Genomic DNA, 126,420 nt, shown 5'->3' with positions numbered 1-126,420 from the left:
GACAGGACATTCTGATAAAAAGGAAAGATTCTCAATACTCATTTGCTGAGGAGTTTGGAAAGATGAATATTAATGAATCAAAGTTTCCTGTATGTGGAAAGAGGCAGTTTTCTTTGAATGAAACCAAACAATCTGCAAAGATTCCAGTATTACAAATTCTATCATTTGAAGAGTCACAGGAGGCCCTTAAAGCTTGCCAGATCACAGTGGGAGGTGACAATTTGGTTGTTGTTGACAAGAACAAATACAGGGAACCAGTTAATCACAATGAGTTTGATAGTGATGATTCAAAATCTGAAACTGAATGCCTTGATTCAGATGATTATGATTGAGTTCAACTGTGTTGCAAAATAAACAGAAAAGACGAAAATATCCTTAAGGTATTTCATTCAAATGATGGAACTGAAGAGTTTCTTTTTTGTTGAATGATATTGGTCAATGTTCACTAGTTCCAATAAATTCATTTAAAATGAAAGAATCCTAACATGATAATAAATTTTCTTTTTTAATAGTAAATAATATTTATTTTTTATCAAATTCTCTAGAGTGTTATTTGTTTTTGTATATTACAACCCAAGGTTGCAATACATAAGTATTTCAGTGATGATTCTTTAGCTTCTTGCGTTTATAATTTACATACTGCTCTGTGGGTAATAACATAACTTTCGAATATTATTAGTCTAGTTTTTTATTTAGAAATGACAAGTAATTTAGTTCCAATACGAGTTAAGATGTTCTGCAAAACCTAATGAAAACTTTGCAGATATGACATGTTACCATCGATACACAGCCCTCGCCTTTTTGACTACTTTATCATAGTAAGTTGTTGATGCTTGGATTGTCTAAATCCTCCTTTTTTAGAACAGTATTTACCAAAAAAAGAGAATGATTAACTTTACCATCAGTCTTGATTTGATAAATCTCTACGTTTTGAAACTCTCAGCTGCTAAAAATTTACAGATAAGAGCCTCTGATAATGTAACAGGGCTTGGTTAAAATAACCTGTTTGTCCAGGTAAGTGGAGATGCTCCTACCCTCACAGATAACGGAGAGACAGTAAGACCTCATGTTGTCGACAGATACCCAGCTACAAACCACGAGGATTATCCTCTGCCTCAAGGTTCGTTTTGTGATCTTGTCAATTACTAAAACATTTTGCAACTTCTCACAACGTGGCTAACTCAGATTTTTTATTTACTTCAAGTTATATTTATGTGATAAAGTTATTTCGAACTCTCTTGAACAAAGATCTTTCAAAGATCTACTGAAACAGTTACCTGTTGCATTTAATTTCCTAGTGGTTTTTTGTAATAGTTAAGGGGCATGCTCTCTAGTACTTTTATTCAGAGGAATCTTTAATTCAAATAGATCCATAGATAAATTTAAAACTGCCATTTTCAGATGTCGAATTCTTTGCTCAACCGGAAGGATGTACAGTGTTGAGTCCTTTAGAAACCCTGCCGAAAGAATCTGTCAGTTTTGTGTTTATGCTTACTGATGTTAAGAATAACGTCAAAAGGTACAGATTTACTTTTATTATTATTGAATTTCCTAGATTGTTCCTAATTGTGTACTAAATTAAAGGTTATGTTATTCTTTTGATTCAACAAGCTGACCAATTAATCAACCGGAAAATGCTTCAGAACTGTATTAAACTTGTGAGGTTCATTACAGAGTTACAGTTTAAAGCAACTGTTGCTTTAAAAAATAAAAGTATGTTGTTTTGTTGTAATTTGAAGATATAAAATGTAATCATGTTATATGACATATTTAATTATTATTTAAATATATTTAACAACCTAATTGACCCGCTCAGGTTTGGAGTTTGTGTACAATTCTACCGTCCTATCCTAGCTAAACAGAAAGTTAAGGAGAATGTTGAGAAGCCTGTAGTCGCCTTCATGCTAACCACTTTCTGCATCATAACCCACCATACCTTCTTTAACTCAACTAAAGAGTGTATACATGCCTTTAAACTCATGTTCATGAAGGTATGGAATAGAATACTGTCTGTAAATTTGGATTAATAATGTACAATTATAATGTTTTAAATATTTATTTTTTATGTGGAATTAGAGAAGAGAAATGTTTGCGCATAATTTCAAATTATAGTTGTACTCCAAGATTTAATTTTGTTTGAAACTTTGTGACTATTTTTACGATGCCGTCACCATGTGTGTACGTGTAAGGGTTACTATCAATTTCTGGGATGCTGTCATAACTTTGTACTTAGTACCAGAGATCTTATTGAGGGAGCTCATTAATTAGTACGTACAGTGTCCGCCTAGCTACACCACTGAAACCATGTCTGAAACTATATCTGAAACTATATCTGAAACCATGTCTGAAACCATGTCTGAAACCATGTCTGAAACCATGTCTGAAACCATGTCTGAAACCATGTCTGAAACCATGTCTGAAACCATGTCTGAAACCATATTTGAACAGTGTTTAAAATAGGAATTCCTTCCTGTAGTCCTTCTACTATTTTATTTAAAAGGATCTCTGAACCGAGAAGATTTACTTACTGACTGATTCTAGTAAATTCGTATATTTTAAGTAATTTATAATTTATGGTAATAATGTATTATTAAGTTTACGATTCTAGTAAATATTATTATTTCTAATGACAGAAATAAGGAAGTTATATTTTGAATATTTCAGCAAATGGGAGCAGCAGTAAACGAGAAAGAACTGTTCAGGAACTCCATACCTTGGTCCTTCTCTTTTTATCCTGCTGATTTTCATCCAACTGGTAAACAAATTACAGATTATATAAATAAATAAATAAATACTAACATTTATTACACGCTTCGACATTAAAATATACCCAACAAAGATGTACATTTAAGTCATTCAAGCGAGACTTAGTGATGAAATACCAAGATTATGGACTTTTTATCAGTTCACATTTTATGAACAAATATTTGTATGAAGTTCCCAAAATTATGCACTTTCATATCAGTTCAGACTTTGTGGACAAATATTAGAAATATTATCAAAAGCTAGGTGGAAATAAAACGTCTTTAGCGCATTTTTAAAACATTCTACAGATGATAATGATCTCACTGAGTAGGGTAGTTCATTCCAAATTTTTGGTCCACAAAACATAAATGCAGCATCCGTTCGTCTGAAATGAGGAGCAGGAGGAACTTTCAACAAATAAAAGTCATCATCTAGTCTGATATGATAACTTTATAATCTATATGATAACTTTATAATCTGGACATAATTTATGCAAAATTCACTATTAGCGCAGATATTATATTCGTTATAAGTGGCCACTTCCACTTGTCGGATGAGAGGCGAATACCTCATCGACATTTGTTGTTGACAATATATTGTTCTAAGACTACAATGGAAATGCCTAGTACATATCTGGATAAAAGATATTCGTTACATCAATATTTTAACAACCCAGTATCACTTGTTAAAAAATGATGATCATATCATCGACCATGATACACATCGTGATCATAACATTTAAAAAATTGGAATAATTGGCTAAATTGTATTCATGATCATCCTAGTATTCGTATATTAAACAAGAGAAATGCCATCTTACGGCCATGAGGTTTAGTTTATTATCAGACTAATACTGCTTAGTGTTGTTTGAGGGCAATTCCACGGTAAGGTTCCACTTGGTGAAAATGAAAAATGTTAAGATAGGCACCTAATTTTGGTTAAAACATGTTCATTAGACTCTTAACCTTACAGGTCAACAAAAGTTTTTTGTTTCATATTGCGTTAACTTTTGATTTTTCTCATTCAAAGGAACACTACTCGGAAATGAAAAAAATCATTCAAATTTTCAAAGGGCCATAGTTTGGGTATGCAGCAATATTTCTCTATGAAATTCCATACACTTAGGCATAGGCATAAGAATGAGAGCTATGCAAAGTTTCAAAACCGTTACTCAAATACTTTTTCTAAAAAATTTCCACAAAGATGGTGTCGCGTCCGTCACAAAATTAAGCAAAAAAGTTTTTTCAGAGCCACATAGTGCTATTTATATTCAAAAAACCACTGTAACATATCTCTTCTGAAGGTAAGGGAGTACCGTAGAAATTATCAGGCTTGTATCTTTTAAGAAAAAAATTTTGGAAGGGGGGTCCCAACTTGTCGCGTCTGTCACATTTTTTTGAAAATGCTCCAAAAAATCTTTAAACAGACTTTAAATGCATTTTTCTTAAAGCTGAGACCGTCCTCAACAAAACTATGTCGTCAAATCGAAAATTGGACAGAAAATGGCCGAGTTATGTATAATTTTGTATATGCCCATATATGGGCGTACGGCTCACTTTTAGCCATTTTTATCCATATTTCCATTATTTTGACTAAAACCAAGACAAGTAGAAGTCAAATAAGGTTGGATTGTGTTGACTATGTTGACTAGACTATCAAATAACATCATATGCAATTCAATAATTAAATTTACTGAGTTTTTGGCATTTTATTTGCTTACAACTTTTTCAGAGGTAAAAGGCACAAAAAAAGGACTTTACCCTATTTTCGCATATTTTTGAAGTAAAAATTCAATATCTTCCACATCTTATACACTAAAGTAATGAACCTTTTAGAAGATGGTCTCAACAGTATGATGCATTGAACAGTGATGAATGTTTTACCAGAGTTATAAATTTGTTCAAGAAGAGAAATAGTTGATGCCCCTAGACTGATACCCTAGCGTATGCCCAAAATGGACAATTTTGGCTATTGCAGACCTCTTGGGGGTATTTGAGGCCTAAAAATTGGCATGAATACAGAGTAGATGTCACTGAACAAGATAAAAGTGTCAAGTGGAAGATTTGGAAAAATTGGAAAAAAACGTGTGTCCGTCACAGTCGCGTCTGTCACAATTTGAAAATGGCGCCACGCAAACAAAAATTGAGCAATCTCCGCGAAAATGGCATCTCAGAAATCCCTAAACCTTCTTCTATCATTGTAATTCCAAATTAGAGACAATAGATAACTTTTTGAGATAAATTTGGGTACCTTCTGAGTAGACACCCAAAAAAAGTGTCATATTTAAGTCGCGTCCGTCACAGGGGTGCTATCTCAGAAAGTAATAATGGTAGGGGTCTGAAATTTTCACACAACCTGTAGAAAGGTTAAATGTGGACTAATAAACAGTTGGAACTGATAAATAAACAATATCTCGAGTACAACATTCGTTTGAACTTTAAAAAACAGCAAAATCGTGGTGTCCGTCACGGTGGAATTGCCCTTAAGCCTTTTACAACCAAAAGATATATCACCCCGCCCCCCCCCCCCCCCCCCCCCCCCCCCCCCCCCTTCACAAATTTAAACATTACAGGGTTTGATATAGAAGCGTGTACAAGCCTAGATATTGCACCTGAACTAAAGGAGTGGCTTGTTAACCTCATGAACAGTCCAGCTCCCTCGACAGAGGTAAGTTTATCTAATCAACATTTTCGGATCTTTGCCCCCTGATCCCTAAATGGACACAATACAATTTTGCTAGATTTATCGTTTCTCATTCCTAGATTTCAACTCTGAAAGCAAATTTCCTGAATTTTTCTGTGATATTGTAATAAACATCTCTTTTTCGGGACGACACTTATTCCGCAAACGCTACTGACTAATATATTGGGGCCTGCCAGCATATAATATGCATTTAAAAACTCAAAACGCATTTGAATTGGTTTTTAAACTGTGATATCTATTGCCAAATTGCTTCTAGGCCTTGGGCACGAGTAAAATCCTCAAAATATTCTTGCCATTGATATCCTTCAGCCAATCGAATTTTGACAGGATGATTCAACTTTTTTATAGGAATAAGTGACACTAACTGTTTTACCGCAACTGCATGCTCATTAAACTTTTCTAAAAGCATATTTTTTGGACCACACTTATATAACAAGAGCTGCTGACACGCCATGATATGCATTCAAAATATCGCATTATTTTAATCGTTCTTAAAACTGTGTTTGAAAATGATCCTTATTGCCAAATTTCTTCTAGGCAAATCCTCAAAATATTGTTGCGATTGATATCCTTCAGCCAATCAAATTTTGTCAGAATGCTTCAACTTTTTTACGGAATAGGTGACACTAAATGTTTTACCGCGACTTAAATCCTAACTGCACAAAATGTTATGTTGCAACTTGCATGCTCATTAAAATTCTCTCAAGACTTGAGGTGGGGTGGGGGGGGGGGGTGGGGTGGAGATGATTACCATATCAGAAGGGGGTTACTCTACTAAGTGCGCTCATTTCATCATATTATCTGTTGGGGGCCAGTACACCTTCCTATAATATGTGATGAGCGGCTCCCCAAGCTTAATTATTGAAATGTTTACAGATTCATCATTAAGTTATATGTGGGGCTAGGGGCTGGGGCTGGGGTTGACCTACTTCAGTACCTAGACCTGTATTGCACTGTGTCTTGCCCCCTCCATGTAATATGAGCCCCTTTGAGTGTGTACCAACAGGTAGAGCTCAGCGGGTTGGGTTAATACACGTAGTCTAAATAAAAGTGTGTTGTAGAGTGTGAACTGCTGTGCAAAATATTGTTCTGTTTTAGTGTTACAATGGAACTGTCTGGTTGGACATTCCATGGGGTGTAGCTTGTGTTTGTGTGCTATAATTACATCATTACCTGTGCTATAATTACATCTCTATTTTTACTCTAATTTGCATCCGGATCAACAAACGGACTTGTGTTATGTTTTAAACTATTTCCTTGTGTTACGGATTACCTTTAAAACTATTTCCCTATGTTATGTGTTATATATCCCAGGGAGAGAGGCTCTGTCTACGACTGTTCAACAAATGTTACGTGGTGTCACCCATCATAAACTTCTGTTACCCGGACACCGCGCGGCTCCCCTTCGCGGAGTACTGTGTCCACTTACCGTTAGAGTTACTGGGAGTGGAGGGAACGTTGGAGGTCATCACATGTCTACTTCTGGAGCAGCGGGTAATTTACTTATTTTCAGGTGGTCACGTGGTGTTGTAATAGTCACGTGGTGTTGTCATAGTCACGTGGTGTTGTCATAGTCACGTGGTGTTGTCATAGTCACGTGGTGTTGTCATAGTCACGTGGTGTTGTAATAATCACGTGGTGTTGTAATAGTCACGTGGTGTTGTAATAGTCACGTGGTGTTGTAATAGTCACGTGGTGTTGTCATAGTCACGTGGTGTTGTCATAGTCACGTGGTGTTGTCATAGTCACGTGGTGTTGTAATAGTCACGTGGTGTTGTAATAGTCACGTGGTGTTGTAATAGTCACGTGGTGTTGTCATAGTCACGTGGTGTTGTAATAGTCACGTGGTGTTGTCATAGTCACGTGGTGTTGTCATAGTCACGTGGTGTTGTAATAGTTACGTGGTGTTGTAATAGTCACGTGGTGTTGTAATAGTCACGTGGTGTTGTCATAGTCACGTGGTGTTGTCATAGTCACGTGGTGTTGTCATAGTCACGTGGTGTTGTAATAGTCACGTGGTGTTGTCATAGTCACGTGGTGTTGTAATAGTCACGTGGTGTTGTTGAGATTTAACCTTTATTGGGAATTAGTTGATGATTATCAGGATACTCAAAATGTTGGCTACTCAAAAACTGCACTAGTTTATATTAAACTACACTTCTAAACTAGTCTGAAATAATGGCATTTCAGCCAAAAAATCAATATTTCCTTCCTTAGTGTAAAATCTAATCTCTTGAGTAATTTTTCGAAAACCTAACAAATTCTTTAAATGTTGCCTCATGCACATGTTATGTGGGCCGGGATATCCAGTATAAATACTTTTAATTAAGCAGCCCGATACAAAAAAAATGTACAGTAGCCTTGCGTGACCTAGCTTTTCCCTTGAGAATTCGAATTAGCAGGCCATCTGATAATACTAACTGTTGAGCGGGCAAATTCCTACACTGAAGAATGTACATCCCACATTCCCCGGAGAATTTAAACATTCCGATTGAGTTCAATGTTGAAATGATCATGTTACTTTAACTCTACAATAATTAATGTATACATGATTGCTCATTTACATATATGTAATAGCATAATTTCTACTCATAATTTCTACTCATAATTTCTACTCAAACTTAAATACTTATTCCTTGTATTAGAAGTGTATTATTATTATTATTTACATCTAGTGAAGCTAAGCTACGTTATACAGTAACAGTTTACTCTTGTATTCCTCTCATGTACCAACTAACTTATCAGTACAGTAACTGATTTCTCTTGGAGAATTTCTCTTTACACTCTTAACTTGCGAACAAATTGAAGCAGCAGACTTTAGGCTAGAAACTTTATTGAATAGAAATAATCATTCCACGTAACAACGTCTTCTTCAGTTCTGTAATAAAATTGTTAAACATGTGTAAAATTAACGACGGAAAGAAATTTAAAATAACATTAAAACAAAAACAGAAAAATAAAATTTACGAAATATGACCCAAAAAATGTAATTGCAAAAAATTCAAAACAACAAAAAATACGACAAGAAGAAATGTAAGCTAAAACAACTAAATACTGTACTACTCATGATACTATACTAATTAGTAAACGTAAAACTGGTTGTTCAGAATTCACAATTCATGTGCAAAAACTATTGATAAAACTAAGCACTATAGCAACGATAACTCGGTTGTCATGGTTACTATCCAAGATAATCCTATCAATACATTACTTACTAGTTAAATATCGACTAAATATTTGTATAAATAACTCAACTCAGAACGATCATTCATTTCAGGACTTAATCTCAATATATACATCGCTTCTACAATCTTTCTACGAACAGTTTTACTCTGTAAATCAAGTAACTTAAAAGATAAAACTGGGGTTCGGTTAGGATGTAGAGATGCGTAGTGCTGTCCAACCCCATTCTCTGGATGTGCTCTAGGATTCCTAGCAGCCTGTCTGTGCTCCATAAGACGAGCATGGAGGCTTCTCTCAGTTTCCCCACAGTATCTCTTACCACATAACTCGCAAGTAACTAAGTAAACAGCTCCTTTTGTTGAGCATGTTGTTCCTGTGAGTCTAGGGCAGATCTCACAATTGTTAGGGTTACCAAGGTCACAAGTCTTCTTATCCAGTGGACGAGAGCGGCAGAAGATGTCCTGTAACTTCTTACCAGGTGTAAAAATAACTCTGATGGGGAGTTTGTTAGATTTGATGTAGTTGCGAATCTTATTACAAACTGTTGAAAAAAAAAAAAATTTTAAATTTCTTTCCGTCGTTAATTTTACACATGTTTAACAATTTTATTACAGAACTGAAGAAGACGTTGTTACGTGGAATGATTATTTCTATTCAATAAAGTTTCTAGCCTAAAGTCTGCTGCTTCAATTTGTTCGCAAGTTAAGAGTGTAAAGAGAAATTCTCCAAGAGAAATCAGTTTCAAATGCGACTCATAAATATAGCCCCCTTGAACTATATAGTACAGTAACTAGTGTATAAAACTGAGTAATTGATACTAGTAGTGTGTGTACACTGTGCAATGTATAAATACAATGTATAAAATACAATGTATCTTAACCTGGATACAACATACTACACCCAGAATCAGACAAAAGCAATGTTCCATTTGTTCGCCACACTCCACGTGGGTTTCCACCAATCAGCGGCCAGATCTCCTGATCACGTGGTCCAGCCAACCAATCAGGAAGCAGTGTTGTAATCTTGGGTTTGATTAGTGTATATTTTCTGCTGGTGGATTTAATGACGGTTGATTAGGAAGCTGTGGGAGGGTAGATAGGTTCTATTGTAATTCTTACTGTAAAATTAGATATTGTGTTAGGAGTTGAGGCAGTTGATAATAAGGGAGTATATCTGATCATGATAAATTGTAATTAATGTTAATTAACAATGTGTGGTGGTGGTTGTGGTTGTGGTTGTGGTTGTAGTGGTGGTTGTGGTGGTAGTTGTGGTGGTGGTGGTGGTTGTGGTGGTGGTTGTGGTGGTCGTGGTGGTGGTGGTGGTGGTTGTGGTGGTATTTGTGGTGGTTGTGGTGGTTGTGGTGGTGGTTGTGGTGGTGGTGGTGATTGTTGTGGTGGTGGTGGTGGTGGTTGTGGTGGTTGTGGTGGTGGTGGTTGTGGTGGTGGTGGTGGTGGTGGTGGTGGTGGTTGTGGTGGTGGTTGTGGTGGTTGTGGTGGTTGTGGTGGTGGTTGTGGTGGTGGTGGTGGTTGTTGTGGTGGTGGTGGTGGTGGTTGTGGTGGTTGTGGTGGTGGTGGTTGTGGTGGTTGTGGTGGTGGTGGTTGTGGTGGTGGTTGTGGTGGTTGTGGTGGTGGTGGTGGTGGTGGTGGTGGTGGTTGTAGTGGTGGTTGTGGTGGTTGTGATGAACACTGAACACGTTGTAAATGTTGCACTACTAAGCACAAATATCTAGCACGTAATATAAAAGGTATCTGGTATGAAGTATATTTAAGGTAATAAAAGGTTGTTACGGTCAAAACTCAATACCGGGGTTCACATGATCCCAATCCCCATTGTCTGTAGCCTCTCAAATAACCTGTCAAGTGTCTCACAGTCACATACCCCATTAGTCATTACTCATTAGGGCCTTATATTCACGTACTGCGTCGCATTGTCATATAATACAGCTCGACATGTACTTAAATCATCACCAAATGCGATGCGATAAGAGCTATAATAAAGAGAATATATTATATTTCTTGCAAAAAAAGAGCTAATTAGCTAAAAGTTTTTGGAATAGAAGAGGCCCGGCGCGGTATGTCGAGGTATCCAGTATTATAGAGAGGCGCGGTACATAGAGGTTCGATTGTAGTATATACTATATAAGGTATGTACTATTGTACTAACTATGTAGTATCTGGTATGTAGTATATAATACGGTTATAAGGTATCTGCCTGGTTCTGTAAACAACAAAGCGCTATACTTACCTAGGTACTGGTAACCTATCAGAGCTACGACAACAAGACAATTAGTACGTGTCTGTTAAATACAGAGGTCTACAGACTTACTCTCTAGCACCATACAGACTATCGACAGCAGCTCCAGGGATTGGGTGTTCTTTGTTTTGTAAATCAAACAATCTAGAACTTACTGAAGATGATATTATTTTCGTACAGTTCTGGAACTAAATGTAAAGGAACACTTACACCAAGTGACTAGTATGTACGTGTATTGAAAACCCTTTATAAATGATTTGTGTAGTTATTTAAATGAGCATCATGTTAATGAGCAGTAAGCACTTATTATTCTGTACCTATCACGCCATCTTACCGGAAGCTCAGTACCTCATACCACCCTTCATTATCACCCCTCATTACCACCCCTCATTACCACCCCTCATTACCACCCCTCATTACCACCCCTCATTATATTACCACCCCTCATTACCACCCCTCATTACCACCCCTCATTACCACCCCTCATTACCACCCCTCATTACCACCCCTCATTATATTACCACCCCTCATTACCACCCCTCATTACCACCCCTCATTACCACCCCTCATTACCACCCCTCATTACCACCCCTCATTACCACCCCTCATTACCACCCCTCATTACCACCCCTCATTACCACCCCTCATTACAACCCCTCATACCACCCCTCATTACCACCCCTCATTACCACCCCTTCAAACCTCCCACATTTAACATGGTACGTTAGCGTAATCTAAGGCATTGTAAAGATTTAAACATCACTTAAGGACTGGATAGTAGGCTAGTAGGATAACAAGCAAGCCAGGGAAGGGCGGGGTAAGTAGCTTATGACGCAAATCAAGCAATGCTGTGTGCACCAACGCTACTTGATGCAGCTTCTGCAAGTAATTGGGATATAAACTGCATTTCGGGTGAAGCAACGCTACTTGATGCAGCTACTGCAAGTAATTGGGATATAAACTGCATTTCGGGTGAAGCAACGCTACTTGATGCAGCTACTGCAAGTAATTGGGATATAAACTGCATTTCGGGTGAAGCAACGCTACTTGATGCAGCTACTGCAAGTAATTGGGATATAAACTGCATTTCGGGTGAAGCAAGCAGACTGATTAAATAAGTCTACAGGATCATGCTTAGTCTGACACAGAATCGTCAAGGTAGCAGTTGTCAGGGGGAAGGGAGCACCACTATCTGTCAGATTAGTGGTTTGTAAGTGGTGCGGAGATCAAGGAAATGATGGTACTTCCCGGAGTAAGATGTTGTAAAATAGTTGCCGGAAGTTTAAAGTGGTTGTTTCGCAATCTTACAGTAGTTTTAACTGTTCGTACCTGTAGTAGTAACTGAATAAATTGTAGCCATGCTAAATATTCCATCAAATATCAACCAGTATTTTATTAGCTTATAGATTTTTTTACGGAACAACAAAGCTTTGTACTAAATAATAATATCATGTCGTAATTCGCATTATGATTTGTAGGTAAACGCGGAAATAGCGGGATTTTGTTAAGCCACGCCTTTTCAGTCTGTTTTTAAAGCGAAAATAACTTTCCCATCACTACACAATGCGTGTATTTTTACACCATTAACTAACCAAGAAACAGTTAGATTATTAACTAATTAACTAACTGTAGTAGTTGTACAGCAATACTAAGGTAATATAAAAATATTGCTGTAAGGTAGTATTGCTGTACAGTGTACAACTACTACAGAAGTAATCCCGATACAACTCGACCTCTGCCTGATCCAGAGGATGTCACCATTTTACCTTCACACAGACATCAAACGCTGTAAGAAGATGACGATCAGACCTCGTTATAATTAACTAACTAATTACCTAATCAGATAATTACCTCAGGTGGTTTTGACGAGTGAGAACTATTCTCACCTTACTACATGTGTGTTTGCTCTGATCGCCCTGTTATACCCTCTGGAGTACATCTACAATGTTATACCTGTATTGCCTGTCAGCATGCCTGGAGCTAGCACTGGAGAGGTTTGTCAAACACAATTTTATAAAGTTGCATGAAATTGAGAATATGTTGTTACCATTTAATGCTCTACAAGGTTATATTTATCTGCGATTTTGTTGCATTAATTTATACGATATATTATAGAGTAGCAATTATTAAATCAAAGTTCTAAACAAGGGATAGTTTAAAAAACAACGCCCAAGTCTAATCTTTCCCTAAAACAAAAACTAAAAATTAAAAACTTCATTGCAATTTCCGCCAATATCTCTTGTCATAACTCAAATTACGGAGATAATGCAGGTCAAAGATATTATTTAAATAAAGATTTCTTTTACATAAATCATGCACAATCAGCGAGAATAGATTGCTTTGGGGTCTTCCTCTTCTCCCTGGTAAGTCCAGTGTATTGATGGCAAAAATGAGGGAAGAAAACGCTGGTCCGTCAATAGGACCCCGCAAAACATGTCCTAACATTCTCCACCGACTACGGGCCACTTTTTCTGACAATGGTTCAGCATTGCAGCGTTTATACAAGTTTTTGTTGGAGATGACTCCTGGGTACTTTATATTCAAAATAGTGCGAAGATGTCTGCGGTGAACAACATCTAGTTTTTCAAGGAATATTTTGGGGACGGCCCAACAGGATGAGTTGTACATAAGAACCGATACGACTAAAGCATTATACAGTATTATACGTTTGTTTAGGGGCAGTTTATCACTCCAGGCCTTCTTGTAATTGTTAAAGGCAGCATATCCCAGGTTTATGCGACGCTGAATATCAGCTTTGCTACACAAGACGGACCCTAGAGTGATACTTTTCCTCCATGCTTCATTCCCCGACACTAATTTTCCATCACTGTCGACTTCACCCGTACTAGCTAAATAAACATGAGTGAAGTCCGTTTTGTCTTCATTGACAAAGAGGTTCCATTTCTCGAGTATAGCTGTTGCCTGGGGCAAAATAGCTCTCAAGTTGTCTTCCTCTTCATCATTGAAGTCAACATCATCAGCATATTCAGTGTCAAGTGGAAGGCCAGCAATAGTAATCGGGGGGATCGGCCTATCTAAACTGATTGTTATAGTCCATCTAAGTTCATTCAAAGCACCAGCCAAGACAAGGGTGAACAGACAGCCGGATAGACAGTCACCTTGGAAAGCTCCAAGGAGACTTAAAAACTCGGCTGAAAGAACTCCATTTACTTTCACCGGTAGCTTTGTGTTGGACAACAACAACCGGACAATCCTCAGCTCATCCTCAGTACAGCCACACAGTTTCAGGAGTTCAAGAATCGTAGTGCGTTTGATCGTGTCAAATGCACTAGACATATCAATGCCCATGCGATGATACTCCCATTTCTTTCTTTGGACAACTGACAGTAGAACTCGCTGACACCAAACAATATCAGCACAAGAACGAGCGCGTTTATATGCGCACTGCCATGGACCAGTGAAGGCGTTCACTTTTTCTTCTATCCTTTTAAGAGTAGCCATAGACAGAATTTTTCTGGCTGCATTGGACAAGGTGAGTGGACGTAAATTCTTCAGAGGACCAATAGGTTTTTTTGGCTTCTGTAAGGGTGTTATAGTAGCCTCTCCAATGGAAATGGGGAAAGTATGTGTCTCGAAACAACTGTTGATGATTCCAGCATAATGTTCATGGACTGTACTATTAGAGTACTTAATTAGCTCGTTGGGTATTCCATCGGGACCATTTGCCCTCCCATTTTTCAAGCTAGAGGTGGCTGCATGTATTTCAACTCCAGTAAAAGGGACATTGAGAGCACGTGGTAGTCCCTCAAAAGGCTCGAGAGGTTGCTCATTGCGAGTCAGCTGTTTTTCGAGATAGTCTCTAACAACAGAAGCTTTCATGTCGTCAGATGCAATCAAACAGCCATTTTCATCATGAACACCAATCGAGTTATTAGGTGGTTTACTTTTCTGAAGATGTCTTACTGCTTCAAACATTTTCCTTGAATCGTTTGTGTTAGTAATATCACTATAGGTCTGATCAGCTTGAGCAGACCTCACTTCAACTAATCTTTTCTGGATACTATTAGTGAGGTGGTTGATGGATGACCTCAATGTAGTTCGATCAAGAGATTGATTATTGTTAAGTAGCTGTCGGAGATCGTGATGCTTTTCAACAAGCTCTTTGAGAGTGTCATCACTGCTGTGATGTTTCAAGCGAGCTTTAGGTTTTGGGCCGATGGAAACATTGGCAGCATCACGAATATGAGACATAAGATTTTGAAGGTCGGCATTTGGATCGTTGCTGGTCACAAAATTTGAGAACTTGCCTTCAAGGGCCAAGTGATATTTATGTTGCATATCTTTGTTGCTTACAAGTTCTGATATATTATAAGAAGGAACACGACGTTGTTTAGGTTTGAAACAAAGATGAATGTTGCTGAAATTGATGCGAGCAATGACAAGTCTATGATCTGAAAATGTTTTAGTACCAGCATAAGTTCTTGATTGAGTCAAAAGACACTTAGATCTATTTCGGCATAGTATGTAATCTATTTGAGAGTATACAGGCAGTGTCTTCTTACTGTACCGACCAGCCGACCAATCCTTCCGCCAACCAGTAAATGATGTAACACGTCTGCTAGGTTGTATAAAACTAGTGTTCACAGCAAACAGATTATTTTCTGAGATAAAATCCAGTAATCTAGAACCATTTTCGTTCCTTACTCCCATTCCGTATTTCCTCATATATCTACCAAAACCCTGTTCAATATCAGAAGGGGATAATTTACCCAGTTTTGAATTAAAGTCACCCAGAAATTGCAACTCCACATTAGAGGGTACATTCTTAGCCTCTCTTAGCTGCCCATAAAAGTTATCCAAAACAACTGGATTTTTACGGACTAGCCCCTGATGTGGACAGTAGGCATTGATCACCCTGCAACGTAGGGGTGTACCGCTACGTGAGGGGATGCAAATATCGACATAGCATACCCGGTCACTGATGTACTTCCAGCAAACCACATAGTTCATCATGCGAGGACTGATTATAAAACCCAAGCCTCCATGGCGACTTTCCAACTGCTCGAACAGAAACAAGTTAAAACCGTTGCGCAAAACAAGGCTGTCTGATTCGGTGACTTTAGTTTCCTGCAGAGCGCAGATGTCGACATTGTACTTTTCACAGTCTAATCCTAGTAACTCACGTTTACTATGTAGGCTATCATCTTGCTGAACACCGAGCCCACGGATGTTAAATGTGGCGAAGCTGATCATTAATGCAATGGTTGTTGATACAAATGATTTCTTCTTCGGGTTAAATATGTTGGAGTTGGCGTCACCACCGTCTCCACCGCTGACATTACTCGAACGGACCATCTAAAAAAGAGTAGCAATACAGAAACTAAAGTTGTTTGTACCACAATTGAAGACTGATATTATGGCAATTAGATAAGTTTCAGATTGATCTTGATCTTATCAGAACCTACCTACCTATTGAACCTATTAACAATACAACACCATCTGTTAACATATCTATAGAATTTATTAACTGACTGAAGACTTAATAAATTAACTTCAGATATTGAGGTCACCGATGCCATTTCTCTTTGGGGTTCCCTCGACATTCTTCATAGTAAACAAAATGGAAGTTCCGGAAGACGTTGTATTCGTAAATATTGACACAGGAAAGGTAATAGTTAATAGTATGGTAACCTCCATTTACATTATATCTTAGTTACATTAAATCGTACAAATGTTATGTATCAAATATTAAGTAATTGGAGTAAGTTTTAAACTGTAGAGAAATGCCACCTCGATCATAATCTTTATTCGCCTGTTAGTTATAAGCACACGAAGTCTGACCACGCATTATAGATTATAAACATTACCTGCCGTCGCTAATGCTACCTACTTTCTTTCAGATCCTGAGGAGAACGCCCATGCCAACCTTCCCTGAACCGCAAGGCTCTGAAATTAGTCAGGAGCTCAGAAAGGTAGCCAATCTTTGTATTTTCTGTTCAATAGTTGGTATGATTATGCTTAAATTAGCTACGATGAGCAGTGAGAAGAAGACAGAATAATTTCAATCTGACAGAACCTCTCTAAGCATTTGATTTAGGTAACGCGCAAGGACAAAATTACTAGAAAAGTTTTTCGCGGCACCATTTTCCGAAACATCAATCTGAGCCGCGCACTTTTTGCCGATCGATTTAGCAGCTAATTTTACCCCATTTGAATGTCTCGATTATCTATTTTAGTACAGGGAAATCCGTCTGAAAAAATCGATCTGCTGACACACGAAGCTTACAAAGGATTTTTGACGTTTTTGAGTCCTAATAGGTGCCCTCTATGGCTGACCAACTTTTCCAAACTTTTCCACGTGGCTTAAGGCCACTTTTTGCCACTTTACCACTTTTTACCACCTTTCTTGTTTGTCGAATATCTTTAGTTGTGAACATCGTAAAAGGTTGCGAATCAATCGAGTGTGTTCATATTATCAGGAAGAAAAACTTTTGTTCTAACAATTTTTACGTCAGATAATAAGTTAATTGGATAATTCTCAATTAACCAATTAGCAAAATTCTAAAAAATTTTTATTGGCTAAAAATGATCGGAATAGCTTAAAACACGGAGAAAAGTAGTTTTTAGAAAAAATTTGAAAATTTTTCACTTACATTTTTTTTTCGAGACTTCGAAAAATTTCGAAAATTCAAAATATTTTTTTCCGCCAAAAGTGATCAAATTGCATGAAACGCGGAGAAAAATGATTTTCAAAAAAAACTTAGTCAATTTTTCGTTTCAAGAATACTTAAATCACCAATATTTGTAGTTGGAGTTTAGTAAATCTCGGCAGATTTTAGTAATAATCAGGAATTACTAACTCTAAGTGGAAAGGTCTGAAACTGAAAAACGTTAAGTTTAACCATACGATCGCGATATAAGAGTTTCATAACTAATTACAATACAGCCTTATCGATTTTCACAGAAACTGCACCAATGGCACAGTCAAGATAGAAACGATAGCCTGCTGTACTGTCATTTTATTGATTTCAATGATGAATCAGTGGGGTTAAGATTTGTAATAAATGAAACCTCTCTGTACCGTCAATTGTGCTAATCTAAACCGGCCTACCTGTATTACCAGACCTCTTCTTTTCCTCAACAATCAAACCGAGTTGTTCATATTGCATTTGGTGGGTGATGTAAACTAAGTAGTAATACATATCGAGCTATATTCAATCACAATACGACACAATGCAACACGTGTATATTATATTATGGCCCTTAATGAGGTATATGAAATATTCTATACCGTACACTTCTCGTTTCTCCCGTGAGAGGCCCGATATGGAGAGGTTTTACATTTTATCACGAAAATGTCTACTTGGTCTCATGGCTCTTTGACAGCTCAAAGAAGGCAAGAAAAGACCAAAAAGCTTAGAATGTCAACTCGCAAGAGCGGGCTACCGGACAACTGAACCCAATTTAGACATTTAGATTAACCCTAACTCTAACCCTAACCCTAACCCTAACCTTAACCCTAACCAATTAAGCTGATTGGTTAGTGGGAACTAGGTTCAATTGGGTTCAGTTGTCAGTCTTCGATCTGTCCCACATTAATCCCGAGCTGATCATCATGGGCCCCGAATATCCTGCGGGAAGAACCTGTATTTTTACTTCACGACGCGGACGTCCGGATTTCAAATCAACATCCTCAATAACATTAACAATCCTTCCTGATCAGGATCTGTCTCTATTAGCAATTTCCAAAATATCCTGACTCTCGTGGAACATTTCACTGAATTAATTATTACCGGTTCTTTACTACCCCTTGCCCGACACTGTACTCGTATCTAAATCTTACCCTTTCCCGTATGTTACCCTTGTTGATTTTACTTTTAGCCGACCCTGACATATGGGGGTGATTTGAGGTATCCCGCAAATGAAGCGGTATGCAGTACAATACAAAACAGTTACAGTAGACGTTGGAAGGTGTATTTACACTTGCTTCCTGGACCTGGCTGTTCCTCAGTTTCCCTGATCTGTTCTTGCCCTTCTTCGAACTGTAAATGGGCCATGAGACCAAGTAGACGTTTTCGTGATAAACTGTAAAATCTCTCTATACCGGGTTTCTCACGGTATAAAGCGTTTCATAAACCTCATTAAGAGCCATATAATATACACGTACTGTGTCGTATTGTGATTGAATATAGCTCGATATGTATTAAGCTCGATATGTATTAAGGTTTCAGACCTTTCCACTTAGAGTTAGTAATTCCTGATTATTACTAAAATCTGCCGAGATTTACTAAACTCCAACTACAAATATTGGTGATTTAAGTATTCTTGAAACGAAAAATTGACTAAGTTTTTTTTGAAAATCATTTTTCTCCGCGTTTCATGCAATTTGATCACTTTTGGCGGAAAAAAATATTTTGAATTTTCGAAATTTTTCGAAGTCTCGAAAAAAAAATGTAAGTGAAAAATTTTCAAATTTTTTCTAAAAACTACTTTTCTCCGTGTTTTAAGCTATTCCGATCATTTTTAGCCAATAAAAATTTTTTAGAATTTTGCTAATTGGTTAATTGAGAATTATCCAATTAACTTATTATCTGACGTAAAAATTGTTAGAACAAAAGTTTTTCTTCCTGATAATATGAACACACTCGATTGATTCGCAACCTTTTACGATGTTCACAACTAAAGATATTCGACAAACAAGAAAGGTGGTAAAAAGTGGTAAAGTGGCAAAAAGTGGCCTTAAGCCACGTGGAAAAGTTTGGAAAAGTTGGTCAGCCATAGAGGGCACCTATTAGGACTCAAAAACGTCAAAAATCCTTTGTAAGCTTCGTGTGTCAGCAGATCGATTTTTTCAGACGGATTTCCCTGTACTATTTTACCAATTTCTCAAACATCACATTGGTGTACGTTTGGAGTAATGAGCTAATCAGCAGACACAGGTCGTTCATCAAAACAGAAACAACTTTGCGTACAACAGAATGTTAGACTGTGTAAATTCGACTAAACGAGTTATCCGTTCAATTTAGAACATGATCCCTTATTTAACAAACCAAATTTCAGTGTTTGCAACTATTGTACTCTCGGAGAAACCCCAGGGAATGTTTACCTGGAGGATCACGTGACCTCAATACGATTGATGTTGAGATCAGAGTGGCTATGATAAAGTTCTTCATGTCTGCCAATGTTCTAGGTCAGATTTAGGCCGATGGATTTATCAATGATTAAACTGTTGATAGTTCGTGCTTACTGTATTTTGTTAAACTTTATAACTCCAGTCCTGAATTATGTGTTTAACCGCTAACAGCTAAAATATTTTGTTCTAGCTTTGGAGACAAAAATATCATGGAAAATCACATCAAACAATTTGTACAGCCTAAATAACAAGCCATACCACCCACAGGCAAGTTTAAGCATCATCTGAGATAGTGAAACTGTTCCCACGTCCCATCACATACCTACAGAGGAACGCTTTCCTCCGAAATTGCTCCACCGGAAAACCCTCCTTGTTCCTTCAGAGACTGTCAGAGACTAGCGTGAGTAGACATTCACTATTCTATCTGATAATCAAGTGGCAAATTTTAAGATTATTTGTAATGAGAATATTGGACTCATTGCATGCAGATTCGTGTTGAAAGTGCCTTTATCAGTTTTCCCATTTCGTTCCTTTATTAATGTTTCACCTTTTTGCAGTGTCTTCAAGCGTTTGGTGAAAGTGAAGTTTGCCCCCTCAACACAGTCGTACATAGAATAGTATCCGGGAATTCCGATCAAACACTGATCGGAGACAAGCTGATATGGTTTAGTGATCAGGTCTGTCTTAAAAGCTAAAATGCTTACTCGTATAAATGCTGATTTATCATCTCATCGAGACGACTCGTACATATTTAGCATTGTTACACTGTTATATTGGTTAACAATAACAAGCTAACATTATTTAACAACAAGCTAACAACTCACAGGTAGAGTTTATAGAACACAGCATCTGTCCGGCAGGTAACACACTAGGTATTGAGATGCTCCCCCACAATAACAAGCTAACAACCCACAGGTAGAGTTTATAGAACACAGCATCTGTCCGGCAGGTAACACACTAGGTATTGAGATGCTTCCCCACAATAACAAGCTAACAACCCACAGGTAGAGTTTATAGAACACAGCATCTGTCCGGCAGGTAACACACTAGGTATTGAAATGCTTCCCCACAATAACAAGCTAACAACTCACAGGTAGAGTTTATAGAACACAGCATCTGTCCGGCAGGTAACACACTAGGTATTGAAATGCTTCCCCACAATAACAAGCTAACAACCCACAGGTAGAGTTTATAGAACACAGCATCTGTCCGGCAGGTAACACACTAGGTATTGAGATGCTTCCCCACAATAACAAGCTAACAACCCACAGGTAGAGTTTATAGAACACAGCATCTGTCCGGCAGGTAACACACTAGGTATTGAGATGCTTCCCCACAATAACAAGCTAACAACCCACAGGTAGAGTTTATAGAACACAGCATCTGTCCGGCAGGTAACACACTAGGTATTGAGATGCTTCCCCACAATAACAAGCTAACAACCCACAGGTAGAGTTTATAGAACACAGCATCTGTCCGGCAGGTAACACACTAGGTATTGAGATGCTTCCCCACAATAACAAGCTAACAACCCACAGGTAGAGTTTATAGAACACAGCATCTGTCCGGCAGGTAACACACTAGGTATTGAGATGCTCCCCCACAATAACAAGCTAACAACCCACAGGTAGAGTTTATAGAACACAGCATCTGTCCGGCAGGTAACACACTAGGTATTGAGATGCTCCCCCACAATAACAAGCTAACAACCCACAGGTAGAGTTTATAGAACACAGCATCTGTCCGGCAGGTAACACACTAGGTATTGAAATGCTTCCCCACAATAACAAGCTAACAACCCACAGGTAGAGTTTATAGAACACAGCATCTGTCCGGCAGGTAACACACTAGGTATTGAGATGCTCCCCCACAATAACAAGCTAACAACCCACAGGTACAGTTTATAGAACACAGCATCTGTCCGGCAGGTAACACACTAGGTATTGAGATGCTTCCCCACAATAACAAGCTAACAACCCACAGGTAGAGTTTATAGAACACAGCATCTGTCCGGCAGGTAACACACTAGGTATTGAGATGCTTCCCCACAATAACAAGCTAACAACCCACAGGTAGAGTTTATAGAACACAGCATCTGTCCGGCAGGTAACACACTAGGTATTGAGATGCTTCCCCACACGGGCACCAAATCACGGAGTACCTCCTCAATTGCGGAGAGTGATCCAGGAAGTGGTGTGGTAGGAGAGCCAGAGACTGCCAAGTCTGTTAACATTCAGGGTAAAGTTAGAGAGCTTGTGTTCGGACGGATCTTTTGAGACTTATACTAATTTTATGACGTTTGAAAGTTCTTGAATAATTAAGATAAATCTTATAGTTACTTTTTTTAAGTGTAAAAAACAATCCTCCGTTAATCCTCCGTACATAATTCCCCCTAGATTCAATATCCCAACCACATCACCCAGGTAAGACTCTGATGGAGATAGCCCGATTAGCAGTCCAACCCGGAGTAACAGTGGACACGTCCCACATCAGTGACATTGCCCTAGAACCCACGGACACCTCCTTCCACATCACTCCGTGCAATCCGCTGGTAGATGATTTCAACCCGTATAGGTACGGTATTAATGCATTTTATATTTCTGTTGGAGCTTGGGTTGATTTAATTCCAGACAATCCATAATTGAGTCTACGATATGAACGTTTTTTTAGGCCAGGATATTTGATTGCCGTTTTGGAATCCGATTGATTTCAACTAATCATGCTTTGAACACGTTTATATTAATTTATCCGTTTCTTCTATGCACAGCTTCTGACATGAGCTTTAACCTCTGTCAGTATATTAATAGCTTGTCAACAGACGAACAGTGACGCGAATGGCAGCTCGCTATGGTATCCTCAAATGTGCAGTTTCATTTCCAATCTGTTCAAAATTTATACCTAATTTCTCTTGACTCTTAGAGCAATCAGCCTCGAAGAAGCCGCCAAAACGCAAAAGACAGTCGCACAAAAATCCCTACCTCTCATTAAAAAAAACTTAGCCATACTAACTGAACAATGGTCCCCGTCTGGATCGACCCAAAGTCTACCCTGCACCGCGGAATGCTCTATGGAACCGGCTATCAACGCTCTATCAATCAGACCCCCTTCTGCAGCACTCCGGTCAGAGACCAGCAGCCGCAGGACCAGCGAGGCTTCGAGCGTCTTCGAGTTCCAGTACGGATCATGTGTAGTGCGCTATGTTTTTAGTGTGCACGTGCGTGTTTGTGCACGCGCGTGTTTGTGCACGTGCGTGTTTGTTTGTGGTGCAGAATACTCTTTCACTGATCTAACACTCTCGACTATCATGATAGATTACTGGGGACGAAATGAGAGACGAAATAGTGGAGACTCTCATTTCTTCACTAGTAATCTATCATGATCGACCGACTCAAGAGATCGATAAACGAAACATCTCGACTATCACTCCCAAACACTCACGCTTATTGGACCAGACCAAATTGGAAACCACCTACACCGACGATACTTCTTTTAGCTAAACGTCAAGTGAAGCATAGTTTCTGCTACTGATTTAATTTTAATAGTCCCCTCAAAACGTTTTGGAACTATTCAGTTGCTTAACCTTTGAGCTGACTGCCAGCTGACAAGATTACTTTTTCAGCCACACAATTTCTTTAGATGCAGTCTGAAATCGCATGTAATTTATCGTTCGTGTTATAAAACATATCCTATTTACTTCAGCTACCACTTTGCTATTTGTTGTTTTCCAGTCAATTTAAAGTATATTGATCATTTACAAAGTTCTATTATATTTTGTATTGTGCATGATTTTAAAGTTTAGACTCTAAACTCTAAACTTTAGAGAGTGACATTCCTCGTTTTTTAATTGTGGTTATATAGTTTATTATAACCCATAAGAACCAGATAAGATATCTATCTGACTTGGTCCAAAACGATCCATGATTCCAAAGTCTCAGAAGAGGAAATATCAATTCCCCCAGAAATACTAAAATTGGCAGACATGCGAAAATCTTATTTACAACTGTGAACCCAAAATGTAACGTGAAGCCAGAAATATATTACTAATATACTACCTGATGTAAAATAATTAACAAACAATATTTACCAGGACAGGTTTGGGTTTGCCAGAGGATACTCCCTCCTATCGATAGACCTAGGAGACGATACCGACAACTCCCGGCTCACTAAACCTAGATCTGCTCATTCCTCTGGTAGGTTCATTAAATCACACAGAGTGTGCGGCTGATTATTATGTACAGGCCAAATTTCGGAATTTGAACTCATGAAAAGGTGTGGTCTTCTAAGTTTTCTGATCCAAACATTCTAGATTAGGATTAAAATCTGTAAATCCCTTTAACTTGTCCCCTCCCCAGGCTACACTTCCCCCGCCACCAGCAACACCTCCAGCCCCATTCTCCAGAGGAGACTTCTTGGTGAGACCAGGACCAGGTCTAATGGGGAGATGACCAACACTGCTCCTCGCAGCTCCTCTGAAGACATTGCTTTCATCAGGTACCAACTCAATTACCACTCAATTACCGCTCAATTACCGCTCCATTACTGCTGCTTTGTCGTGCAGATCTTGAGGTATCTGTAATTATTGTGTCAAATGAGTTTTACATTATTGATTAGGGTGGGTAGTCATTACTAATGATTCCAACCTAGTAAATCGTCTAAAAACTTATTAATCATGTACTTAATTACAATTAAATTTAATTATTTGATTCATAATATCTAATTGTTATTATCCTGTAGTAAGATAGTGAACAATGTGTTGGATGGTGTGGGTATACCCTGGTACCAGAACAAACGTTTAGCAACTGTCATGCAGGACGAGAACATCAGGTAATTAATTAATTAGCTAATTACCGTAATCACGTGTAAACACACTAATTCTCTAATTATGAATAAATTCATATCTTATAATTAATTATTAACAAACTCGCTGATTGGGTGATTACAGTGACCAATGATATTATTAGGTTGTTGGTAGCTAATAGGATACTCAGTGGTACGACTACTAAGAGACAACATCGTGACGTCATACAGCACGAGGTAAACATAAATACGGTTAAATGGTTACTCTGATAGCTGATTCTTTATCACTCGTTTACAAATCACTGTAAAACCAAGGAAATTTCATTTTAAATAATTATGATTTATTATTTTTACAACGAAGTTAATTGAGTGTTTTATTGATTGAGTATTTAACTAATGTTTCATTGCAGCAAATATCACCGGATGTGTTCAAAGGTTTGGCATCGCTGTTAAAACACGCAGTAAAGGGTATAGATCAGGTGGGAGATGGAGCTAACACTTCTGGAATAGGCTCTATCTTTACCCTTCTTGAGGTGGCTTACACCCGCCATATGGGCGCTTATGGTGAGCAAGCATTTTCTAGTTTTTATAAGATCATGTATGGTAAATAATTATTAGATGTTATAGTAAATAATCATAATTTTCCTCTAATTTATAATTATCTGTTGTCTAATCACTTCACCATCACTTAATTTAATTATTATATACTGGAATTTTGTTGAAATGGCAAATTGTTGATTTTGAAAGTGTTGAGCCGTCAGGAAGTTATTTTTTGAGAAAATTTAGTTTTATCTTTTGAGGACCTTCTTATGTTTTGAGACAGCTACCAATAAAGTTCTTAGGATCGCTGTTTTCAGATATTTTGAACTTTGATATAGTTTATAATAATAAATGAGCCGTCTGACATATAACTCGCTTCAGTTGAAATAAACAAGACAACCGACCAGAAGAAAAAGAAAACATCGTCAGTTTCAAGCACCTCAGGTACTAAGAGAAGTTAACATTGTTAAATAGAAATTTAGAGAGTTCTGTTGTGCCACTGGTAACCAGTACAAAGTATTGTTAACCACTAGTAACCATTAGTAACCACTAGTAACCACATCAACTCCAACTACAGAGTCACCAGCAGTGAACGAGATAAAGCAGATACTAAACGGGTGTGAAGATCTCAACAACCGGCCTGTGTCCTCACAGGCTGCAGCCTCTACTTCCTCAGAGGTAACCAAAACAGGGTCCTTCCTCCAGAGCCTTTACTAGATCATAACCCTTGGAATGATTCTAGTCTTTAGAAATCTGATCTTACATACATAATTTGGATATATATTTAGGTTTCTAAGTCGACTCAACTGTAGATTTCTCAGACTATCAATAATACTAAAAAAGTAATATTTTAGTATTACTCATACTCCTAGCAACCTACTATACAGTCGAGTTAGAAACCTAGATCTTAAATTAGAGAGAAAGTATGAACTATTTCTTTTTTCTCTCATCTAAAATCTCCCTTTGTTCAGAAGCTAGGCTCACCGCGTGACCCAGACTGGTCCCCACCCTCTCCAGCAACCCTCACCACTCCCCAACCTACCCTGACGCCCTCAGTGTGTCCTCCTACACCGGACACGGAGACAGAGGCCACTCAGTTCCAATATCCCAGTACTGATAAGCAAACTACTCTTCAACGGAGTCCCAACCCTCCTGGTTATTTTCTTTAGACGTTAATTGAGTGCACAATTAGATAATTAGATAATTAGATAATTCTACGTTATAATGATATCTTCTTGCCTCATCTGTAAAATAGTTTGCTACTATATCTGACATGAACAATGAAGATTCCCGACACAAAATTTGACGCGACCACTTAACCTTGAAAATATATATTTATTAAGTTTATTAAGTTAATTATATTAACTTTAAATAATGAACAGGAACACCCGAGTCAGGATCACCCCCGACAGAAGAGTCGAGTTCAATAATGAACTTAGCAACATCTCTGCTGGCATCTGGCACCATGCCGCCTGATACTGACATACATCGGAAGTATCTGTACGAAGAAATTTTGGGCAAAGTTCGGTAAGCAGAATTATTTTTAGGTTGTACTAATTGTTTGTGATTGTTTGTTTCAATTATTAACCATTTGAATTTGATGACATCACTATTTGATGACGTCACTTTGTTGTGATGTCGTGGTATACCAGGTCGAGTGTGTGGGAGAAGGAGGACACGTGGGAGGGCATGTTTTACGATGCTGTACACACGGAACGGGAAATACTCGGCATGAACCGATATCCTCACGAAATGCAAGACAGGTTAGGATCTATTCGAGTATTTTACTTAGAATTAAAACAAATCTTTCGTGTTATTATGATTATGATCATGATAATAGTACATCGATTACTTGCACATAAAAGTGTTCGTAGTAAAAATTTCAGTCATTTCTGCTCCACGGTTCATACGGCAAGCCTATATATTGGATTTGGTTTTACGGTTACCGGTCACATATAAATTATATAATAATTTTTGAATACTATGATTTAAAAAGCCAAATTTCAGATACACGAAGCACTCCAAACGAGGAAGACAGCGAATAGAGACGGATGAAGACGAGCTATTGTATGGGTGTATAAAGAACATAGTGGGGTTCATGGTGGCCCTGGAGGTGGAAACTAAAACTATCATGAAGTTAATCTCCAGATTGGAAGGTAGTGATTTTGACATAATTATAACATTTAATTTAACATAATAATAATAACATTCTTGGTTCTAATTTAACGATCATTACGATAATATTTACTTCATAACATCATAAAAAATACACATGCAATGAACGAAATTAGTAGATAATCTATTTTTTTAACAGTTCAAATTGTAAAATCTCGCAAAAAAGTTTGCTACTGTTTATTCAAAAATAAATGATAAATTAGCACAAAAACATATTATGACAGCACAATTTTCTTCCCAGGTAAAACTCACATCGGCCTAAAGTTCAACCCTCGTTTACGACTAATCAAGGAACATTTACCGCACCTAACCAAGAACCAGCTGACCCTGAAACCGCTGCGGTCCCAGCTACCGCGCACTTCTTATCTAGTTCACCAGGGGACCACTCTCTCCGGCGAGACTCTTCTTCTCGAGGTTTGAGTTGTTCTTGTTATATTTTTATGTTGCTGGTGTTGAATGGAATGGTGCAAATAGGTATTAAGTCCGAGACTAAAAGTTTTGAAAAATAACAAAAATTGTTTTAAAATCCACCTCATTCGTTTCGAGTAACACTGTTACTGTTAGCTATTGTCTCTTCGTAGCTAGGAACCCTATATTTACCGCAAATACTTTTAGTAATGTCATCGTATGAGGGCGGTGAGTCCATCACGTATGCGGTGACAAGTGTGGTCACGTGCGTTGTGGTCACGTGTGTAGTTACACGTGTGGTGGTCACGTGTGTAGTTACACGCGTGGTGGTCACGTGTGTAGTTACACGTGTGGTGGTTGGTGGGTTTATTGATGAGTCGGGCGTGGCGTGCTGTTCGTTACTCATCACAACACTGCTCCTCAAATGGGGTGTGCTTGTAGGGAGCAGTGTATGTTGTGACCGCCGGTAGATACGATATCCTACAAAGCAGAGGAAACCAGCGCTAATTATAGCCAATATTGTTATCACTGTTGGCGGGAGCACTTTTATCTCTTTTTCTGAGGATGGAATAAGGAATTTGAAAGTATAGTATGGAAAATGGGACTTTTTATTACCTGTCCGAAATGTGTGATTTTCAGCAAGTTTTTGAAATGTCTATTATATATTATGGTGTGCTTTGTGCAAGTTCGGATATTCATCATAATTATGATAGATGTGGATTCTGGTGGGGAGGTTAGGTTTATTTTTACGCGTTACAGTGATTCTGGGGTTTAATTGATCAATTATAGTGGAAGCTTATTGGTTTATTACACCCCACCACAATCCACAGATCTATAAACTAGTAGTTGTCTAGTATCAAACCTTATGACATCACCATGTTGACTATGGTCGATTTAATATGTCACCTGATTTACAAGAGATACGATAAACATTCTGGGCCCAATCTCCGCCCCTCCCGTTAGAATTACATTCGGTGGAAGCCCCGTATTTCTGGTATGTGTCTGCCGCGTCTGCAGCGGTGAAACACTCGCTGCTGAATTGAACCGCAAATATTACCCACCCCTTGTCTGCTGCATATTTCTGAGCAAAAGAGATCAAATAAAATTAAATCAAATAATTATGACACCAAAATCATCACACGTCATCATAAATATTTCTAAAAAAATTTAAAGATTGGATTAAAATTCTAGGTTCACAGACCCAGTAATTATATTTATACATTCCACTACTTTATAGTATGTATAATACAAGACGTTAATAAAACTTTCTTAACAACATACAGATTAAACCTAAGAGACAAAGAATATAATTTAAATGCCTTCACTAATCACTATCTTGGTTATGGTGCCCGTTACAAATTTTCAAAAAGTCGCCTTTCAGGAACAATAAACTTGAAGAGGAAATTATGTTCTAATTACACTACCGTTTTTATCAACGAAATATCTGTTAACAATAAACATAACAATTTACATTACACTTTTAATTGATTACAAAAAACAATCTTAGATATTGATAATAAATAATATATAAATAAATAAATTCTTACCTGACAGTCCTCTATAGAATTATTAGAGGTAAGTCTGACTATACTTATAGCTCTACTGGATCTGTCTGCCCAGCACCCTAGATGTTCCCTTTCTAGTGTGCAGTCTCCTAGAGTGCCTGTTTATTGTTTAAGGGTTTGCTATTATTAAGTACTAATAGTAATTAATTATTTGTAACTACTACTATCTAGTACTAATTATAATATTAATTAGTACTAATACTAATACGTAGTCTCCTTATAGAGTACCTGTTTAAGGGTGCGGTGATACCAAGGCGGTGATCATTGTTTGGCCGTAAAGTTTTCAAAATTTATTGTTATTTGTTAGTCAATTTGTTCAATTTGACAGTGATGTTACACTAGTGGGTGATGCTTTTTCTTTTCCATGACCATGTTTAGTTTAATTTTTATTTAATTATAGTTAAGTATTATAATAAGGAAACAATTTTGTATCATAGTTATTATTAATCTTTTGACCTACCCGCTGCATTTGACAGGTGTAGGAGAGCACTCCAAAGAATAATTAGGAAATCTAGATTCGCATTCATCTAGGATTAGCTAGAAATGAACGGTGATCTGCAATCAGTAACTGAAGTATTATATATTGACAAACCCATAAACAAAAGACAATCTTAAATCAGAAAAATAAAGTCATAAAAAAACACATTTTTTAGAGTATTTCTTCCATCCGTCGCCTCTTCCTCGAAGATATAACATTTTTTTTTCTATCAGATTTGTGAACTTATACTTTGTATCGCTGTGCACCATGAGGTTAGATCGACAATCGAAAAGATTGTGGTAAGGATCAAACGTTTTTTTATGACGTAACAACAAAAGCTTCGGAAAGTAGACTAACTTTTAAGAATCAAGAAAAGCATATGTAGAACAATTTCTTTACTATTATTATCAGATGACAACTTAGCAATGAATTTGAATACTATCGATATTTGATAAAAAAAACAAAAGAGGGTAAATCTTGGCAACTTTTCAAGCTGGATCATAATCCAGAGAAAAAAAGAGAAGTCGACGTTAGTCGACCGGTAGAAGAGGTACCAGAGGAAAAATATTCCTTTCCGTAATGCTGGAACTTTGCCAGTTTTAACGCAAAGAGGACAAACGAAATAGCAAGCTAAGTGTCTACATTAATATGGTACTGGTCAGATCTCCTTCTTCCCGATGTGATTATATAATTTTAAAAATGTGATTATAATACAATTAAGCAATTAAAATGCCTCTCAACAGATCTTTTCCTGATATCTAATACTTTGCAGGATAATAGCATAATTACAAATTACCCAGGAACTCTACTATAGTGAATATAATAATCCACTCAATTTCCCCGGGCATTTTAAAGCGTAAACTTTTATCATTTTGGGTTCCCAACAACAACAACAACTACAACAACAACAACAAAAATCGCCGAGATGATGTCCCCTGGCTCCGTAATCAGACCATATATGGTAACGGGTTGTTATGGTAACGGGTTGTTATGGTAACGGGTTGTTATGGTAACGGGTTATGGTAACATGAACAGGTTGTTCGGATATGGTCCTTTTGGACCACGTGACCCTTTCGTTGTGAGAGTACTTAAGAGCCATGAAGAATTGAGTTTGACGAATAAAAGGGAAACTTCGAAAGTGCGACTTAAATAGCTAATCTTATTGGATGGCACTGGCAGGGTATTAATTGGATATCTGAGTTAAGCGGCGTTAAAGCTAGTTGAGTTTGTCATGAATGGGATTAGAGTGGGCCTGCTTACTTACTTAGAGCGTGTGCGACGCGCGCCGCGCGGGTGATATATTATATTTATATATGGTATATTTACCAATTGAAGAAGAAGTAACACGATAAACATTCATCGCCCAAGAGCCTCCCTTTCCTCCCTCCAAACAATCTGTTGACTCCCCATGTTTCTGATATGTTTCCCCTGCATCTGCTGATGTGAAACACTGGTCACCAGCCAGAATCCCAAACACCGACCATTTTCTCACTTTGGCGAAGTTGTAACAGTCCTCAATTGGTCTATCTGATATCAAGCTCGTTTTGTCTGCTATAATTCTATCCTCACTATCCTTCCAGCATCCAAGATCAGTGCGGCCTTCTAATAGCTTTTCCTCATCTGGCATTGTTTAATTTATTCATCGGTATACCCTATAATGAGAAGTACGTACGGTACTGGGCTTAAAGTACGTACGGTACAGCAACTTTTAAAGGTACGTAACGTACAGGCCCTATAGGGTACAGCCTTTTTTGGAAAAAATGTAACTTTTTTCAAAGTCAGTGGAGTACTTGCAATGTTCCTTTTAATGTCGCAATGTTCCTATTTAGTATTATCATAATTTTATTTGAGGTAGCAGTCGAAGAGAAAAATTATTTATTAGGATAATAAATTAACAATGAGAGATGAAAATGAGCAGTGACAGATAAAATCAGTATCGCATTTTAATGTGCTTATTGGAGTAAATAGACACTAGTTTTTCAGCAATCTGAGGCTTCAGCCTTCCTTTATTCATAAGATATTGTAGTCTCTAAAGTTTGTTTCACACAATGAGGATGCGCTAAAAATCGCGTAAACAACATCTGCCAGCTTTTTCAACCAACATAGTTCAAAGCGCCATTGCAATTGCAAGCACTGTACCTTTCAGCCCAAGTTTAAAAGTACGTACCGTACAGATATTTTTAAAGGTACGTACCGTACGTATTTCTCATCTTAGGCCGTATAGCTAATTTAATTTCGGTGTATCTTTAATATTTAAGATGTTCGTGTCAATCAGATGCTTAGACAGAGTATGGCGAATATTACAAACTACAAGAACATTTCAAATTTGAATAATAATTATTAGTCATTTATTAAATCTTATATTGAAATGCTAGACCTGGCTAATCTCTAAGGTTTTAGCAGATGCCCTAATCGATCACTGCTTCCAGGGATGAAATATTCCAAAGTAATGAAATATTCCAAAGTAATGAAGCAATAGGGTAAAAGTAGGCTACAAATTTACCTGGATCTGAGCAATCCGGAATAATACAATAAACATTCATCGCCCAGTGGCCCCCTCTACCGCCCGCCTTGCAATTTGTAGACTTTCCATTTTTCTGATAATATCTCCCTGCGTCTGCCGACGTGTAACACTGATCACCAGCCTGGCCCTCAATTCCAAATACCCACCATTTCCTCTCTTTGGCGAAGTTGTAGCAGTCCTCAATTGGTCTATCTGATTTCAAGCTCGTTTTGTCTGCTATAGCTCGGTTACTCTCACTACCCATCCAAGATTAATGCGACATTCGAGGACTTTTTCTTCATCTGACATAGTCGGTTTATAAATCGTGCTTGCTAATTTAATTTGGTGTAAGATTTGGATTAATTAAGTAATGAGATACAAGATCTGACTGATTGAATCTTTTTTTCTTTTTAAAACTAAAAGGTTCCCGGAAATAACAGAATAGTTGTTTTCAAAAAGGTTTATATATAATATGGCATATGCTCTATCGTATTGTGATTGGATTATAAATATTCAAATATTAACCTTTATCGTCGCAGTCAGGAACTATAAGGTAAACATCCATCCCCCAGTAGCCACCTTTCCCACCTTCCTTGCAATTTGTAGAACTGTAGACTCTCTATATTTCTGATATGTTTCTCCCGCATCCACCGCTGTATAACATTGCTTCCTATTTTGTACGGCAAACACCGACCAACCGCTCAATTTAGCGAACTGGTAACAATCTTCTATTGGGTTGGTTGATGCGAACTTGTAGCCGTCTATAGCTCGAATAATTTTATCCTTCCAACATCCCATATGAGAGTGACATTCCGAAAGCTTTGCCCCATCTGAGGTTTATTAATTAATTAGGCAATAATTTGTGTCATTGATATTTCAATTTATAAGTTCTGTGATTATTTAAATTAGATACTGGCAGTATATGATATAAAATATTTAATGAGTTAATTAAATGTCAACAATTGTATTAACACTTTTTGCCATCAGATAAAGAAGTAGTTGAATATCTTTTTTAGATTTAATACGTTTAGTTACCTCCAAGGTCCACGAAAAACCAGAGTAGAAGATGTCCAAACATGTTCGTTTGTAGATTGTTCTTATTCAGCTAGTTCGTTGATAGGTTAGCAATGCTAATAAAATTTCATTAAAATAAAAGTTTTAGATTTAAACAAAATACCGTACCAAATAGTTGTCTTGGGTCCTTTTTATCGATCGATTATTCGTCTATTCTTTACCCTCCCCAATCTCGTCGGTTGCCATTAATTGAAGAAGACTAAGCTGGGATGTATACTGTACAAATTATCATACCGATTTGCCGATTTGGGTCGTTATTGTACATAGTCCTTTAGGCGGCATTTGATCGATTACGACGCTTGCTGAACGTTAAAACATGAGTAGAATTATAATCAACTAAAGCAGTGAATTCTAATAGGTATTTGATTTAAAACTTAAACTTCGTATTAATTTTAATGATCACGTTTAACCAAAGAACTTCTTCAGATATCAGCGGAAGCGATTTTTATCCGATCTCCGAGCAACATGACGATAAAAGACCGGTATTTCCTGGAGGACGTGAGACGAGTCTCCTTCAGTAAGAAGTACAAGATAATGTCCCTGTGGGTTCTGACGGGTGCCCAGCAGTCTCCTGTCACTCAGATACAGTTCTGTAGTCAAAAGGTAGGATATAGTAGGATATAGTAGGATAGAGTAGGATATAGTAGGATATAGTAGGATATAGTAGCCTAGTAGGATCACTAGGATATATATATAAAGTAGGATGTATTATGTAAGGTAGGATATAGTAGGATATAGTAGAATATAGTAGGATAAAGTAGGATATATATATATATATATAATAGGATATAATCTCTACTATAATTCAAAAGATTCTTTTTGTAGAATGTATGTATGTACGACCGCGGCCGCCCACGTGCAAATTTGATGAAAAATAGGAATTTAGGTAACAACCAAAACGTTCCATAGCAACGGTGTTTTGATGCGCACGTGCACGTGCAATGATTGTTTTAACGTCATTTTGATCGGTTTTGTTGTTATTATGTTGTGTTTAAAGTGTTTTATATTTAAATCGGCTGTATCTTCGGTTGGGATGGATATTTTTTGTTGCGATTAAAACTTTCTTTCAAAGAATACTACTAGCTTCGTCCCTGTTACCACGGGCTTTCTAGTCTCTACTATAATTCAGAAAATTCTTTTTGTTGTATGTACACTGTACGACCGCCCACGTGCAAATTAGACGAGAAATAAGTAGTTGCAAAGTAACCATGGTAACGAGGGTTCTTACACGCACGTGCACGTGCAAAGATTGTTAAAACGGCATTTTTATTGGTTTTGTTGATATTACATTTAGTTGTGTTTAGTGATATTTTTTGACTCAATTTAAACTTACTAACAAAAAATACTATTAGCTTCCTCCCTGTGACCATGGGCTTTCTAGTATATATATAAAGTAGGATAAACTGCCCTAAGATTCTCAGAAGGTAGGATATACAACAGTTATCCCCTGTGACTCAGTCCTCAGATGGGGGGGGGGGGGGGGGCCAATGGCATAAATGGAGAATAAGTCAAGGGTTTTTCCATTTTCTCCCATTTTCTCCATAGAAAATTCCCGCCCTCGTGTCCACTCTTTAAGGAAAGTACCGCCCTTGTATCCTATACCCCACTGAGTATGTCATACTCGTCGTAATTTATAATTGCAAAATGCAAATTTTCTAAATTGTATCTTTCAAAGATTCAAGATTGTAAGACTTGAAGATTTCAACTTGAGTCTATATCTGACTAGGATTTGGCAATATGTTGACAAAAAACAACCGCATCTTTGGTCAAATTAATAAATCATATTCACAGATTTTGTTTAAATTCATATCGATACTGATACAATAATTATTATTGAGCAGTGTCACGGTATTTATGTTCAGTCTACTACTACTAGCCCAGCAAAAAATCATCGTCGAAAAGGAATTTTACTACAAAATTGATCTCTTTTGACGAAGTAAAAAACAGAGCCATTGCATGCTTGATCATTAAAAAATTATCACGTGATATAGTATACTGCATAGATTTATAGTTAAGTCTAAGATAAAATTTAAACGCTTTGATGCTCTATTTTGACCATTTGAGTCCATTTATTTTCATCATGCCAATCAGATATATATACGTCAGAATATATAAATAATAGAGAATAATTTCCAATTGTTGCATCTTCCATATCCGGATTTTCGATCCAAGGTCCATGTTCGACAGAGGGGCGAGAAGCGGGGAGGAGTCAGGAGGAGTTAGGAGGAGTTAGGAGGAGTTAGGAGGAGTTAGGAGGAGTTAGGAGGAGTCAGGAGGAGTTAGGAGGAGTCAGGAGGAGTTAGGAGGAGTCAGGAGGAGTTAGGAGGAGTCAGGAGGAGTTAGGAGGAGTCAGGAGGAGTTAGGAGGAGTCAGGAGGAGTTAGGAGGAGTTAGGAGGAGTTAGGAGGAGTTAGGAGGAGTTAGGTGTATATTAAGTCATTTCACTTCCCAACATCATTAGTATCAGATTATTGGAATGAGTCCCAATTTTCTGACTCATCCCAATCATTGTCACTAAAGAAACACCAGTCCATATCCCAATCACAGGTGCCATTAGGGCACTTAACTTTTTCCTGAGCAGTGCACTCATTTAAAATAGGTGTTTTAGGACATAATTCAGGCTTACCACCTTCTACGCATGTGACACCATCCGTACATTTTGAATTTCCTTTTGGACATTCAAATTTCTTGCAGAAATCAGCGTCTTCATCGGAGTTATCTGGGCAATCGTCCTTGTAGGCATCACACATGTACATGGTGTAGACACACGTTTTCCCATCACCACACAGACTGTTACCATCTTCACATGCCGCAGCTGGGTTTACTGAGAAACAGAGCACCATCAGGATCAAGCTGGTCAGTGTTGTCATCATCATCATCTGGGAGATGAGGGTTCATCAAATATCTATAGTAAAGATCAGCCACAACACACATCATCACTCGATTGGCTTGTCTGTATTAATCAAATTGAATCGTTAGATATCAAATTCCTCGCGCAATTCTGCATACCTTACTCGGGATTATTATGACCGGGATAAAGTGGTGGGTTTAGGGTAATTTCGCCATATTTTTCCCGAACCACATTTTCACCGGTCGTTAATAAACCCGCCTACTCAGCTTTTAGGGTTCCCAAGGGGTATGGGTGCTCATATTTTAATCGTTGTCTTATATTCATTAAAGAAGACTATTGGGACACTTGTTGTAGGTTTTTCGACTTCATTTGGCTAAAATTGCAAAAAATTCACCTTTTTGCCCAATTCTTGTCATATATCCTTATTGTCAAATTTGATTTAAATAGGCCAATTTTTAATTTCTTAGGTATTGACTATCTCTACATAATGAAATAGGACTCAAAGTAAAAGTAACAGTTAAATTAAAACTTGAATTAATTAAAACTGATGAAAGGGATGATCCAGATGAAGATAACGAAGATGATTACAACTTATTGGAAGACTAAACAGCTCTCCCTTTATCTTAATATCGATCTGGTTGTTACGCTTCAAATGTTAAAAATTATTTTCCATCTAGTTTCATTAACCACGGGTCATTATTTCTGTCTACTTTCAACAATTATTGATAATTCGACTTGTTTCACAAGTTTTAGCAATGCGAAAATTTCTAAACTTGCTTATCTCTAATAAGGAAATTTACATCTGAGACAAAATTTTTGAATCTAAAATTGAAAGGTTGGACACCGGTAAAATGGCGACCGGGAAAATGTGGTGGGTTTTGAGCAATTTCGCCATATTTTTCCCGAACCATATTTTAACCGGTCGTTAATAAACCCGTCGTAATAATCCCGAGTAAGGTATTTATTTTTGTACTGTGACTGTTAGGAGATTTTTATACTAGGTATACTGCGTGCAAAAATAAAATCGATACGCCCATAACTATGGAAAATATTACAATTATTTTAACGAGGAAAGGATGTCGAACAGAATTACGTCTTGCTTATTGGCCTTGTACGTTCAATGTTGTCTTGGACCATATATATATATATAGGAAAAGTAACCCATAATCACATGATGACATAATTACTTAAGGTGCAGCGAATTTAATGTATTTTTAATTTATTTATATGTGTTGGCAGGCTGCTCAACAACACAAATATGTTATTATTCTGTATCGCATTCTTGCAAAGCTATGAACTGGGTAAAATAGTATTGTGGACAATCCTTACTATGAAAAACGATAGATATTAAATAAATGGATTTGAATTGAACAAAAATTTAAATTGAACAAATTAGAAAAAGCACTGTATTGTATGAGGTCAACAAATCTTTTGTAAAGTTAACTTACAACTATGCATATAATAATACAAATAATATTAATAACAAGTTAACCTTGCAAAGTTTTTCAAATAAATGTTGCTACTCAACAGACTTTGATGGGATTCTATGAGGAAATTTTGTGTCTCGTGGTCCTTTGTCCCCAAATTTAGTGAGGGAGGTGTGGGCAAAAATTTTCAAAGTAATTCAACCAAGGCGCTGAGTTTTACGATAAGCCTCGTGACTCAGACTCATGATGATACTGAAATCTTATGCAAAGTTTACAGAGAGGTTCAAGTTTGAAGTACGCTATTTTGTTGAGTTGCATACGTAAATGTAATTCGATGATCAATAATCTCCTGTCACTCAGTCCTCAGATACAATTCTGTAGTCCAAACGTACAGATATAGTAGGATTTAATATATATTTAAGGTAGCATATACTGCACTTCTTTTTACTCCTTATGTCTTGTATTGATGAAGAGTACAAAAAATAATTGCTGCAATCATTTCTTCAAATATCTGAGATATTCAGGTTTTTCCCCACTCAGAGCGCAGAAGCCTACAACAAGATCAAAGAAAGTTTCAAGAGGATAAAGAAGACTGATTCCACTGTTTCGAAAAAGGTAAATGTGAATTTGAGCTCAATAATATGGTAATCCTGGACCACTTTACTTTAATTTGTAAGTCAACTTCTTCTCTGAGAAACCATCATATATATCCTTCCAAGGTAGAATAATTAATTAATAGCTCGATAACATCAATTAGATTATCAGAATGTAACGACTAATAATTTTTCAGGACTCGTCAGCTGAGTTTGAAGTACAAGTATTCAATAATACTGAGGTTACAGTCTACCTTGAGATTACGCAAGATTATGTCAAACTCAAATTCCCGACTGAGACGGTAATATTTTGTAATATTTTTGAATAAAGTTTTACTTTTAAATAAATTTGTATCATCTTTTTAATGAGTATGTTGAGAGGATGTGTGTGTGTTAATGTGTTGATTATGTATTATGTAAGTTAATTATATGTAAGTTAATTATATAAGTTTGTAATTGATTAGGTAATTTTCAGAATCTGATCCCGGTTAGTCAGATATTCCGAGTAACACGAAATAAAGACTCTATCTCTCTGGATGCTCTAGTAGCTAATGGACAGGTAACAGTCACTTCTTTCAGTAACCACGTCACTTCTTTCAGTAACCACGTCACTTCTTTCAGTAACCAAGTCACTTCTTTCAGTAACCAAGTCACTACTTTCAGTAACCAAGTCACTTCTTTCAGTAACCAAGTCACTACTTTCAGTAACCAAGTCACTTCTTTCAGTAACCACGTCACTTCTTTCAGTAACCAAGTCACTTCTTTCAGTAACCACGTCACTTCTTTCAGTAACCAAGTCACTTCTTTCAGTAACCAAGTCACTTCTTTCAGTAACCAAGTCACTTCTTTCAGTAACCAAGTCACTTCTTTCAGTAACCAAGTCACTTCTTTCAGTAACCAAGTCATTGAAACTCAACATTACATCTTTTATTTTTAGTTAAAATATAAAATATCTTTAAAATCATTTTTTTTTGTGAAGACCATCTTATTCCAAAATACAATTTTAAAACATATCCATTTATTTCTTTTTTAAGAATCAAGAAATCAACATGTATATGTACAATGTACATGTTAATCTAAAATATTATATCTAATGTTGCAGGTGAAGCCGTACGTTTTCAAGACGAGTCAAGGGTCCTCAATCTGTGACAGAATCCTAACCTCCTTTGAGCGGATGTCGCTGCATAAACCTAAGAAACACCTTCGACCTGGTTTGTAATATTCTTACTTTTATTTCCGCAACTGAGACATTCATGAAATTGATGATTCTAATTTCTAAATAGCAAATACCCATAAGATCAGTGAATTAATTAGTCAGTTGATCATCATCAATTAGTCAGTTAATTAATTATGTTATTGAACTTTAATTTATTTTAATCGACATTTTCCGACAGGCTCACGTGACAGCTCAGTTACGTCTGATGAGGAGAGCAGTATTTGTCTCTCCAGCCCTGAGTATCAGTTCATGTCTAGTGACGACGAGGAAGGAATTTGAGCAATACCTATGACGTCATCAACCGAACTATGACGTCACTAAACATGATATAAACTACGAGCTGGTTCTCTGATACGTCATTACAAACTGATAACATTTTTGTGCCCGTATTTGTAGACTTAAGTTACTTCTTAGGGGTACTCTCCCCCAACCCCCTACTTAGCGGTTTGTTTTCAAAACACTGGGCTCAGAAAGGGGTCCGGGACTCTACGGCCTTAGACTTGACGGTGGGAAATTTGACGGTGCAAAAACTAGGGTTAGGTTTAGGTTGAGATAAAATTCTCATTCCCAAACCCTAACCCTAACTCTAACTTTAAACCCTAACCATATCATAACCAAAATGCTAACCCATAAACCTCAACCCTAACCCTAACTTTTTTGTGCCAAAAAATCTGCCGCTGTAGAGTCTCGCACCGTAGAGTCCGGACTCCTTACAAAGCCTAGATAAGGAGGACTGTTTTTGATTGTTTCGTTAGAAGTTGAAGTGCAGTTTATGAGTTTGGAATTGAAGACCATGATGTTTCATTTTGCTGAAAATGTATATGTGAATGATTAGGTTTGTTTACCTTTGTGGTTGTTTATGTTTGTGGTTATAAATTAGTTGTTTGGAGGAATGAACTTTGTTAGTGTAGTACTTAGGACGTATGGATGAAGTGCAATTTGTCCGTTAGAATGAAGCCCAAATAACCGCTGATATAAGGTTGTGGTAGATTTAACCATATTAGTTTGGGTTAGTATGGAACGATATTCGGGAACTACGAGAGTTTATTGAGTGGTTTTATTGAGGATTGTGCTTTTGAAATGTGAGAGTTTCAATATTTGTTTCGTTTCGATTCGATTAAAATTGGTTAATGAATTTTAGTCTATTGTATCTGACAAAAATATGGTTTTACGTTCAATTAATTAATGAATCAAATATTTAATGAATTAGTTGGCTTACCGTAAGCGACATTTGAATGCCCGGCGAAACATTGATATGACAGAATTATCAAAAGTCCCCCAATTAGGTAGGTTACCCCATTAAAATACTGAGAAAGGCATTTCAATTTAATAATTTCTTGACTTGGATTTAGAACGTGTCATTATCTTAATATTTCGTTTACAATCTTGTTTTTACCTTTGCTTTGAATTGACTCATATTTAAAATTTTATGATGTATTTTTCTGACGAAGGTTAAAATCTGATTGATTTCTGAGTTAGTATTTACTTATTTAAAACAATAAAATTAATAATAATAATAATTTGATATTTGATAAAGATGTATCTAAAAGTTTGCCTATATCTTGACATAACTAATCTCACGCTCTATCGAATAAGAGGGACATATTTCTGCAAATTTCCCGAAATGAAACTTAAAATGACCGCCCCATGTATACTTGTAAGGAACTCATATTATGTAATTAGATTCACTTTTCACATTTCGAATTTGTGTTTAATAAAGACTTTATATAGTCTACCTCTGTGCTTAAGATTATATTGTATTGATTGAAATTTCTATTTGTTATTGTTAAGGTATTTTAGCAGTACAAAACTTAAAACCGAGTTTAATTTCTATTTTCCAAATTCTAAGACAAGCCAGATAAAACGAATCATCTTGCTCACAAATAATCGAAATATTCATAAACCACAAAGACAGTGAGGGGTCGTTCACATATTATGTAATCAGCCGAGGGGGGAGGGCCACTGGCCAGTTTCTAAATGATAACGCTAGTGTAATTTCGACACAAAAGCTATGTGCAAAATTGATTACCGAGGGGGGAGGGGGTTAAAAATGGGCCAAAAAGGGATTACGTAATATGTGAACGACCCCTAATACTAATAGTAATAGATAATGGAGAAACCGGCATCATTCAGAGCCCAATATTAAAATATGGTTTAATCTGTATCGAGTATTCACAGTTATTGAATTAACAGTAAGAGTCGTATTTAGGCTGGGCATTCAACTTCTTCATCGCAACGTTAGCTTTGAAGGTTCTGGGTATGTTACCTGCGATGTTTATTTGATATAGTTTTCTAACAATAACTTTGACAAATAAGTACAATTCCGACCGGCTGTTAAACTTAAGTGTGCGTCCTTCACATATTTTGGTGGCGCGGCGTATCCATGGTGCATACCATTACCGTAACAGCCGGCTGATAGCTGCGGTCGGCATTGTAAATGCACCTATGACGGCCTATAGTTCCCAACATTAACACATCTTGTATAATATAACAAAACGAAATTTTGTTATATATCGGTCGGAGGAAGCTCACAGCACAAAGCTTAACAAAACGAAAATTCATATTTTACAATTTCTGTCCCGATCCCATTTTCAAATATGAAAATTTCTGAACACAAATTTGATAGTTTGGATGGACTTTTTGCCCAATGCCCAGAGACCAACTATTCAGTTAATTGATGATGGTATGAAACCAAATTGAGGTACTGGAAGTCAAAATCCCGAAGAAAATTGAAAAATCACATTGACCCATTTAAGCACAAGTCTCATTCTAACTCTTACAGAAACACCTTAAAAAACTAATCTTTAATATTACCTCTCCAGGAGTAGTGACACACAACATAGGTTTTACTGCTGCCGTGACTCACAGCGCAGCCCACTCTGTCACTGCTCTTCCAAACTAGCTGAGGTATGAAGTTATACGTTACCGGTTACCCGGGTATAATGAAGTATTGACTGACGAATTGAGTGAAAATACTTTGTTTTGACTGGTGGCCTCTTCAACTCGGACCGATCAATACCAAAATTTTAAATTTTAGTTTACTGCCATTGGTTGTATAATGTATTATGATTTTTGGTAGAAATTTTCACGTTTGCGTTTAAAGTTTTTGTTAGTTAAACTAGAGTATTGCCATTGGTATAACTATCTAGTACCTGAGTAAAATGTCCGGTGATAGGAGAGGAGGTTCAGGGTTTGTGTAATTGTAATGTTTCTCCTCGACACAATACCATAACTTAACACACTTAGTCAGGCACCAGGTCTTCCCTTTCTTCTTGCAGACTCTGCGCGACATTGCACACAAGTTCTCTCCATTGCACTAATTTCATGATAGATTTTGATCTCGTACGAATCTACGTATTACACTGCTCACAAATACAAACAGGTACAAAGCCAGCCAATTCTTTGTCTATTGTGCACGCCACACCAATTGTGTGGGGATTGTATTCTTGCTGTTGATCTATTAAGTCAGGTACACCTCTCCCTACATTCTCTGTTATGGTGGTAGATTCGGCTAATGTGTGATCAGTGTGCATTGCACACAGCGTTGACAACGTATTTCCAGTTCCTTTCTTTGCTGCTTGATGTTAAATTTGTGAGCAGTGATCCGTACATGTGATGTATGAGGCATGAATTTCATCTAAGTAGGATTTGTTTTTTCCCCGTTTGATTTGCCTGATAGCGCTAAATCGAAAGCTTTCTTTACGTTGTATGGAACAAATAAAATTAGGCGGATGAGAGACTGTTTGGCTTTTAAACTTAATTTTTGAGTAAGTTGGGATGGGCTCGCATCGTCTAGAGTTTTTATTATACAACCTCCAGTTTTCTCTTTCTCATGTATCGGCTTTGTTCATTTATGGAGTGCTCCGTTGGAGAAAGGAGTTATAGTTAATTGGTTAGTTTCATTTTTAGAGATACATGACTCCTCGTTGTAACTGCCTGAACCTTGAAAACTTGCGTTACCTGTTTAGAAGGTTTTTTGAGTCGTGAGGCTTTGTCCCTCACTATACCTGCTTTTAGAGTATCTAAAAACTTACTTTTTACAGTTACACTGACATCTTTTATAAACCATTATTTTTCAAATTGTGTTACTCTTTTCAGTTGAGTGGTTACCACTGTTCCAGTTGTTTGTGATTAGCCTTGGATTTGTTCACAATATTGTATGCGTATCACCTTTTCAGTCAATACATAACCTCCCTTTTTCCCATCCGGTAAATCAGTTTTACACATAAGCTATTGTGCTAAAAATACACTAGCGTAATTATTTAGAAAACACCTCCCCTCAGTGATAACGTGATTTGGTGAGCGACCCCATTTCTAGCCCTTTTGTCAGATTTATAATACTTTAATTACTGGACATTTAGTGACTCACTATCAAGGGACTAATTTATTTTAGAGTAGAACGATTTAGCAATGATAGACTAGCTCATGCTAGGTTGATAATGTCAATTCCCGTAAAAAGGGGAGTCCCAATGATCGGGTTACGTTAAACGTTCAACTTTTTACAAGTAAATTATATATGTTGAATTCTGTTAAAATTTAACTTTAATTATCTGATTTACCCTAACTCTTGGAAGCCAATTTTATTTTACGGTAACTCTTCCGAAATTTATCAAGTTATTAAAGTAAAATGATTACGGTTAATATTTGAATTAGTTATTTTGCGTTTTGGTAATTGAATGTAAAATAATGACTACACACACTCAGGTAAGACCGCCTCAAGATAGCCAATATCTCCACGACCTCGGAGTACGCCTCCCCAGACCCCAAGAAAGAGTTCTCATTATGGAGGACTTCTTTCACCCCATTTATGCTGCAGACCCCCGTGCTCTGCATGCTGTTATAATGGTGGGATATCAGGTTAAATTTACAACTGTATTGGATATCTTCTATATTTTGATGTAAGTGTGAGGGTTATCTGCATTGTTTTGATTTTCTCAAATTTGCCGACTTAAAGAGCGGAGGTCTCTTTGATCTTAATCTTACTAAATTTGCATTCACGAGAAGAATTTGACGATGTTCGGAATTTCGCTACTATCGTAGTGTGTACCAACTTATTCGCTGGAGTAGGCCATGAGGGTACAGCTGAAGAAATGACACCAGAGAATTCAAGATTTACAACTCGATGTAACGACCGACTAAACGAGCAGATGCAAACAGTGCAGGCTGAGTGTAGATGAATGTGGATACTCAGTGAGTCTGTGGAAAAGGTCCAGATGCTCAGACGATATGATTCAGTAACAACCAGAGTTCAACTCTATACTTGTAACTGCAGGTAATGTGTGTTGGTTATCTAGACCAGGGTCAAGTGGGCTGCAGCAAATTAATATGCCTTCTATTATCTTTAGATGGTTTAATTTGGTTGGCAGCAACGTTCATTGCGCTTGAAAACGAGGGTTGGTGTGGGGGGGGGGGGGGGGGTATGATTTAGCTGGTTCTCAGCTGTTAAAGCCTTGCAAACACAATTCCAGTTAGCAAGATTTAAGGTTATAATTTATGTAGGAGTGCTTTAAATAATTCCTAATGTAAGAACATAATAAGCACCAAAGCCCATAGTAAGGCAATTTTATGCGAACCTAGGGCTTGAGACAGTGAGGAATTACTTACAGTGGTGAGTTGAGGGGACGCCCTGTTGGGATTCTGGAGGAGGACAGGCTGAAGGAGATTAGAGGGACGTTCTTACAGGTAAAAATGACTTTAATGTTTTCAACTTAATAACTAATTACTAATAATTATTTACCTTATTAAACTAATTAATTACTAATAACTAAATTAGTTAACTTATGGTACTACTCCGGGACTTTGTTGTTTTAGTTGGGGTATAGGATTAATATTCTATTTGTTCATAGAATGAATCTTATTATAAACTTTTGCCAGAAGGGATTTAAATCCGTTAAACCAAAACCTTAATCTGTAAAAATTCTTTTGTCGCCTTTTGCCATTTGTAAGTTACAATCGGTTAAACTGATTTCAACGCAATAGTCATATAAAAATTAATCGTATTAAGGCCACTCCAACAACAGCGCCCAAAATGGTAGAGCTGATTTTATCAGTAATGTGACCGAGTATTTTGCTTTGAAGAAGATGTCGTTGAATTAACCAGAGCAATTTCAGCCAAGATGAGATTGTCGGAGGTGATAATTATTTGTGGGTTTTTGAACACCATGGAAATATTTTGGCCTTGCGTCGTGAATTTCGTATGGAAGAAGTATCGAATACTTAGGTTTCAGAAACATGTATATTTGCTCTTGGTTTGGCTTTTGATCCGCTGGTTTTGATTCCTGAAAGAATACGAAACAACCCTTCTTTGTTGACCTGGAGTGAAAAGCCTGACAATTTTACAAGCATTTCTAGTTGTAACTACAAGTCAACATCCAAAGCACATTTTTTGTTTAATGAATACCTTTTTACAATTTTTTTTAATTTTTTGCAAATTAATTATTTTAAAAAACACAAGCCTCAATTTTATTTCACTTCTTCCCAGCATATCTATCGAAATCTTCTTAAAAGGTTATTCCATTTATGATTGTTTTGGTCTGTGTTTATAGTCTAGTTCTCTGCAATTTCTTTACACCTCACTTTATAATAAATTGCTGACTTCATTGCTGTGTTTTAGTATGGGTCGTTCATATATTACGTAATCATGACCCCACCCCCTTTACGTAATCAGTTTTACACTAGATATTGTGTCAATAAGCACTTAGCGTTTTACATTCGGAAACCCCCCCCACCCCCCCCTACGCTTGATTAACGTAATTGTGAAACTACACTATGTTAGCAGAAACATGGTTTTTCCGAATAGATCAGGATACTGCTCTTACTCGATCTGAAAATCTAATAAACCGTCACCTTATTTTGTTTATGAGTTGGAGGCGAGGATATTCTAACATTGGGAGAATCGAGGGGATCGGTGATAGAGAGAGAATGCTTTCTATTAGTGAAGTCAAACAGTTAAAGTAATCATAGAATTACCTCTTTTTGTGTACTCCTTAAGTAAGTCCGTTGTACAAATGTACAGCATGTGTTTTGAAGCTGTTAAGTGGTTCAAACGTATTTTAAAATTTCATATGTCTCAAATTCGAGATGGATATGTGCATTTTTTGATGTAAATGAATTTACGTTTGGTTTTTCTAGAATAGTATGAAGCCATTCATTGGTTAGGAATAATATAATGAATGAGATAGGAATATTTGGATTTTGTAAAAGGACTCTGTTTTTTTGTACAACTTTAGTAACTCTATACCCAGGAATTCAGTGTTGCTTAAAGAACAAGAGGTACGCCACATAGAATGAATTTCCCATTGGAGTCTACAACGAGATAATGCTCGATAAATTTGAGATCGAATGGGAGACGGACAAAGCATTCAAAGTTTGACTGTAAGTTGAAATATTCCGATTAAAATAGGAACGTCTCTTGACTTTTTTCTTTTATAGAACCGGTCATATTTTATAACTCATAACTGCCCACTTTTAAATGTAGTAAATAATCAGAAGTTGATGTTCGACAAATAAGGTTCACCAACTTGTTTTCAACTTTTCAGAAAAATAGTTTAAATTATAAGAATCTGCTGATAACCTAAGCATCCCAATTTCAGCTGCGTTTATAAAACGTTTCTAGCTGAAAACGAAGAGTTCAATCATTGATAAAGACGAAGATGGAGCTCAGGTTGTGGTGGAAGTGGACACTCTGGCTACCCGGGTTACGTGGTCAGTCTTGTCAGTCACTGGCGGGTAAATCAGTTTGAAAATTTTATTGAGGGTTTTGTAAATGAAAGAGTCTTGAGTGGGTTTTCGGTAAGTGTGATATCGTTCCTTAAACAACGATCATAAATATTGTCCAATCATATTGCTAAACAACTATTTATGACAATCATTTTTTACGTAAGTTAAAATTACATGGTCTTATTTACCATATTTGATTAAGTGATAGAATACAAATACAGTACATTTACAAGATGATAGGAAATCCAGTTCATTCACTAAGTCAGTTGAGCGAACCACACTGTTTCCTCATAGAGCCAGAGCTAGAAGGAGCTAGCTCTGAAGCAGGCATTGAGGATTGGGGAGATTGAGGGAAAGTTGGAGGGGCTGAGGGGTGATCGTTACTGGATGGTAAGTGGGGGGGGTTTCGGCATTTCTTAATTGATATTGGACAACAATTTTATCACTTTGTGGGTTATCTCAGTTTGACTCTATAGTGTTCCGGTTCATAGGGTAAAAGTAGTTTCCAGGAACATATTGGATTTAAGATGGTCTGTTGAGGACTTCTTAGCCAATGCTGATTGGTTTACTGTCTCGTTTCTAATTCCATCTGTAGGTGATGTCAGTTGATACACCAGAGACTCAGGCTTACTCATATGGATTAAATCTTAATTTGACGAGCTACAGGGGACATGTTTGATGATACTAGTGAGGAATCAGGGACGAACTTTCGCCGGTAATTACAGTTTTTAACAGATTGTATGGAGTTAGATCTTATCTTTTTTTAGATTTGCATTCAAGGTTTGATCATTCTGTTGATTCTGTTCAAAATATTAAAAAGTCCATATCATGAATCTGTACGAGCAAATTCAGAGTTTAAGGTTGTGAAGAGGAACTTTGAAGAGCAAGCATCGCAGAATGTCTCCCATGGGAACGAAAAAATTAAGATAAAACAGGGTAATTTATTGACGTTTTAACAGTGAATGCTGCGCAAATGCTCATGTAATTGTTCATCAACCATTAATAAGGATGTATAGATTAACCACTGTTTTGTCTGAAAATGGACTAGTAAACACAAGCATTATTTATTCAGCGTGTACATCACTAAATCTCCAAACCTTTGTGATCACTTTATATTATCAGAGATATGGACAGCAATGGAGGATGATATTCACGTGCTGCAAAGAATACTAGATCGTCTAGTGAACAGAGGTGGAACATGTGGTGGACAAAGTGGTCGAGCTGGGGGACAGATAACCATGTCCTGACTGGACGATTGGCCAGACTTCAAAACGTGACTTAAGAAAGGGTGTCTGTGTGTGTGGTGTGTGTGTGTGTGTGTGTGTGACTGTGCCGGAGGGTTATACTTTTCATGATGATAATTGATGAAAAAGTTGTATGATGAATCTGGCGAGAAAAATTGGGAAATTTCACCATGATAACCCTCCGGGTCTTGTACTGCCTACATTGCATTGTATTTAAGTATTGCTAGCTTATAAATTAGTCCAAAATTTCCCATTAGTTCTAAATCGTTTTATTCCAGAGAACCAAGCCACTCTTCCCTCAAGTGCTCTCGACGACGAAACGGGACTCAAGTTTAAGTGAGGACACAGTTTATCAAGTTTAGCGTAAATTTTATCAATTTAAATTCCCGACTCACAATTATTAAATCTTTCTCGTGTCTACTAGGAAATAAATGTTGTCAATCTCTGTTTCCCACTTTAATATTACCAAAGGATTTGAATTAACGAGGATTTTATTTCAGTGATGACCAGAATGTCACACCAGTGGACCCACGGAGCAGGATGAAGGAAGCGCCAAAGATGAGTGGTCTTGGTGATAATCAGCCCTCGCACTGTGATTTATCAACATCCGGCAAAAACGTTCATCAGCTTGAGCACCGTTTCAGACGAGAGCACCGCATCCACTCCTTTATTATTTGATTGGTACCTTTTGCGAGGGCCGGGGAGAATCCTCGCCAACCATTTAGTGCAAATATCAGATGCAGTTTACTTAAACCATTAAACTCGGTTTTGATCGAAGAGACGGCTGGCGCATTCTGGCATGCATCAATGAGTTTAGTAGATCAGTTCTGTTTCAGGGCCTATATTTGGCAGTATCAGTTTCTGTTTATTGTCGCTTTCTATAAATAGTTTCTCTGTCTCACTCGGTTTGGGATGGTAGTCAGTTGTAATAAGCGCCAAGCGCGAGACAGGAACTTTTTTTCTCCGATTTCGTTAAAATTTGGTACCCAAAATTTGGTCTTAAAATTGTGAATAATATAAATCAACCGTGTAGCAATTTTCGTAAAATGTTACACGGCGCTTGTTGCCGCGCGTGATGTTTTTGCAGCAAATTTTTAGTTTTTGGCCTATAACTTTCAATTGTAGTTATATCACATAGGGTAATTATAATGGTATCGTATCAGCTCAGCGAGACGAAATTTTAGTATATATAATTTAAGATTTAATGGAAAATTATTTTACAAAATTTTTCAATCTGAACAAATAGGAATTCCCCCTTGTGTGAAATTTTGAACAAAATTTTTGAAAATTTGGTGCTTCAAATATTATATTTTGTGTACCAAAAGTTGGCGTCTGGACTAAGCTCATTTCGATACTGTAATAATTATTTCATTATATTTCAGTTTTTTAGGTGTATATGCATTTTAAGCATTAAATTTCATTTTTCGTCCTTTGTACATTCTTGTTAATGCACAGGAGGCCCTCATTTTGCTCCGACGTTATTTTGATACACGGTTGATGAAATTTGCATTATTCCAATTCATAAATAGAGGCAACTTTTGGTTACACAATTTTATCAAAATCAGAGGACAAAAATTCTGTTGCAACTCATGGCGCTTATTAACATAGTATTTGGACACAAAGAGTAGATAGCTTGTCCTGTACTAGTATTGAAGATGGAAATCAATATGCAATGAAAAAGCTTACAAAATGTATTCATTGTGCACAGGGGTGTAGGAATTGATTTTCTTTCATGGGGGGGACAAATTCTATTTTTTTTGGCGTTCGCGCAAAGCCTGGAATTTCGAGGGTAAGGATAAAAAAGATCTGGCCCTCACGACAAATCGCATTTTTTCAGTTCTTCGCGCAATTTGCGATTTTCCTTTAAAAATCTGAGGACCAATTTTGCGGTATTTTCCTTCAAATCTGTGGGCCATAATATTACGTTTTTCTATTATTAGTACATGAAACCGATCAGTATCACATCCAAACCTCACGAATGTAGGTACGGACTTCATAAAAAACCAAAAAAAATCTATTTCGGGCCCAAAACGATAAGGTAGCATGAAACATGAAACTAAAAGTAACTTCCAGAAAAACTTTGAAAATTTGACCTTTTCGAAAATTTTTCGGTCCGAGTTGTTCTCGATACGGTACCTCTGGAAGCAGAGTTCCCGCTTCAGAGCTCATTTTGCGAAGGGGAGGCCTGCTTCCGATAGATCGCATTACAAATGGGATACCCTCGAGTCCAAAAATCATATATCGACTTCGAAACCGAAAAAAAATCGTATATCGAAGGGGTAAGTAGGACTTCGAATACCGAAAAAAAATATTTTTCGGCTCATAATGATAAGGGTAGCATGAAACATGAAACAAACGTAGTTTCCAGTAAACTTTGAAAAATTTTTGACGTAAAAAATTTTCGGTCCGAGTCATTCTCGATACGTACATCTGAAAGCAGAGCTCCGATTTCCGAGGTCATTTTGCGAATGCGGAGGCCTGCCTTCCGAGATCGCATTAATAAAGGAAGAACCTTCGAGTACTAAAATCGTTCATATCGACTTCGAAATACGAAAAAAATATTTTTTGGCTCATAATGATCAGGGTTGCATGAATCATGAACAAAAGTTGTTTCCAAGAAAAACTTGAAAATTTATTGATTATAAAATTTTCGACTACAAAATTTTTGACTTGAAAAATTTTCGGGTAAATCATTTTTTTCCCAAAAATTTTTAGAAACATAAATTAAAAATGTTTGGCCATTTTTGGCCCTACATGCCCAGATTTCATGGGGGGGGGGGGGGGGGGGGGGGCGATGGCCCCCCATCTGCCCCCCTCGCTTCCCTACCCCCTGATTGTGCATTGTTTTTTCAATTGTTTAAACATTTTCATCTTTATGGAATCTATTGTACTGGTTTTATTGTTCAATGGTTAGTAGGGGGGGGGGGGGGGGGGGGGTACCCCCGTTAGTTGCATAACTTGGGCATGTTTCTGTTCAACTCGTAATGTATGCACTTGTACTATGACTCAGGGGTTTTTTCGCCAGGAACGTATCCAGGAGATATGGTTACGATTGATCGTATTTAGTTACTTTACTTTTAGCCTGTTAATAATGAATTTGGTTAAAAACCCAATTCTCATTTGGATTAAATTCGATTTCGATTTTTAAATTTGTGATCAGGACGTATAGTAGACAAATTTATGGCTTTTTAAAGCCCAATACCTAAAATTTCTTTTTTGAATATCCTTACGTAATTCGTAATACGAATTACGGGAATTAAAAAAAGGAATCCTAGGTAAATTGGCTAGGCTGTCGTGAGAGTGCATGTTCAATATGATCAATTTTGACGTGAGATGAAAAATATGAAACAATACTTTGACGCTCTAAGGATCATAAATAACTAAGTCGAAAACAAATCATCAAGAAAATTCAGATACTTATTTGTTTGTTTGTGGGGCTCCAGAAACTAACATAGCTAAAAGTAAAAACATCAAAAAGCTGTAAATGATTTCCCCGATTAGAAAACCAACTAGAATGTTATCCATTTCAACAGTACAAAGCAGATTCAATCATTTAAAATTTATTATGTTTTTATGGTATTTACTCGAAAATATTCCAACTTTTTTAATCAAAAAGTCAAAAAATATTAGTGTGGTATTATAAGGACACCTATGAAATTGTTAGATTCACATTACAAACATTCCCAAACTTTTGAATAAATCAGTTCAAACAAAAATTAGTGTGGTCTAAGGATGCCAATTAAATGAATATTGTTCAGGATTTCTCATTGCTCCTCTCAGAACGTCTCCCTGTGGTATCTACAGTGTGTTGTGAAAGATAGTGTCTATCTAGATCTCCATGTCAGAGTATGCTGTAGGTAAGTTTTGTGCGCTTTTCCTGAGCTGCGTGTGAGTTTTCTTTAAGTTTATTCTGTTGTGATTTGGGTTTCCTGGGTTGCAGAGGGTTTTTGAACTTATGGGGGCTGCAGATGGGGCAAACAATAAATTGAGAAAAATATATTATATTTCTTATTTGTACGATGGACGACCCCATTAAATAAACGATCATCAGTCATTATTTCGTTGTCGAAATAAAAGGCAACACCACTGAACATCAGCTGGGACATTAAACAAACCCCCACCTCGACTCCTTTGCATAGAGGCGTAGGAAAGCCCTGGTAGTCCAAGCTGAGTACTGCGCTGTCCGGAACATCTCCTGAGTGGGCACCTTCCCTTTCTCTTAGGGGGGGGCTTCTCTTTAGAAGCTTATCTCGTGTGCTGCTCTTTCCCGCCTGTAAAGAAGCATCAGGTTATACTGGAAGTATTTGTCATTGTTTAAACTGGATCCAAACATTTAGATTGGGTTTAAATTATCAGAGCAAAACATTTTGTTTATCATTTACATTTCATATACCCGCTCTGCTTTTTAGGAAGTAATTTTTGTTTGCAATTTTATCCACCTCCAAGGTGATTCATTATTTATGTTCTTATTAATCTGCTATCTTTAATACTTATACGTTAAAAAACTTTGTTATATAATTATATCTTCAGTCTGGTATACTTAATTAACCAATACTTTATACATAATATAACTCCACCGATTTGCAGTAGGTCCACTATCTACTTCATCTCACATTCTTCTACCTCTGATCTTTACACACAATAATGACACTCTTTCGACATCAGTTCGAATCTCGTTTCCTCATTAAAGCGGGTAAAAAGATTGTAATGTAATAGTGGAACTAGTTTTACCTAAATCTTTACCTCTAATATATTCTCACTGAAGTGGAAGGTACAGGGTACAGGTGAAAAACTGACCGATCGTTAGGACCAGTTTTGTATTGTTTCAGGTACCAATTTATTGCGCTTCAGCTTCACTGTTCAGACTTAATTACATATCGTTATCAGTGTCACATGTATCACTCCTCCTTATAGGGGACATGAACAAAAAGTTTTTATATCCTGACCATGCTGTTAACCAAAAAGTTTGATTTGATCTTCAGCTACTGTCACTAGATTTTTGAAGCGATATCTGGTCTGACCAGGGTGATTGGTGAATATGGATAACTTAAGAAGTAGTCAAAATATTGTACGGATTGTAATGTACTGTCAGGGAAAAAAATCAGCCAAAAAAACGTTAAAAACGACTGAAATCTCGGGTATAACTGTGATGATTCTCACACAAAATTTTCAAAATTTTCGAATACAAGAATAATTTTATTTTTTTCGAAAAGTGAGTGTCCTCATAAATAATTTTAATGTTTCAAATCTTATTGTTTTGATGTATACTTTCTTAATATTGAAGTTTAACAGCATGGTCAGGTCATAAATGCTTTGTGTTTTATTTCCCAGTAAATCCTAATCCCGACGCGAATTGTTTAACTCGAATAAACGAAATCAATTTATTCCTGAAATTAAAAAACATCCTGATCGATTTCCGGCAGAACCGGCTAAACCGGCCCCCCCGGTATTTTTGAAGACGATATCGCCAGAATCTATAAGAATGTGTTGTGAGGGGAATTAGTAAAATCACCGGTCAAAAAGCAACTGGTTTTATTTAAACGGCTGGGAAGGTTGGGGGGGAGTTTTTAGGAAACAGGGTGAGTGTATTTAGTGTTGTACACTGGTTCTTATTTGGTAATACCTTAACGGACCTTATTGAACGGACATTAATTGAAGCTGGAGGTCATAGCGTTCATCTTTAATTGTCCGTCTCAATTAAAAGTCGTCTCCGTTTAAGGGTCCGTCCAAGGTTAAAGTCCGTTAACCTCCAATCTTGTAAAACGTTTACAATGAAATGTAGGACCACCGGTGGTCGTCAAAGAAAAATTGTTTCAAAATGCAGGTATTACTGATAGATGCTTTTTTAAGCATGGCATATTTAATGCACGAATAACCCATTTGAGGAATGATGTACTGTGATATGATCATCAAATCTGGTAATATTTCGTATTAGTTGTTTTAAAAGAAATTTCATAAGCATAGATATAGGTTTTTTGACATTTCAAATAAGGTCCGCGTCAGATAATAAAGTATTCTTTTATCACATGCCTTCTCAATGCGATTTCTAAGATTTCCGCAACGAGCCAAATTATCGAAAGTTTCGATATTTCCCGAGGGTTTATTACACTTTCTTTGGAGCCAATTTTTGCCCGGAAAGCAGTATATGTCAGACGTTTGTATGTATCCACCAAAACACAAAATAGACATGTCGAACGTATTTATGTTTAGCTGTCCAAAGCTATAATTTGCTTCATTAGGTAAGTTAAATTTCGGAAAATGGAAGTTGGAAGGAAGGCACACAACCATTATGCTGACTTGGTGCCACTCAGGGGGCGCGCTCGGGAACTCCTCACGTCGCATTGTGAGAAATATACTTCCGTAGAACAAATTACAATCATGCTTTGTTGCCCAGTTTTGTTGAGAAGATAATTGTTACTATCGGTAGTTTACTGGCGTCGGTATCTTTTTTATACTTGTAAGATTAATGGCACCCGCTTATTGGCACTTGCTATTGTTTGGCACCGCCATTGTTTATACATGCCCATGTTAAAATAACGTGGAACAGAGGAGACTTGTGGAGTCTTAGCCCCAAAACTATGAGCTGAAAATAATTTGAATTTTTGATGGTTTTGAATGCCTTCGAGGCTCGAGCGTTCATTTTTAATTTCCGTTCATAATTATGTCCGTTCATTTAATGTCCGGTTAAATTTAAGGTCCGATAGGTAGGTTTATTTTTGCTTTGTTACATTAACTGTACTTCATAAACATTGCTTGTTACGATATCATGAATGATCGGAATGAGATCGATGTTTTCTTTCGGTTACATTTCAACCCTTTTCAAGCATGTTATATATACCGTAAAATCCACCGATTTACCGCAGAGCTTGGGGGGAAAGGAAACTTCCCGCGGTAAATCGGGGTTTACGGTAAATCGGGGTTTTGTTTTGTTTACTTTATTGCACGTTAAGCTTCTTATTGGGGGAAGGAGAATGGCAGCAGTAAATCGGGGTTTCGCGAGAAATCAGGTCGCAGTATAAATTGGGGTTTACTGTACCTAACTAATACAGAAAGCTGACCAATCTTAGGGGTCGATCTCAGATTACGTTATCAGATGAGGGGGGCGGGGGAAGGGGGGTTTTCCGATTGATTACGACCCTTAGTTCGTTCCCAGTAGAAGAAACAGTTATTTTAATTGTTTCTTTGATTGTAAATTGATGTATATTGCTATTAGAAATAGAGAACAAAAGGATCAGAATTAATTAATATATAATTATGATTCCTTGGTTATCTTATTTCATTTATATTTATAATTTATGTACGTTTTATCATTGCTTTAACAGTGTAAAACCTAACACCACGTTATGATTGTATGTAATTATACGATTGGCATCTGGCAGATTTTTTTGCATTTAGAATTACGCAATTCTTAAAAATGTAGTAACTTGTGACAAATGTTTTATTTCGATGAAGACTCAACTTTTCACCAGCACAGGAGATAACTAAACAAACTTGGAGAAGATGAAATATATGGAAATCACAACAAAGAAGGACACAACAATACCAAAATATGGTAAACTCACATGCGTCGGATGAAAAGCTGCTTGAACTGAAACGAGATCTATGAAATGATAGGACCGTGTGTCTGCACCAATATATTTACTGGACCTTAGTTGCTCTGGTTACTTTTCTGACTATGCTGATTAACACTGTTGGCAGTTATTATTCCATCTTTGAGTTGTGAATGGGACTTACTGAAAAATTTTTTTTTGAAGCAGCTATCTCAATATCAATGTCTGGCTCTTTATTGCGATGTTTGCATTAGTGTTCGGAATAGTTGTAGAACATACGGAAGGAAAAATGGTGATTCAATGGTCGACACTTTTGTTGTTCATTGGCAGCAATTTGTGGCGCCTCTTTCTACCATAATTAGTGGGTCTTTCTTGCCACTAGGTTGGGGACTGGTGCATGCATTGGTATAATCTCAGTGCATAGTGTGCTACACAGCTGAGTTTGATGAAAGCAAGTACGGTCATGGGTGTCCGAGCGTTTGGTTAGGGACATGTGGTGCCTTCGGGAGCAGTCAGCAGGAGAGTGGCTTTTCTGTCCCTAAAAAAAATATGTTGGATGGCATTGGTTATTCATCATTTGTATCACTGCCTGCTGTACATGCTTTAATCTTGATTCTAGTCTTCCCGATTTCCCCTCGATTTCTGTGTGTCAGTGGTCAACAGGAGGGAAAGCTTTGAAAAGCGGTCAGGACCATGCCAATGATAACGGAAAGAAAAATTGCTGGGAAAACATTTAAAATGGCCTGTTTTGTTGACGAGGACTTGGGGTCATTACACATGGAACTTGATACAAGGACAAACAGAAAAGTCAACACGCCCCTCTGTCATGTCTTCTGCAATATTTCATCGGGGTTTGGCATGTTGTGTGGCTAACCTGATGTACGTGCTAAACATGTGTGGAGCAGCTCAATCACCACAGCTAAATGCCAAAGCTTGACCAAGTGATCTGTTGAAGTTGAACGTTCGTCAGTGGAGTAAGTATTTTGGGGTTCAACAGCGGCTGTTGATTTTAGAACAGTGCAATAGGCCGGATCTTTCCAATTAGAGTGGCAAGCTTTTATCATGTTTGCTTTCGATTGGCAACACTATTTGTAGTGTTAATGAATAGTTTTACGTTTGCAACAACTTTGATTGCTAAAAGTGTAGAGGGCCTTTCGTGATTTACTATACTTTGGATAATGTTACAGGAATGTTTCCCACTTGCATCCGATCAACCAGCACACTGGTTTCATCAACAGTTGTGGAAAATTAGGAGGCGTTTTCGGACGGAGTATCTGTGTTATTTATTTGTTCTATGGAAGCCCCTACTCTGTGGTTGGTATCTTTCTTTTTTAATTTCTTTCGTTGGATTGTGGGGACATTGGTGTACGATAGGGAGACTAAGTATTGAGATTCTCAAAGAGAAGTGAAATTAATACATTTTTGAGTCTGCAGTTCGTAGCGAGTCTTATTTGAAAAATTATAAAAATGTTGTGTATCAAACCCCTGCAAAAATGTCCAATAGAGTATCCCAGATGTTAAATTTCAAAAGCGATGCTAAATTATGTCAAAGCTTCGATCGTTCCATGTTTGTAGGTAAAATTCAGGGACCAAAAGGATTTCTCGATTATTTTGGCCATATTCTTGGCTCAACATTTAAGTTATCTTATAAATTATATGCTTTTGGTGGTGGTTTTAAAAAAATTATGATATCAATATTAGGTTTCAATTTCCGACCCACAACAATTGTTTAAGTTAATGTTTAAATTCATTATAGATATTGGTTGGAAATAGGCAACATTTATATCTACACTAGTACTCTTTATTATACATGGTCTCATGTCACGATACTTATTTGTTGAATCTATGGTACTCTCTAACTTCTAAATATTGTACAAAAAGTGACTACGTAGTAATAATATTTTTATATTAATTTATAATATGTGAACGACCCCTAATGCAGAAACCATCCAACAGGTTAGGTAGACACTAACGTATTTACCACGGTTCACCTGCAGGCTGCACCTCCGTGGGGTTACGGTTTTACAAGTGCATTGTAACGACATCCTTTATCCCACTAGAGTGTACCTGTTTATGATAGCAATGATTACCGAGTAATGGATCTTCTGAGTAACAAAATGTCTCATTTCTTGGTAAGGTAGGAGACCTTTTTTTGAGTTTCATTGAACAGTTGCAGTTGTTGTTGGTCTTAAGAAGAAAAAATGGGCTGATTTTGAGATTATAAAAAGGGTTGCGTGTGGGCAGTTACTCTTAGCAACCTTGTTTTAATGGGTATACTTAATTCCCTGTACAAATATAAAACATTTTAAAAAAATTAATCTTTTATTTATATCCGTAATTTGATGTATATCTTTGTTACCATCTATTGAGAAACTTGCTTTATTTCATTGATAAAACACATTTACTGGTTCATCATGTTGTACTGGTTAATTTACGTATTGGCTCATTGTACGTTTATATTTTGTCCTATTCCTGTTATTTTATGACCCACCACCCAACGTCTAGTACAATACTATTACTCTAGGTACAATTTACGTATTCAAATGCTGTTAAATTGGCACTAAACGTTTTATTCGAATTTAAATTCACATACGTATTAAAAAAAAAAATTGATGCATCTAAAAAAGTATACCAAAATGTTCACGATAGTTGCTTTGTATGGGGGAATATTGCCAAAACACGTTGTGTCCACGCAACACGTGCGTGGTTACTGGTTTCGTGACTAGCGTAGGTATTGAACCAAGTTCGCTAGGGTTTAATTTAACTCATACTCGTAGGACGTTTAATGAGGTAAATAAATTCTCTTGATAAAATTGTTAGCAATTTATTTTCCTCCACAGTTAGTCTATTTGTCGTAGATTTGTAAGTTTGTAGATTTGGAGTATATCGTCACAATTTACATATTCAAATAGATTGTTAGACTCGAGAATGCGTGCAGTTTCCAACAGCCGGCATTTTTACCGGAATTTTCGAGCATTTTTTTGGCGAATTATAACAGCCCTAAAAATTAAAACTTGAGTAGTAAATTGGACGAATTATTCGCATACTTTTTGAGAACTTAAATACGGCAGTACTTTTTGACATAAATTTAGATGAATTTAACCAGCCTGGCAACGTATTCTTAGGAAGTAGAGTTGTTCTATCCATCATTACTTGTTTTTCTTGAGTTTCAAAAGTAATTCCACTTTTCGATCTATTTAATGATACATCTTGGAAAAACTTTAGACCCTAACCATAGTTATGGGCTTGTCGTTCATTATATCGTTGTATGCATGCGATACCAAGTTGAAGTGCCTCATATTCTGATAGAAACGGTTTATCGACCGGATAGTGCGACAAGGTGTAAAGTTTAGTATGCGTAAATTGTATTTATTAAAGTAAAAAAACAGTGTAACCTCTATTGTGGAACGTAGCTTTCTTTATAGATAAAATCATGTGGTACTGGTAAATTACGTTTTTGATCCATTGTACGTTTCATATAAGTATCCCCGTGTCGGTTCCTTGATTATTTTGTCCCTATTCCTTTATTTTATGATCCACCACCAAGAAAAATGGATAAAGGATGACATTAAGGAAATCACAACCGATGGAGACACCACCTTCGCAAAATATGGGCAACCTCACAAGACGTCGGATGAAAAGCCTGCTTGAATGACGTGAGTCTATGAATTGATAGGAATTGGTCTGACAATATCTTTACTGGAAACCTTAGCTGCTCTGTGGGTATTCTTGGACTATGCTGATTGACTCTTCTGCTGTTATTTCTTCCTTCTTTGAGATGTGAAATGGGGATTTCTGCAAATTTTGAAGCAGCTATCACAATTTCATTGTATGGCTCTTATGGCGTGTTTGCAATCATTTTCGGTAACGTTGCAGACATATACGGAAAGGAAAACTGTGATCTCAATGGTCGACATTTTGTTGTCTTTGGGCTGCTAATTGGGGCGCCTATCGCCGATAAGTGGGTCTTTCTTTGCAACTAGGTTGGTGACTGGTGCATGCATTGGTATTAATATAGCTGGCATAGTCTGTACAACGCTGAGTTTGCTGAAAGCAAGTATCGAGTCTTTGGTGTCCTAATGTATTATTAGGTTCATTTGGTGCCTCGGAGCTGTCTGCTGGAGTGGACATTTTCTTAGTCCTAAAAAATGGTTCGGATGGCATTGGTTTATCATCTTGGTCTCACTTCTGCTGTACCTGCTTAAATCTGATTCTTGCTCTTCCCGAATCTCCTAGATTTCTTTGTGTAAGGGACAACAGACTGAAGCTATGAAAAGCTGTCAGACCATTGGCCAAAGCTATTCGGGAAAGATAATTACAGGAAAAACATAAAAATGGAATGTTTTGTTGAGAGGAAATGGGCGTATTTACACTAGACCTTGAACAAGGGACAAACAGAATAGTCACATCGCCCTCTCCTCCGTCATGTTTACTTCTGCAAATTTGTTCATGGGTTGGCCTGTTAGTGTGGACTACCCACTGATGTACAGGCTAATATGTGTGGACCAGCTCAATCCACCAAAAGCATAAATGCCAAAGTTGACAAAGATGATCTGATTGAAGTGATGATCGTTAGTGGAGGTGTACTTTGGCGTTCAATTGAGGCTGTGATTTTTAGCCACTGTGGCATTGCCGGCTATACCTATTAGAGTGCAAGTTTAATTATGAGGCTATCGTTAGCAATCCTTTTGTTTGTGTTAACGATTCGTTCACTTTCGCAACAAACTATGATCGCTAAAAATTGTCGAGCACTTTGTGAATACTACACTTTGGTTCTTTGATACCAGAATAGTTTTCCCCACTTGCCCCACATTCGCCGATCTACAGCTTTTGGTTTCATCAACTGTTGTGGAAAAATTAGGAGGCGTTTTTTTTGGGTCGGTGTGTGTCTATTTATTGTTCTATATGAGCCCCTATTCTGTGGTTGGTATCTTTCTGTTCTTATCTTTCGTTGGTTTTGTATGGACAATGGTGTTATACGAAAGGGTGACTAAGTATGTGATCTCTCCGAGTGAAGTGAAATATAACCATTTAGAGTTGTTGATGTAGCGAAGATCTTACTTGAAAATATTAAAAATGTTGTGCTAAAGGTGCTTATTAGGCTTATCCAGATGTTAATTTCGAAAGCGTGTTAAATTTTGTCAAGCATTTGATCGTGCCATGTTTGTTGGTAAAAATCTTTATTCTTGGCTAAATATTTAAAAAAATCTTTATTTAATAAGCATTTAGTTGTGGTTGTAGCAAATGATATTCTATATTCGGTTGCAATTTAAATCCTCAACCTTGGTTCGAGTAAAAAGTTATTTGAGTATAAGATAGTGAGTTTGACATTAGAAAAAAAGTTTCTTTATTAGTATATATATGGGATTATAATGGTATCATGTCCCTACATTTCTTAAAAATTTTTTTGATTCAAATTAGCTACTCTCTAACTTCGATAAGAATTTTCCAAAAACGTGAACAGGGTTTTAAAAAACCACGGTTTGAAGACACTACAGTTTAAATCCTCCGGTTCGCATTGCAAGGCTACAACCTCAGTGGGTGTGCGGTTTACAATTGATTGTACGACAATCATCTATACCACTAGTGTACCGGTCTATGATAACAATGATTACAGACGTAATAAAAAAAATGGGTCTTATGAGTAACAACATGTCTTATTTATTGTTAGTTAGGAGACTTTTTTTGAAGTTCTATGAACAAGTGACTCTGTTTTTTTCCTAGGGGGTGGGGTTAGTTTTTAACATTGTAAATTTGATTTTGAGTTATCGCACTAACGTTTGCAGTTGTTGTTGGTCGTGAGCAGTTAAATGGGCTGATATGTTATTTTATAGGTTTTGAGTGTGGGGCAGTTAAATTCTGGGCAAACCTTGTTATTATGGTTATACTTAATTTTACCATGTACAAATAATAAAACATTTAAAATAATAAGTTCTTTTATTTATTGCGTAATTTGATGTTTGTCAGTGTTAACTATTATTGTGAAACTTGCTTTTCTTTCATAAAAACACTTAATGTTCATCTGGTGGTACTGGTAAATTAAAGTTATTTGTGTTGATGTATGATAGTTTTGTATACAAATCATTTGTTATAACTATGTCGTAACTACACTTCCTTTTGGATTGATAATTGAAATATCAATACAAAATGTACAAAATTGTATGGTTACCATCAAAACTCAGTACGTTAGAGTCCCGGGGGACCGTGACTGCTTAATTCGCGTGTAAGAACCATCACATATAATATATTATAAATATAATAACGGAAGATTTACATCACAATGGGCACGCAAACTGGTACGTCCGCGAAAGTTTAATAATGGGATATCCCTTTATTCTTCATCTGCGCTGTAATCGCACATTATTTAGAAATTGCAGGAACCAGTCTAACCCTAATGTGGTGTAAGATCGAGAGACTAAATAAGTATTGCCTATTTAATCGCAGTTTTTTACACCAATTGGGAGTCCAAATTTTGACATTTTTTTTAAAGAAAATTTGACCCAGTCAAAAAAGTTTCAGTTGTCTACTTTTACGGTTTTTGCGGACAAGTCGCGTTATAGTTGTTTGCCGTGGTGTCAGTAATATGGCACGGATATATATCGTATCGCTTTATATATAGTAAGATGCTCATGTGTACGTTTGTATCAATCTCTCAATTCTGTTTCATTGATATTTTGTCCCTATTCCTTTATCTTATGACCCTCACAGAAGAAAAGTTGTTCTATCCATATAATTGTTTTTCTGATTTTTAAAAGTAATTCCACTTTCCGCATCTATTTAAATGATACGTCATGAAAAAAGTTTTTACCCTAAACTATGTTGTGGGCATTTCTTCTTATTTTCGTTGTACACAGCGATGCCAAGTTTGAATGTCACAAATCTGATAGAAAACGTATATCGACGATAGTGGCGACAAAGTGCACGGTGATGTTTGGTCAACAGTGCAAATCTGACGCCCACTGCCTTATGTGTTGGTTATGGGTCTCGTATTACCGCGTTCTGATCGTATTTACATTTTTTCGAGTACACTTGAGTTAACGTGCCTCACACCTTAAACTCATATGGTTGTTATAATTATGTATGTGTATGCACATAATCAGGACTGTTGTTCTATTCTGTGTGAACATCATTTGCGTGAATTGTGAATGATAGATTTCGTGATATATGTTGAATATAGACATGTAATAATTGGTGTTGTTCAAGTATGATTTGCAGTTGTTGGTTGGTTGTATAGCAGTAAATATTGACTGTTTAAGAGATCATTTTAGGGTTGCGTGTGGGCAGTTACTTCTGGCAACATTGTAATTATGCTCTCTTAATTCACTGTACAAATAAAAAACATTGAGAAAATAATATTTTTTTTATATGCGTAATTCAGATTCTTAGGAAGAAAGTTGTTAATCCATCATTACATGTTTTTCTGATTTTTAAAAAGTAATGCACTTTCCGATATTTTTAATGATACGTCATTGAATATCGTTTGACCCTAACTTTAGATGTGGGCATGTCGTTCTTATTTCGTTGTTTACTCAGCGATGCCAAGTTGAAATGCACAAACAATTCTGGATTAGATGGGGAATTTCGACCTGATAGTGACCGACAAAAGTGCGGTGTTAGTTCAATAGTGCCGATTCTGCGCCCACTCGCACTTTTGTTTTGCATCTGTGTCTCGTAACCACCGTGGTCTGATAGTATGTACATTTTACGAGTCATTGGCTGGATTTTTTTTTTTTTGGATTTGCATTTAGAAATTACGCACTTTAAACTGTGTAATAGTGCCAAATGTTATATTTTCGCTGAATCTAAACTTTTCAACAGCACAGGCAGATAAAATAAAGTATAAACAAACTTGAATGAAATGAAATTAAAAGGAATCACTAGAGTCGGATGAAAAGATGCTTGACTGGAACGAGATCTATGAAATGATAGGACTTGGTCCTGCACAATATCTTTAATGGACCCTAGTTGCTCTGGGGGCGTATTCTGACTAGCTGAATAGCTATTTATGGCAGGTTATTCTTCCTTCTTTTGAGATGTGAATGGGGGTTATCTAACTGCAGGTTTTGAAGTAGCTTTCACAATCTCAATGTACGGGCTCTTATGCACTATTTGAATAATGTTCGGAAAACGTTGCAGACAAATTCGGGTCATTGAGACAGATAAACTGTGGGTAATGGGTATGCATGGTCTTTTTCCGTTCACAAAAAATTGAGAATAATTACAAAGATCAGATGTGCTCGCCGGATTCTGGTCGTATAATTAAACGGGCGGAAATAAGATTTTATATACATAATCATGACTTAATGATAATGTATACATTATAATTAAGTCATGATTATGAAAAATTATATAAAATCTTATATACAATCGGAGATAAGACTGTATAAGACTGTACACTAGACAATGCATGAAATTAGTTTGCTAATATTATGATTGCATTATTATTAAAGTATTAATTAAAAGATCCGACGGCCGACAGGGCCCACAGTTCAATTGAGATTGAGAAAGTTAAAATTTTCCGAAGTGAAATTAGAAAAAACCAGAGCTTTATAAATTAATACTGAGACGATAACCCTACTTTTCTGTGGTTATTATGTTACTGTTCAAGCCTAAACCCCTAAACAGGAGGAGGAAGGTCTCAAATATACATTTATTAATTATCAGAAACTTGCAGACTGGTTAATGCAAGTGAGCTTGCTATTATCAAGTAGTATGCTGATTGCTGATGATAAGTGCTAGCTAGTTACTTGAGGTGAATCTTTCAATGCCACCTAATTCCCAAACCATGATACTCATGAAGCAAGGATCATTTAATTCCGTGCGATCTGCTGATTTTTGTATCCACGCTGATCGGTGGTGTCACCCCTTGCCATCACAACTCATTAATGTAACAGTAGAGGAAAGCACGGAGGTAATCCCGGATAAATCTTTTGTATTACTAATGGTTATAGTTATCAAATATTAATAAGTGCAACTCATTAATATAAGTTGTAACTAATCTGAAGGCCAAATACCTGTACGATGTTTGCTACACGACACGAAAATCTGTTCTAACGAGAACCAAATATTTTATACTTTCAGAAATCAGAATCAAAAGAAGCACACAACAATCAATTCCGGTTGAATATGATTGATAACGTATAATATATCCTGAGATAATAATGCATGATCTTCCCAAGTCATTATAATGGGTTGGGAAGGTCGTGAGACTCGTGCTGCTCATGTGCTAATTATAAGTAACTTGAATTACAATTTCATTTCTTAGACGACGAAATAGTAATTATCAGACGAGATTATAAATTGACGCAAATTGAACAAGCAAATTTTTTAAATAATTCCATAGAAATCAGCATATTACTCTTAAATTGCAAATATAAAATTATAAAAAGTATACACCGGAAACGATGCACAATGCATTATATGATCTTCATATATCGATATATTATGTCAATTTCAAAGTGCCAAAAATGTTTCAAATATTTTAGATCGGCAACAGTGCCACTATAATTTTAATTATACAAGGGTCTTTTAGTTGCTTAATTACAGATCGACCTTGTATGCAGGAGAACTGTTGTTTTGTGGCATAATTAGACCTAATGTAGCTGCTAGCTTTATTCTGTGAACAAATAACTAATTCTTATCTTAGCCGTATGTTAGGCGTCCAGTGGTCGTATATTAGCCATATGTAGGGGTTATAATTGTCAATGATGCATTAAATAATATGAAGGAACAGAGATAACAATGACAAATAATAGTTCGGCATAGCAAAGTTCTGTAGTTTAGGACCTACAGAACTTTGTTCTCTGGCTCCGAGAAGGTGATAAGTTTACAATGATAGTCTCAAATAAACAACTTACTTAATACTTATAATTTAATATTAAGAATAAAGAAGCATCATGGCTGCATTCAATGCTATCATGACTCAAACAAAGCCATGAAAAACCAATCATAGCATACGGTTATTGCTATATAATATATAGCTTTTACATACAGATTGTAAGTCCGAATAGAAGACCTTATAGATGTGGATACTGGTGGGGAGGTGAAACACATTTGTTTACTTCAATAGTAAGCACATGTTCAGCGGGTTGAGGAGGTGAAACACATTTGTTTACATTTTTAGGGTAAGCACATGTTCAGCGGGTTGAAGAGATGATACACATTTTGTATTATAGAAGGCTTGTAACACTTGTAACGCTTTCTTGTTACCCCCCTTTGAAGGCCCCGAATCATTTTCTGAACGAAAGCTCAAAAATAACCGAGAAATCGACCTTCTTATTAACTCATTTTGATGACTGTTTCTGACCTAAAATTGCACGAAAAATCGATTTAGCTAGGTTTCAGAACCTATAAACACTTCCTTATCCCTCAAAATTGATGTTTTATAGTTGATACGAGCAACAAGCAACATATGTTTTGATCCTTCGGTTCTACTCATGACCTAGGCAGTTAAGCTGAACCCGACAGATCGAGGCAATCCGCACCTTAACTGATCAAACTGGTACTAACACAATTTTCAGATATAAATGTTCTTTGCGATACGTTTATTGCAGCTTTGCAACTTGAGTGAAGACCAGAGTACGAAAACACACAGCAGGTAAGCAACTCACTTTTGGTGACTGTTCCTCACGAACATTCTGATCCTGCAACATATGAACAGCTAGGGAGATCGTCTCCTTAACAAATCGGACAGGTACTATCACAATTTCCAGAGCACAGCATGATAAAAAAGTCAAAAGAAACACAACGAAGGTAGGTTACCAACACCACAATATAACAATTATACTAACAACTGAATTAAATTTATTCTGACGACGGGCAGCCCTGATGTGCTCCGTCATCCTCAACGAGCGACCACTTGTAATAGAGGTGTTATGTCATGTGACACCGATCCGTCCAATCACAAACAGGACGAGTCAGCAGATCGATATCGTGTGTTTACTTTTCTTATCTTTATTTGACCCTCTGTTCACATTGTTATCTCTACCACATCTCGGCTCGGCAAGGTCCGCGTGCAATATCTGCACCGCGGTAAACACGCCATGATTACGTCGTGAACTTGAAATAGTGTGATTGTTGTACTTATATAACCGTGCCCATTGCCCACGTACAATACAAACTGTTGGGGGGCGGGGGGTTTAAGATAAACAACCGATCTTGATAGTGTGTTGGTCGCTCCTCCAACTGACTGTGATGCTAACTGTTCAATCAGGAACGGAACATTAACATTGTTTAGTTATAGCATGTTTCGGTTTAGTTGTCCAATTGCGTATTATTAAAAACATTTACTCTAATATGAGGTCGCGATTGTGAACTGAGTGAGATCCAAATGATGAACTGTGCTTTAAGTTTACACCAACTGAGCAACTGGAAGCAAAGGAATAATGCATATATCCATGAGAGCCGAGATGTGGTAGAGATAACAATGTGAACAGAGGGTCAAATAAAGATATGAAAAGTAAACACACGATATCGATCTGCTGACTCGTCCTGTTTGTGATTGGACGGATCGGTGTCACATGACATAACACCTCTATTACAAGTGGTCGCTCGTTGAGGATGACGGAGCACATCAGGGCTGCCCGTCGTCAGAATAAATTTAATTCAGTTGTTAGTATAATTGTTATATTGTGGTGTTGGTAACATACCTTCGTTGTGTTTCTTTTGACTTTTTTTTTTTTTTTTTTTTTTTTTTTTTTAGAGAGGCTGGGCCTGGTTGGCCCACGAGAGGATAGCATATGAATGCTTTGCCTACCTCTGGGGTATGGCAGTCCTGTGGGAGGATGCCAGTGGAATCAAGATGTGTAATCAAGGATGATGGTAAGTGTTGTGGGGTGTGTCATAGATAAACGCTTAAGTGGTGGTTGAGTGTGGAAGAGAGAGGCGAAATAAGACGGCGTTAAAGTAGTCGCTATGTTACACCTGTCTGGTCCAACTCCTCTGGCACCACTAAGCGTTTAGTGTGGTTTGTAAAGTTGACAATGGTGGAGATGTGTTGGTTGTCGAATATGTCATTGACAGAGAGGTAGTAGTCCCGGAAATATTGACCTCTTATTTGGGCAATAGCCGGGCACTGTCCGAGAAAGTGTGAGACAGTCTCCTCTTCGTCGCCGCATTTAGGACAAGCACTTGTGTCTGATTTGCGAATGGTGTGTAGGTGTTTGTTGAGGCCACAATGTCCCGTGATGAGGTGCACTGCAGTTCTATAATTTTGTCTGTTGTTACTGAGTGTAGTGTTGAGATTTTTGATGATGTTGATGTTTTTATTTCCAAGTGTCAGTTTAGTGTGTCTGGGACCATCAGTAATCCATGATTCTTGATTAAGTTTTGTGACTTTGTCGTTGATCAGGCGTTTGATGTAAGATTGTGGAATTGGGCAATTCAAAGTGGATTCACTGGTTGTACCATTTTTGGCCAGCTCGTCTGCTTTTTCATTACCCCACAATCCAATGTGTGCAGCTATCCATCTGATCTCTAAGGTGTTAGTGGATCCGAGTGTATTGAGGGTGTCGTAACAGTCTCTAGTAGTCCTACTCCTCGTTGAAGGTGAGGATATGGCTTGAATAGAGGAGAGACTGTCTGACCATATGATGATGTGTGTGTTTGTATAAGTTGATAGATATTTACAAGCTTCGATGATGGCAGTGAGTTCTGTTTGATAAACGGTGCAATAATCGGGAAGCTTGAATGATCTTTCATCTAGTGTAGTGTTGTTGTTGTCTGTGGTGATAATATAACCAGCCCCGCTACCTGAGTCTGTGCGTGACCCGTCTGTGTAGCAGGTGATGGTTTCACTGGGGATGTTGTCGATGGTGTTTTGGAGTGAGCCTCTATAACCAATGTTGTCAGCTCCAGGAGTGGTGACCGTGAAGCGTCGTTCAAGCATCATGGTTGGTATAGATAGGTCTCTCTCTGCTTTGGGTGGTATGTTGAGATCTACCATGAATTGTTTGTTGATAGTGGTGTGAGTTGTGATGGTACCTTTTCTGGGGGCGATAGTTTCGAGGGTTAGGCTTCCATAAGCTTGAAGCCTGGCTGTGCCCTTTGCTGCTTCACCTCTCAGGAAAAGTATGATATCTGGAGTGTTAGTGAGGTGGTTCAGTGCGATGAAGGGAGTACTAGGCATGGCACCAGACATCATTCTCAATGCCAATGCCTGAACTCGTTTGAACTTCCTCGCGTTGGTGTCTGTTTGGGTTGCTCTAATCCATATACTACAGCAGTATGATAGAATAGGTCTGATGACAGCGGTGTACATCCATTTGCATGTTTTAGGGCTCATACCCCAAGTGGGGCCGACAGCTCTTCTACATTGCATAAGGGATGCCGTAGCTTTTTTGGTGGTATTGGTGATATGTTCATTGAAATTGAGCTTGCTGTCGAGGGTCACTCCTAGGAATTTGGCAGATTTGGATAGACCTATGGTGGTGTTACCCACCACCACAGGTCTTAGTGTCCATTTCTTATTCCAGGTAAACATGACTATTTGTGTTTTGAGTGCGCTTATGGATAGATCTTTGGTTTGGCACCATTTTTCTATTGTGTTGATGGTTTTGCGTGTTCTGTTCCAGATGATGTCTAAATCATTCCCCTCCGCTAGAGAGAGCAGATCGTCCGCAAAAGCTTGCAGATAACCTGGTATGTCTCTCGCGGTGTAGGCCAGGAGATCATCGACTACCAGGTTCCAGAGGAAAGGGGAAAGGATGCCACCTTGAGGGCACCCTCTCCGGATCCGAACCCTTGTCGACTTATCCTTATGATTTAATGTGATGAATCTGTTAGTTACCATGTTGATAATCCATTGTGCTGTGGCCAGATCCACTTTCGTGGTCTTGATAGCGTCAGAAATAGCCTTGAAAGAGACATTATCAAAAGCTCCCTCTATATCTAGAAAGACGCCTAGGACATATCCCTTCTTAGCTATCCTGCGCTCGATGGTGTGAGTAACTTTATGAAGGGCTGCTTCGGTTGAACATCCTTTCTTAAAGCCAAATTGTCGTTTGTTGATGTCTTTAGCGATATTAAGGTCGTGTTGCATATGCCACAGTATCACCTTCTCCTGTAGTTTTAACATCACTGGAGAAAGGGTGATAGTGCGAAATGACTTTGGTTGGTTGTAGTCAGTTTTTCCAGGCTTTGGGAGAAAGATTCCAAGGGATTCTTTCCACAAAGTTGGAATGTGTTGGGTTTCATGATTTTTTGTCATAATGGTTCTGGTGATGTCTTTGATGTGTGTCCAAGCTTTCTGTATGATGATAGGTTTGAGGGTGTCGGGTCCAGCAGCTTTCAACGGATCGAAGGATTTAAGAGCCTCCTCGATTCTGTCTGGGCTGTAGATGGTATTGAGTAAGGTGGTGGTGATTGGTAGAGGACCAGGTGGAGGCACTGGCGGATCAGTGACACTATCCTTGAAGTGGGTTCGTGTCATGACCTCCAATGTCTCCTCTGCATTTTTGGTGATGTCTCCGTTTGGTTTGTAAACGGCTTCTAGTGTATGTTTGTTGTCGTTACAGGATTTCAGAATCTTATTCATCCTTCCGGATTCCTTAACAGACTCTGTTTCCTGACAAAAAGTTCTCCAGGCATTACGCTGGGAGTTGGTTATAAGTCTGTTGTATTGTTTGTTGCTCTCTCTAAGAGCGAGCCACAGGGCATCAGTCTTCTTTTTGCGGGCAGTAATCAGTTTTTGTCTTATTCCCCTCTGTGCTTCCTCTACTTCTTGAGTTAGCCAGGGGGGTTTGCGGACGGAACTTGAGATGTAAGTAATGGGGCATGCCTCCTCGAAGGCTTCCTTTAGTGCAGTATTGATTATGTCTATTTTGTGATCAATTTCAGTCGTAGTGTTGATTTGTGTGTTGTTAAGGTTGGGGTTATTCGATAGGATCTCATCAAATCTGTCCCAGTCAGTGTTTTTGACTAGTCGGATCTGTTTGGGTTCCTTCTTTGGCCCTGTAGTTATATCGAACATAATATAGCGATGGTCAGAGTTGGAGTAAAGGTCACTAACATGCCAGTTACTAATGAGATCTCCTCCCAACTGGTTTGTTATTGTGAGATCGATAATTGAGTTGTGGCCTCGAGAGTTGAGGAAGGTTGGGGATGATCCTTTGTTGGCACATGACAGCCCTAGGGAGGAGAGAAAGTCAAGAAGCTCCTCTCCCCTTTTATTGCATGCCTTGTTCCCCCAAAGGGTGTGGTGGGAATTGGTGTCCGACCCTATAATGAGCGGGATGTTGTTATCATTTGCGTATTTTGCTAGAGGAGATGTTTCTTGTGGCGGTACCGGCCCATTTATATCCATGTACGAAGCTGCCAGAATGAGTTCTGTCGAGCTGAGTTGGATTTCTTTTGACTTTGTTATGCTCTGGAAATTGTGAAAATTACGCTCTGGAAATTGTAATAGTACCTGCTCTGGAAATTGTGATAGTACCTGTTCGATTTGTTAAGGAGACGATCTCCCTGATCATATGTTTGTTATATATGGTAATTTATTATGTAACTTATTTATGTATATTATTCCTTAGTCTCGTATGACTATAGTTGGTACTACAATAAGTGGGTTTCACTTCTAAGCTGCCGTATACTAAATTGTTACAGGATCAGAATGTTCGTGAGGAACAGTCACCAAAAGTGAGTTGCTTACCTGCTGTGTGTTTTCGTACTCTGGTCTTCACTCAAGTTGCAAAGCTGCAATAAACGTATCGCAAAGAACATTTATATCTGAAAATTGTGTTAGTACCAGTTTGATCAGTTAAGGTGAGGATTGCCTCGATCTGTCGGGTTCAGCTTAACTGCCTAGGTATGAGTAGAACCGAAGGATCAAAACATATGTTGCTTGTTGCTCGTATCAACTATAAAACATCAATTTTGAGGGATAAGGAAGTGTTTATAGGTTCTGAAACCTAGCTAAATCGATTTTTCGTGCAATTTTAGGTCAGAAACAGTCATCAAAATGAGTTAATAAGAAGGTCGATTTCTCGGTTATTTTTGAGCTTTCGTTCAGAAAATGATTCGGGGCCTTCAAAGGGGGGTAACAAGAAAGCGTTACAAGTGTTACAAGCCTTCTATAATACAAAATGTGTATCATCTCTTCAACCCGCTGAACATGTGCTTACCCTAAAAATGTAAACAAATGTGTTTCACCTCCTCAACCCGCTGAACATGTGCTTACTATTAAAGTAAACAAATGTGTTTCACCTCCCCACCAGTATCCACATCTATACTCTTATATATAAGAGTATAAGGTCTTCTATATATACCTATTATACCATTACCAAATAAACTTTAACAGGAGTGTGACGAAAGTGCACTCTTAAAGTTGATATTGCTACTGACCTGCAGGTACTGATCAGTAGCTGATCAGCTACTGCTACTGATTAACTACTGTTAAATGTATTCCATTGAGCTGTGTAATGTAGTACAGCGAAAAGCAAAAACTTCAATGGATGGTTACCGTAATGGGTGCCACATGCCTAGCATGATATATTTACCTACTTACATGCACTAAGCACTTGTGTATAGGTCTGAAAAAGCATTAGTATCGGGCGTTGCCTGCTACAGGCTATCCCAAAACTAGAAGCTTGCTTTAATAATATTGTCTGTTTAACTTGTTTTATGTAAACCTTTTGAAGGAGTAAGAATATAATTTCAGTGTACACAATTTGAACTTGAAGACATTCAGAATGTTGTTTATTGTTTAGGCAATAACGTTTAACTTTAGTTAGATGATGAATTTCAAAGAAATTACAGCAGCTGGACTGCTGGAAGTATAATTACTACGGCAGACGGCTGGAACCTGTACAAAAATTGCAGACCAAATTCGTCTGAGTAACCAAACTGTTCCAATTTCACGAGAACTGAGCCCCAATAAACCGTTTCTGATCACAGTGAGTGTTCCTTTTATTTGAAGTAAGTTACTCATTTATTATTATTCGGCCGGCCGCATTGATGATAATGTCAATACTCTGGATTAAAAAGTGGACTAACTGCAATATAGAATACAAGCCTCTTCACAAATCTAACCTTGACAAATCCGCTCGCAAAAGATTGAAGCGATTTAAGAAATAGTTTCACAATGTGCAGCATACACTCTACCCGATTTGAAACTTTCTTCCCGCTTCTTACTAATAATAAATAATTCTTGGCCACGTGCACTGAAAACGGAAATGAACACACACATGACCCATACACACACATCACACACACACAGGGTTTCCTCACTTAAAATATTCAGGTGAAGTATCAACAGATCAAACCGTTCAATAACACAACATTTCACCCACCCCCACTAAACAGTAAACACCCTGTAAGAGAACAAACCAGCCACGTATCACACTGTGTAAAGCAAGGGGTTGTTCAAGGGGTAAGATTATATAAGGCGGGCTGGCGGGGGTAGGGTTATATAAAGGTGATGTAAACACAAGCATGAGTAGGTAAACAAGTGTGTGGGTGCTAAACAAGAGGTAATAGTAATGGACGATTAGCGCCCTGTACTTAGCTGTCCTGTACTGGACGTATAACCTCAACATCCTTTAACGTGAGAGCTTCTAGATCACTGAGCTCTCTTTACATCACTACACTCCACTCTTATACCCATGGTGCAGTCAGCTCATGATCCAATGATATAATCGATGGTAAGTGTGCGTTTCTCAACCTAGCTGAATTTTAAGTATGCGTTAGAATGTTTAAAGCTGTTGCTTATATTGTTACAATACAAAATATACAGTCAGTGGATATTATAAAGCCACGTTCAAGCTAAAACGTAAAACGGTTACAGTATACGGTATAGTATTCTATGATATAAGGAATAATCTTATAAATAATCTTATAATCTGTAATCACGCCATTAATGCGACTACTTAAACTTCGATTACAAAACGCGTAATATGCACGTGTTATCTTATTTCCACGTGCAGTCTTATTTGAGCCCTGTAGCTACAGGTGTCCGGGCTATCGTGTCTATAGATGCATGTGGGGGGGGGGCTGACCATATTTAAGTATATTAAAATGTAGGTATATTACCGGTGCCCAGTGGGCGGTGATATACCCCGGAATATTATATAGTATGTACCTTACTAAGGGGCCATCTACTTAGGACGTCCGGCAAATAGGGAGGGGGGTGGTTTTGGAATTTCGGACAAATCCGGACAGGGGGAGGGGGTGGTTTCTGAAAATCCGGACGTCCGGAAATTTTGGCAGATTTAACGAAAAAGTCCCATTTATTTCAACTCTTTGACACGAATAATAATACATATAATTACTCTGTAAGTTTAGATGAAGATCCCTGTATTTTGAACGAGTACTTAAATGTATTTAAATGTAACTGTGCTAAACTTTGAACTTGTTCGACACTAAATTTATTATTGTCTATTTTAAGTAACTATACTTTTTATAAACAATGAATTTGAGTTGGTTTTATTTATACTCTTAAAAGTAGCTGGAAATCCGGACGTCCGGGGGAGGGGGTGGTTTTGAAAATTCGGACACACCCGGACAGGGGGAGGGGGGTGGTCTGAAAATCTGCGATTTTGGCGGACGTCCTAGTTAGATGGCCCCTAAGCTATGGTCAGACAAATTATAGGTTCACATATATTCTCAAATAATTATGAACTCAAGCTCACCGGGCTGATGGTACATACTTTGGTAGGAGGAACATAATATTGGACACTGACAAACAGGCGATATAGTTTGTGTGAATTTTGTGACAAGCTATATAAAAACATCATCAAGCAACTTCTCAAGAACACATGGAAATAATGTTTCCTCAACAAATTATTCCTGAAGAACTGAAGCTTTCGAAAACCAGAATTCAACTACAACTAGTACTACCATCCATCTAGATGTGTATTTAGATTTTAGATTTGAAGGATCGCAAGAACTCTATGTTAAATCATATTTGTTACTGGACCGGTGATTTACAGTTCCGCTATTTGTGTCATTAAAAACCAACGACTATTGCTCAACGTCGATTCTTCTATTTCTTTTAATACAATGAAAACACAACATAATTTATTGAGTTATTAAGATAAGATCAAATGAATATTCAAACGTATCCTAACCGAGATACAGATTTCAATGTACTATTATACTATGTAGTTACAAGCTATTTACAATAAGAAAATGATCAATTTACGATTTCAAAACTGTCACAGTTGTTTGTTCCCTTACGCAATGATCATCGAATCTACCTATAATTATTTAAATTAGAGCAAACCTGCAAACCTCACCACCAAATGGTTGAAATTTGGGAGGCACCACTTTGTCAATACAATGTCTTCTAATATACATTTATACTCAAATCTATTTTCGTATAAGAGAAGTTGCCACCACACTATACCCTAAGGCAATTTTAAAATGCACTCACAATTGTAGTGTGCAAATCAACCGCAAATTAAGGCCAATTTTATTTGAAAACACTATAGTCTATGCAATATCGTAGTCTCTTAAATAGTCTGACTTTATCCCCGATGCTAAATTCTCCGAATGAATGTTCCGGAATATTCAGGTAAATACAGTGATAAAACAAAGTAATAATATTTCATAACAGGTCACTAGTAGTTACACAGGAAACTATTATACTATAACATTAACAATAACAATGTAAAAACAACTCAAGTCGCACTTTTTACAATACTAAGACTACAGTTACGGGAAATCAAAATCAAACTATAAATTTTGCTAGGATTGAACAACAATTCGATGCTACTTCAAAGTTACCTAATAAGATTCTATCCTTATTCAACAACTCAATGCTAAGTTACTTAATCATGTTAATTATTCTTCATTTTAATAAGATTCTATCCTTACTCAAGTTAAATACCGTTAAATTTCCAATTAGAAGGAAGCTTGCAGAGCAACGAGTCTCTTAATATTGGATCACAGGATATAGTTGTCGTTAAAAATAACAAACGAGGATGTATAATCAAACAATTAAATTTTAAATACGAAACTTGGAACACCCTGAAGTTATACTAAATGCACTTTCAGCAATTTAAGTAACCTTCTCTTACGTAATAAATGTTAAATGTCGTACAACTGATAAGATATCACGTGGGAGCATTCCAGCAAGTTCTAGGTCATACCTCACTGGGATCATATGAGCAGTATCCGAGAAACACGACTTAGTCCGCGGACCACTCATGACACGATGGTCAGGCCGTAAGGGGTCGTTCACATATCATGACTGGTTAGCGGACATATGATCTGCTAACCATCATGTCATAAGTAGTTGGTATGCGGACTATAACTGGTCGGGCTTCTTGGATACTGCCCTGATATAGCTTTCAAGTCCCTTAACTGAAGGGAGAATGTTAAGAATATCTGTCAGTAGGTCCAGTGGATAAAATCACCATAATCAATAATTAATTGATTAATTAATTAATCTTCTTGTCTCCAATAGGTTTATTGATATAATGGATCTCTTGTTTCTACCTCAAATTCGCTCAAATTATTTGACGAAATACGAAATAATCAGTGAATCGTTATCATGACAGCATCGGTATTCATGGTAACTAAGAGTGGTAGCTGTGGTTGCCATGGTTACTGCTAGCTGGAAGAGGAAAGATCGTCCGGAGATCTCACTTCTGATGTTTTCCGTGATACTGATACTCTCTTAAGTTCAACCTGATAAAAAGGATTTAAATATTCTACCTTTAGATGGGACATTGGGAGAGGCAACAGCCAATAAAAAACACAAACAGATAAAAATAGCATCATGATTGAGAAAGTCACTGTCAACGATCAGGAACAGAGGATTTTTGGATGGTTTCGGGTGGACTCGAATTTCAGTTAGTGTTATTTTTACTTTAAATCTATTATATATTAAATAAATAATAAGTTAATTGTCAGTAATCTTAAAGGGTATAAACCTTTGGATCGATAGTGGAGGATATCCTGCGTCCGTCCTGCTTTAGTTTCACGGCCTCCTTGTCCTGCTCAAACTTCCTGTTCATTTCACTGTAGTAGTCCAGAGCGCGCACTACCGGCGCCAATATAGGCTCCTGGAACATGTTTTTAATAAAGCCTTTATATCTTACAATGTTAATAATATAAGTCTTAATATCTCATACTAATGACTTGATTAATTTATTCGAAAATTGGATTAAATATTCGGGGGAGAAAGAGTCATTTAACACGTTCTCACTTCACTAACCCTCAGACTAACAACCTTGGCAACGACCCAAATAATGTTACTAATGTTTTACTCACTCTGATCTCCTCGAACATGGCTGCAACTGCCTCGTACAGGGGGATAAGAACAAACTTGATGAACCCAACTTGAGCCGATGGTTTGGTTACTTTCTCTCTGTCCATAAACGGTGCCACGGGCAGTCCTTCCAGCTTCTCTGCGTCTGACTGTTTGATTGCAGTGTTGTTATTGTTATTTCACTAAAGATATCTGCCTTTTCTATTGCTTATTTGAAACGTAGACTACGTCTGAATGAAACATTCCCAATAATACAAAAGTGAAAATTAAATTAAAGACTGAAGATGAAAGAGAAAGTGGAATCATTTGTGAAAGTGTTGAAAGAAACAGAAAATGGACGAAAGGGAAACTGAAAAGGATTACCTGCATGAAGAACTCCTGAAGAAGACACTCCACCCACGGCTCAGACACATCCATTGGGCGAGCCTCATTTGAAATATCGGAAACCTTCAGGAATATCATCATCATAAGTAACCTGTGGTCGGCGTTGTCGTTGTCATAGCAACCATTGAGGCCTTTGAAGGAGGTTACTATTTCGTTATGTCGAGCCATATCTGTAGCTAGGATACATCTGAAATAATTAGTCAATTAGTTAATTAGTTAATTAGTTAATTAGTCTACTGGCTGGCTCTTTTAACACCTATACTTTGATAAGTGTTTTCAACGAAACGAGCCTATCGAACTTCAAGTTTCATGAAGTCAATATTAAGAATCAATTTCGTGAATATTTCCTTCTTAATTCTTCAATTCATTCAATTAGCCGCACACATGATAAGTACAGATTATGAGATTAATAAGACTAACTTTATCATTCCTGATCTGAACTGTTTGTGCTGAGTCGGAGTAAGATGTTTAATCACGTTGCTGGTATCACAGGTGAGGATCTCAAAAGCTACGGCTGCGTGGTGGTTTTCCAGGGGTGAAATGTCGTTATATCGCAGCGCTAACTCGGTCTTTCGCGTTCACCTGACATTAGGTTTGTTAATTTGATTTATATATTTACGTGTCTTCCGATTCAAATGTTGGAAAATTCACATTATATATTCAAAATTTAGCATGTCTGGTTTAGGTCCAAATGAATATATTTATTACTGAATATGTAACAATGTAAAATGAATATGTAACTATGTAAAATGAATATGTAGCTATTTTACCTGGTAAGCATTATTGTATCCAGGATGATCCAGATCATGGCAAATAGCCGCCACCAGAAGTATCAACATTTCTATATCGTCCAACTTTTCTTGCAAATTACACAACCAGATTAAACCGTACATCTGTGAGTAATTATGTGATTAGATAATAACATAATTAGCGGACCATTACATAATTTGTACAAAATTGCAAAATTTTTAGTTAGATTGATTATAATTAGTGATGTCCATATCGTTACATATAATTGGTGGATTTAGTGCAGCTTTATATTGTGTTCAATACACTACCTCAGATTCAGGTAATACATTTCAAACTATAAAACCAAATGAAAAGTAATTAAAATGGAAGTTAACAAACCATTTGAGTAACACAGAAGCAGTGCCGGAAGTTGTGATATGGTGTGTAATTATAACTGAGATGAACTTGAAACAGGAACGCTTGCAACATCGGCAGCTGAAATAATAACTCTTAAATATTTGAATTATTTATTAATCCATTTTTGTTAAAAGGTTTTCCACCACACTGACTTATGCGGCATATTACGGTTCTTCCTGTACTACAAAAAGTACATTAATTATAGTCCGTACGTACGTAACATTCTTTCAAAAATCACAAATTCCGAGGCTGTAATAAACTGTAATAATAATTTGACGAAATAAATTCCAGAGTCAGTAATTACCTCAATGTACAACCTCTCAACAAGTTTTAAATCAACAAACATCTGTTGCAGTAAATAAAGCATCTCTGAGTCTTCCCATTGCCATATGTCAAATGTGGGCTTTTTGAGGAGTTCCCTTGTAGCGTCCGTCAAATCTACTGATCTACAAGTGCATTTAATTAAATAATTACATAATTACATAATTACATGGTTTATTCTAAGATGGAATAAGAATATTGCAAGAGGTATTTTGTACTAACGATGTGGTTTGATTCTCATGATTTTTTCCAAATTTCAATTGATTTCAAAAAAATGTAGATTTTAGAAAAGGAATGTGGCTAACCGTAGTTTTTCGAATTTCTCGAATACTTGTTGACTGTAAAGATACTTTTCCTTCGTCTTTTTAGTGCCACAGCAGTGAACCATTCCATTGTTGTTGGGACTGTTCTTCCCTTTAGTATTCTTTCTGAGACATATGTTAATTCAAATGGTGAGAACATTAAATAACTGAGATATTTCACTCACAATTTCGATGCCCAAAAATTATCGAATTTAAAACATCAAAATTTAGATCATATTTTCATAAAGAAATAAAATAACAGATACAATGTGAAAAGAAACTGCATCTTAAAAGCGGAGAGATTTTAACATACCCGAAAAGCTAACGTATCTTTAAGGATTGTAACATACCCGTCTATATCTTTGTAGAGGCCCAGCCAGCTCATGTGCTCCACACTTTCCAGTTTTTCTCGAAGATTCTCCACTTTAGCTCTCATATCCCACACCGCAGGTGGGGTGTCGCCAGAGTTCAGGACTATCTTTTTCTCGAGATTCAACAACCTGAAAATGAATTGACTGAGCAAGATACACGTCGAAGAAGCGCAGCAGAGGATAAAATTGGATTTTCACTTTGCCTGTCAACGTGCGAGCACGCTAATTTCTACAGAGATTACAAAACGTTCCGTTGTGCGGAGCATCTAAAATTCGTTGCGCGTTACGTAAAAGAGTTTCTGGGTTTTTGTTGTCAGTACGGGTTTGATTTTGTAAGTTTTAGGAATATAGCAGAAAATCAATAATTATGTTGTTTGTGCGGTTATAAAAAGAGGAAAGGGACAAGGTTACTTAGCAACACAAAAACAATCTGTTCGACGCTAAAGACCTGCCAGTCCCAAAATAACGCTGAAGACTAATCTGATGAAGGCAGTGTAATAAGATACAGCTATTTGGCGATTGGCTTTCGGTTATATTTAACCTCTGAAATCCATGATTTGTCGATTTTAGAACTAACAAAAACTTGTTAGTCCTCTTTCTATTCAAATTCATCTCGAGCAGTAAAATTCTTATCTTATGTAATAGAAGCCTTTGTAAAAACTAAAAAGAGGAACCGTATAAATCAGATGAATTGTGAAGCGAAATGTCGTCTAATTTGAAGCCTTACATGAGCCGTGAGACGAATGAACACACATATTTACAGAAGGAATCACATTCTTACAACACAGTGGTTGTTTACAGAAGGTAGCGATTTTACCGAAAAAAAGAGGCGAAGCAGTGGAAATTTGAAGACGGGTTTAAATTTCGATAATCAATTTAAAAGTCATATAAAAATATAAAAACAGGTACATATTTTTAAAAGTACGAATTATATGAAGTGCATGTTGCAAAGTAATGTTACGTGATCAATTTATTTATCATTAACTATGCGTGATGTATGATTGGTGATGTATGATCGATGCGTGATGTATGATTGGTGGCCATTGCATGGTACTAAACTTGAAAATTTTAGCTGCATTTCATCTCATCTCATTCCATTATTTTCATAATTCATAAATATCATATACATGTAATTTGATTGTTAATTGACTGGATTGGTAATTTATTTTATTGGCGGTTAACTTGTATTGATTGTATTGATTAATTGTGGGGGTATATTCTGATTTTGGATGGTCCCATGCTTGTACACTGTACAGGAGTTGCATCTGCACTTGATATCTGTGTTTTGGTGACCCACAAGTCATTTGATTACATGCATTTTAAGTACATTTTGCATAGTAATCTAGCTTGCAAATATTTTGTAGCTTATTCCATTGTGTAATTTGTATATAATTGATTGATTTAAAAGATTTCAATAAACAAATGTATTACCTCTTTTCAATGGACAGCAGTGTCTCGTTGATCTCTGGGGTAAGACCTGAAATAGAGAGATTGATCAACCAGCTATGAACTAATTAACTAATTACTTAATTAGTTACCTTATAAATTGGTTAATTGTCACAGAAGTATGCTACAACCATACTGATAACTATACTGATAACGCCATGTGAGTAGATCAGACCGCACCAAAATTTAGCCATATTTAATCAAGTTTAAATATCTGTCCAGACTTCTCATCGCCTCCTTCCCCCTAGTATACCTTCAGATTAATAAGTAATCTAACTGTCAAGTTCTCTCAATCCTTTCCGCTTCTTGAACATCACTAGCTCACTACACGCCTGATTACTAGTGGACTTATTACCTGCCACCTGCCTCACATACTGTTATAGCTGCAGACGGTTACATGCACACTACTTCCACGTATATAATATATTAAATGCTTATCATACAAAGTTACAACAAGTCTTCATTTTATGTATCCTGGGTTATATTATATATATAATATAAAATATCTGCCGAACTTTCAGAGTCTATCTACAGTACGTGATGGATCTAATCCATCAGAATTAGCTAGATACAGGAATTGGAAGTAGCAAGTATCTTGCATGTTCTAGACATGTATAGTACCACAAGCTGTTATCAGTTTACTGGTGCAGCATGATGCAATGTTATATACTGGAAACAATAAAGCAATGTTGCTTATGATTATTAATACATTTATTGTTATAAGTTACCACTGATAAAGGGTTAGGCGAGTGGTTGACTGCATACTTCTAAGCAGCATGCAAAACTAACCACCAATTATCTGTAAAATTAACCACAAATTATCTGTAAAATTAACTGCAAATTATCTGTAAAATTAACTGCAAATTATCTGTAAGAGGCCAGACTTCTACTCAGGAATTTATATTAGAATATGCTCCCTTTTAGCAACTTCCCGTATCGGCGAATAGGTACCATGCCGACCGGCTAATAACCGGCTATTATCCGGCTGTTATGGTAACAGCCCTTAACAGACGCCGCTTACTTGTGTTAAGGGCGGTTAGAGGGCTGTTACCGTAACAGCCGACTAATAGCCGGTTAATAGCCGGTCAGCATTGTACCTATTTCCCCTTAAAATATTGGCCAGTTTTCCAGACACTATGAAAACTTAAAAATCCCCATCTTTACACCTCACGTGTAGCTCACTTATATCCTAACATCAGGTGACTGATAGGGAGCATATTCTACATTCCTGTACACCTGCCTGCCGGTCAGCTTACCTTAACATGTAATTGTGCTGCCTAGTATGTAGTATCTAGTATCTAGACATACCTTGCATGTCTACACATACCTTGCATGTCTAGACATGTACCTTGTGTGGTGGGGCACTGGACACAAGGATACATATCTTCATTAACCCATTAGGGACGATAGGGTCGTTTAAACGACGCCACCTTTTCTAGAGGCTCTAGAGACATACCAAAAACTAAACGCCACGAAACTTTCCGGCACATATGCTCACATTTATTGGCTACAGTATTGACTTCCAGTCGAGAACCCAATTAAATCACAAACAATAAAATAATTAAGACAATTAGTCCGTCAAATTGGAAATAATTTCACTTAACTTCTTGCTTGATTGGGACATTAAAACTTTATGTAAGCTTATATTTTTTGAAAACAAAATAGTTTGCAGGCAACGATTTTCCTTGCACAAATGAAAACCCGTGATAATCAATGTTCACAAACGAGCTAGACGCTGTTTAAACTACTGCGGTCGCATGCACGACCCACTCGTCCGGGTCGCAAACGCCCATCCACGGTTTTTTCCGGCCATTACTTCCTGAAGACAAAGACGTTAGGATAAAAGAAAAACTGTAGCATAAGTTAAAAAACGTATGGTCAATACTGTTGACTCTAACTTTTCAAAAATAGAGAATTTGGGTCATTAACGACGCCACTCGGCACACATTGCTATTAACTGACATTTGGTCCAGTCACTTCTTGAATTCAGCTAAACATGACTTCATACGTGCAAAATCGTCGCCCTCTCAAGCCAGTGATTATCATCATAAACTGCGAAAAATCGTTAAAATGGGTCATTAGCGACCCTCTAGGACACAAATTGATTAATTAAATATAATTTTGTCAAACTTTTACAAATATTAATAAAAACATATTATGATCTTGGTCATTAATACTCCTGTACGTTGATTTAACTTCTTAAATCGAGATCATCTGGGCAATAACGACCCACTCGAAGTTGAAACCACTTCATTAATTATCAGTATCATGCTGTCCATCCACCATCAAGAAAGACACTCGTAGTCTAATTCCACACAAACCCACGGTGGCTGACAACTAGTCCTTCTGAGATCCAGGCCAACTGAAGGGCAGTCATCACTCATCAAAGAGCTGCGAGAATACCAAACGACTGCATAGGCCTGGAGTTGCGTCCAGAACTATGGTGCGTGGGAAATCTGTACCGAAAGGACCGGTGGCCGTGTCGGCAAAAGAAAAGGATATCGGCCCTCGTGTCTAACTTGCTAGGTAAAAGCCATGCTGTTTGGTTTGTTTGCTTAATAGATTCTGTTACCTTTCGTCAATTCCGAATCTTGGAAAACGACCTTGCTACAACTCACCGCTTGAGAACCCAGGTCCCACGGTTGATCAATCATGTAACTCAAGAAAAACCCTGAACAAGTTTACGAGAATATCCTGTATCCTTGGGTAAATACTGAAAGAAGAGCGTCAAATTGCATAATTCTAATCCAACATGCCCAATCTGTTTGACATTCCTAGAAAGACAAGAATAACTAACCACTGCTGCATCAGATGGCAAATCTACAGCTCTGTGAAGAAGGACAAGAAAAACCCCCCCCCCCCCCCCCCCCCCCCATCTGGCGGGCGGTGCTGCAACCACCTGCATCTCTCAGACAACTACTTCGTTGTGGGTAACAACCCCGCAACAACGAAGCAGCTTTCAAAACGAAACCAAGGTATTACGTAATCGGCCGAGAGGGAGGGGGGTTTTCCAAATGATTACGCTATGTAATTTTGACATAATAGCTATGTGGTGAGGGCGGGGGGCGGGGCTAAAAATTGGTCCACTAAGTGATTCCGTAATATTATGTCAATGTGAACGGCCCCTAAGAATAAAGAAAGGCAGCTGCGAAAATGAGTAATGCAGCCATCTGAAATCTGAATCCAGCAGTTGTATAGTTTCTTCTTGGACATCGGGAATCGGGAAAAATAAGGCATGTTGTTTGTTGTCTCACAGACACTTACTGTCGTGGTACTAACAGCTGATAAACTCACCTACCTATCAATCCCATTCTGTCCATTATTCGTCTTGATTGGTGCCTATCACAATCACCTTGAGACTTCAGATCTTCAGAGGGCTAGTGGTCATCCACCCGTGGTTTGCGTGGATAAGACCTACAAGTGGTCTTCTTGATGGTGGAAAAGCATGATCCTGATAATTAATGACGTGGTTCAACATCCGAGTTGGTCCCGTTATTGACCCAGTTGATCGATTTTAAAAGTTAAATCAACGGAACAGGAGTAATGACCAAGATATCACATGTTTTTTATACTAATATTTTAATGAGTTTTGACAACATTAATTTAATTAATCAATTTGTGGTCTCTGGTGGGTCGCTAATGACCCATCTAACCGATTTTTCCGCAGTTTAATGAGAAATCACTTGCTGAGAGGCGAGTTTGCACTATGAATGTCATGTTTTAGCTGAATTCCAAGTAGTTACATGACAAATGTGTAATAAGCAAGTGAGCCGAGTGGGTCGTTATGACCAAATTCTCTATTTTGAAAAGTTAGAGTCAGACAGTATTGGACCATATATTTTTTGTAACTTATGCTACAGTTTTTATTTTAAATCCTACCGTCTTTGTTTCCAGAAGTAATAGCCGAAAAACCGTGATGGGGTCGTTTGCGACCCTGACGAGTGGGTCGTATGCGACCATAGCTGTAATCTTTTAAAAGTAAACGATGACACAGATTAGCGTTTTTGGATATCTCATTTTTGCTGTAAAGTGACCTAGTGTTTAAACCGGCATCAAAATCGGCAAACTTTAAAACTCGTCGTCCCTAATGGGTTAACATGGCACAAGTTCATGCTACTACTACTACTACTACTATATTAAATGAAAGTTATTTAATTTATTAATTTAAGCGGGCATGCGATTTTAAGTAATAAGGAGAACAAGTTGTGCTTATAATCTGGGGCCAAACTACTGTAAAGGCCAAAGTGTCCAGCCCAAAACTATGCTCCTACGTAGTGTAGCTAGTGACGTAGTTATTGCTCTGACGTAGTGTAGTGACGTAGTTATTGCTCTGACGTAGGTATCTCCTAGAGTGCAATCACAAACCCCTTAATAGCCTTGTTGATGGCAGACAATTTTAGGTCCAGAAATTTTGATTGGCGTTAATGTTTTATTTACATTTCAGTGGAATAGTTTACAAAGTGCCAATCTCTTACTATCATTACTACTGCTACTACTACAAAAGTCAGTGAAGTATTACATCCTTGCTAATGGATACTTTGTTCGTTCACTAAAAGTGATACTTATTTTTATGTAAAATTTATATATTGGTCGGTACAAGCCTCTAGATAATAGATTGATAACGTCAGCAAAAGTAGAAGATAATGGATCTGTCCCGATGTGATATGAGCTCTAATGTCTTTATCAGACCCAAACAAATGTGCTGCCAATATTCGCATAAACAGCATTGCAGGTCCTAAAAGTGAACAACAATATGTTTCTCAGGTAGTATCGATTACACACAAATGTGCTTCATAAGGAAAACACACATAACACCATCTGATGACGGTCATCACTTTATCAGTACTCATCAGTGACACGTGTTTTTAATTCATGATATTATGTAGGGTGCAATTCTAATAAGTGGGAATGCGCAAAAATATAATTGAAAAAACTTGCCCATTTAGACATAACTACTACTATATCACTAAACTACTATAACTACTATACTATTAACTAAATAAAAGTTTCTGCTGAATGTGAATTATTTTAGTTGGTTGTTCTAGATGTGTGTTAGATAATACAGTACACGTGGTCTACTGTACAGAAAACTGTCCCTGTACTGGTACGTGCTCTGTATTTACTGTGTAAGTGCTGGGTAGGTACTGGTACTGGTACTGGTACGTGCTCTGTATCTACTGAGTAAGTGCTGTGTAGGTACTGGTACTGGTACGTGCTCTGTATTTACTGTGTAAGTGCTGGGTAGGTACTGGTACTGGTACTGGTACGTGCTATGTATTTACTGTGTAAGTGCTGAGTAGGTACTGGTATTGGTACTGGTACGTGCTCTGTATTTACTGTGAAGTGCTGGGTACACTGTTACTGGTACGTGCTCTGTATTTACTGTGTAAGTGCTGGGTAGTACGGGACTGGTATACAGGAAAACGTGCTAATGTATTTACGTGTAAGTGCTCTGTTAGGTACTGGGTAACTGTACTGGTACGTGCTCTGTATTTACTGTGTAAGTGCTGGGTAGGTACTGGTACTGGTACTGGTACGTGCTCTGTATTTACTGTGTAAGTGCTGGGTAGGTACTGGTATTGGTACTGGTACGTGCTCTGTATTTACTGTGTAAGTGCTGAGTAGTACGGTACTGGTATCTGGTACTAGCTTCTGTATTTCTGTGAATGCTGTGTAGATACTGGTACGTGCTCTGTATTTATAGTGTAAGTGCTGGGTAGGTACTGGTACTGGTACTGGAACTGGTACGTGTTCTGTATTTACTGTGTAAGTGCTGAGTAGGTACTGGTACTGGTACTGGTACGTGCTCTGTATTTACTGTGTAAGTGCTGTGTAGATACTGGTACGTGCTCTGTATTTATAGTGTAAGTGCTGGGTAGGTACTGGTACTGGTACTGGAACTGTACGTAGGGGGTTTTTCTGTATTACTGTGTAAGTGCTGGGTAGGTACTGGTACTGGTACTGTTACTGCTTCTGTATTTAACTGAGTAGTGCTGTGTAGGGACTGTACTGGTAGTTTCCAAGGCCCATAAGATCGAGTACGGGCGGGGCTACCTCACGTACAGTAGACTGTAAAGGTAGCGGGATATTGTTACTATCAACGTGTGGAGAGTTAACTGATAAGAGGAGACACATCTATATTATATAGACACGGCAAACAAACATCCCGCTAATTATCACTCAAAACCCGGACGAATCTATATTATATCCTGTTATAGTATTGTTGTTGTCAAACAGACGGCTTACTGATAACTAATAACTAATAGTGGGATAACAGTGCACTAATGATAGTGACTATCATTATACAGGAGGATTACTTTGTATTGTGGATTATTTTAGATAATCGCTATAAATCTTTATCAATAGTAGTAGTAGTACTTGCTAGAAGCTGCTAACTTGTAGCTATATCAATAGCTGTTCTAGTAGCTGCTAGTGTAGCTGTATCTTCTGATGTGTACGTGGTGGTGGGAACAATACAAAACGATACATGGTGATTGGTGGTTTAAAGATGATAGATGAAAAGAAAAGAACATTTTATTTTCATTAATCCGACTATTGTTTACTTATTAAAAGCTTTTCAACGTTTCTTGAGAAAGTCACGTTTCTTGAGAATTGAGATCGTGAGGAAAATATAACTCATCAGTAGACAAAGGCTATAATAAAAACAAGTTCTTTTCAACACTACAATATACATATAATATAGACTTTAAGAAGATCGGACTTAGTTTCGACATAGTAGTAGTAGTAGTAGTAGTACTACTACTACTATATACAAAACAATGTGAGGCTCTCATGATGTAGCTGTACGAAGATTTGAAGATAGTTGAGTTAAAAGTAAAAACTTTTCAGAGGTCTTTAAGCCTGAAATAGTCAGCAATTGCCTCCAACATATTGTTGGGGCCAGGTCCCTTGTGTTAAGACCCCATATTTAGGACCCATTAAGAGTTCAACCAAACTTCAACATTGATTTCTAAATTTTCTCTGACTTCAAAGAGACATATTTCACCATCCTAGCAATCCTTACAGAATCTCAGGCTGCAGGACCTTTACAAAATATATTTAATTTTCCATTTAGAGTGATTCTGTTTAGAGTAATTATAAAATTAAAAGTCTATCACATTTCTACTGCCTCCCTGAAGAACACTAAGAACAGTGGCGACAGTGAAGTGTTGTATTAAAGATCTATCAACTATGTTGACATGACTACCGGCCCTGATAAGACGTCACGCTAGCCCTGGTGTGACGTCACGCTAGCCCTGATGTGACGTCACGCTAGCCCTGATATGAAGAACACTAAGAACAGTGGCGACAGTGAAGTATGGTATTAAAGATCTATCAACTATGTTGACATGACTACAGGCTTTACTTTATTGCCAATCTCTGGGTTTCATTAAAGCGATGAAAGAAGTATTATAAAGGAGTATTATAGGTGACGTGAATCTATTTTAATTACAGATAAAAGATGTGAATGTAAGTAAACTATATGAATCCGTACTGTGTACTGTAGTACCAGTTACATTTAGTACACTGTTGCTATGGCGACACTGTACAATCTGTACATGTGTGTTCTAGATGTGGTAAAAGTTAATTATGTGTGGCTGTAACCTCACCACCTAAATTAACATCTAGTTACTGGTAAATTACCTCTAAATAAAACCTCTAAATAACCTCTAAATAACCTCTAAATAACCTCTAAATAACCTCTAAATAACCTCTAAATAACCTCTATTATTATATATATTATTATATAAGAGTGTTTCTCAGTTACAAGTGAAACAAAGCCTTTATGTTATCTAGCTAGGGTGTGGAGTCGTGGACAGGTTTATCTTGCAGTTTACAGGTAGCCTAATTTGGCTAATGTACAGAGCAGATGCACTCCAAGTGTAGGTTAACCCAAGTGTAGAGGGTATCTTCACACTACGTGTAGGGAGTAGATGCACAGTGCACACTAGTAGCAAGTGGCAAGCTCTTAGTCGACCAGCCAACCCACAGCTCGCATCTTACAGGTAGCCTCCTCCACAGCCCTTACTCTGTTACTAATGAAGTGCGTGATCCAGTGACTAAGTGAGAGGAAATGAGAGCTGTCATGGTAAGTACAGGTTAACACTTGATTTCCATAACATGGCAACTGCTCTGGCAGTAATATGGCAACTGCAGTAATATGGCAACTACTACTGTGGTTCATGGACAAATTAGCGCCTACGTCAACGGTCACGTACTCATAATTGCATTACAAATGTATATCCTGGTTAAATAAAATAAACATTTTGATTATATATATGGGTATAAGTCATCTCCGGGTAATAGCAAATTTGCAAAAGTAAAAACGGCCATCAAAAAACTAAAAGTAATCCTGGTAATATTGCTGAGGAATGTGGATAGATTGAAGAGCTGGAGATTTAGGGAAACTGGACATTGGAGAACCTATAAACCTTCATCAACTAGATAAGACTTTCCCTGCAATTGTCTGGACAGTTAAAGATTCATCTTCCAAGACGCAAGTAATATCATCATCAGTGTCCGGCTACCTCACTAATGATATCAAATAGATATCCCCTGTCTACAAGGCGGAGAAACTGACAGCTTCACTCCCACAAACTGCTCCATTTAATAATCAATTAATCACTCAATTAATTAATTAGATAACTTATCATGTGGGCCACCAACCCGTAAGAGGACACTGAACGGCTCTAATCTCCCGTCAAATAACTAAAAGTATTAATTTTACCACGATTATATGTTATTATATATTATTATTATAGTGCCTTCACCCAACATTCACTAACGTCACTAAGCACGTGCAGCAGGGAAATGTTGTCTGAAAGCCATCACTAGAATTGGAGGTAATCCACTCAGATAGAAATCACACAACGTCCAGCCATTACAACCATTACTTGTACGTGTTGTGTAGTTGCAATATAGATGTCTCGCACATGGGTAGAAAAAACCTTAACCTGGTAACCTTGTTGCTTGCACAAGAGCAATTCTAACTGCATATCCACATTCTTTTTGTGAACAAACTGATATGAATCCTATCTGCACAAACTTTTATGTTGTCTGCGCACTAGACTTTACTAAAAATGTCTCGTATCAGAGATCAGTATTTTGGTGTAATAGAGGTATTGATAAAGAATGCATTGTTATGTAATGTGAATATTTGCCTCTTCTAAGAAATTTAAATGTTAGACTAATTTTTACAAAATATTAATATTTACAAAATATTTAACATACTATTATGTTGTAAGACACGTCATACAGACAATAATATCATGTTATGTTATGTCATGTCGATAAATAAAAGTTTTCCATTTCTACCACACCCTGACACCCCAGTCCCCAAGCCTAGAGGTGGTGTTCACACCGTTGTGTTAACCATAAACCATATCTCTAGAGTACAAACATAACACGCTCGAGTCTATTAAGTACAATTAAGTGTAAATATGAATAATTATGTAAGTAATTACAAAAGTGAGTGCTAAACGATCCGTGTCAAGACACTCGCGGTATAGTAACTTAGCTTAAGCTTACCAACCGGCCAACCAGTGGATTTGGAATATTTATGTATTTAGCTCATAATTTCTGGGTTTTAACTAAACATTTCTCAGCCAAACATTGTAATTAATTAAACGTATCTCTTTAACTGGACATTTCTCGGCCAAACTTTGTAAAATGTAATTAATGAAAGATGGTCAGCAGGATGTTAAATGTGAAGAGAGCTTTACAGATTATGTAAATATTTACAAGATTACAGGCTATGTAAATACACGTAACAAGTTAACGTTGGTATGTAAACTTCCCTCTGGTATGCACCATGGTAACATGCCGTGCGTTGTCATGGTAACATAAGCGCGGTATGTGGGTACTAATTGGTAAACTTCCCTTTTACTGCGCATTTCTACTAAATTTTACAGTTTTACAGCGTGGATATATTAGTTATGTTATTTAGTTATACATTAGTTAAGACCCACTAAATTCTGTAGATTATGTGTCAGGAACTGAGGAACTGAGTAAGTTGTACAACCTGGACTGAGGATATTATTGGGCATTTAAAACAAGGTCGTGACATGAAAGTCATGAATCCAAAATGAAAATAACTTTGCGGAATCAAAATAACTCTACGAAATCAAAATAACTTAGCTCGATAGTCGAGACATCACATCATTTGATTTACGAGACTCATTTTTTTGGAAATTGTTTTGTCTAGTCGTCTACTACTGAACCATTTACAGCTACTACTGACCTGCGTAGCTTTTAAGTTTTAATGCTCGTCTATTTAATGAACCCGCGTTTATCACGCCATACCCATATTTTCACATATCCACATGAATATAAGCATAAATAAACAAACAACTGACACATTATGACAAAACACATAAACCAAACATAAACATAACTGTATACTGATATCACAATATGTAACACACACACACTTGCAACTTTGCAAGTAAAAGTAAACAACACTTGGTGAGAAGTGTAATGAAAACAGCTACATTTGCTTATGATTTCATACAACAGCGGCTCTTACCTGCTTGCTTACTTAGGTACAGGTGGCATTACAAATATGCCAGGATTGTGGTCTACAGATAAGACTTGAAGTCAGCGATAAGTAATAAGTTGTTCCAGATAATATGTTATCTGGCTCACAATCAGTTCCACGTGATAGCTATTGAATTGAAACATTCCTCCTGGTAAGTACGACCCCTAATAACTAATAACTAATAAGCAAAGATGAAGGGGCCGCAGACTCTGGGGATCTCGGCCTATGCAATCTTCTAATGAGAATTGAGCACTGTTAACAAAAGCTTCTAGGAGTTAATAGTACGTCCAGGGCATTACGTGATAGCTATTTTCAGAGTGATTGATGTTTCACAATGAAATGTCTGAGCTAAGAATCACAGCTTAAAGAGAATTATTCCGGCGGTTTAATTAATTAAGATTTTGTTTAAATAATTACTCATTGCTTCAGTGGGATGGTTATTAGGAAACACTCACTGTAAAACAATATGAATCATGTATTTTGTATTTATTTTACAGAGTAGACTCTCATTTCGTTACCAGTAATCTATCAGAATCATGAACGACCCACTCTAAAGAGTGAAAAACGAAACGTATTATTATTTATCATGTGGACTGAAGTATGCTGCAAGGGCAGTCGAACTATTCGATGACCCAGTAGAGGAATCTAAGGATCTCTCCTAAGTATTCTATGTTCACGCTGACTAAGTTTCCATCACTGAAATAAAGTATAAAGCTTTAAAACATTTCATTGTGTTTGGAGTCATCGCCTCATTGAATCCTACAAGTACCACAACACAATATATTACACAGGTGATTTACAAGACACCCAGATGCGCGCAGATAGTGGGGTTGTCTAGCTGTCTTGTTACAGACAGGTGGTGACAAGATTACCAAAATACAGCGCTTATGTTACCATGGCAACACGTACACCATGTTACCATAGCAACACCTCTTTTCTAAATTAATTGCCTTATTTGGTAGTGAGATTTATTAAAGTATCTACTCGAAATTTCCATAACACAGGGTCATGTTTACTTCCAGAATATGAGGTTACAGAAGTCTTGCAAAATATACTCTTTATGTTGCTTTGTAGAGGAAAACATTTAACATTTACATATTAATCGTACATTTACATACATTATTAATTATCATATTGTTCCGTAGCCTGTACTCTTCTACTGAACAGTGGTGATAACACGTTAACAGTGGATCTAGTCGCTATTGTCATTTGGAACTAGCATTAATTTCCACAATAGTTCCTTGCTTACTGTTCAGTAATGTTCAATGACAAAGAGGTTACTAACAATAATATATGTAACTTATGTAACTTATTATAAGTTATGTATAATGTACATAATATTACATTTGATAATGTTTTAATATTCTAACCAGCTGTTATCAAGCCCTAACGAGGCAGTTTTCAACTATTCTCCTAAATAAGTTACTACATAATATTATACTACTGTAAATATTATATATACTACTACTAATTATCAGGAGTAAGGGTATAATTTTAATTAATCGAAACTTAATTAGTTTTGAACTATAGACAATGTGAATTTCATATGCCTATCTTAAATTCTTCCTGTACAAACTTTAAAGCAAAATTCACATCCTAAAAATGAATTACTCATTATACTACTGTATATATTATATATACTACTACTATTCTACTAAGGAGTAAGAGTACCATTGCTATGACCATTGCTCTGAAATTGTAATCATGTTGGGGTTCAGCCACAAACCTCCACTGTAGTGTTAACCTAATCCCTGTAACTCCACATCACCCCATTATATAACGGTGCATTATTTCGGGATAACTAAATCTGGCACTAACAGATTTAATTTAGGGCCCCTATTAACACAGTGACCTCACTCTATGCAGGATACTGGGTTTGAATGGCAATATCCAGCCGAATGAGCTGGGAACCTTTGAGCAACCATCGCAAGCCATTATTGAAATATAATATAGGTTACAGAGAAGCCATGAAACATTGCTGTGTGTTGTAATTAGGAGAAAATTTGGGGGTAACAAACCGGAGCAAGTTATACTTATTGATCAATTCGGCCGCTGTTATCGTCTTATAGCCCGGATCATATTATAGGTACTGGTGGTAACTCCACAAAACCATCAATGATCCCCGGTCTAGACCGGCTCTCAAAGCTCAAACACTGGCAAGTACTGGCAAGTTTCCCCCTGTGGAAACAGTGGACCGAGATAATAGACCCTTACAATCCAGGACCTGTTATTTATTACACATAATTTAGTCTGAATACAGTGGTGACCAACAAACTTGTCTGGAGGCCGTGTCTCCAGACAATCTTCTGAATCCTTTCTAATTGGTAATTAATAACAACCTAATTATCCACTTGGAAGGCTTGAGTCTTGATCCGTGTCTAAGAGAGCGAGTTCTGCTCTCACTTTACCACTACTTTAAACAAAGCAACTAGTGACTACCAAGTACGAGATCTGATCATTATCAACGATATCAGGGTGTACATGAGCAGATTCAACATAACCACTCTACCACTTAGCTACTAAACCTAACACGAAACACATTAGGATACAAATGATTCCGTATACTAAACTTTAGTTTAAACAGTGTACTCAGCTGGATTAATCACACTCACTCTGAACTTAGCGTTAATTTAGTGAGCGAGAAATGAGCCAAGTTAGCTGTACACAGTGAAACCTAATAACAACAATTGGTTATTGGTTAACTTACCCAGATAAGCGGAGTGATGATTTGTATCCATTCTCCTGATTACTTAACTTCTAATTCTCCTGATTAGATCCGCTAATTGTGTAGATTTTAGATTCCTGAGAATACCTTAATGCTCCGACTATACAGCCACCACTAGGTGCTATGTGTAAATTCCTTTAAATTAGTTATTTTTAGTTTCTTAACTCGTCTCACCGTGACAAAAGGAACGTGCTATAATATAGGGGAGGGGGGATATGACAATTTGACGAGATATTCATTTCTTTATTTCAGCTATTAATCCAAGCGTGATGTTAAATCTAAAAAGATATAGTTTACATTCTCAGACATCTCAGCAGTCTATAAATCAAAGTTGCAACTTTAGATAACTACCGATGGTCATTGTTAAAAGTTGCAACCTTGACCATTATCCCACGGAGAAATATACAAATGATAGGCCGACTGAGGAAATTTGTTGATTTTGACATTCCTTGTTATTTCTCTAGACCATTTCAAAGGCCAAAGCGGTTACCGGTCAAAGCTAGCTCTTGTGTGGTAAATATCGTGACGAACTAAAATTAAGTAATCAAAGGAAATCGGCTCCAGTCTGTATTGAAAAGGTATGATTTACTGTAAAAAAGTCATATATGACTTGTCATCAACTACGCTTAGCGACTGATTCTTCAAGATTTATATTAAGAAAAGATTCCTTTCCTGTCGTTCAAATCATCACTCTGAAAGTTTTATCAGGTATGTAGGAGTTGATACTGCTAATGCCTAATAACATATTATCAACTTTTCTATTTCTTGTCAAAAGTTGGATTTTGAAGGTTGAATTATGGTAGATCACTGGAGTCCAAAAATGTTCATATAATACGTATGCCCAGAGAAAGTTGTCAGTTTGATATGAGCAGACCACAGATATAATTCCAGTCGCTTGTCCTGCAATTATTCATACATTAGATCAGTGGAGTCGACTTGCCTTTCAGTGATTTAAACAGTTTCACATAATCCTATTTTCCACGGAACTAACCACACTAATACTGAATAGTCTATGCTATTGTAGTATTGTGACAACTATACTATGACCACTATATAATTATGACCACTATACTATGATCTGTACTCCACATTAGTACTTTTCAGCAAATAGGTACAATGGCCGGTCGGCATTGTACCTACATTTGCTGTACATTTCAGCAGAGTGGTTCACGAATAATAACTAACCTGGGTAAAATCAAATACATGTCCTCATTGTGCTATTGTGGTATCATTAAATGATGATCTCCTGGACTCCTGGACATATTAGCTGCACAAATAAACAATTGTTTAATTGTTTACCTTTAGGTACATTAACAATGAGACTCTCACGTTAGATTAGTGAAATAGTGAAATAGTGAAATAGTCAGACAAATAACACATTGCAAAGTTATGGAACTGTTCCCAGTTCCATTATATTATGGGTAAAAATATATTGTAGTGATTAGTATGGACCGTCTCGGCTTTCAACACATAAAGTGAAATAAGACAAATCGACGTTTCAGCACTCAGTTGCCTTTTACTAAGATTACTTTGTCTGTCGAAAGCCATGATGCTCTACACTTACCACTACAATGTTTTTTTAAACTCAGATATATAAAATCTGTACAACAACGTTAACTAAATTCCTTTTCACTGTACAAGATATACTAATCCAACTGAGATGTATTCTCCTAAAACTAACTAACTCTAACTGAGGGGCTTTACAATGTTTGTATTTAGATAGTTAAAATTGTATTTAGGTAGTTACAATGTGGCCCTGATAAGGTGTTTTACCTAGCTTATCTCTTAGCTTATCTCTTAGCTTATCTCTTAGCTTATCTCTTAGCTTATCTCTTAGCTTATCTCTTAGCTTATCTCTTAGCTTATCTCTTAGCCTATCTCTAGTAGTGTATCCGGAGAATATTGCACGAAACATAATGATACTTAATATCTGATCAGAAATCATAATCTCTCCGGTTAGCTGCGGTTAGCGTGATAGGAAAATGCATGATGATAATCATTATTACTTTTAATACTATATTTTATATATTTTTATATATTTTTATATATTTTATATTATCAGCTCCGTGTACTAGAAGCTTTCTAAAACATAATAGTTTTCATAAGATGACCGATAAGTGATAACCCTTTATCTTACGCTGCCTCCATCCCGTCATTGGCAAGCATACACAATATTTCTTGAGTATACTGTGCTTTTAACACTAAACGTCATTTACAGTAGAGATGCGGAGTGTGGTGCCATGCTGCAACATACCTTGGGCTGTTAGTAATGGCTATTTGACTAGTACTGGTAGTAACCAGTTGTGGTCATCAGTAAACTAGGTGGCAGGTTGATGTATGGTTATTATACAGCCATTGCATGCTAATAGCACTGTTATTATCGGGACAAATTATGCTAAATTTATGCTAAAGTTATGCTAAATTTATGCTAAAGTTATGCTAAATTTATGGTAAACATATGGTAAACATATGGTAAATATATGCTAAATATATGCTAAATACTCTTGATGATGGCCGAAGTCCTTGGCCGAAATCCAGAAATTTTTAACCCAAGTTCAGTATTAAAATTTAAACTTTTCTTCTATGTTGACTGCATTAATTAACTTATTCATATGAACCTATATTTATCTAGATAGTGGGCTCAGTGTACACTGTACACGTTCAAATATTCACCTGAACTATATTCTTAATATAATATGTAAATCCTCTCATAGACTGCAGCTTTCTATTCAACATTAAAATACTTTGATAAAATGCTGATGAAATGGCAGAGAAAAATAAGAGATAGTGTAATCTACACTGTCTCTTATCTTTTGAAATCTACACTGTCTCTTATCTTTTGCACAGAGAAATAGACACAGTTAACCTCTTGTGATAAGTCTCATCCGAGGACTGAGAGTGAGGTTATACTGAAGAGTTTGAGGGTGGCTTAATTGGTGTCAGGTTTAGAGGATAAAGACACAGGTGCTTCTAATTATTATAATTATCTATATTTCAATAAAACGCACTACCTATAATTAATGACTCATAACGGTAGAAGCAGTAACTGTGTAGTGTTATATTTTTACCCGGAATTAATTATCCTCTGGCCTGAGACTTGGAGACTAGGGACGAGCGAGGTGCAAACAAAAAATATTATTACAATATTCTAATAACTATAAGCTCCTTTTTACCTTCATAATGTGCAATTGTATTTCACTGTTAATAATTTATAACACAAAAAGCAACCTCCTACAAACTTAGGGAGAAGTGGACTGTACTGGGTGTATGGAAACGTGCGCTAAACAGATGGCGTTTTATTTTACATAAAAGGGTTATTTTCTTTGTTTGGTCGACTAATTGAAGGGTTGGTACTCAATATACAGTATAATTATTTCCGGGAATCATATTCCCGAAAAGTCGTGAACACTGGTAACCGATAATTTCAGGACAGACTGCAAGTCACCTCAGACTAGCTAGCGGGAAGTTTCAAAACAAATAACAGTTGCGCACTATATATTACACTCTATATTGTATCAGCGCACGTATCACATTACACATTTTTTCATACAGAAACCGGAAAAAATTATTGTGTTATAACTAATTTTCATAATATTATCATGTTTTAAGAAGTCTACGTATGTTCAGACAAAGCTGGTATGTTCTTTTTTGTAAGATCATAATATTGGCCCACGCCCCACATCCAAAAACACATTAGTCAGACTGGAAGGAAATTTTTGGTGCCAAAGAGGACATTTTTAGGGCATAACAAATTTGTATAAAGGTGGAGACATTGGACTGATATGAGAGGAAAATCTGGAAAATTTTCAGAAGTTACTGGATGTGGGAACAATGACGAAGAGATACTTTTTTGAGAGATACTACTTTGTCGTCGAATTAAGATGAACAATACCGAACGAATGACTCAATAAAAAGCTTTTCTTTTGGTAATCGGTACACACCAAAAATCATTAATTCTACTTTTAGACCATGTAGGAGCGGTGTTTAGACCTTTCTTATTAATAACCAAACATCATAATGATAATAACAGGTGAGAACACGTGACTACCATATAAGGACATGATGATAAACACTACTCTATCTTTTCCTTCAGAATCGCCCGAGTATTGGCCGTCAGGTTGGGTTGGTAGAATTGTAGAATAAGTAGATTGCAACTCCAATACAATCTAACAACGCACAATCATAAATATAGAGCACTATATTAGCATGATAGTATCAAAAATAAAATGCTGCCGCAACCAAGGATCCACAGTAAGATTTACATTATATGGTATTTATTGTGTTGCAGATTTTATATTCATATCGAAATAGTATTGTTAATGATATTAGAAACCAAATACACTGACAAACAAACACGAATTATTAAACTGACATCCTGACAAACGAACAAACAAACAAACGAACAAACATATTACAGCACACTGGAAAAAACAAATATCTCGCACTACAGCTCCGGACAAACAATTATAAAACGTTAAGAAAACTCATATAAAACATTTATAAAACAGAACTAAAACAGGCACGTACCATCACTACTAAGACACTGCTTGGCCCCCACCACCTTCAGTGTAAACCTAGTATCAGGGTTATTAGCGAGGATCCGGGGGGATATGTTCATGAGGGAGTTGCTGGTGTTGTAAAGTTTCAGTATATCAGAGGGTCCTGACTCTGTTGCGCTCCGGAAACACTCTGAAATGGAAATGGTTATGTTTTTCATGTCACGTGATCATTTTGAAGACGCGCGCACGTGCTAGTTATTCTCTAAAATGGAACCTTACTATGATAACTTCAATAACTTCACACTACAGGTCACAGTTTACATTTTGAAGATGGTGGTTCAGGGTTAGAGGTTGAGCTACTTGAGGGATATATCTCCTCTACTCGATCAAAGTTTAGTGATGTCGGCTGGGCTAAAAAGTCGATTATATTATCATGATTATTTTATCGGATGAAGCGTCAACAGTCCCCCAGCGATCGTATTGCTGTGAAGTCACCCTTGACTTGGCAAGCCTTTTATTGGGTGCCCGACAACTGAACCCAATTAAACCTAGTTCCCACTAACCGATCAGCTTAATTAGTTAGGGTTAGGGTTAGGGGAGTTAGGGTTAGTCTAAATTGTCTAAATTGGGTTCAGTTGTTCCCTTTTATTTATCGTTTCGTTAAAGCCAGGAAGAAGACACGAAACGTTCCCTCCGTCACTAACCCGGTTTACTAACCACCAAATTATTATTATAACTTAAACAAGGCAACCTGTTACTGTAACGTGATATCTTGAATACTGCTGAACCTTACAAAAACACGCTGAGGTGAACCAACATGTGATGTTGGAGGAGGTGAACCATAAATAGGATGTATTGATGACTGGTAAGATTATGGCATAATAATCTAATCATTGTTGGTTATTCGAACGTTTACTGTATTTTTAACTCAGCGGATTGAAGCGAACTAGAGAATTGATAGTCTGCATAAAATTATTTTTATTTTTTAGGGACAGGGTCACAGGGCTGTCCCACGAGATATTTTAAAACCAACATAGTAACTGCAACGGAACCTTCTAGAACTGAAAGCATTACGTGTGTATTGCATAGTATGTAGCAGTATGTTACATTTTTATTTTCTATGGGTTAATAATACTTAAGAATAGTTTAAAAGTTAGAATCTCTCCACTTTAAAAGGTCACAAACTGTATCTATTTTAAAAGTTTACATAACTCTACAAGGCAATGCTTTACATCTTTTCCATCGTGTAGTGTAGAGAGGAGACGTATTTCGGGTACAATGAATGTTGCTTTAACTAGAATTAGGTACGATGTAGCAGTGGCTTTTCAAATCCTGCGGGCGTCTGCACTCTAACTTTATACTTAAAGTAGTTTGCCGGGTTACATAAAGCGATTACATGGGTAGGTATCAGTATAACTGTCTGTACAGTGTACATGCTTTCAATCTTAGACATTTACACGGCTCTGCATTCATTAGTGCTGTTATCACTACATTTAAATACTGTCGACAGTATTCCGCTACATTACTGTCCACAGTATTCCGCTACAACTAATTGATCTCTAACTACAGTGTCAGACATGTTTTTTAACTTAAAGTTAAAACTATGTCCTGAAGTTAAAACAGTTAAAACACTGTGACTTTATCTTTAACTTTCTCTCTAAGTAGGAATGTAGCCGTTATCAATTTTATTGTGTGAACTGTTGATCGTAAATATCCGTAGTTTGTACGTATTCTGGTGTTGTACACATCAAATCCTTAAAAGAAATCTCAACTGAGAAATTGCACTCCGATTAAAGATCAATAAATATAATTATAAAAAGCTATTAATTAACCACCAATTAACCAATTAGTGACCAATTAAACTCACCTTTAACTTCCTCTGAGTTGGCATCACTCCAAAACTCCACCTGCTCCTCCACGTCCCCCATTTTAAAGAATATCGTCTTAAGATGGGGCCTTCCATCCGTATTAGTGTCAACCTGAGTGAAGAAATTAGTTAATTAATTAATTAACCATGAAGTGACCATGATTTAGTTAGAAAAAGGAATTGGATGTGTTTATCATGGCATCGAGAATTCAGAATACTAATTATTATCTATATATATCCATATAGAGTCAAGTATACAAATTAAAAGTAGAACACGGTATCAAGTTAAATATTTATCTAAGTAACTAGTAACTAAGATTTAAGGAAATAATTCAGTTCCTTTCTTATTTCCGATTAAAATTTTATCCTTGACAGCCTTCTACCCATAAAAAGTAAAGAAAGCGGTGATGATGTAGAACGCATTTAGGTTAAATCCGGCGGAGAATATTACTGATGAGAAAATTTACCTATTAGAAATTATTGACAAATCATTATCGACTATTGTCGCTAAATAAATTTTCATTCGTCTATGGCGACAATTTGAATATTTTAATTAGACTGAACATTTCTTCAAAAATTGGTTATTTCATCAGCGACAGCATCTTGATTTACGTATTTAATCTTATTAATGTATGCAGCACTTTCTTAATAATTCTTATCAAAAGTAAGGCTAGTTACATACATTCTTCAATAAACTTTTAAGCTATACTAACCCTGCAATTTTTACTCTCCATGGATTCTTTTGCTCGTTGACACGAAGGCAAACAGCTTAGAATATTAAACTTTTAAGCATGCATGTTTAGTGTTTACTATTAAATCTTTATTAAATATATCTTGTAAATTAGCAGAAAATTTGAAATTGATATGTTTCGTGCGCATGATATGTTTATGAGAATATCTGTGTACAATGTGAATATTGGTTATGAGAAAATGTCAAACACGATTAATTGCGGGCAGTTTATTACTATAAGTAGTAGAAAGTGAACTAATAATCTCGCATTATAACAATACACATTAACTATAATAATGAAGAATTTGACTACTGAGCAGCTAAGATAATAACGAGATAGTAACAATTAACATTACTGCACAAGTAACAATTAACATTACTTGCAAAATAATGATAAGAATACGGTAGATAGATTTGTTGAAGTTATTCTAATCAATACTTTGCAATTAATTAAAACAATTTTCAATTAAAACATAATAAAGAATAAGAAGTCCTAATTCCCATATCCCCTCCACTCCCACAAAGCAAAAGGAAACTATGACTGAAACTACAAGTCCGCAGTAACCAAGATAAGGAACAAACAAGATAAGAAAATGAAGCGGAGTATGAACAGGAGTACGAGTGTCATATTAACACAGTTTCATATTACCGCGTACACGGTCACGTGACTAGCTACTTCACCTTGACTTACCGCGTAGTTTGGGGGAAAGGAAACATCCGCGGTAAATCGGGGTTTTGTTTGTTTACATTATCATGATTATGCATGTTGAGCCCTATTTAGGGGAAAGGAGATGGCCGCGTTAAATCGGGGCGCGGTAAAGCAGGGTGGAGTAAATCAGGGTATAACTGTACTTGGAACAAGCGGCTAAACTAGAGGATTTATCATATCAGCGCCCTTATTTTCTTCTTTTGGAGCTAACGTTTTTCAGAGGCTTGACCTACAGCTACATAAAGCCAGATAATAGTTCTAGTCTGTGGTATTCATACATTCTCGAAATCTTTCGAGAAAAAACTAAATGGGCAATAATGTAAAAGTAAACAAAAACACTATGGCAAAGTCTGAAGCAGACATAGCGAAAATACTTAATGTTAGTAAGCGCCCGGCCGCCTAGATACCCATAATAGCAGATAAGTGGTGATCTGTTTCGTACTATCCGTCATGTAAGGCCTTACTTTGATTAACATTATTTACTATGTTTAACATTATTTACTGTTAGTCTGATAATCAAAGATCGAATACTAACGGAGGCCGGAGCGTGACGGTTACTCTTTGTGCAAGGCTGATAACCCTTTAAACTGTATATTAAAGTCACTATTGTGACGGTACAGTGTGACGGTACATTAGAACTAGACAGAAACAAAGTGTGAAGGGCCTGAACGGAACCCCTCGGTTTCAGTTCCTTGTTTTAAACTGTATATTTCATTGATGGTACATACACTCCATGGCGCTGCGGGAGGAATTAAATGTCAAACTTCAAACTTGATATAATCCGTTAGAAAGGCTGATATGAAGAGAAAAGCCATGGCTAACATGATTACAAATTCTTTTGTAGTGAATCGTTTTTGAGATGAAAGGTTTTACCTAGAAAAACGGTCAGTTCAATTCTCGGCTGCCACTTGAAGTTTAAGTTATAATATAAAATATTATTCGCGTTACTATTATATTATATACGTGGTGAGATTCGACGAGGGAGCATTGCCATCATGAGTGTGTACACACAAGGGTGTACTTTGCGTTTACCATTGTGATTGTCGCCCAAAATAGCAAGGCTAAGAAGCGGGAAAGCTGTATTGTCATTAGTCTTATCACTTCAAGTTTAAGAAGGGATTAATAATAATATGTTATATATAACATATAATACTGTTTTATAAGATTAAACTAGAAACTCAAGTATATGATTGTTGGATTAATTAAACTAATATAGTAAAATAACTGCAGGTTATAATTTATTATTGTTTATGTATTGAAGATTTCAATATACCATCATATCTGTGTAGTCATTCCCAACCAAAATAAAATAAAATAAAGATTGTTATACAATATTATATACAGTAAAACCGAATAATACCGAACATTGATTAACTGCAAACTCCGATTTATTGCGGTAATTTCCTTCTTCCCAAGTAGGGCTTAACATGCATTATGTAAACAAACAAAACCTCGATTCACCGCGGATTTTTCCTTTACCTCAAACTAACGTTACAACTTAATCTGATTATTAAACATTTTTAAAACTTAAAAAGAGAAATTGTCTGTACAGTGTACACTTTACAGAAACGTAAACTTGTTCAAAATTAATTTTCTTAAATTATCTTAGTCTTGAATTCTTAAATTGATATACTTAGAACTACGTAATATTATGTATATTGTATTTAACTTATATTCACGCACATAATAAAACTGCAAATTTCTTGCTTCGAAAGGTAGAGTAATAACAATGATCAATGATAAGGAACGAATTTTATTCGGATATGAACGGATCAGCCCCACTAGCTGAATTCCGTAGAAAGATGGGGTAATCTGAGAGTTATCCCATCTAATTAGAGTAATTAGAGGCCAATTATCTAATTATGTGTATCACGTTGTTTGCAGAATGCAGGGAGGCGACACCTAGAAAACACAAATCATTAGCCATGGCATCAGGTTATTAGCTTCTAGCTGGTATATCCACTGTGACGTAGTAAAATTAGTACGTGACAGTATAGTCAAACACGTGACAGTATAGTCATACACGTGACAGTATAGTCAAACACGTGACAGTATAGTCATACACGTGACAGTATAGTCAGACACGTGACAGTATATTCAGACACGTGACAGTATATTCAGACACGTGACAAGTCAGACACGTGACAGTATAGTCAGACACGTGACAGTATAGTCAGACGACAGACACGTGACAGTGTAGTCATACACGTGACAGAGTGACAGTATAGTCAGACACGTGACAGTATATTCAGACACGTGACAGTATAGTCAGACACGTGGCAGTACAGTCGGTCAGACACGTGACAGTGTAGTCAGACACGTGACAGTACACTCAGACACGTGACAGTGTAGTCAGACACGTGACAGTATAGTCAGACACGTGATATTAATTTTGTAATGCAACACGGGGGTCAATAGAAGGATTCGGGGCCAGCTTGACGATTTCATAAACAGTAAGACCCGGTAAAACATTATAAGATATAGTACTTGAAACCTTGCAACATGGCTCCAGGATCACTTATTTTCTAATGTAGATACCGAGTAAATTTGTGTTAATGATTCTAACACCCTCAAGCAGACATCAATAAATAAACCAAATTAAACTTGCCACGAATAAGTAAAATCTCAAGAAATGAATCATTAGAAATATAATATAACTACATCTCAATAGGACAAATCCGTGCTCACGTTACATAGCAACACGTCAAAAAGATGATTGTAAATACTTTAATAGTCTTCCTGAATCCTGATAAATATTGAATAGATCGCTTACCTAAAGGACATATTTAATTACTTTTTAATTATTTAATTGCTTTTTAATTGCTATGTTGAGGTAGGATTACGGTTCTTACTTTCTCCTAGGCTGTACTTTTACACGTGTGATTATTAGGTTTCTTGAAGTCTTAGCAACTGATGAGGGAACTTGTTAAGTAAGTATAGCAGATTGTTAAGTAACTGCTACACATCAGTAGTACACTACGTGGAGCTATAGCAATATAGCAATACAATTACAGTGAGCACGTAAAATACATAAGTTATCTGCGACATGGTAAAAGTATGTTTTGAGCTAGGGTAAGTTTGGGTAAGGGTATGCTCAAATAGAGCAATTATTTTGAATACATATGGGTATTAAAAATAATGATATTGTAGCATTAGTAATATTTATGTCAAGAAACCTACAGAAAACACTAGAGTCTAGACAGATGTCTATAGTTGATCGAACCCTATCACCAATATATTGGGAATGTTTTTGATCCCGAAAACGTATAGTAAGAAATATATAATTATTTTCTATGTATTTCTAAAAACTTAGAAAGCGTACGAACGAGGGGCCCAGAACAACATGTCTTCAGAAAAACACGTCTTCAATAATACTCAGAATTTGTCGCTACAAACTTAATGTAATCATGTGTCTAAGATCATTGTTCAATAGATTTAACATAATTAATACAGTTAAAAAGTGGTAGATGATTCCTTTAGTAGCGCCAATGTTGAATACCGATATATACAGGGTGGGCCAAAAGTCACTGTGCAAATATTGAATACCAATATATAATGTGAACATGGTAACAATCACAGCTTGAACAAAAACGACGAGGAAGTTTCTGGCTGGGTGCCAAGTGCCAACACCAGGGCGGAACAGGCCAGAAAATTAAGTGGAACTCGATGATCATACTATTAATACAACCACATCACCTGGGACCATGCTCCTGTAACAACGGCAATTTCCAATCGTCTCAACTTATTTTATGATGCGTTTCCATGGTTACTAAATGCATTTCAAGTCAACTCAGCACTGGACACAACTGCGAATTGAGTTACTTCCCAATGATTTATTACAACTGAGAAACATAAAACAGATTCTTACTTTTTAGTAACTGACTCATTATTTTCATCCATAATTTTCGCCATTTGTAACTGGTAACTGGTAACTGGTAACTTGTAACTGGTATAAGCGAGTTTTTGTTTGACAAAGACGTGTTTTAAAGTGTCTAAATTGTATAGAATTATAATCATTGAACCGGAGAGAAATTAGTACGTGACAAAATGGTCTGAAAATATATATTTTGAGCACTTCTTCTATCAAAATAATACTGAACCAGATAATTAACGAAGTAAAGAAGAGTTATGAGTGTTGAGATCACAATTTAATGAAACATTAGCAAACGAACAATGTTATCAAGTGAACTATTAACTTGGGATTTGAACGTATGATGGATATTCAAGAGAGCATTAGAAGTTAATGACTCAATACTTTCAACACTAAGTACTACATAACAAATAATTCAAGCAAACCATGGAGCAGACAATTATAGTAGTAGACACTATTAATCTGAGAGTGAATAGACCTAATTCATATTGTTTAATATTTTATAGTCTCATAATGCAATGGAGTGCGAGAGCAATGGTCTGTGTAAATTGACATGAGCCGCCAGGGTTAGGTTTCTGCTTATCACGTTTAGTGAATTAACTTATAGCCACAGTAAATCCACATGATGTATTTAGGATACACCGTTTTACGATCTAAATGACTAGGAACAGTACCCAATATAAATACAGTACCCAATATACGGACTGGTACCCAATGTAAGGACAATACCCAATATACCCTAAAATACGGACTAGGAACACTGGATAGTACCCACTACCCGAACAAGAGAAAGGAGCAGGTATTAATACTTAAATATAATGGAGTATGTATTATCCTGACCGGCTGCATCAGGAACATAACCAGGAACATTAACCTACTTTAAAGGCAGCACGGATAGAATGGTTAAACACGTGACTGGTATAGTTAGACACGTGATCAGTATAGTTAGACACGTGATCAGTGATTGTAACCATTAGAGTGAAACTTGTACCATTGTGTGGGGTCCCGGGTCCAGCACGATCGTCCCCAAAAATCAAATAAACTACAGGTTTTAGAATACTACAGTTTATCCGGGGGTCAACTGACAACTTGACACAACTGCAGTGATCGTGCCATACCTAAACAACAAATTCTACGAGTTGTGCTGACTCACCTCTCTCCAACAGAAATAAGTAATGGTATATATAGTGGGCGGGCTTGTGTAATGTGGTAACGCCCCTTTCCCTGCACACAAATATCTGCAGATTACATTCTATATCTGCAGATTACTTTTTATTTTTATAATACTGGAAACTGGAATAACTATTATGATCTAGAAGTCAATTTTGTAACTTTTGTTGTTCGCAACACAACTGCAGTGGTGCAGCCACTCCCTGGAATGCGAGAGGTTTTTGTGACCTTTATATGGGACTTTATATTATGTTTTTGTGACCGTTATATAGCAGGTAATCTGTAATCTTTATATAACTATATAATATGTGTATTTTGGGAGTGAGAGTACGAGAAACTAATATGTGATTTATTTATATCGAATACCGGAGTTGAGTATTATGCAAGTGTGAACCATTCAAGCAACTCAATACATTGTACAAATATGTGAAACAAGCTTTTGAGTTGCAAAACTTTAAAAGAGATGGTCGAGTTGTATTGATGTTACGTAAAACACTAATACATAATATAATAGTAACCTGGTTACTTTAACAAACGAAATTCTGAAGAATAAGAGTCACTAATTTATATTAGTTAAATCTAACGAAATCCGTCTGATGACGCATGGTGCTTGCAGACTTTACTTTTCTAACAAATCTTTGCAGCAGACGAATATTAACCCGACGAAATGCCAGAAATTGGTGTAATTTGTGGAATTCCACACAGGCCGGTTTTTAATACGTTAAGTAGGGTGGTGAGATGTAAGGGTCGGCTTAGACTTTGAATAATCATCATATGTCTCAGTGTTCAACTTTATGAATGGTTTAATTATATTCAGTCTTACTAATCGCTCTATTATGATCATTCATAATGAACATATTATAATATTGAATGAGTTCCTGACCATATAATCAAATGACAAAACATCGCTAATTAATATTCATTTGTCACCATTAACATTTACACTTAGAGCAGGGTATATTTCCAGCTGGACAATAGCTAGCTGCACCAGCGACAAATTGAGAAGCGATCTCAGGTACTGGTCACATACTGGTCACAAACTGGTCACATACTGGTCACATACTGGTCACATACTGGTCACATACTGCACTGGTCACATACGGGTCACAGTATTTGGAAAATGTTTTGAGAAGACTATCAGCCTGATGAATGTAACGTTTCAATATAAAGGGAACGAAATTTGCTGGATTCCTATTGTCGCAATTTGTAGTTAAAATAAGATCAATGTAGGCAAATAGTTGACATATTGGGGGTCTGATCATTTTCCAGTCGGAAGATGCTCAGAATTTGAGGAGGGTTTTACAAGTTTTCCTGTGCTGTAACTTTTTGTGCCGTCACGAAAAAAGTTTATTTTATTTTTTGTAAGTTTTATTAACGACAGATATCATGAGATTACGCGTACACATTTGATATGTTGCACGTATACACTTTTTAATGTGTAGCCATGTGAACTAGAAGCCAGGACATCTTTAAAAAATACGAAGTCTCATAATATCACTATAGCAATGTGTCAGACTTAACTAGTATCTTAGTAATATAAAATGTTGTTAAAATTAGTGAAGGTAAATCAATACAGACTCGAGGCCAACAATTCAGAATTAGTAAAAACATACTAATGAATGAATTGTAATATTTGATCGAGAAGAAACTAGAACGGACAATGTGACAAGCGTTATCCTCAGTGTAAAACTAATCGTTATTTGACTTTCTCAATAGTTTATTGTTCTACGTCCTATCTCCTCGGTACATTTAGAATTTATAAACGAACCTAATGGCTTACTCTTGATTATGTGTTGAGTATTGACTAATTGCAATCTCATTAATTATTGTTGATTTCATGATTATTTTAGCAGAGAACACAGGTTTATTATCAATTTTTGTGTAGGCCTAAGACATAAAAATTGATTTTAAAAATAATTTAATCAAAGCTTAACTTGAGGAGTCTATGCTTTGCTAGCAGTCGATAAGGACACCGTAAACTATACCAGTAAAGAAATTCCTCGTCTTGAAGAAGGCGGTCAATTATTATGCTATAGAAATTATGTAACAAATATAAATTATGTAACAAAGATAAATTAGATAAATTCTATAATTTATCTAAATTATTTTCCAATAGAGGTGCGCTTACTTATATAATAGGCAATTATAACATAATATAAGACATTATAATATAACAATAGTGTGTAATCTTGTCCAGAGAGACGTTCACATATCTAAAAGTCTAAAGCAACTAAACTGGAGACGATATTTGAGTAGTAATAAAGATGACCCGAGAAGCTGAATATCTAACAGCACTTTAACTTAGACGGGGTTATTGGAGATATTATATCCAATATCGGGCATACAATCTAAAGAAAGCAGGGGATCATGAAATATTATGCACTAGATCTCGATAAAATAGGCAATAAAACCAGAAACTAACAGGACGGTAAAATGCTGGGGTTCATTCTGGCCCCTCTAACACAATGCTATTGTTCATCCAGTAAGTATGATGTGTCTCGGAGCTAAGTACGAGCCAATAACAGGGCAACTTCCCCTCTCTTGACCAATCAGAGACCCGGAAACAAGTCACGTGTTAGTCACGTGGTATAATGGTCAGATAATGAGGACGGTAAGTGATAAAGTTGTCATGCTGTAATCGAGTGTGGGGGCTACGATCTCCTGGATCTCAAGGATCTAGTTAGGTGAGGGTGCTGGGTTCTGACAGGGTACCGGGGCTGATTGTCATAAACTGTAGGGACTGTAACAAAGTAATGATACTGATAGCAGGGGTGAAGTAACACTGTAACACTGTAACACTGTAACACTGTAACACTGTAACACTGTACCACTGTAACACTGTAACACTGTAACACTGTAACACTGTAACACTGTAACACTGTAACACTGTAACACTGTAACACTGTAACACTGTAACAAGCTAGTAGATAGGATACTTAAACAGCACATAACATTAAATATAATAGTTACAGCTTGTAGGAGAGAGGATAATTAAGTGATAAATATATGGATCACGTGATGCATCATAAGATAATATGTTTCTATGGTCGATGAAATGAATGCGTATTATGATATGGGGTGGATAAAGATATGCAAAGTTAATTAATTATTGTTTTTAAAGTCGTTTCTGGTTACTTTTGCACAGGAAGTCTTCCTTAGTATCGGAGTAAGAACTGAGAACATACTTCGGAAATTTGTACGTGACGAACAATAATTTAATCTTAAACAAATCTATTAATAGATTGAATACAATACCTGGGGATGAACTTGATTAAAGCAAGATTTTACAATCCGAAAACACTTTGACATTGTAGCACCCCACCGATCAACCAAGCAGAGTTATCAACCAAAATACAAGAAAAGCCAGACTAAAGAACACTCTCCAGTACAACAAATGATTCACTTTTTAGAAGGGAATATGATTTTAACCTCATTGCCGGTACATGGTTCTGAGAAGGATTTTAATCAGAATCACATTGTTCTGAAGACTTCAGTAACACCCCCACACTAATGAACAGCAACATCACACTGCTCACTTAACGAGAAATTCTCTCAGGGTTAGGTTCCGTGTTAGATTGTCTGGCTGCCATGTCCCTTTATTTAATTGAGTGATAATTCATTATTAATTCAGCACCACGTACTGTGAAGAGTGATAATAGGTGTGAACATTATTAGGCTCCAGCTATTTGATTCTGTTGTTAATGTGGTTAATATTTCTAAATAATTATTCTGCTATTTAAAACTCGTGTTAGTTAATTAGTGATATAAATTAATGTTAAATAGTCTTCGGTGCTGTGAACACGTTTTCCTGGTCGAATATTTTAACTCTATTCGTCTTGTTTTTTGGTAGCTTCAATTTTAACGTTTTTAAGGAAAATTAACCAGGTCAGTGTGTAACGAAAACTATTCAAGGAATAGTCAAACTTTTCAAGAGCATACATATTTATTATCTCACTGGATCTCATCTTTCCAACCCCAAGCCACACAAATATAGAAATATCACAATCTATAATTAATCATTTGTTGACTGTGACAGCATCACGTGACCAACAAATCCGTGATCCTTGAGATAAAAGCTACTTTTATTGTTTAACATAATAAGCATCTGGCTGCTTGTGGAGTTGCGATCATATCAGCTACTTGTAATGAATATCTTGTGAGGTCTGAGCAGGGAGAGTTTTCAATTAATTATATCGCAGGATACAGCTTATCAGTCCAACCGATAATATAAATAATGTGCTGCAAAGTAACCGTATTTTCTGGTTTAAGAAATGTGGTATTATAAGGGAATAGTGGGCGTAAGAGTGGGCGTAGTGTAATTGTCGGTGTTTTGCTGTCGTAATACCCAAACACTGACAGTTAGTCAGAAGAGAGCACTGATTGACTGATTGCTAGTCAACTTGTTACAGAGCCCTCTGGCCTCTGTGTTGTGATACTTAAGAAGCAATTACTCGGCAATGAGGCAGATTACATCTGGTTTTAAACTAAATAATTGTTAATTACAGCTGCTTTTATCAACAATTATTAATATAAGGGAGGATACAGATTATCTGGTTTTAAGCTAAAACTAACTACAGTGAAGTTTTGATATTTAGTTATAATTTGTTTTAGGGAAAGATTAGGCTTGGTTCGTTGTTTTTAACTATCCGTTGTTTTAAACTTTTGTTCAATAATAATTGTTGATTACAGCTTCTCTCATAAAAAATCACAGCTATTTTTAGAAAATTTAGAGCAATATGTTTATAATATCAACTCTATAATATTGACTCTTTAAGATCTTACATAACCCTTTGTGCAATCATTAAGAAGATCAAGTTTAATACAGGACACACCTTTTCTAAGTATATTTACTGTATCAGATAAGCCTATTTGATTAACCTGACAAGGAAAATAAAGAATAAATCAATAAAAGTTATATTTTGCAACTGAGAATAATTTGTATGGAGCCGGTAACTTCTCAGAACTTCTTGGGCGGTCATCACTTAAATACTGCTAAGCTTGCAGCTTGATATATTAAAATATAAGCTCAGTAAGTAACTTGTGGAGAAAAACCTTTCATACACGTGCTTCCTAATGAATTACTAAAGAGCAATTAATTGGTCGACTGCAGGTTCTTATTAAAAATGGCAGTAGTATAAATTTGGTAGATGATTCATGATTGTTTACTTGATAAGACAGATAAGTATTTGAACTGAGTTTATGAAAGGTAACATATTTTTTGTGAGCTATTTTTTTCGGCGTTGACGCCGAATATTTGCCCTTATTACTCCTAACTTCCTTGTTTCACTTGTCCTTGTCTCTTCCAACCGGATATCATACAACTATCAGTATTGTTTAATTTAGTTCCGTTTAAATATAACTGTAAAAACACATTAAAATATTACTGTAGGTAAAGTGTGTTAAATTAGAATAGAAACTTACCCCTTTCACTCCAGGAGGCAACCCAGGATAGAAATCAATCGCTTCCATGAATCTAGAGAGAGAAAATGTTTAGAAAAAGACGGAAAATCTAGTATGATTTCATTTTTGGCAAAAACACCTGACAATTTCAGAAAATCTTACAAAACGTAGCAAGTAATCGGGAAAAGGGGATTTGAAAATAGGAACGCTAAAAGACAACACATAGCAGCCATTCCAATAGTAGGTATAACACATGTGGAAACACTGAAGTAAATTGCTTATTAGTAAGAATAAATGGGCATCAGAATTATAAAAAGGGAGTGGTTGAGAGGAAGAAAACCTTTGCAACCAAAATACTTAGTGACAAAGAAACGTCAAACTGCATTATGTATACATAATGTATATACAATGAAAAATCATCACATCATATCAGAAGATAGTCAAGACAATGCTTCTCCCATACCTTTTTTTGGTAGGATCAATACCTACTGCTCTTACTGAGCCATTATCTACATCTTTAGGTATATCTGAACCTTTATTCACAGGGTCAGGAAGATCAACAGCTTTAGGTATATCTGAACCTTTACTCACAGGGTCAGGAGGATTAACAGCTTTCTTTCTGTTAGCTGTCGGTGTGAGACAGCAAAACATACGCATGGTCAAACAGCTAGTGTAGAGTGCATGATGTTAGAACATAATGCCTTATAGTCAATGATCAGTCAATGCTCGATTGGCCTTTTGTTACAAGTCCCGGGGCGAACATAATAATTAAAAAATATGCTGTTCCAGATCAACCCAGGGGTGAGCAGTTTAGAAATTAGTGATTGCAGGCAAAGATAGCCGTTATTTGGAGCAGTCAATCGGCTGCCCTTATATTCATTTTGTCTTGGCTGACCAATCTTAATTTGAAGGGATCGATTATTTCACCCAATTATGAAAGAGAGGGTTTGGAAAACCTTATGCTATAGTGTAATTTTTAAAGAATATTCATGTCTTAATTGGCTAAAGGAGGGGATTGGGTCTAATATAACCTGAGAGTATATGATGATGATGAAAATCTAAAATTATAGGCTACAATGAGCATTTTAGTAACAAATAGTATGATAGATCTGAAATTTAAAAAATAAATAAAATCCCTAAAAATATTTACACCCCAAGTTAAAAATATAAATACTTTATTTTAAAAACACTATCAAATAAGGTGGTTGATCAGTCACTTGTGTCATTACGACGACGTCGTTATATCAAGTTAAAATATTCCCCAAATTAATTTAAAGACGATTCCCGATCGAAAAACGTTTTGGTAGAAAAAGTTTCTCAAGTTACATAAATATCATTGGAAATGCAATTTTATGGATAAAATCAATAAAGCTTACAAGTAAATCCCAAAACAAAGTAACACACCCAACAATGGTTGAGATGTGATACATCCAAGCAGTCTAAGTCGACAATAATATCATAAGCTAATCTAAAACTAGCTCCAATGTTCATGTAACCAGACAGGTTCTACCAATCCAAAGAGTTAAGTAGGTTTCCATTCAGTCAGTAGTAAACAGTGTCTAGCACTGGTCGTCCTAAGAGGGACTCCCCATTTATTACAGGCCTGGGTAAGGCCGCGTACATACCAATGGATAGAGCATTGGCCGTCTAATATAGGGACTAGACTCCCCAGCTAGGCGTGGGTGGGCCCTGTAGAAATACAGATCTTCCTTCTTAGCTTGAGGTCATCATTGTTCACACATTCACTGCAGATTTGGATGAATTTTGGATCTCTGGAGCAGTTTAGGATAGCCAAGTGTGGAGTACCCAGATCTTCCAGACTGGAGACCTCGTTACCAACACTGAGAAGATATGAGGCTTGGTCCCTAAGGTCTTCGTCAACATGACCACAGCTAGTCAGTATATGAATTGAAGTTTGTTCTTCATGACCACAGGAGCAATAGGGAGAAGACCATTTCAGTCTGTCAAGGCTATATAGAAATGAGTTTAGAAGATTGTTTTTGTAAAACAAGCTCATGACTAGAACCTCAATTTCTCTGCTGGTATAACGAGGGAACTTCAGGGGGGTGGTAGACACCATGGGAATTTGAGACCAGCCCTCCATTTGTAACTGGTTCTTAATAAATTCCTGCCATACGAATTCAGTGAATTGTTTGATAGAGGCCTTGGTGTAATGACAGGCTTTCCTAGAGAGCTCGAACAATTTCGAGGCATCATTTAGTCCAATTATTTTTGCATCACCTGGTAGGACAGAGTCAGCATATACTTCCACCTTCCATTTTAGAAATTTCAGCACATCCCGCATCTGGCCCAGAATTTTTGTGTTTCCCGATTCTATCTCTCTGCATATGAAGTCATGGTGTACATCGATATGTATACTACTGAATACCTTCAGGTAGTGCTTCACCGATAGTATTCTGTTTGTAACCCGGAGTGGGGGTATTCCCAAGATGACTTCTAGTATGGCATTTTGAACATTGAAGACTGCTCCCACAGCAGATTTTGCTACCTTGTACCAAAGTTTGTTCAGTTCCAGCATGTTGGCATTAGTTTGCCAGATAAACGAGCCATAGAAGAGGGAGGAAAACATCACAGTTTTGGCCAGCCTCACTAGGACCTTTTGGTTCATCCCCCAATTACGATTTGTATACCTGCTCAGACAAACCCAACGGTAGATTAGCTTGTTGTATACATCCTGGCTGTGCTGCTTGAAGCTCAACTTACTGTCAAGTGTTATACCAAGTACTTTGCTGCTGTCTGTGAGATAGATGGTGTTTCCACATAGATCAAAGGATTTGGGAACAGCTGAAGCATCTTGGCATTGGAAACATATAACTTCTGTTTTATTCACATTACAGTTTATGACCATCCTCCATTGAGAAGTCCATTCCCCTATGAATCCCATCGCAAGCTCTAGGTAGAAGAGACATTCTTCAAGATCGTTTCCAGTCACTTTGATGGTTCCATCATCCGCAAATTTGAAGGCCTGAATCTGCTCATACAGTTGACACAGGGTCTCCATGTCGAACACATAAAATTTGAAAAGGATTGGTGATAGAACAGAGCCTTGTGGCAGCCCATAATCGAGGCACATCCTGACAGGACCAATAAAACCATTTAGGAGGAGGCTTACCGTCCTCCCAAAGAGGAAACTATCAATTGTCCTTAGGTAGCATCCATGCACACCAACCTTCCATAGTTTCACTATCAGGCCTTGTTTCCACACCGAGTCAAATGCTTTTTGAGAGTATAGAGATAAGCTAAATCGACGTATTTGTGTATGCTAATTCCGAATCACCCCTGACATAGAGTAAAAATCCTTCCCCAAGGAGTTATGAACAAAATAACTATTTTGTCAGACATGCGCATGTGACAGGGTTATAAAACTGTTAAGTTCGAGTGTTTAGGTATTATGGTTATGGTTAGTGTTGAGGTTATAGTAGTGATTAAGATAAAAGTTAGCATCTAAGAACAAATGTGTGTACCTAAACTTTTGATACTTACCGTAAAAAACGAAATAATAAAGTTTATAAACTATGTCTATATAAAAAAAGGGGGACCCCAACCTATGTAGCTGAGACACCTCATAGCAAGTAGACCAAAGTGGCTCTTGCTTGTGAAAGTATCAACTACCCGCCAAAGCGGTGGGTTGGGAGTCCCTCCTGGGATCATTTCCTGGGTGTTGGTCTTCCTGGAGAATGAAGTTGGTTGGACAGGCAGGAGTGAGGAGTGCAGATTCTATCCTTACATGATCCTTACACTTTGCTTCTTGAAGGAAGAAAACTGCAGTATCTCTTTTGTCATTATTTATAAACTAAGTGGGTTTTTCAGGATTTAGCATTCAGGATTTTAGAAGGTATTTAGCCTCGCATACACTCTTCTTCGCCCAGCTGCTCTCTGCCCGGTAGTCTGGGTATGTATGTGGGTAGCTAATTCATCGATCAGATGATGGGTCGGGCATCGTTTATGATTAACGATGGCTCAGAAAACTAAAAAGTGCCCCGTCGGGACTCGGGTAGCAGTTATTAAATTTAGCACAGTGTAGCCATTCATTATTTCATATTTAATATCGTGTTGTGATCTGAAATCTTGGAACGTTTTTAATGTTATTAAGCTTCCTAGTCTCTTGCTTGGTTTCTTGTAACGCGATGCACTACTGGGTCGCGCTGCGCATTGAATAATGTTTCTCGCATTCTGTAGATCGGCGAGATGCCACCGGCTGCACGCTAATAAGGCCCAAGCTGCGAAGGATTGACACCATCAATCAATTCGGTTTGTTACTTAACGGGTGATACTCGTGAAATATTTGTTCCATATTTTGACCATCGACGAGTCCAACTCGGCGCGCGTCCTGGTAGGTTTAAACAGTCCTCTTTGGAACAAACATTTTATGAGTATCACCCGTCTAGCGAAGTTGCTAGGCGCGGCCCAGCAACGCATCGCGCTACAACTCCTTTTTGGTTACCTGGGGACCTTAGGCTATTATATTTATGCATATGTTTATTATATAATCTATACCGAATAGAGATTATGCAGAATGACAGGCTGAGCGTTGCTCTATCCAGAGCCCTTTCGCTTGCAGTAGCGTGCCCACTGCCCCGCCTCTTTTGTGAAACATGCGCGCCCGCAGTAAAGCGAAAGCACATGGTTAGGTGAAGGCTGAGCGCGCGCGGCCAAGTAACTTTTTTGAAACTTTACGTTTATCATTTGTTATATATAATGTTCTAACCCAGCGCGCTATATTTTGCAATGCAACATTGTGCATGCAAGCACAAAACATGACCTCGCACTTAATTTGGCCGGCGCTTTCTAAGAAAAGTCGATCGCTACTTTTATTTACACTTCCCAGCAGACCTTACTGGCTGGCAATATTACTATACATGTGATCACCTCTTCACAGCTTGTTGAACTCCGCGCGCGCTCGTTAGCGAATTGCATTTGCACGCTTCAATTGTTCCAAGAATGCAATTACCATGCATCACGTACCACGTGATACGATTCAGTTGTATGTTTAATGGTTTATAACCTACCAGGACGCGCGCCGAGTTGGAACCGATATTTTCCAAGTATCACCCGTTAACGATTCAGCCAATCATTGACCATTGTTAATGGTTTGGCTCGGCGCGCTACTTCGAAGAAATTTAGACGAGTAACATCGGAACATCCGTCAAAGCCAATCAGATAACAAAAATCCGCAAAGTTAAAGCTGCGCAGTTTTATAAGGCCTAAAATATGACTTTTCAAGATAATTCAAAATCTACCTTGTTTTGAATTTTCCTCCTTGTTTTGAATTTTCCTAGGGGAGGAAACGTTATTTTACAAGGCGAACATTTTGTTTAAAACCAAACGTTTCTATCTCTTTTACTTCCGAAGTTAGGCCCCTAACAATAAGGTTTTCCTGGCGGTTTGACATGTGCAGTGCACGGTCAATTCAACTAGCTTCCCTATTATAGTTGTTATATAGTTAATTGCTAGTTTTTACCTTTTACGCCACGTCCAATCCTGGATAGATCCAAATGCGATAAGCTCGAAAAAGCGCCGTGCATATTGTTTATAACGGGTAATATTCGTAAAATATTTGTTTCCAACCGTCTACGAGTCCAACTCGTTAACGGGTGATACTTGTAAAATATTTGTTCCAACCGTCGACGAGTCCAACTAACTCGGCGCGCGTCTTGTCATACGTTGAATGACCCGCCGCGCACGAAGTGCGCGGCTCCCCCTGTATCGTCAGACTATTAGCATATAGTGAAACGACGTGGGGTCACAAACGTGATACAACGTCGCTTCCTGGTAGGTTATAAACCTACAACCAAACTTCGGCTCGGCGTTTTGTAGGAATAAAGTATATGTCATAACAACGCGCATTGTTTATTTATTTTTACCCCTATTTTTTTTTCCCCCAATTCCCCCCCCATGATTGAATATAATTGACCTAGAAATGGGCTAGAGCCTAGATCTGGGGTTGAGTTCACATGACAACTCTGTACATAGAAGCTATAAATTAAGAAGTGATCTCTCTACTCGATCACATAAGGGACGGGGGTTCTCGTATCAAGCCTCAAGTGATGTGAGACGTAGACGAGTTTGTTAGTGTTCTCCTTGGTCATTTCATGTTTAATTCCTGTTTAATTCCGTACATGCCAAAGGCATGCAACTTGCAAGGGGAGTACCTGAGCCGATCAGGTGTTAATTTTTTTTTTTTTTATTAAATACTTTTCAAATTTTACAGAGTACAGCAATAGATGAATATAAAATAGAATCGTTCAAAATATCGCCCCCATCTGTAAAATATGATGGGCACCCAAACACGGTAAACACATAGTGAACTATGTCCGCAGTAACTTGGACCCATTACATCGAATTAATCTAAATCCAAAAATTTATGAAAAACTATTTAAGAACAAACAAATCCATGGTGAATAACTGTGGATATAGAGTCAAAATTGGTATTTCAATACGTCAAATTCCAGATACATTAGATACAGGTCTGAAATGGTCATTAATGTGTGAGAAGGTGTGCGGGTGAAGTGTGATATGATGTTGAAAGTATAGGAAGGTAGATAAAAAAATTAATAAAACAAAAATAATAATAATATGGGGAGCAAAGAGACTAGGCTAGACTGTTGTTTCACTATCCAATAAACATTTCCATAGATGCTTAGTGACCTCAGCTTTGAAAAGACTAGTAGACACAATCTGTCTTACCTGTAAAGGGAGTCCATTCCACAGTATATGGGTTCTGTAGAAAAATGATTTTGCCAGTGGGCTATTTGAGGTACATGTGGTGTGTGAATTCTGACTTAACTTAGGTAAAATTGATGACACAATAGACAGACTGTCGAGGTGGCAACGTCTTAGTCGAGAAGTGCCCTGATATAGAGAGAGATAGTGAGGCAGCGATACAGGAATTAAATTGTTAAGAACTTTGTGGAAAAAAATAAGATCATTCAAGTCAAACTTTTGAGACAAAGGGAGAATGTCGACAAGCTTGCACTTTTTGACATATTGCTCAGGTGGATAACTGCGGCCCTCTTCAGACAGAATCCATTTAATAGCTCTCTTTTGGAGACTTTCTAATTTATCACTAAGTGATTTATAACAAGGGCGCCAGATTATGGAACAATTCTCGAATTGGCTACGAACCAGGGAGAGGTAAAGCGCCCGGCGACGTTTCTGATCAATGACAATATGGCCATCTCTTCTGACCATACCAAGTTGTTGGCAGGCCTTAGTATAAATTCTGTCGCACTGACTATTCCAACTTAACTTAGGAGTAACATCGACTCCAAGATCTTTTTCTAACTCTACATACACAAGAGGAGAGCCATCAAGATTATATGCGAATGGAGGAGATAAAGATGGTTTTCCTGAAACAATAAGCACTTTACATTTTGCTGGATGGAATCGCATTTTGTTTCTTAGTGCCCAGTCAGAGAGATAGTCTATATCCATTTGTAAATTAGTATTATCAGAAGATGAATGTATTTTACGCCAGATTTTTGTATCATCGGCATACAAAACAATATCAGTATTATCCGAAAGGCCAAGAGGAATATCATTGATAAACAATACAAAAAGTAAGGGACCAAGAATAGAGCCCTGGGGGACACCAGAATTAACTGAGAGGGTAGATGACATCTCATTACCAATAACCACTCTTTGGTAACGGCCTTGAAGGTAATTGGTAAGAAATTTGAGAAGTGTACCATCAATGTTATATAAGGTCTTTAGCTTATGAAGAAGGATATCATGATTTACAGAATCAAATGCCTTAGCAAAATCAAAATACACAACATGATTGATAATGTTTTCGTTAAGAGACACTGCCAGGCTATCACAAAAGTCAACCATATTGGTTGTGCATGACTTGTGCTCTAGAAAACCATGCTGCCTGGGATCAAGAAGGGTACTTGTCAAAGAAAGCAGTTTACGTTTAACAATGCGCTCAAAAACTTTCATGACTAAACAAGTAAGGGATATTGGTCTATAGTTTTCAACCTCACTTTTCTTACCTTTCTTAAATATTGGGACAACATTTGCAAGTTTCCATTCTTGTGGAATGTAGCCGCTGTTGTAAGATCCACGAAAAATACATGTTAGAGGGTAAGCTAAACCTACGGAACAATTTTTGAGAATTTTACCGTGTATGCCATCTGGTCCCTGGGCTTTATTTGAATTAATATTTGAAAGAAGCTTACGAACATCCCGATGATCGAAGTCAATATCAAAATCAACATCATTGACATAGGATATGTCAGTGTCATAAAGTGAAGGATCCGAAAACTGGTTATAAAAGAAAGAATTGAAAAGTTCAGCTTGAGCTTTGGGTTTGAACCGAAGCTGTCCAGAATAACTAACACAATTAGGAATACGGCAGGAGTTAGATTTATACTTAACATGTGACCAAAACTTCTTAGTTATAAGCGCTGGATCATCACTATTGAAAAGATTGTCTCTTATTTTGGCTGATGAAAGCCTCTTAAAATCTTTACGGCTAGTAACAAACTTTAACTCATCAGAAATAGAACCAGAAATTTTAAATTTAGCTCTGAGTCTATCTTTTTTACGGCATGAAGAAAAAAGTTCACTATCGAACCACGGGGGTTGAAACTCTGATTTAATAGTTACTTTAGGAATATGTATATCAACTAAATTCATAATGCAGTCTTTAACTAACTTCCAAGACGAATCAGGATCTAGGCATTCTAGGACTTGCCAATTAATCGAGCATAATTCACGATTAATCATGTCCCAGTTTGCTTTCTTATAATTATAGATTTTACGTTTAGGAGTTTTCTTGCGGGAAAAGGAGCTTTTAATTGAAAAAGTGACAGGAAAATGATCAGATTTGCACACGGAATGAGGATCACAGACATTCAAGTTATCGATTGTGTTATCATAATTACTGAGAAGAATGTCTAATGTATTACCACTTTTATGGGTGGGTGATGTGATCAACTGGGAGAGAGAAAGATCACTGAAAGAATCTATGAAGGATTGCTCAATAGGTACGGTACTGGATGAAGATAGCCAGTCTGTATGGGGGAGATTAAAATCACCAATAACATAGATTTTAGGGGGATTCTTTTTGGAAACTAGCTTGCGAATATAACTAACTATGACATCATGATTAGGTAACCCAAGAGTTCCTACTCTATAACAAGTACAGATTACAATACTCTCTTTGTTAGGAAAAGCAATTTTAACGGCAAGCATTTCTGCACCTAGGCTAACTGGTAGTCGGGTTGTAGTGGCATCGAGATCAGACCGAACAGCCAAAAGAACACCACCTCCATTTTCCCTAAACTTTTTAGGGTTATTAGGATCTTGAGGATGAGTCTTTCTCGTGCGGTCATTGCGGAAGATTTCATATTGAGAAGAAGGAAAGATTTCGTTGCTAGAAATAGATTTTTTGAGCCAGGTCTCATTTAGGGCAATTATGTCAGGCTGCTCTATGTTAGCAAAGGATTGAAGTTCGGAAATCTTATTACCATCAAGAAGGGGATGGGAGGAGCTTAGGTTACTGAAAGGAATAAGACCTTGGACATTTTTGTAGAGTACAGATAGGGAGTTGGGACCTGGATTAAGCATAGAAGGATTAACAAGAGTTATCAAAAGAAAGTTAAGAGAGAAAACCCAAAGAATGAATAAAGATACTAGACGCCTGAGGCGGCTGGAATACTTGACTCTATTCATCTTACCAGGGAGAAGAACATTTCTTATAAACCATGAGGAGATAATTACAAAGAAAAGTTTGATGTGGGAGCAAGCAAGAAATGGTATAAGATAACGTGGGCTGTCAAGGAGTAGAGAGGAATGAATATTAGAATCTAGGGGGAATACGGTGTTCATGGACCTAGTCGTGGAGAGAAGAATTGGGAGAAGGTAAGTCATGATGAGAGAATAGAAGAGAAACATATGATTATGATAATTGTAGTTGATGTGTGGGGTGCATGGAGAATTAAATGTGTAAATTTTGTTAGGTATAAACGTGTTGATATGTATATGTGCATTTCTTGACTGTGTACGAGGCCTTTTGCATGCAAAAAGACCTATTCTAAGTCTAAACGATTCATTGTCTAACATATGGGAAAATGGGCAGTGACCGAATGTACCTGAAATAGGAGGCATAAAATTGAGAAAAAGATTAAATCAGAGATTTGTTTGAGTTTTAATTTTAGGCGCAACGTCTTAATCAAAATATTAAATGAAAGAAAAGATCAAAGATTTAAATTCCCAGAAGATTATTTACAACCCTGTCAAAACTGTGTTCGTTTACAACAAACTTAAGCCAAGTGGACAATAAACCTACTCCTCTCATGTTGAGATGAAGCCAATCATGGTATAGAAGTTCATTACAGGATCTAAAGTCTCGAGTTAAAAATTCTGAGAAACAGTCTAAGAACACACAATTATTATTTAGGCATAAGTCTTTAAGTATATTATTAAAATCTAGAACATTCTTTGCTATGTAGGAATATAAACACTTAATAGGAAGACAACATTGGATAATTATAATTGCAGCGGGAAATAACTGCTTAGTGGTGTCAATTAAGTCATTAAGATACTTCCTAAGGAACTGAACCCCATACTTAGAATGTTTTATGTCATTTGTACCAACACTCAATATAATCTTTTCAATATCGTCAGCTTCTGCAGCTGCATGAGTTTTATGAAAATGCTGAATATTTTCAGTGATATCTCTAATTTTTGCACCACTTTGGGACACATTGATTACTTTCCTTCCCCGGAATCCCAACTTATTTGTCCGTACGAATTTTGTCATTGACGTACCAAACAGGACAGTGGTTTTTCTGCTCTTCGGTTTTCTTGGGGCATTTCGGTAGTAAAGGGTTGGTGTTGAGGTGGTGGTGGGCGGCATAGGAATTGTAGTGAGGACATTCTGCTCCCTGACTACATTTGTATCTGTCTTCGGTATCTGGCAGCGAAAAGATAAGCTATACCGAGTCTCCTTAGCTGATCTCTCTGCACGAACCTTGTGAAGACAATATTCCTGACACCCCGGTTTCATAATATACAAACTACAGTCCTTTGGGGTGATATGGCATTTACTGTTACATCGCTTATCCCCATTTTCTGGAATTATGTCGAGGGTCCTCTCAGCTCCAAATGAAACTACATAAATACCTTGCGACTGGTCAAGAGACACCTCGTCGTCGTTGTGGTACCTAGTTGCACAAGAACCAGACTTGTACATGCTTGCTAGGCATGAGTTTAGCTTGCAGCCAAACTTGGAGTTGATATCATGCATAAGCTCTGATATCCCAGGATAATTTAAAATATCGATTGGCTCCTTAGTCGTGGTGTGTCCATTTGAGGAAGACCACACATATTCTTCTCCAGTGGAAGTGAGCCACTTTGTGGCAGTTTTCACAGCAGTTTGCTTGGCCATAAGTGTTTCAAGTTCAGACATCAACGTGCCATGTTGAACACTCTTGTTTTGAACAAAATCTGAATGCAACTCCAAGAAGTCCTCGCATTTAACAGAATCCCTCTTAAGTTTCATGACATTCTCAACACTGGCCTTAAGAGCTTTCAGCTCTTTTAATGAAAACGAGTTTAAAACATTGGTAACAGAATTCAGATCCATAGTGAAGGAAAGAGGGAGGAGAAGATGGCGGTGAGGGAGGAGAAAATGGCGAAGTCAATACTGTAGCCCAGGAAGTAGATGCGTTGCTTAGGATACAAACGGTCACGCCATAGTCTCTTCTATCGCTTTGACATTGGGACCTAAAATTATTTGTTATATAGTAGTGTTGAAAGTATTAAAACTACATCGCTATATCTTAGGTATAAATATTGGATGATAGAAGGTAGTAGTATCGCATTCTATCAATAGTCATGCCTACCTTCTCCAAGTTCATCTATTGTTTCACTGGTGAGAATTGACTGAATTTTTACCGGCAGGACATTTTCAAATATCAGCTTTCCTCAACCTAAATTTCACTGTTTTGACCTTTTTTTCTTCAATGACCAATTAGGGAGTTCACTGTGGATGGCACAAGATACAATTGAGGTTCTGAAAGCTATATTACCGAAGAAAGCTCCGATTAACGGAAATTTGTCAGAATAAAAGGATACACAATTTGGTAGATTTTTAAACAGAACCTTTTCTGCTGTTTCCTTGACCCGAATTTCACATTTTTGACTAAATTTTTACCAGTGACCAATCAGTCAGTGTGAGTGACACAAGCCAACATCAAGGTACTGGAAGCTGAAAATCCGGAGAAATCTTTGATAAAATGAAAATCTTGAAAATGCCTACCGGTAGTCAACTACTTAGTTATCTGAAATCTGATTGTGATCACATAATGCTGGGAGTGTTATATTACAAACATTGCATGACTCTGCTACTCTCGACTGTGTGAGGTCATCACTCTGTGTTGTTTTTTTCTCTGTGCGTTCTTGTAGCCTTGGATTTGATCCCAGGTCAAGATTAGTTTGAAATGGTCGCCTTTGGCGTTTTTGATGGTGGCTTCAATATTAAATTGATATTTCAATAGTGGTTCTAGGATGTGAAGCTTGCTTCAGCCAGACTACATTTCTATCCCAACTTTAACTACGATACCTCCTGGCCAGACTCATCTTTCTCTGGAGAGGAAGTGACAAACCGAAAATTTAAGAGTTAATAGCATCAAGGTAACGAAGCAAGAATATTAAAAATACGGTTTTAAAGTACAGCTCTACATTTACACTGTTTTCCAGACAAGATGATTTCATGAGCATTATATCCTGGGAAATGGGAATTAAAAGGTCATTATAGTCAAGGATAATGACCGGTAGCTACAATATTAAATTGATTTCTGGAGATCGGTCTCGGATGTGAAGCTTGCTTCAGTCAAACACTGACAATACTGTATCACTCCAACTTTGATTTCACGATTATATCCTGGAAATTAAAAGTGAGCAGATGTTTCTCGGTTTTGGTCGTCACTATGACAACTGACGTTATTTACTGAAGCACTGATTTGAATAGTAAATTTGGGCAAATCCATCGCGCGTTGACCAATTTTAAATAGCTAAATCTGGCGCCAAATTAAAAATTATGTTGTTTTGTCGTCAAACAACCAATTTTTAATAAACGCGGCTTTAAAAAACTTTTTTTTCCGAATTGGAAAGTATTTGTGTGCAAACGACCAATTACTGGTCGTATGGTACAAATAAAGACAGAAGTTTGATACAACAGACTAGGCAACCTAGTGTGATTGGTCGGCTTGGAGATGGCTAGATAATTAAGGATAATGACCTGAGGATTTGATACAAGTTGTAATCCCTTCTCGGGCCGAAAATATTTCCGGCCGCTTTGCGTGCACATTGCACAAGAGAGGCATACAACGTGTAGCAACCTTGGATCTTAAATGTACCTTACTTTGATTTTCAGTCGCCGAACGTGAGCTGCGATCTGTGCCAGTTTTTGATGATTACTGTATACAGTATAATAATATTGTCCGATTTTCTTAAAATAACCAAATAGTCGCTCCCAACTTTTGTACTATCAAGTAATATAAAAATCATTGAAATGTATATTACTCCCACTTCTAGTTATGGAAGAAACAATTCCCCTGATACTGCAAAGGATGAAGATCCCCTGAATGT

General features: G+C 37.1%; 3 protein-coding genes across 4 annotated transcripts; 2 read left to right on the top strand and 1 right to left on the bottom strand.

The window, feature by feature from the left end:
- Positions 1–767: 767 nt before the first annotated feature.
- On the top strand, positions 768–20,871 carry LOC134814261 (MAP kinase-activating death domain protein-like). Its single transcript, XM_063822343.1, has 14 exons — positions 768–818; positions 1,015–1,120; positions 1,402–1,519; positions 1,817–1,991; positions 2,665–2,755; positions 5,318–5,412; positions 6,763–6,942; positions 12,741–12,878; positions 16,403–16,513; positions 16,746–16,817; positions 19,906–20,035; positions 20,246–20,378; positions 20,536–20,655; positions 20,805–20,871. Exons 1-12 carry the CDS (start codon positions 771–773, stop codon positions 20,269–20,271), a joined length of 1,290 nt encoding a protein of 429 aa, XP_063678413.1. The 5' UTR covers positions 768–770; the 3' UTR covers positions 20,272–20,378; positions 20,536–20,655; positions 20,805–20,871.
- Positions 20,872–22,053: 1,182 nt separating this feature from the next.
- LOC134814260 (MAP kinase-activating death domain protein-like) lies at positions 22,054–41,415 on the top strand. 2 transcript variants are annotated; one of them, XM_063822341.1, is made up of 21 exons: positions 22,054–22,216; positions 22,402–22,552; positions 22,898–23,152; positions 24,066–24,168; positions 24,331–24,469; positions 24,713–24,802; positions 24,940–25,012; positions 25,186–25,339; positions 25,697–25,759; positions 25,893–25,993; positions 26,287–26,470; positions 26,698–26,842; positions 26,968–27,078; positions 27,323–27,471; positions 27,732–27,904; positions 33,945–34,121; positions 38,336–38,410; positions 38,586–38,690; positions 38,864–38,947; positions 39,491–39,599; positions 39,783–41,415. In XM_063822341.1, exons 3-21 carry the CDS (start codon positions 22,994–22,996, stop codon positions 39,881–39,883), a joined length of 2,295 nt encoding a protein of 764 aa, XP_063678411.1. In that variant the 5' UTR covers positions 22,054–22,216; positions 22,402–22,552; positions 22,898–22,993; the 3' UTR covers positions 39,884–41,415. The 2 variants fall into 2 exon arrangements, with proteins under 2 accessions (XP_063678411.1, XP_063678412.1); XM_063822342.1 differs by lacking the exon at positions 22,898–23,152.
- Positions 41,416–75,124: 33,709 nt separating this feature from the next.
- On the bottom strand, positions 75,125–124,572 carry LOC134814262 (high affinity cGMP-specific 3',5'-cyclic phosphodiesterase 9A-like). Its single transcript, XM_063822345.1, has 16 exons — positions 124,555–124,572; positions 113,264–113,467; positions 112,822–112,873; positions 100,921–101,032; positions 99,082–99,243; positions 81,278–81,323; positions 79,826–79,975; positions 79,479–79,601; positions 79,157–79,298; positions 78,835–78,930; positions 78,472–78,599; positions 78,127–78,282; positions 77,686–77,893; positions 77,325–77,471; positions 76,985–77,116; positions 75,125–76,739 (listed from the first exon to the last, which is right to left on the bottom strand). The coding sequence occupies exons 2-16, from the start codon at positions 113,455–113,457 to the stop codon at positions 76,662–76,664; spliced, it is 1,926 nt and encodes a 641-aa protein (XP_063678415.1). The 5' UTR covers positions 113,458–113,467; positions 124,555–124,572; the 3' UTR covers positions 75,125–76,661.
- Between the last annotated feature and the right edge of the window lie 1,848 nt (positions 124,573–126,420).

The sequence above is a fragment of the Bolinopsis microptera genome, chromosome 4, assembly GCF_026151205.1.
Source record: "Bolinopsis microptera isolate Bmic1 chromosome 4, MBARI_Bmic_1.0, whole genome shotgun sequence".
In the NCBI taxonomy this organism is placed as follows: domain Eukaryota; kingdom Metazoa; phylum Ctenophora; class Tentaculata; order Lobata; family Bolinopsidae; genus Bolinopsis; species Bolinopsis microptera.
This window is presented reverse-complemented; position numbering and strand designations above follow the sequence as displayed.

Bases quoted from the DNA above. Each gene is read 5' to 3' on its own strand.
- LOC134814262 (XM_063822345.1), bottom strand. From the start codon at position 113,457: ATGCGTATGTTTTGCTGTCTCACACCGACAGCTAACAGAAAGAAAGCT. The intron at 112,874-113,263 runs GTATGGGAGAAG...TTCTCTCTCTAG, and splicing joins ATTGATCCTACCAAAAAAAG to ATTCATGGAAGCGATTGATT. The intron at 78,600-78,834 runs GTTTGTTAACTT...AATTACTCACAG, and splicing joins GCTTCTGTGTTACTCAAATG to ATGTACGGTTTAATCTGGTT.
- LOC134814261 (XM_063822343.1), top strand. From the start codon at position 771: ATGTTACCATCGATACACAGCCCTCGCCTTTTTGACTACTTTATCATA. The intron at 819-1,014 runs GTAAGTTGTTGA...CTGTTTGTCCAG, and splicing joins TTTTTGACTACTTTATCATA to GTAAGTGGAGATGCTCCTAC. The intron at 20,036-20,245 runs GTCAGATTTAGG...TACCACCCACAG, and splicing joins CATGTCTGCCAATGTTCTAG to GCAAGTTTAAGCATCATCTG.
- LOC134814260 (XM_063822341.1), top strand. From the start codon at position 22,994: ATGGTCCCCGTCTGGATCGACCCAAAGTCTACCCTGCACCGCGGAATG. The intron at 34,122-38,335 runs GTAGGATATAGT...TTCCCCACTCAG, and splicing joins TACAGTTCTGTAGTCAAAAG to AGCGCAGAAGCCTACAACAA. The intron at 38,411-38,585 runs GTAAATGTGAAT...ATAATTTTTCAG, and splicing joins ATTCCACTGTTTCGAAAAAG to GACTCGTCAGCTGAGTTTGA.